This window comes from Pholis gunnellus, assembly GCF_910591455.1.
Source record: "Pholis gunnellus genome assembly, chromosome: 16".
Classification (NCBI taxonomy): Eukaryota; Metazoa; Chordata; class Actinopteri; order Perciformes; family Pholidae; genus Pholis; species Pholis gunnellus.
The window spans coordinates 21209343-21352372 of NC_136543.1; the positions used below are offsets into that span (position 1 = coordinate 21209343).

At 42.6% G+C, this 143030-nt stretch overlaps 8 protein-coding genes across 11 annotated transcripts; 5 read left to right on the forward strand and 3 right to left on the reverse strand.

Annotated features, from left to right (window-relative positions):
• Positions 1-21859: 21859 nt before the first annotated feature.
• Positions 21860-34608, reverse strand: atf6b (activating transcription factor 6 beta). Its single transcript, XM_079176602.1, has 17 exons — positions 34475-34608; positions 32825-32904; positions 31724-31805; positions 31288-31347; positions 31125-31204; positions 30487-30679; positions 30238-30393; positions 29863-30032; positions 29418-29597; positions 27406-27488; positions 26439-26636; positions 25883-25990; positions 25473-25572; positions 25301-25368; positions 24857-24956; positions 24553-24637; positions 21860-24278 (listed from the first exon to the last, which is right to left on the reverse strand). Exons 1-17 carry the CDS (start codon positions 34545-34547, stop codon positions 24007-24009), a joined length of 2088 nt encoding a protein of 695 aa, XP_079032728.1. The 5' UTR covers positions 34548-34608; the 3' UTR covers positions 21860-24006.
• Positions 34609-38541: 3933 nt separating this feature from the next.
• On the forward strand, positions 38542-45340 carry LOC306707964 (uncharacterized protein). Of its 3 annotated transcripts, none has more exons than XM_079175630.1 (12): positions 38542-38612; positions 39353-39631; positions 40298-40531; positions 41653-41793; positions 41889-42038; positions 42138-42227; positions 42303-42407; positions 42970-43035; positions 43366-43419; positions 43527-43595; positions 43682-43750; positions 44201-45340. In XM_079175630.1, exons 1-12 carry the CDS (start codon positions 38558-38560, stop codon positions 44281-44283), a joined length of 1395 nt encoding a protein of 464 aa, XP_079031756.1. In that variant the 5' UTR covers positions 38542-38557; the 3' UTR covers positions 44284-45340. The 3 variants fall into 3 exon arrangements, with proteins under 3 accessions (XP_079031756.1, XP_079031757.1, XP_079031758.1); XM_079175631.1 differs by having other exon boundaries at positions 42141-42227; XM_079175632.1 differs by lacking the exons at positions 43682-43750; positions 44201-45340 and having other exon boundaries at positions 42970-43048; positions 43376-43419.
• Positions 45341-51159: 5819 nt separating this feature from the next.
• LOC306708718 (uncharacterized protein) lies at positions 51160-52407 on the forward strand. Its single transcript, XM_079176637.1, has 3 exons — positions 51160-51255; positions 51940-51996; positions 52082-52407. The coding sequence occupies exons 1-3, from the start codon at positions 51177-51179 to the stop codon at positions 52267-52269; spliced, it is 324 nt and encodes a 107-aa protein (XP_079032763.1). The 5' UTR covers positions 51160-51176; the 3' UTR covers positions 52270-52407.
• A 1802-nt stretch (positions 52408-54209) lies between these two features.
• Positions 54210-56969, forward strand: LOC306707853 (uncharacterized protein). The gene is made up of 2 exons (XM_079175493.1): positions 54210-54865; positions 55702-56969. Exons 1-2 carry the CDS (start codon positions 54527-54529, stop codon positions 56209-56211), a joined length of 849 nt encoding a protein of 282 aa, XP_079031619.1. The 5' UTR covers positions 54210-54526; the 3' UTR covers positions 56212-56969.
• Positions 56970-61750: 4781 nt separating this feature from the next.
• On the forward strand, positions 61751-67195 carry LOC306708568 (uncharacterized protein). The gene is made up of 7 exons (XM_079176423.1): positions 61751-61860; positions 62713-62756; positions 63454-63810; positions 64218-64308; positions 64807-64988; positions 65471-65524; positions 65660-67195. Exons 1-7 carry the CDS (start codon positions 61835-61837, stop codon positions 65740-65742), a joined length of 837 nt encoding a protein of 278 aa, XP_079032549.1. The 5' UTR covers positions 61751-61834; the 3' UTR covers positions 65743-67195.
• Positions 67196-67268: 73 nt separating this feature from the next.
• On the reverse strand, positions 67269-76643 carry vps52 (VPS52 subunit of GARP complex; the record flags this gene model as incomplete). The annotated part of the gene is made up of 20 exons (XM_079176451.1): positions 67269-68238; positions 68508-68626; positions 68974-69085; positions 69848-69913; positions 70102-70209; positions 70499-70594; positions 70724-70847; positions 71210-71328; positions 71423-71578; positions 71866-71999; positions 72724-72781; positions 72886-73018; positions 73618-73718; positions 74083-74233; positions 74336-74511; positions 75002-75069; positions 75307-75382; positions 75500-75552; positions 75835-75916; positions 76551-76643. 20 exons carry the CDS (start codon positions 76641-76643, stop codon positions 68092-68094), a joined length of 2172 nt encoding a protein of 723 aa, XP_079032577.1. The 3' UTR covers positions 67269-68091.
• Positions 76644-76926: 283 nt separating this feature from the next.
• Positions 76927-79032, forward strand: rps18 (ribosomal protein S18). Its single transcript, XM_079176198.1, has 6 exons — positions 76927-76973; positions 77773-77871; positions 78059-78145; positions 78254-78355; positions 78630-78721; positions 78911-79032. Exons 1-6 carry the CDS (start codon positions 76971-76973, stop codon positions 78984-78986), a joined length of 459 nt encoding a protein of 152 aa, XP_079032324.1. The 5' UTR covers positions 76927-76970; the 3' UTR covers positions 78987-79032.
• A 1049-nt stretch (positions 79033-80081) lies between these two features.
• LOC306708740 (E3 ubiquitin-protein ligase RING2-A-like) lies at positions 80082-85170 on the reverse strand (the record flags this gene model as incomplete). Of its 2 annotated transcripts, XM_079176662.1 has the most annotated exons (7): positions 84867-85170; positions 84104-84187; positions 83545-83705; positions 82762-82977; positions 82253-82606; positions 80645-80891; positions 80082-80225 (listed from the first exon to the last, which is right to left on the reverse strand). In XM_079176662.1, the coding sequence occupies exons 2-7, from the start codon at positions 84179-84181 to the stop codon at positions 80082-80084; spliced, it is 1200 nt and encodes a 399-aa protein (XP_079032788.1). In that variant the 5' UTR covers positions 84182-84187; positions 84867-85170. The 2 variants fall into 2 exon arrangements, with proteins under 2 accessions (XP_079032788.1, XP_079032789.1); XM_079176663.1 differs by having other exon boundaries at positions 84104-85170.
• Positions 85171-143030: the final 57860 nt, after the last annotated feature.

A 143030-nucleotide genomic window follows, 5' to 3' on the forward strand; every position in this document is an offset into this window, starting at 1 on the left:
TCATAAACGTTTGGTTGCCACAGAGATTATTTTCCAGTGGAAGAATCCGGCTTTATGTTGAGGGAATCAGTGTGATGCTAACTTCCTGTTGGACTACAGAATGATGTCATTTCTGCAGCACTCCATAGATCTTGTTTTGTTTGTTTTTGACTGTTCAACACGTTTTAAAGGTCACGCAGCGCTTCACATCATCACAGAACCACAGACTGTTTATGAGAAGTGGACGTAGTCGTCGTGACGTCGCCCGTTGGTTTGACGGATGTTTTGCCGTCGACCATCTTAACTTTTTGCAACCAGTGAACAGAAGATATCATCTGGACTGAGGAGGAGTGACGTAGAGACGCCGTATACGTCTCTGGTAGAGACCTGTCAATCACTGTGTAGCCCCGCCCCTAAAGCATCCCCTGCTTTATGGTCTGTGTGACTCTAAATGGACCATCATTTACTAAATGAACATCATGCTGTATTGAAGAAGACTTGAAACTAGAGATTGAGACCATAAACTCATGTTTACAATGTTTACTGAGGTAATAAATCAAGAGAGAAGTAGAGTCATTTTCTCATAGACTTCTATAGGACCAGAGGAGTCGCCCCCTGGTGGACACTAGAGAGAATGCAGCCTGTAAAAGCCTGTCAGCATCTTGCAAACAATTGCAAAGCAACACATCTAAAAATGTCAAACTCAGAGCTAATCATCACGCTGTCATGTTTCACATTTCTAGCATGAATTTCTGCCGACCCTAATTTGCTTCCTCTGTCCAACACAGATGTTAAACCTGTGTGTTCGTATTTCTACATCGTTAATATTTCCCCCTCTCCTCATCACCATTAAATGATTCTGTTCTTTCTGTTTCAGCAGCTTGTTTCAGACCCCAGACCTGATCCCCAGAGTCCCATTAGAGGCGAAGTCAAACCCTTTCAAACCCGTCGGATGTGTTGACTTTGTCAGAGAGCAACGAGATGAAGGGACGAAGACGAAGAGGGGAGGAAATAAAACCGGTTTAGTTGTTTGATTTTGTGCCAAAAAGCACGGAGCTCTCTGCTTTAGACACATGCTGCGTGAGTGTGAGCCGTCAGCCAAAATTACCAATCAAGACTTTGCGTGCACGGACTTTACGAGTGTTCACAAACACTCTAAACCACCGTACCGTGTCCTGCTGGTCCCAACATACTCTTTAAATGGACGATCACAGTCTCTCATGTCACTCTACGTGCAGGTGGGAGCTTGTAGTATTTGTGAACCATCGCTTGTCAAACTCATTTACTCTTAAAGGTGCAGTGTGTACGATGTGGCGGCATCTAGTGGTGAGACCGCAGATTACAACCAAACTGAAACTTCTCCCTCGTGTCGAGACTTTAGCGGAAAACTACGTGAAGACGAACAAACGTATATGTATATATATATATATATATATATATATATATATATATATATATATATATACAAATGTTTCAAACAAGCAAAGAAAAACACGATGAGAGAAGAAAGAACTTCATCAACGTTTGCATCAAACTGAAATTTGATTAAAAAAACGAGGAGCAGACTGATTTAATCAAAGTAATCTGATTGAATTGATTCTCTGATTAAGATTTTGATCATAAAAAACAATCAATACTTCAGAGAAGCTGGAACCAGAACAACAAAGAGAAAGAAACGCAGCTTTAATACGACGACTTCCTGCAGCGTCCTCGTGTCAAAGGACTTTAACTTAATGCTTCAAAGAACATCATTCTGCACAGATGTTTGAAAGAGGAACAAAAATGATAGCGATCAATGTGAAGCTGATTGTCCTCTTTTTAGGGGGATTGGATTCATTCGTGGGGAGCGGATGTAGCCGGACCACCCGGCCGAGGAGGACCGAGATGGAAGCTAAGCTAACCCAGCTAGCACCTGAGGCTATACTCCACCACCCAGTCTGCTCCTGAGGAAAATAAGATGGATGAAACAAGACTTCAGGGGGAACCCAGCAACGGGGGGGGGGGGGGGGGGGGGGGTTTGTGTTACATCACACTCTTTCTTTCAATCATCATGACAACAGAGGACATGAGTCATTAAAGCAGCCAAGTCCTGACGACCGTCAGAGAGTAAAGGATGAAGAGCTGAGAGCAGCCAAATGTACAGAAGAGGAAAGAAAAGGCTCGTAAAGTGTTTGTGCTCCGGGCTCTCTGGCAGAGTTTCCCTGAGCAACTTCCTCTTTCTTCCATTAAAGACGACTCACTCATGTCCCTCTGAGCTGTAGCAGCTTCCTCTGAGTTGATATTTTGCAGCGGGAAATGGTTTTTGGCGACGTGGAACTGATGGTTGATCATTTAACAAGCGGCAAATTGAAAAGAAGTGAGTTAAATCCTTCAAGGACGGAGCGATTCCCTTCATGCTTTATGGAGAAAACCAATGGTGTAATTAAAACAAAGCGTCTTTGAACGTCCCGTCGTTCTCTGAGGACGTCAGAGAGCCGTCGCACATCGCCGGACTGATGGAAGTTTACAGATAAACAACACAAGGTCGAGGACAGAGAGGACAGAGAGGACAGAGCCAACTTTGGGAACTTTATTCGTTTTGCAGGTATTTGTTCATAAATAAAACCAAAGTATTGGAGATATTAAACATTTGAATCTTCAAAATCAGTAGGATTCTTCTTCTGTGAATCTTCAAAGCTTCAATTCATCAAACACTCGTTTAAATATAGAGGACGGACGGACGGACGTCCCTCGAGCTATGCCGCTAGCGTGGCTAAAAATGACAATACTGGGAGAATATTGGGCAGTTAAAAGAAACAGAAGTCTTTGTTTTGCTTATTGTGCGGTTACATCATGTCCCGTTTAGCCTGAAGCTCCTCTGGATGCAGGACTGTGTCGTCTGCACCAGAACCAGCTGGTCTGAAACTGGTCCAGCTGCTTCCTGACTCGGTTCGTGGGCGGCCTGCTGACCTGCAGCCTCGGTGATCACAGTGAGATTTTCAGGGTTCAAGTGAAACTGAAACAGCGCTCTGTGGTTGGAGGCGTGAGTGAGGTATCGTTTCCTCCACTTCCTGTGTTTCTAACCTCGGCGGCGGTTCTCACTTCAACCACAAAAACCACATCTGAGCATCGAGGAGCTGCAGTGTGAGAAGTGAAATATTTAAATACAGTTTCCTCTCTGAAAGAAAGCTGCTTTTGCAGTGACGAGGTTTCCGATATCAGTCAACTGAACACCTGACGAAGAATGAGGATAAACAAGTATAATATCATGCAAACCGTTGTTTGTTACGTTGCGATAAAACTTCCTTAGTTGTGAAAAACAATTTTCACGCTCGTCTTTGTTGAGAAAGTCTGAAGTTGCGAACATTTAACTTTCTGAGTTAGCATCAGGCGGCAAGCTCCGGTTCTGTCGAGTGAAACCGATGTGGAAGTGTCTTAAAGCTGCATTCTCTCTAGTGTCCACCAGGGGGCGACTCCTCTGGTTGTATAGAAGTCTATGAGAAAATGACTCTACTTCTCTCTTGATTTATTACCTCAGTAAACATTGTAAACATGAGTTTATGGTCTCAATCTCTAGTTTCAAGTCTTCTTCAATACAGCATGATGTTCATTTAGTAAATGATGGTCCATTTAGAGTCACACAGACCATAAAGCAGGGGATGCTTTAGGGGCGGGGCTACACCGTGATTGACAGGTCTCTACCAGAGACGTATACGGCGTCTCTACGTCACTCCTCCTCAGTCCAGATATGGTCACTTCCTGTTCACTGGTGGCAAAAAGGAAAGTCCACAAACCAATGACTGACGTCACGGCTACGTCCACTTGTTATATACACGATGTGGTTGCATTGGAAGTAAATTGTGCATTGTCAATTGTGTAATTCCAAAGGAAACCAGCAACATGTTGAATGCCGTCACACAAACACACACACACACACACACACACACACACACACACTCAGACAGACATCTGTCTGTGTGTGTGTGTACAAAGCTCCTTGTTGTGCTCCTCAAACTGCCAGCAGCTGTGAAAAACGACGGCCCAGACTGAGAATCTATTAGACGAGGGGATCCGGCTCGCTCCCCGTCCTCCGTTCGCCTCCAGCACAGAGTGACTGCAGCATTACCTCAGGACGGATCAGGTTTTCATTAGTAGAGTAGCTCATGTACAACAGGCCCGTCAGGACCTGCCGGAGCGTTACGCAGAACAAAAAGACACGCGAAGGGAAAAGCCGTCCCTCAGGAACACGTATAACTCACGAGCTGTGATTTTAAACCTTTACTAGACGACCAGGGTTCTGGAGACGCGCTCAGCTGGTGCTGCAGACGGATATGAATTATGTTTAGATGAAGCACAGCATGGGGCACACGTCAACACGGTTATAGATGTCTGCAGACCGTGACCGTCAGCACGCACCGGGGGCTGTGAAGGTCTGGATTAGAGGCCAGGATCTCTGGGTCTCGATCAGGAGGGAGGGGGAGACGGAGCGGGCGGCGTAGTGGACTGTTTGAACACATTTGTATTTGCTCTTCCAGTTTAGTGCTCGTAGCCAATAATAATGTGATATCTGGGAGTGTTCACCCGTTGGCCCTCACGTCCTAAAATCACACATGAGAAGATTTTACTACCCTGTAGTACATCTTGGTACTCTATTCTCATTCAGCATTCAAAGCTATTAAAATGAATCCGCTGTATTTCGTAGATATCCCACGAAATCAAATTATACGTCATCAACATGATCATGAACCAGGAAGACAGCAGAAAGATGGATGGGTCAGATGAAACGGAGACAAACATTTGTTCCCCGTGTGAAACGAGAAGTCAGTGTTGATTTATTTGTAACTTCAGAAGTAAAGTCAAGTATTTATAAAGTATCCATCTTTCATTAAACCTGAGTTTTCCTGTGAAGATGGAAGTTTATTTTGAAAAGACGATTCATGTGTTGAGTGGAAATTGACGCGAGTCGCTGGAAAAACGCTCCAAAAATGAGGAGCAACTGTTAATGTGTTAATATCCTTCTATGTAGAGAGCGAATTAAACTATACTGTGTCTATACTGGCAGTGAGAGTCAGTGAGAGCCGACCTTCACGTCTTCAGGCGTTGACGTGAGAAGCTTCAGTGCGTCTGTGACGGGTCGGCGAGGAGTCGTGTGTCGGCTACAAGGGTCACGCTCTGCAGCAGCTTCAACATCTTTCCAGAACAAACACCGTCGACGCAACAGGACGAACACACACACACACACACACACACACACACTCACACACACACACACACACACACGAAGTTGCTGCAGAAAATACATTTGACAAAGCTCGTATCATTTCCTTTATTTGGTCTAAAATGTGACGTTCATCCTGTCTTATAAATGATCGTGTTACAGTGTCTACAAGCTACAGCATCATCTAAAGCAGACATGTGACCAACGCATTCCCCTCAAAACAAACGGTGATATTGTTTTGTATTTATTTGTTTGTGTGGACATAGACACATAAAAAGAAACTAAGAAATTAGTAATTTGTCATGAAAAAAGGATAAAAACATAAAAATGAAGATTTCATAAATCATCAAAGTTTCAAGAAAAAGCAGTTCTGCAAAAACAATTATGGAAATGTACAATTTATAAAGAAGTTTATGTTTAAAAGTTGAGGTGTGTTACAATAAGAACCATGAAATGCTGTAAATTGTTTTTTTAAGTCTATTTTAAGTCCTTTTCTGATGATTTTTGAACAACGATATGTTTTATTTAACTAAACTGGAAACGAACATCATTTGTACCCAGATGTCCCTCAGACTGGACAGGTGCAGCTAATAATGTGTTTTCTTATTTGTTTCAGTCGTCGAACCCAAAAATCAGCTCTTAAAAAGCAGAACGGGCAGAATGTGGAGAGGAAACCCTGAGCTCAAATACTTCACAAACTCATACGTGACACTCTGCAGAGCGTGACTTTAATAAAATATATCGACCGGCGTTCAGAGAGACGGACACATGTCGGCCACACAGAGCGCCGCTCCGACTGACTCACAGTTTCCACTGAAACACGACCGGCTTCAGCTTCCAGCGGACGGTCGAGATGAAAACATATCCTCACCGTGGTCCTACCGACCACATGTGTACATACAACACACACACACACACACACACACACACACGGTACAGATGGAGCCGTATTAAACGCATGCAGAGCCGTGAGGTAAAACCTCTCCACCAATCAGCTGCCTGCCTGACCGGGCAGATGTGGAGACACTGAACTCTTTCACGTTCAGGCCGACTCGAGTCGGACAGACCTGCAGGAGTACGACTCCGAAACTGAGGCACTTAGTTCAGGATGTTATATCGAGTCACTTTAAATGTTTCCTTAAGGACAGACATGAAGTAATGAACTCACAGAAACAGAAGACGCTAAATAGTAGAACGGGACGTCCGTTCAAGTCAACGTAGCAGGACGGTCGGGGCGGCGGCCATCTTTATGTGAACCACTGCGCGGACGAACTGCTGTAAGAACTAAACCGACTGACATCAAGTCACGGACGGAGGTTTAGCGGAGTCAGGACGGAGACACCACGCTTGTGTTGATGTCACTTATTATAATAAGATATTAATAAACAAGTATATGGCAGCTTCAATCCAAAAATGTTCTTTTTAACATCGCAACAGACACAAACACGTGTTCCACAGAAACATCAGGACCGCTGCAAAGAGAAAGTTATTTTCTCTGACTTTGAAATGATTCGGGCCAAAACCTGTAAACTTTTAAAAGGTTAATATTATTTGATAATGATAACGTTGTGTGTGGGGGCAGACTGTGTTTGTGTTGGAGCTGTTGTCTTTGTTTTGGTCGTGACCTCGTACGTTTAGCCTCCAGACTCTGGTTTGTCCATCTCACAGAGAGACTGGAACTGGAAGAACATCAAGAAACAGCTCAGCTATCGCTCCTCTGAGAGCTGAAGAGAGGGACGTGGGGGAAGAGTTTACAAGACGGACCAGGGAAAAAAAATGTCTGCCTACCTTTTCTTCATCCTCTCCATCATTCCTTCACCATATGGGGCTCCTCTTCTCATAAACGGCCGAAGGACAGAAACCTGGAGCAGCCAGGAGGTGGAGGACACGACCTCTGACGGACAAGAAGACGAAAAACAGAGAAAATGAACCAAAACAGACAAAAGTGAAGTCAGAGCTTCACGTGTTAAAGCTGCATTCTCCCTAATGTCCACCAGGGGGCGACTCCTCTGGTTGTATAGAAGTCTATGAGAAAATGACTCTACTTCTCTCTTGATTTATTACCTCAGTAAACATTGTAAACATGAGTTTATGGTCTCAATCTCTAGTTTCAAGTCTTCTTCAAGGTGTCTAGTTGTGTGTTTGTTAGTTTCTTCTAGCACCGTTGCTGTCTGACGGACAAAAGCTGAATGTCTCTCAGTGATGGACGTCAGTGACGGGGGAGGTCGGGGTGGGGGGGTCGTCTTTGTTTTGGCTGAGTAACGCTGTGGGAAACAGACTTCCTGTGAGCCGCCGCCGGGATGCTTGTGAAGTTACTCAAATGTCAAATGTTAAGAGTCAGCAGTGTGAAGAGCTTTTCTGCATCTTTGCACATTTTGCAGACTTCGTCCTGCAGTAGAAGATACTGCTATCAGTGTTGGTGTCTGCTTTTATGAATAATTCTGAATACAGATCTCAGTCTGCAGACCAGCGTCTGTAAACAGCTTAGAATAACTACATTTTAATTGTATTGGATGTTTATAGAGTTTGAAGTTGTGTTTTCTTTACTCACATAAAATCCTCTCATAACGTTCTACTTGTTTTTTAGATTTCTTTTTGTCGTCGAGATGAACTTTCTTTAATTCCCACAGTCATACAACAAGTCAATTATCCTCTTTAGTAAATGAAACATCAAAATTCAGACGCTGAGCTGTAGAAACGCTGCTGGCTTGTTCCCAGGAAGCTGAAAGCTGCTTTTGTGACGGCGGAGAGGAGGAAGAGGAGGAAGAGGATTCTCCTCTGAAGGAATTCAGACTATTCGGTGACGGACGGAGCAGCAGAATGTGAATAATGCCGAGAGTCACACCGAGTGGGAACCGGAGGAGAAGGAGGTGATGCACACATGAGAAGAAGAAAAGTCAAGAAGCAGGAAGACAACAGACGTTTGTGTTGATCTTATGAACGTGAGAAACAATCAGCGATATCATCTTGATATCATCTTGTTTTCAGTTTTTAAAAGTCGCAGCCAAACCTGAGAAAAAGAACGCGGCGTAATTCGTAGATACGCCACGAATTCATACCGAATGTTCCCCACGTAAACACGAAGGAGGTACGAAGGCCGTAACGCGGGGACGATGGGTCAACGTCTCCTCAGAACTGTTCGGATGATATCCTACGGAAGGTTCCTCGTTCTTCGCGGGTTTTCCTACAAAAGTCTTCAACAAAAAACATCTTCACAGGAAACTCAGTGAGGTTCAGGAGAATATCGTCGTTTGGGTTAAAATCACGAGACGAATAAATCGACGTTGACTTCTCGTTTAGCGGCCTCCTGGAGGAAAGCGAGGCGGTCGATGGACTCATCCCCCTCAAAGGTTCGTGGTTTTAGGATCTTCGTACTTCCTCGTTCACGATGCCGTGGATAACGTACAAAATAAAATAATGTGGGATATCTACTGATTACGCTGCATTATTTGATTATCTGAATGCTGGACGAGTCCGACAAACCGCCATCGTTGATTTATTCGTGATGTAACTTCTGTAGTGATTTGAACCCAAACGACGACCTTTAACTGAACCTAACTCAGTAGTTTTGTTGCCTAAAACTAACCGAGTTTCCTGTGAAGAAGGACGTTTATTTTGAAAAGACTGTATTCGTGTAACAAACTTGAATTTACACGTGTTGCTGGATTTTGCAGGAAAACGCACAAAAAAAGACGAGTAACTTTCCGTAAGATATTAAACGAACCGTTTGTTTGAGGAAACGTTGATCCTGGAGAGGTTTCCTCTTAAAATGACACAAAAACAAACTCATCCAGCGACGCCGCCATCACTGCGATGGAGAGTCCTTCTGACACGTTCACCAGAATCCAACCCGGTGGCTCCGATGACATCATCAAGAATAACTCTATAGAAATAGACCATCAGAGAGGAGACGGTCTGTTTACTGATGGAGGTCTGATAGAGGACCAGGACTATACTGAGACTGGTTCATATAGAGGATCAGGACTAGACTGAGACTGGTTCATATAGAGGATCAGGACTACACTGAGACTGGTTCATATAGAGGATCAGGACTACACTGAGACTGGTTCATATAGAGGATCAGGACTACACTGAGACTGGTTCATATAGAGGATCAGGACTACACTGAGACTGGTTCATATAGAGGACCAGGACTACACTGAGACTGGTTCATATAGAGGATCAGGACTAAACTGAGACTGGTTCATATAGAGGATCAGGACTACACTGAGACTGGTTCATATAGAGGATCAGGACTACACTGAGACTGGTTCATATAGAGGACCAGGACTACACTGAGACTGGTTCATATAGAGGATCAGGACTACACTGAGACTGGTTCATATAGAGGATCAGGACTACACTGAGACTGGTTCATATAGAGGATCAGGACTAGACTGAGACTGGTTCATATAGAGGATCAGGACTACACTGAGACTGGTTCATATAGAGGATCAGGACTACACTGAGACTGGTTCATATAGAGGATCAGGACTACACTGAGACTGGTTCATATAGAGGACCAGGACTACACTGAGACTGGTTCATATAGAGGATCAGGACTAGACTGAGACTGGTTCATATAGAGGATCAGGACTAGACTGAGACTGGTTCATATAGAGGATCAGGACTAGACTGAGACTGGTTCATATAGAGGATCAGGACTAGACTGAGACTGGTTCATATAGAGGACCAGGACTACACTGAGACTGGTTCATATAGAGGACCAGGACTACACTGAGACTGGTTCATATAGAGGATCAGGACTACACTGAGACTGGTTCATATAGAGGATCAGGACTAGACAGAGACTGGTTCATATAGAGGATCAGGACTACACTGAGACTGGTTCAGGATCAGTTACTGTCACTTTAAGTCTGATTGACCCTGAAATGTAAAGCAGAAAAAGGAAATAAGATGAAGCGGTTTTGTCTTCCTTCACATCCTTCCGTCCCGGGTCTGAGTGAACCTGGACTACTGAAACGGTTCCAGTCTGCGATCCAGATGTGGAACCTGGTCTGTCCTCCGGGACGGATCCCGTTGAAGACAATAGTAGCAGATCAACAGCTTCTGAAGTCACATCTGTAATATGAGTTCATGTTATCGTCGGGGGGGATCAGGAACTACATATTTAAGTGCTGCTGGAAGGACGAAGAGCAACAGTGATGTCATGCAGGTCCAGCAGGCCGGCTTTCCAAAAGGCATCATCATGACCTTCATCATCATCATCACTGCTGGACTAAACTCTCTGTTAAGGAGATAAAGCCGCCTCCACACTCCGTCCTCAGAGTCCGGATCTTTCTTCTCTGAGATATTCTGAAGGGAAACGTTCTCTTCACTCCGTCCCGTCACACTTTGAGGTCAGAGGTCAGAGGTCAGAGGTCAGGGGTGCGTCCACCGCTCACATTTGCACAAACACAGGAGAGGAATATTTGAGATCACGTGCACATTAACGCAGAGAGTTTCCAACTGAGCTAGAAGTCGAGGACTCTGGGGATTTGGAGTTTTTCTCCTTAAAGGAATAGTTCAACATAGGTTTTTTTTGCCAAAGAGCACGATATTTTGTAAATCATCACCACCTCAAACAGACCTGAACAATCCCTTTAAGAGGAAGCTGCATCTGTGCGTCTGTCAGCTTGTTTCGGTGTTTTTTTCTGCTGCCAGAAATGACCTCAGCAGGTCGCAGGTCACAGATGCAGGTTAACACGATGACAGCGTGTAATAACTGGATTTAAGAGTGAACACTTCAATGATTTCATACCTCAGTCACAGTCTTGAACACCTTCTCTCCAAACATGAACGCAGCACGGACGAAGCGCCCAAAACAACCTGCAGCCATGAAGCATCTCATCCTGTCTGGCCTCTCTCTGCCCTCTCTGCTCCTAAAGCCCATGCTTACACGTTTCCTCTCATGTTCCCGTCACGTGATACGCCTCATATAAACGGGGCATTCTCCACTCCGGTACTTAATATCAAAAGCACGAGAGTAAACAGAGAAACCTCCCGTCTCTCTCTCAGCTCACAGAAGTGCTTTTATGTCCAAAGCAGGGCCACTGATTTACATTTTAAATATTTGCCTTTCATTGGATTTCCTGCCTCAAATAAGCGAATTAAAGCACAGTGAAGGCTCCTGTTTGAATGAAGACAGGAGAGGCTGCTGTTAATGTCAATATTCCTGCAGTGTGTCGGGTTTTATTACAGTTTCTGTGACTTTATTATTGAGTAAAAGAGGTTCAGTCGCTCAGACGAGGAAAGTTTCTTAAGTTCAACTTTAACTTTAGTCCGGAAATGGTCGATAGATTTACTTTAAAACATTCTACTACGTATCAACAAAACGACGTAAGGCAACAAATGCAACAACGTAACGCAACAACGTGACGCAACAACGTGACGCAACAGCGTAACGCAACAGCGTAACGCAACAGCGTAACGCAACAACGTAACGCAACAGCGTAACGCAACAATGTAATGCAGCAGTGGAAGGCAATAACACAACACAACGCAACAAAACGACCCACAAACACAACAAGTGTCTCTGTTCAGACCTGCAGCTGATTCAAAGGAAACACACAGACATTGAACTACAGAACTGAGTTCAAACTTTTTAAGTTGAGTTTGTGTTTGTTCCTGGAAAAAGGAAATAGTTTTATGACTAATATTTACTCTGCTGGAAAGCTTAATGAATAACACACACTGTTAAACAAGCTGTGTGAAGGAAACAGTCCACCGAGAGAAAACCTCTTCTCAGTCAGGTTGAACCCGAAAGCTCATTCAGAAATGTATTTGAATAACTTACATTTAACATATAAATGTTGAAAAATGTGCATAATTTGGAAAGTTGATTGACCTCTTTTTTAATGCTTTCATTCTTTTGTTCGTTTACCATCAAATCTAAAAAATAAATAAAGATGAAATACTTTATTATGTGTTGTTAATTCAAGTCACGACAAGGAACTTTCATGACATGTTGACTTCTGTCCCTGGAAAAAACTTTAAAAATAAAAATCTTGTAGAATCTCCAGAAAACACTCCGTTCAAAGCTTCCTGAATTGCATTAAAAGATGAACCATTAGAAAATCAAACCAGAAGATTGAGAATAAATCTCTTTTATTTAACGTGTCTTACTCTTCCTCCTCTCGGTCGGCCATGCTCGCTGGTAAAAGGGGGCGTGGCTCTACTGCAGGCCACTTTAGATGACGTGGAACTCTGTGATTGGCTCATAGACATCCAATCAAATACCTTTGTGCATCACATGACAGCAATCGTAGATCTAGACATCCTAGAAGAGTCCCATTCATTAGAGCGCTCGGGGGATCTGAGCGGGTTAAAATGTGTAAAGTAAAGATTATGTTAATATTTAATAGATACAAACAAAACTTTACCTTTTCAGCCGTTTAGTGTCAGTTACAGACGATTAATAGAATTATACAGTTTAGTTAAATTTGTATTGTGCACATATATAGTTGATTAATATCATTAATTTCACCTTAATGCTTAATGTTTACAGTAATTACAGATAATTACTTTTCTCATTTGTTTATGTAAATAATAAAAAAAAAATTTTAATCCACAAACTCGCTGCTCAGCTCTCAAACAAGAATCACAGAGATGAACAAATCATATTCACTGAAGAAATACATAAACATATTGAATCCAAAGCACTTTAACATTTGTATTTAAATTGAAAAAAATAATCTCACCACAAGGTCCCTTTAGTGGCTGTTCTGGAGCTTTCACATGATCGTCATCATCAGATGGAGAACGGATGGTTTGACTTCTTCATTAGTTGTGTCTTTAGTCTTCTCTCGTCCTCTCGGTGTCGGCACATTGAACTCATAACACAGTTTCAGATAAAGGATCGATTGAGCTGAGATAAGATGAGCACGTTGTATTTATTGACTTCATTACGAGTTAGAAGACAAAGATCCACACACACACGTGTGACTCCTGTGTTACGTTAGAGATGCATATTTCACTCACAGCTGGTTCAACCATCAGTGCAAACCTCAACATCTGGCTGAGGGGGGGGGGGGGGGGGGGGGGGGCACATTTATTGGGGACACATGACTGCATCGCACCTCCTCTAAAGCCCCCCTCTGAAAACACAGCTGTCAGATTAATGGTTCCCAGGAGAGAAGCCCCCCCCCCTGTTTACATTATCAATCCCACTTCTTGTTGGTGACGGAGTTACTTTACGTTTATAAACAGGTTTCAGGACTTTGATGCAAACTGAATCTGAAGCGACCACTAGAGGGCGACCTCATGCTCTACATGAGGAGGTGAAGAAGAAGAAGAACGCGGCAGCGACACGTTAACGCAACTTACAAATTTAAAGACATTTACTAACTTTGATTTAAAGTTTTGAATTATTTGAGATTTGGCGCCTTTTTCTGCCAGAATTATTTTCATATAGTTTCCATAAAAACAGTAAAAAGACTCATAAACATATAAAGAAATAAAAAAGAATAGCATCTCCATAAAAACATCAACGGTTTCCACATTATGAACCTTCTGACCCTTTTCTCTGCTGCTAGAATTATATTTCCATGTGTTTATTTCCAAACGTCACATTGTCTGCTGGTTTGAGGAGGTCCAGGTGCAGGTGCAGGTCCAGGTGCAGGTCCAGGTCCAGGTCCAGGATCAAACTGTCCCCCCTTTGGTGTCAAACTGCGAACAAACTCAGCTGCTGGAGTTCTGCAGTAAAACTTGAGGTATCAGATAAAAAGGTTACTGGTGAACCTCAAACAGAGTAAAAGTACTACAATCGGACAGTTAAATGTTGCCATGTTTGCAGTACTACTACTTCTGTACTGTACTCGCAGGACTAGCGTACCTATCCTTTCCTCCAGTCAAGTTCTACGTTACATCCATGTTTGTCCAAGATGTCCCCACTTCATCATGTTATCCTCTGACATATTTGTGTTAAAATGTCATAAAATACATATTAATTATTGAGTTATTAATTGTATGTATATTATTATATACATACAGCAAACAATACATGTGTGTTGAATCTGTTTGTTTATGTGATGAAGTGAGGTTTGGCCTCGTTCTGTTGGAAACACTGAAGAGCGACTCGGCAGGACGCTGAATCGTTGTTGGAGTTCAAGTCCGCTGATGAGTTTTTCATGTGAGACGGACGAAGACGTCGGAACACAAAAACCATAAAACCGTTTTATTCAGGAAGAAACAAACTGTTCTCTGCTTCAGAACGACTCGTAGAGATCTCACTGTGACGTGATGTGAGGAGGGAACAACCTGAAACCGTTTGAAGTGCCCTCGAGCAAAACTACGTTAATTTATTCTGCTTTAAGACAGACAGAAGAAGACAGTGAGCAAAACACAGAGAATCAGTTTTTAAGTTTCTCGCCAACAATATAATTTCTACTCAGCCTGTAGAAGCAGTTCTATATTATATAATATACAATATACTTTATTATATATAATATAATATATTGTATATAATTTATTGTATATTATATATTATATATAATACATTATATTATATATATGATGTATAATGTGGTCAAGTCTGAGCAAATAACCCTGATGACATCACTATCATCAGACACTGACTCAAGTGACATCACCTGAGGTCGTTCATCAGACGCTGACTCAAGTGACATCACCTGAGGTCGTTCATCAGACGCTGACTCAAGTGACATCACCTGAGGTCGTTCATCAGATGCTGACTCAAGTGACATCACCTGAGGTCGTTCATCAGACGCTGACTCAAGTGACATCACCTGAGGTCGTTCATCAGACTCCGTCTGGAGGCTCTGAAGGTTTGTTACACATGCAGTGAAGTATTAGCATCTGTAGCTCTGTGTATGTTCCCTTGTCATCGTGATAACATGAATAAATAATACAAATTAAAATGTTGATTATTTAGCTCTCATCACGTCTAACTGGAGCGCTGCCAAAGTCTGGATGTTTATTGTCTGTTCAGTGAAGCTGCAGCGTGTTTATAACGGACACGGACTCACGTACACATTCTGTACACTAGTTCCCACACATACTATGTGTATTTATATATATGTATACTATATATATAAATACAAGCAGACTGCCTCCTATGAGGTAATCGGTTAAAACCTGGGAGTCCAACGTATTTCCTTGGCGGTTCATCAGCAGATAATTCTCCTAATTACCAGCATGTTTAAACAATAAACAGCCGGAGAGTTTGTGGGCTCATTAACTGTGTTCTTCAACATGTGTGCTGATGGTGCTGATGGTGCTGATGGTGCAGCAGTGTTTCTGTGGGAGAATCTAACGTCTTCCTCTATCAGAACATTAAATGATGTTGTGGTTTCTGGTTTTGTTGAGGCCAGGTGAACACGTGCAGCTTTAAATCTCTGTATTTGCTGTTTCTTTCTCTTTACGGGAGCTTTTTGGCCGTCGACACAAACCCCGTAAATCGAACGCTGTGACGGAGACGCTGCTGTAAATCTCGACATCCTGAGGGACGAAGACTGAGGACTTACAAGCTCCGAGGAGGTCGAGAGGAACATTAAAAAGCTGCCATGACGGCCACCCTCGGTTAGAAATATCTCCAACGCTTCTTCATTAAATGATGTAACGGTTTTGAGTTATAAACCTTTTTAAAGCCGACGTCTTCTAAAATGTGCCGGACAAGTTAACGAGCTTAAAACATTGAATTAAAACTGTTAAAAGCATCAAGATGTCTACTTGGTGCGTGTTCGGTCTGTCAGAATCTAAATTTCAAGTTCTACAGAATCAGAGCAACGTGTGTTTCAGTCTAACCGCTGACCGTGTTACCTGGTGACGCTTCTCTTCCTGGTGTGTGACGTTCTGGTTTCTTGGACCCTGAACACTGGACCAGTAGCTGATGCTTCTCAGTGATACCTCACGGGTCTGGAGCGTCTCTGGCATGAGATCAAAAGTCTGCAGCAGTACGATAATGACTGGAAAGAGTTGTAAAGAGAGAGACAGACAGGTGTTAAAGAGCTGTCTGTCTTTTATTAAAATCTCTCGGCTCGTTGCTGCGGTTTGTCTGGACTTCCCAGAGTTCAACCTGTCAATCAAACAGCGGGGGCAGGACTGGAGCTCCAGACTGAAATCTGCCATGAAGTTCATGATCCCCAGAGGATGTTTCCTGCTGACGATGGGGATCATTTGACTTTTCCTCTAGCGCCACCGTGAGGTTGACATTTGTGGTTCTGAGTGAAATGTCGAGAACTATACGTCCATAAATCTCTTTTTATAAGTGCAGAACTTGCCTGAGAATCGTCCCGTTTTTAAGTTTTCTTCAGTACAAAAGTACATACGAGGGTACATCACAAACAGGAGCTGCTAGCGGCTACTAGCATACTTTAAATGGTGCTAATCCACCAAAAAACAAAGATATCTCGGCTAATAACGGTCGAAAGGTGCCTCACTGCCTGTCTCACTGCCTGTGGTTTGTTTACTGCCTGTCTCACTGCCTGTAGTTTGTTTACTGCCTGTCTTACTGCCTGTGGTTTGTTTACTGCCTGTCTCACTGCCTGTAGTTTGTTTACTGCCTGTCTCGCTGCCTGTGGTTTGTTTACTGCCTGTCTTACTGCCTGTGGTTTGTTTACTGCCTGTCTCACTGCCTGTGGTTTGTTTACTGCCTGTCTCACTGCCTGTAGTTTGTTTACTGCCTGTCTCACTGCCTGTAGTTTGTTTACTGCCTGTCTCACTGCCTGTAGTTTGTTTACTGCCTGTCTTACTGCCTGTGGTTTGTTTACTGCCTGTCTCACTGCCTGTAGTTTGTTTACTGCCTGTCTCACTGCCTGTGGTTTGTTTACTGCCTGTCTTACTGCCTGTGGTTTGTTTACTGCCTGTCTCACTGCCTGTAGTTTGTTTACTGCCTGTCTCGCTGCCTGTGGTTTGTTTACTGCCTGTCTTACTGCCTGTGGTTTGTTTACTGCCTGTCTCACTGCCTGTAGTTTGTTTACTGCCTGTCTCGCTGCCTGTGGTTTGTGTCACCGTGTTCTCAGAACTTGGTCAGCACAACAGAACAGAAACATTGGTCCAAACTATAAGAATAATAATGCAGAGCTTCACTCCACCCTCAGGTTTTGCTCAATTGCTCTCTTCTCTCTGATGTCTCATTTCTTGGTTGTATTGACACACAAAGTTCACTCACATCTTTCTGAAATCAGCTGTCAAAATGTGAATTTGACAAATTAAAAAAGTATGTTGGCTCGATGGTTTAAAGAAGAAGAAAACGAAGAGAGAACGTCTGTCATCAGATGTAGATTTAAAAGCTGCTGAGGACGAAAACAATCTTTAATACAGAGCTATAAAAGCAGACAGTGATGACACACACACACACACACACACACACACACACACACACACACACACGCTGAGGATTAGAAATCAACTCATTGATGAGTTTCTCTGGCACACGGTTTGCTGCATGTGTTTCTTCCATCTCTAGATTTTCTGAAGTAAATTATTTTGTCTTCTGACATTTTAATGGTGACAGTGAAGAACTGTGATAGTTCTCTTTTCTATCCCTGTGGATACGCTGTTTTCTCGTGTATCATAGCACACATGTATATATATATATAAATATATATAATATATACATGTCTGCGTTTAACAGTTTTGCTGAGGTCGTTTCCATCAGTTTCCAGAAGCAGCAGGATGTAGAGTCTCTGTCTGCAGAGCTACGTCGCCCTCTAGCTGATACAGATATATATATATATATATACATATATACTGTATATAGATATAGATATATATAGATCAGGTTCTTCTTCTTCCTTTTCTCTCACCAAGGCAACTCAAGGAGTTGTTCCCAAACATCTTCTATTGAAGAATTATGGAGGTCAGCTCAGGAAAATGTGCTGATTTCTGCAACAATCTGTTGAATGTGAACGTTGTTGCATCCGGTCGGAGCGAGTGACGTAATGTACGGAGCGACTAAAGCTATGAGGCTTAATAGAGAGCATGGCAGTTGAGAAAAGACTCAAACACAGGACTTTCACTCAGGAGACCGTTGTTCCTGTGCCATTTGAAACTAAAAGTAAACGTTGTCATATATTTACTTAAGTTGCGTTATGTTACTCAAGCTGCTCGTGTCCCATGTGAAGCTAAAAGTAAACGTTGACTTGTTACGTAAGTCTGAGTAAGAAAGTCTGCTTACTACTGTTTAAACACAAACCATGAGCTTTTCCCTAATCGTAGTAGTTCACCAATGGTTTCACAACGTTAACCGTGTGATACAAGGCTGATATGAAACAGATTCATGAAATTATTTTTGGTCTCTATGGGTGGATAGGAGTGGTAATCGACGGATCAAACAAACAAGAATTTCACTCCTTCAACTTCCTTCTTTCAACCCCTCGTTTCTGTGCCATTTCAAACTACAAGTAAACATTGCTATATATTTACTTAAGTTGCGTTTTCACGTTACATTGTCAAGTTGTTACGTAGTCACGTTACATTGTCACGTTGTTACGGAGTCACGTTGTTACGGAGTCACGTTGTTACATTGTCACAGAGTCACGTTGTTACATTGTCGCGTTGTTACATTGTTGCGTTATTACGGAGTCACGTTGTCACGTTGTCGCGTTGTCATGTAACGCTGTTTAAGAAAGTCTGCTAATGGCGGTTATTTATTTACTCTGGTTATGTTGTTTTATGAACACAAACCATGTTTTACCGGATCATAACCAAGTAGTTTTGTTGCCTAAAAGAAACCAATCGTTAACGTATCTCATGGTTTTCAGAGACGTACGACGGTTACTGCGTTGCTTTGACTTCTGAGAACTTAAACCGGTTTGTGCTCCGATCAGCTGACTGACCTCAGACGGACTCCAATGAAGGTGAAGAAACGAGTGAAGCTAAATCTAAAGTGTCGCAGCAAAGACTCTGAATTCTTCAGTCATATTTCAGTTTTCTCCAACACATTTGAAAACAGTGACGGACTAAAATGGCTTCTTCTGTTTTGTTTTGAAAATGGTTTTAAAGATGTGTTATAATATTCCAATGTGAGCTTAAACACAAACATGTGAGACTCAGAGGTGAAGCAGGACAAACTCAATGCTTCCCCCTCAGGTGAAGAACACCCGTGTGTTCAGATGAGGTGTGATAGTGCCCCCCCCCCTCAGGGCCGGTTGTTAACCCGCAGCAACGACGACTGCTGCTTTTTACGACTCTGAACTTTATCCTACAGCAGCTCATTGCACTTTAAAAGCTTGAACATTTACTGCTACACAATTAAGACTGTTAACCTGAGAGCTGAGGGCCTCAGGTGGTCTGCAGCTGGTCACGTGGTTTCTCTTCAAATGAGTTAGTTTTAAGGAGGTCGACGCTTGTTGTTCTGAGAGAATTATTGGAGAGTTTGTCGTCAAATTTGCTTCAGAAATAAGTGAATAAACATCAATAAATGTGCTTTGAAATCACAGAAAAAGGAGCTTTTTATAAGTGCAGAACTTGTCTCAGAAAAATCCTGTTTTTAAGTTCTTTGGGTGTCAAAGTAACCCAGTGATAGTTATCTGTATGTTAATGATTACACTGCAGACAGGAACTGCTAACAGTTCAGTCGGCATATTGTTAATGGAGCCAGTTATCAAAATGAATCCCGGCTCCTAAAAGAGACGCTGTAGCCGGATTATTCCTGACATTTGGTTCAGACGTTCACGTCTGCTTCAGGATAAGATCTTAAGAACTTTAGTGATCCTTCAGTGTTCATGTGGCGCCATCACCAGGTCAAAACATGAATGTGTCGCTACTTTGGTTTATGAGTGAAAATATTTAAAAATAAAGAGATTCTCATGTTTACTGCTAATAAACAGACGTTCAGCTCATTTAGTGAACTTGTGATCAGAGATGATGCAACACTCGTTTTAAATAACACGGATTGATTTCCTGAATAGTGATCAACAAAAGGAAAACTGCAACATTCCTCCATTTAATATTTACAGACTTCAGAAAACACAACTATTATCTGCCTAATGTTTGATACAAAGCTCTATACTGTATTTCCAATTAAAGTTGAGCATATTTATATTCTGTTAACTGTCAACAGCTGCTGTGTGCCAGCACAAAAAAAAAGAGATTTTAATTATTAAGAAAAAGACAAAACAGGGAAATAAAACTAAACCTCGTCTCTGCTTCTTTTATCTTCTCAACCAAACTGGAACGCACCAACTGTCAGGTAAAGGTAGGGAGCGCCGAACACAGAACAGAATGTATGTTAAATATGTGACATCACAGCGTAGCTGTGAGCTCACACATACAGGCGAGTGCTTTAGACTTAATAAAGTTATTCTCTGCAGAGATGTTAACCCGTCCTCCGACATGAAGCCGATCACACAAACCTGTTTATCAGTGATGATCAGCTGATCGACGTCATTAATAACAAACTTATTTAACAGAAAAACACCGTTAATGAAACTCAAACAGGAGATCTGATTTAGTTTATTAAATCTTTATCAAACTTAACGCTTCGGTTCCTACAAACAACAGAAGACAGAAGTTCAGATGAGTCGTGGAATTAGAAAGATGTATTTACATATTTAAATAATAAAAAGGACAACAAAAGTAGCAAACTGTGTGTGTGTGTGTGTGTGTGTGTGTGTGTGTGTGTGTGTGTATATATATATATATATATATATATATATATATATATAGATATAGAGAGATCGTATTTACATCGTTACCACAGGTGTATGTGTGTGTGTGTGTGTGAGGAATCCTTTTTAAACGTCTGACAGTAAAAAAAACTGGACTCGGTGGTTTTTAACTAAAATTCTTCCTCAAACGTCACAATCACACATTCAAAGTTTGTAACTCACACATTTATGATTTCAGAAATATCAGATTTAAGGAATAAAGTAAATAAATCACTTAAATTATTTGAAAATTAATCTGCAACTATTTTGATATTCGGTCTGCGTTCAAGTTGATTTATTTAGTAAATAAGTGAATCTTTGCTGGTTTTCTTCTGGACATTTTGTGACTCAAACACATTAGATTTATTGAGGAAAATAACTGATAGTAACTATTATTTTAAACAGGAAGTAAAGCCAGTTACAAACCACCAACCAGAGGGGAAATATTGAACAAAACATTTGTTTAAATCAGGAAACGGATGTTTTCATGAGAACATCTGTCTCTCAGTCGCTCTCTTCAACATTTAACTTCATTTCCACTTTTTTTTTTAATCTTTATTTATTTACACAAAAAGTAACAAATTCAATCAATCAGTATAAAAAGACAAAAACAAAAAAGCATTTTTATATATTTTTTTCCAGACTTGCAGTTCAGCGGGACGACGACGACGAGCTCCACAAATAAAACATGAAAATAAAAAACCAGAGTCAGAAATAAAGAGTTTAAAGTCAGTAGTAGTTAAAGGAACAGTGCTGCTTAGCTTAGCTTAGCATAAAGACTGGAAACGGAGGGAAACAGCTAGCGTGGCTCAGGTCAGAGGTAACAAAGTCTGACTGATGATCAACGTGTTACATCTCGTCTGTAAAATCAAAAGAGTCAAAACTACAAATCACGGAGGAGTTCTGTGTTTATTTATTTATGTAAAAACGGTGAAGAAATAAAAATAATAAACTTTTATTTTACTGAATCTTGATTTTTACACGTTTTATTATCAAATACAAAATATTCAGGAAGTTCTTTTTCTAAAAGTAAAATATGTGAATGTTAAAACTCAAGTTTTTATTTCTTTGATTGTCAAACTTTGTGTTTTGCTCTTAAAGGAAGGAAACTGATCTTGATGTGTAAAACTTGTGGAGTGACTCTTTTTAAGTTGTTAGATACGCGAGAGGCAAAAACCCCCCAAAAAAAAAAAAAAAAAAAAAAAAAAAGAGATTAGAAACATTTCTAAAACAGGAAGCGTTAAATGTTTGAGACATTTTGTACAAACTTCATTTTACAAGTAAAAAGAAGAAGATTGTCTTGTTTTCATGATCTTCTCCGAGATGGTTTTAGATGTTTAAACTAAAAGCTGAAACTTAATGAAAGTTAATTCTGTACAATATAAAATATTTATATTTCCATAAACGTACTTTATCAGGACAGAACATCGATGAACTGAATATGAAACACCAGCCGTCTGTTTTTACCCTCCGAGTCGCTTTATTATATAAACTTTTACTCTTTTTTTTATTATTATTCTTTTTGTTGTCAAAAGATCCAAAGACAAAGAAATAAAAAAATATAAAAAAGGTGACAAAGAGAAATATCTACAGAAGGAAACACATATTTACAACTATTAAATAACCCATTCAACACAAACAAGATTTTATATCAAATAAACTAGAACCTGACGGGCGCCACATGAAGCCGGATCTTAGTGAACTTCTGAAGGTTTAGTCTGGATTATAACCCAATATTATTTATGCTTTAACATCTTTATTCAGTAAGCTTCTCCTTTTGGGACGTTAACGCTTGTTAGTTGGTTATATTTTGGCTTTTTGGGACCTTTAAAGGATGCAGAATCATCTGTTAGCAGTGTAGCTGTGGACGTATGAACGCCCGTCACTGGATCACTGAAGAAAACCTCAAACGTGACAATTCTTTTCATGGTTCCTCAGCAGATTTATGGACGTTTATTGTTAATGAATCAGAGACGATTATATCAATGGAAGGTGTACGTTACACAGAATAACAGAATCAAGGAGCGAATGAATAGAGAACTTTAACTTATTATAATTATTTCGCCATTGATGTTTTTTACTCCTATAACGTATTTTTGAATGATCACAGGACGTTTAAAGAGCAGCTTACAGGCTGCCCATAAAAGCTATTTCATTTACATTTTTTTTTTAATTAATCTGCATATTATTATTAGTTTTCTTTTCAATATCCAGATATATTACATGTCGGATGATAAACGAACAGGAAAAGCAGCAAAGTCTCGACATTTGTGGAATTCTTTGGGGCCATTTAGGGTTGAAAAATGACTGAAAGAATTAACTGATTAATTAATCGACCGCTTAGTTTCACCTTTAGCATAATAAAAATAAAAATGATAAAAATGATAGTGAGCTTCTTTTTGTTAGCTGAAGCTACAAAGATCAACATGTTTCAGCTGTTTGATCAACGTCACCGATCTATTGATAGAAGCTTTGCCTCCATGTTGGGTGGACAAACAGTCACAATAATCAATAATAAAGATGAACGTTGATATATTGCGTATAGTTCCTTGTATGTTCTTCCAGCATTAAGATCCAGCTTCACGCAGCAAAAACCGACAAAAGCGAAAGTCACAACGACACAAATATACAAACGTTAACTCCTCAGAAACCATCAGTAGTGTCGAGGAAAACAGGAAGTGACCTCACGTCCGTCCTGCTGGAGCTGCACAGCTACAACTTTAACACCAACGGGTTTATTGCTGATCAACAGGTGAGTTTTTAGGTTTCTACAGGTGTGACTGTGCAGCTGTGTCTGCTGGACCAATCACAGCCACTTCCTGTCGTCCACGCGTCATTCAAACGGTACACTTTCACAATTAAATATTAAAAACGCAGGATTAATTTCTAAGTGCGTTGTGCTGCCGGGTCTGCACCCAACGTCTACAAGTATATTCATATATATATATATATATATATATATATATATATATATATATATATTAGAATATTATCTTCCACAGAGAGTCGAGTTTCTATCGGCTCTGTCGGCCATTTTGAATTAGTGATTTGAATCCTCCTGCAGGTTTTTCGTGGACGTTTTTCACGACTTCTCCGGTTTCCAGAAAAACTGCGGGAAACTTTCTCCAGAGAGCAGAGATGTGTGAGCGTTACCTGCCGATGATGAAGGTGAAGAAGACGTTTTCTAAAGACTCCAACGTGAAACCTTTAACCTTTCCCTCAGACCCCTTCCGATTGGCTGATTAGATATTCGTCTGTCCGTCGGCGGGCGGGTAAAGGTTGCCTCTGAGACGAGTGGTGGTGGTGGTGGCGCCCTCGCAGCGAGGTGTGGTTCCCGTGGTGGTGGTGGGGGGAGGAGGGGGGAGGCGGAGGCGGGTCGCGGAGAGACGGCGGGACGGCGGAGGACTTGATGGGGACGATGCGGGTGTCCATGACCTCACAGTCGACCTGCATCATCATCTCGTAGCCATGGGAGGAGTTATAGAGGCTCTCTGGGGGGACAAAGGGAAGGAAAAGGGTGAGGAGAAAGAGCGGGAGAAAGACAAGAAGGCAAACGTTTTACTCACATGCCAGAGACGGTTTGCTTTTTGGTCGATTTTATGGTTTTTCTATCAAAACAAATCTGAAAATAACCTCATAAATGTATTTTTTTATGTAATTTTCCTTTTTTAACTTTTCTTCTAACTCTGTACTTAAGTTCTGAGCATCATCTTTCATCCAGCCAGGAGTCTTCTCTCATGACAACAGATTGACGTTGAGACTCACCGTTCACAGACATGGCCGGCATCACCAGAGACATCTTAGGTCGGCTGGTTTTATTGTGGCTGATGGCCGGCAGCAGCAGGTGATCCTGTAGAGAGACACAGACCAGGTTTGAACCCATCAACATGACTACAAACACAGAAACACGAGCGGTGGAGCAGTCATTTTCAAACAAAAGCATCTTTATTAAGATGACTCTAAAGAAAACCAATGGATGAACTGTGACTTCCTGCATATTAGACACATTTAAATGTCTAAAAGTATCATGTTACAGTGAAACCCTTCAATGTTTCATCATGCGTCGTACCCGTCTGAAGGAGACGACGTAGAAAGTGTCCTCTCTGCGGTCGATGGCGTCCAGGAAGTCGCTGTAAGTGACCTCAGGACCAGGAAGCACCTGCAGCTGACTGCACACAGGAACAGGAAGTTCAGGGTCGTTATTGAGTCTCACTACAAAATAAAAGACTCAAAGAAATCGTTTCGCCGACTGAAATATTGGTCATGTTACCATCAGCTGTAGTTCTTGTTTTCATCTTTAATAAAACAATTAAATATCAGTTATGAGCTCATTTAGATTTTCTCATAAAGCGTTTCTTGTCTTCACCCAGCTGACAGAAACTCACAGGTTGTACTTTCAGTGTGTAAAGTGTGTGTAGATATATTCTCAGTTTCATAAAGCTTTGCATTTGAACAGCCTGAATGAACTCCTCACAGGAGAAACTAAAGAAACGTCTCGTATCATAAACTGAACCTCTCGATGGAGCGGTGAGCCTGGATCGGAAGATATCTGGAGAAGTTCGTCTTCCTCAGCTGAGCTTTCTGCAACAAACAAAACGAGACGGAAGAACAATTAATATCACGAAGAAGAAGCATTAAGAGGAAGAGGAAGCAGAAGAGGAGGAGGAGGAGGGCTTCTACTGAACCTGGGCGATCTTGGCTTTCTTGGCGACTTTGGGTTTTCCTCCAGACTTCTTCCGGTCGATCTGGTGTCGTTGAACCCAACCTCTCAACTCGTCTGCTAGTCTGTAAAACAAGAGGAAAGAAACGAGACTTTAAACGGAGAGGAACATGTGATGTGACTTCCTGTAAGCGGTGTGACAAAGTTCACACAATATCTAAAAAACCTGTCAAGAAACAGACAGAAGGAAGGAAGGAAAGAAGGAAGGAAAGAAGGGAAAAGGGGAGATGAGGAGGAGATGAAGAATGCCCAGAGGAGGACAAACACTCATATAAATATATATTAATATATATTAATACATATATATTCATGTATTAATACATATATATTCATGTATTAATATGTATAAAGATGTATTAAAGATGTGTGACTGACCTGAGAGACTCTGAGCGGTTGAACTGTCTGCAGTCTGAAGAGCTGAAGTAACGATCGATGTCCTGAAGAACCAGATCCTTCATGTCACTGAACACGTCACTCAGGTTCCTGAGGAGGAGGAGGAGGAGGAGGAGGAGGAGGAGGAGGAGGAGGAGGAGGGGGGATAGAAAGAAAGGAAAGACAAAAGATCATCTACTGAAGTGTGAGCTCACAGCATTGTTTGTTTCCTCCCATATTTCTCTTTTCCCTTTCTTGTTTCCTTCCCTCCATCCTTCTTTCCTTTCCCCAGTCCCTCCTTCATTATCTGTCTTTCCTTTCCTCTTGTCTTGTCTAATCACTCCTTCCTTATCATTACATTCCTACATTCTGCACGTGTTACTCGGTTACTGAATGATTTGTCTCGTCCTCTAATGAAAACCTGCTGATTAGTTTGAGCCTCGGCTGACAGTATGAACGGTGGAAGTGAACCAACGGTGGAGATATAAACGTGTTTAAAGAAGGAAAGTCATGTAAATGTCATGTAAACTCCAGCTTTCCTCCGTCGGACTCTCCTCACCTGAACTGAGTGAACTCTGCAGCCTCGTCTCCTGCGTCCTCCTCCGTCTCCGCTGTGTCCTCCACTCTGCTCGGAGGCTGTTGTTGTTGTTGTTGTTGTTGTTGTTGCCGTTGTTGTTGTTGTTCGATCTCCAGCAGCCGTCGTCCCGTGTACGTCACCACGCCGTCCTGAAGGCCAGAGAGCTTCCTGTCTGAGATGCTGCGGGACGGAAGAAGTCAGAGAGCTCAGACATCTGATTGTTTATGAAGAACGTTTTCATGATTTAAATACGCTGCAGGATTTATTAACGTGACATTAACTCATAGTTCATTAACTCAGAATGTTTTCAGTCACTTTACGGTTCATTTCCGTTTACTGAGGAAAGTAAGTTTGATTTATAAAACAGAGAAAACTGATGAAACTCATTTCATACAATCTATTTACTCGTTTTTGTCAAAACAGCTTCCATAACTAAATCTAATATTTGATGAATAAATAATCTCTGATTTCATGTTTGTTTTTGTTCCATCTTTAACCCTTAATGTTTCTGAGTAACTTTAATATGACAGTGAGTCAGTTTGTCAGTCAGTGAGTCAGTGAGTCAGTGAGTGAGTCAGTGAGTCAGTGAGTGAGTCAGTCAGTGAGTCAGTGAGTCAGTGAGTGAGTCAGTGAGTCAGTGAGTGAGTCAGTGAGTCAGTGAGTGAGTCAGTGAGTGATTGAGTGAGTCAGTGAGTCAGTGAGTCAGTCAGTGAGTCAGTGAGTCAGTGAGTGAGTCAGTGAGTCAGTGAGTCAGTCAGTGAGTCAGTGAGTCAGTCAGTGAGTCAGTGAGTCAGTGAGTCAGTGAGTGAGTGAGTCAGTGAGTCAGTGAGTCAGTGAGTGAGTCAGTGAGTCAGTGAGTCAGTGAGTGAGTCAGTGAGTCAGTGAGTCAGTCAGTCAGTCAGTGAGTCAGTGAGGAGGTTCAGGAATTGGGTCAAAGTGTTGCGGTTACCTGACGGGTCCGAAGCTGAAGGTCATGAACAGCAGGACGGCCATGACACACACGGCCCTCTTGTTGCTCGCTGAGTCGCTGCCCTGAAACACAGAAGAGAAACTCATGAAGCTCATAATAAATAAACAATGAACACAACATTCTGCAGGAAGAAGGAAAGTTACAACTCTTAACTTCACAACAACTACACTGTTCTTGTGTCTGCATTCAACTCAAGAAGAATAAAGAAATATTCATAATTTACATATTAGTTTCAGGTTTTACAGGCTTGAAGTGTTTTAGGGTTGTGAAGTCTCTCTGGAGACGTATTTCCTCGTGTTCAACCTGTTTGTTGTTTACCGAGGTTCAGCTGAACTGTAAACCTGCTGAGTCAGCAGGAGTGTTTTCTTCTTTCCTCACTCTAGAACACTGAGCAGTGAGACGTCCTCCTGATTTAACCTCTAAGACCCTGATCCCCCTGCTGCATGAACATGAACACATTCAAATCAGGGGGAAGCAGTCAGGGTTTCCTTTAACACATGAAAAGATAAGAGACAGCGAAACGTGCACCTCAGAATAAAAGCAGACAAAGCTGCACGTGTGTTGACCCACAAAGCTCCACCAACACGTCAACACGTCAACACGTCAACACATCAACACGTCAACACGTCAACACGTCAACACGTCAACACGTCAACCTTTAACTGATTCAAAGGAACCGGAGGAACCTGAACGAACGACGACACAAAGTATCCCAACAACTCTGAGCCGGACGGAAAATGACACAAAGACTTTAGTTCAGACGACTGTAACGAAGCTTTTCTTCCACATTTTCACTCTGAATCCGTCGGTTAACTGCGTCGTATCTTAATCACGGACTAAACAGTAAAACATAGTGAGTGTTGAGGTCTGTAGAAGTTAGACCTGATTAAAGACGGATGAGGAGTCGTGATGACTTGAAGAGGACTCAGTTGTGACTTCCTGTGAGTTCGGTGCTGCAGCAGAAGGAGCTCTTCAGTCGCTCAGTGAGGATCGTTTCTCTTCTCCAGGAAACGTTTCTGCTCTGCAAGTTCTGCAGGTTGCTCAGACTGTCACAAATAATTAACTGTCAGCTCACAGGTTCTTTTCTCTTCCAGTAGCTTTCCTCAGACGAGCCGTCTTTATTCTTTAACTTTTATCTATGACATCATCTTTCACACGTTCAGAAATGACGCCTCAACTTTAGCAACTGAACCAAACACGTTGAACAGTCGGACATTATTCAACCGATTCAAACACTTGACTTTGTGTTTCACTTTCATCGACTGGAAAATTGGTCAACGGCTTTCCGGGTTTTTCCGAGACTCGTCTTTATACTAAGAAAATAGTTCTTTAATCTTTGAAAACGTTCATGAAATCAGTAAGTTCACGTCACGTTACATGTTGTTCACCTGATTCTCTAGGGTCACAACGCTCCCGTGTGTTTATGCTCACTAAATAAGATCTCTCTCACGTTGTGTTCTGCCCTTTTCTTTGACTTTAACATCAACCTGCTCAGCTTCGTCGATGACAGCTGAGACAGAGATGAACGAAGCATTGAAGGATACTCATGAGGAGGAAGAGGAGGAAGAGGAGGAGAGGAGGAAGCTTGTACGACATTTAACGTTATTATGCATCTTATTTATATGGAGCCCATGAAGTCACTACCTCACACATTTAGAGAGCAGACCATTGTTTAAGAAAGAGACGAAGAAGATGAAGAGTCACCTCCCCTCCCTCCTCTCTCTCTCCCTCACCTCCCTCCTCTCCCTCACCTCCCTCCTCTCTCTCTCCCTCCTCTCCCTCCTCTCTCTCTCCCTCCTCTCTCTCTCTCTCCCTCCTCTCCCTCCTCTCTCTCACCTCCCTCCTCTCTCTCTCCCTCCTCTCCCTCCTCTCCCTCACCTCCCTCCTCTCTCTCTCCCTCCTCTCCCTCACCTCCCTCCTCTCTCTCTCCCTCCTCTCTCTCTCCTCTCCCTCCTCTCCCTCACCTCCCTCCTCTCCCTCCTCTCTCTCACCTCTTTCCCGGCCAGTCTCTCCCTCAGCGCCTGGTTCTCCCGGCGGAGGCGTTCGTTCTCCTGCTGCGCCTCCCTGAGCTGAGCCTCCAGGTTCTGCAGGTACTCCTTCTTCTTCTTCCTCGACTGGCAGGCCGACTCCCGGTTCTTTATCATCCGCTGCTGCCGCTTCAGCACCTTCATCTGCACCGGGAGGAGGAGGAGGAGGAGAAAAGATAAAGAGGAATAAGGGATGAGGAGGAAGAGGAGGAGGTCGGGTGGAGTGAATATGAAACGATGGAGATCTATCTATATAGATATAGATCTATCTCTATATCTCAGCTTATGTCAGAGGAGTCGGTCTGATGTTACCAAACCGCTCTGTTTCAGACTAAACACCAGAGAGGACTTCTTCGTCACTTCTCCGATGTTTCAGGCTGCACGTCGTCGTTCTCCAGGTTCTACTCACGTCAATGTCGTTGGAGTTGTTGCCGGGTAACGCCGTCGTCGCCGGGACGATGGGTTTGCTGGTGGGCGGAGCCGTGGGGCTGGAGCAGTGCTGAGGCATGCTGGGAGATACGGGCTCCATCTTTACTATGGTCGGAGACGAACCGAGACACACCGACTGAGACAAGACCACTGGAGGAGGAAGAGGAGGAGGCGGTGAAAAGGGAGGAAGGGTGAAGAGGAATAAGGGATGGGAACAGACCGGAGGAGAGAAGAGTTTTACAGATAAAAGGATGATGAAGAGGAGGACGAGGGACAGCAGAGAGACGGGTCGTCAGTGCTCGGAGTCTTTAAACAACTGAAATGAGTTCAGACATCAAACTCAAAGTCTCTTCACCAGGTCTGCTCTGGTCCATGGAGGGGAGGCCCTGCAGGATCAGGGTCTTGGCCGGTGTGGAGGTCTGTGTGACGGGGATGGTGGTGACACAGACCGGTCTGGGCTGGATGGGGGGCTTGGTGCTCAGGATGGAGGTCTTCAGCGGACCCGGAAAAACTTCAGGAGACAGAAACGACAGTTTAGAGTCGTTTTAAACGGCTTCGTGAAACGATTTGATTCCACGAACGCGATGTCGGCGTCTGACCCCACCGGTCTGCGTCGGTCGTCCGCTGACGATGACCGCCGGGATCTGCGTCGTCGTCGTCGTCGGTAACCTCGTCTGTGTCTGTTGGGGGGGTACACCTGACGTTGCCACGGTGATCTCCGTGGAGCCCAGCGGAGGAGACAGAATGTCTCCGTACATGTACGGAGGAGTCGGAGGGTTTTCACCTTTAACCGTGATCTGGACGGGAGAGATTATTACCATCGTCACCGTCATCATCATCATCATCATCATCGTCATCGTCGTCATCATCATCATCATCATCGTCGTGTGAATGTTAATATGTAACTAATAACTACTTTGACGGCTTATTTTATTCTAATTTCCTTAAATGAATGGAAATGTGAAGCTCCTCTGTGTTTTATTGTTGCCTTGATAAACTCGGTAAACTATGATTATTTCTTCATCGATGGAAGAACTCAACTCAACACGTATTTTCACACTAAAAGTCTTGCAGCTTTTCCCCGTTACAGGAAGGCTTTTAATGTGAAAAACCATCAGGAAGAACAAAGAAATACAGCTGCAAATATCTTCAATGCTTTTCATGTTGTGCATGAATCACTCGCCTTCAAACGTTATGAACACAAACTAACACATATCTTGTGTCTTTCATTTTTAAACACACCTGTGGGTCCGGTGACAAAGAAGAGCAGTCGGACCCGAGTGAGGAGGCCGGAGAAGGAGGCTCGGCTTTCACCTTGAACACTAGAAACACACAAACCAGTAAAACAAGTGTGTGTGTGTGTGTGTGTGTGCGAGTGTGTGTGTGTGTGTGTAACTGAACTTACACATCTCCACAGGTAACGGTTGAGTGATGGTCATTTCACTTTTGATCACAGGAGTTTCTCCTTCAGAGACAGAAACATCAAGACGAGGTTTTAAAGGCTTAATATTAATAATAAAATGTGTCATAAAGTGCATAAAACTTAACATAAGAACATATAAACGTTCATGACGTTAGAGACTTAAATCACTTTGTTTCTGAAGAACTTCACTGAAACCCTCTAAATGAAAACACTAACGGGATCACTGCGCCTTTAAAGATGAATCTACAGATTTGTGTTTTTAAAGATCGATGACTTCAGAATGAACCAATGAGCTTTGAGCTGTATATATAAGAAGTATTATTGGAGGACTGATGCTGCTTTTTAATCTCAACCAACGTTTTGTTAAAGGACGAAGCGTCTCTGTGGCTTCAGGTGTTTCCTGTTGGTCGATTCGTACCTGTGAGAAGGTTGTCGTCAAGGTGTTGCCACGGCGACGTGGGGTTGTCAGGATCGAGGGTGAGCACGAGGTCATTGTCGAACTGTGGGGGAGGGGGCAAAACAACTGCTGGATTAGTCAGTGTGTGTGTGTGTGTGTGTGTGTGTGTATATATGTGTATAGGTGTGTGTATATAGGTGTGTGTGTGTGTGTGTGTATATATATATATATATATGTGTATAGGTGTGTGTATATAGGTGTGTGTGTGTGTGTGTGTGTGTGTGTGTGTGTCTCAACTAACTGACTTGAGGGTTAACAGAATGATTGATGTTGCTGACTGAACGTGACAGAGACGCTGATAAGTTCATAAATAATTCAACATTTGGGTAAAATAAAGAAGAACACGGACCTTCTTCATGTTGGATAAAGAAACAAACAGCAGCTGTTGTGACTAAACGTTCTGGAGTCTGTTATAAACGCTAAGAGATGAAACAGTTTAACCGTCAGAGGGAAATAAAGTTCTACTGACGCTGGTTCTCCTTCAACAGTCAGGAGAACATTCAGGACATCATCCACGTGTTTCTAGTCTCTGATCATGTGTCATAGTAAACAACCAATCAGAGGAGAGCTAGTAACGTTAGCAGCACCGCTAACGGCTAACAAACGGAGGTTCACTTCAGTGACACGATGATGCCTTCAGGCTCTGCTCAGTGAACACGAGGACTGGCTGAAGGTTATCATGATGTGTTCACGTGTAGTCGGTCAAATGTAGTTTTGGTAAAAATCCAGTAGTTTGAAGATGTTTTCACATAAATATAAAATAGATATTAGAGATGAATTATGAGCTGTTTACACTAAAAATAGATAATCTTCTGATGTTTCTAACTGTTGGAATGTGTGTTTGTGACGGTGGTGATTAAAACAAACAGTCTGGATCCTTTGAGATCAGCTGTTACAACAAAACTCAACTAAAACAATCTCAATCTGAAGCGTGAGCTCTTTGAGAATATAACCAAGTATTATTATTAATGTGTGAACATGTGAAGCTGAGGGAGCGTTTGTGTTCTTCAGTTTCACTCTCGGACAATAAACCAGAAACTTCTTTTCTTTTCGTCTTCGTACCGTCGGCTCGTATTTCGGGCCCCGGCTGACGTCGGCGTCCTCGCCCTCCTCCATGCTCTCACACTGGTACAGACAGGCATCTGAGGAGAGGAGCGCGTTAACATCACCTCATACATTCACATATATCAACTTCTCTCTGGAAAAGACATTCAGACACATTTCTATACAGAGAATAGTGAACTGACTTCTTGAATGAAAACAGAAAGTTGAATTCTACTAAATGAATTATGAGTTGAATCTCTATTGAACTCAAACATCGCGTTGCATCAGTCGATCGATCGATTACTCGTTTAACGATCGATTCATCTTTTTAAAGTCGTTCATGCAGCAAAACCAGCGTCTCAAGACTTTATGTTTTTAATCATATTTTATTGTAAACGGAATATTTTTTATATTTTAAAGTAAAATGATGACGTCACGTCTGACGTTAAGCAATTAAAAAAAAAACGGTCGGTAATGAAAATAAGCATTAGTTGCAGCTCTACCAACTCACATTGTTAAACAAAATCACATAAAAATGTAAGAAATGTAATATGAAATGTAGAGTTTTATAAACACAATATTCAATCTGTAATAATTAAATTACAGACACAAAAACAGAATCTTAGAGGCAGTAGGTAATAAAATAAATAATGTATTAATTATAAAAACAGGAAATACATCACATAAAGATATTTAATGATTGAAAAAATATTTTAAAAATGTGCTTTCTATGGCGGAAAGGTGTAAACTCAGATATGTGTTAGAATTAAATATTATTGAAATAACAAATGTTGATAATAATTCAAAGATAAACCAGACTTCTCCTTTAAACAGCAGCTGGTGTTTTTCACTTCTGTCTCTAATTGTTTCTCACATAATAATAATAAATATTATCAATCATAAGAGATAAACATGATAAAGCTCCCAGGATAAGATGTAATGAGTGAACACAGCCCGAGTAATACAGATGTTTATCATCATCATCACGCTGCCTCACTTATTAAAGATAAATACTATTAAAATAATAATCTCTTAATGCAAACATGTAAAGCGTACTTATACACACAGTTCATATAGTGTATTTATATGCTATATTATGTACAGAAGTGTGTACTTCTGGCTAGATGCTTAACGGCATGTCTCATTGACATCCGTGTACTAGTACACACCATATGGTTCACACCAGGTAGATTAAACTAGAAGTACATTGGTTAAAACTACATTTACTTTAAGATGCAGCCCATAATAACACCTCTTATGATCCATATCACTCTGATTGTGTAATGAAGAGAGTTTAGACTAGGAACATGTCAACATTAACACAAGAACATGTTTTACAAGGAGGAGAAGAAGAAGCGTATGATATCACGCTTCAACCCACAGAGATAAACTGACACATCCGGGTCCTCTGACTGAGGAAGTGTACACACACACACACACACACACACACACACACACACGTATATATATACACACACCGCGCACATAATTCACCTTCGTTATCATATAAAACCTTTAATGTGAATAAAGGAGATTTTAAAAGGAGATGTAATAGTTTTTAACGCCTCAGCTTCGTTTCAACGGCTGCTGGATGAGCATCCGTTAGCTTAGCATCGTTTAAAAAGACTCGTTTATTTACCGTTTTAAAGGCTTATTGCGTGAACTCACCCCAGTCTTCGCTTGTCAGGAGGTTATCAGCGAAGAAGCGCGTGTCCAGATCAGATATTAGGTCCGTACTCATAGTATATTAATAATAATAAGTAATAATCACAGAGGCGTTGTGTTGTGGTGCTGCTGCAGATAGCGACGGGACGGGCTAACAGCTAGCTTCGCATATGACAGACAAGGAAACGCACTTTTCCGGGGAAAGTCTCCGCCCATTTGAAACAGAGCAGCCAATGAGAAAAGAGGAAAGGGCGTGATTGACGTCTTGAAGAACCAATGGGATGATTCATAGAGTGCGATTGGAGGGTGTTGATGAGAAAGCCGTTTTAGAGGTGATTTGGCCCAATCGCATCAGCGCGTTTTGATGGACAGGTACAATGAACCAATAGCCGTGAAGGAGTTCCAGGCTCCGCCCTGCCCCCGCCTTGAATTGACATGCGCGTTAGCCAATCACGGTTCATCAGCGCAAATCAACAGTTTTGTTTGATTCCAGCACTGTGAAAGTAAAACTGCATTATGTCAGATTACACGCGAAATACAAAACATTTAATATGACTATTATTTGTAATCTTAATGTCTCGGGTGTGGGAAGAAGTTATTAGATAACTCCACTGAGGGGCGCACGAGGACATGATGGGAAACATCTCTTCCTCTTCTTTCAGCAGTGCAGCTGATGCAATAAAAACACACTCATTTATTTATGCTAATTAGCTAAAAACATGCAGTATATAGTTCTTAGTGCAGGTAATCTGATTTTATGAGTGCGTTTTCCAAAATGTTCATATAAAAAACGACATGTTTCCTAAATTAAATAAACCAGCCACTCTCTTTATTTAGAATGAACTGCTTTTAATGCGTTATTTTATGTGTATTAATGTGTGGGGGCTCTGGGATGGTGACAAATTCACCATCTAATTATTTTTTATTATTTGCGAGGTTTATTTTCATTTAAAGAGGACCAGGAGGACCCGGAGCCCCCACACATTGAAGAGGACCAGGAGGACCCGGAGCCCCCACACATTGAAGAGGACCAGGAGGAGCTCTGGACCAGTCAGGAGGGAGAGCAGCTCCAGGTCTGGAGGAGGCTGATGTTTGTGTGTATCTTTGTGTTGAGTTAATGGCTGCAGTCTGCATTTCACTGTGAAACCCTGTTGAACAACAACAATAAATACTCTGAAACAGTCAGAAGATCTTCAGAGTGAAGAGGATGCAGCTGAGGATGAGGACGGTGAATGAACCCACATAAAACCTTCAAGTTGGACTAAAACAGCATTTGTTGACGCATGAACTTGTATGTGTCCATGAAAACCATCAGTGCTCATCGACTGCAAAGAGACGTGTGTCAAAGCTGTGTTCGTTTTAGAAACACTAAACCACAAAGTTCCTGTCCTCATCTGAAAGGAGGAAGAAGTGAAGAGACTGAATCATTTCAGTCAAGATGAGGGTGAGTATCTGCAGCTGCCTGTTGGCTGTTCTTCTGGGCTGTAACGTCACTGCAGGTAAGAACGTTTCTCATGAAGTCACAGGTTTTATACTTTAACCATATTTTCCTGATGCTTTTAAGCAATAAGTAATATTTTCAAAGAAATGTATTTTATCTCCGTATCAAGATAAATGCCTGAACATCTTCTGTACTGATTGATGTTTGACTATGAACTTGTCCTCCATCACCTCCTCCAGCTCCTCCTCCACCTCCTCCTCTAGCTCCTCCTCCACCATCACCTCCTCCACCATCACCTCCTCCAGCTCCTCCTCATCTGTGGCCAATTCTTCTTCTGCTGATTGTCGACTGTCGTCTTCGTTCTCATTGTCTGGCAGCTGGAGAACATCAACCAAACTGAAAAAGCGGTTTTGAGACTATAAATGATGTACATGATGAGGAAATACTGCAACATTTTTATATTTATGTTATTTATGCTCAGCAGCTTTGAATCAGAATGCGTTCGAGTTAAAAGAATATTTCTACATCTTTGGAAGCAAACATACTCACATTGAGACAGAGTGCATTTGTTTGTCATATAAAAGAGGGTTTATGAATACAGATGTTATCAAAATAAAGTTATTCATGGAGAACACCTTACTCCTGTTTGTTCTTTGCACATGAATAACTATATGTAAGTCATAATCATGATCACAGAGTGAAAGCTTATATTAAAGATGAAATCAAATGAACGTTGAGTCGTCAAAAACACTTCAATAAGTGGAACAAAGGAGCTGAGAGACGAAACATAGAGTGAAGCCTGAACGGCCACATGGTGGCGCTGTGGCTGCATGGAATCACGAAGAGATTACATTTAAAATTCAAAATGTATTCTGAGATGTTTTGTTAAAGTGTGACTTCACCCAAAGGTCTGAGCCAAAGTGTGAGAGATGAAACCACAACGTCTGTACGCAGGAATACTGACGTCCAAACACTGAGCTCAGGGAGTTAGAGGACATGACTTAGTTAGGTTTAGACAACAAACATATTTAGTTAGGTTTAGACAACAAACATATTTAGTTAGGTTTAGACAACAAACATATTTAGTTAGGTTTAGACAACAAACATATTTAGTTAGGTTTAGACAACAAACATACTTAGTTAGGTTTAGACAACAAACATATTTAGTTAGGTTTAGACAACAAACATATTTAGTTAGGTTTAGACAACAAACATATTTAGTTAGGTTTAGACAACAAACATACTTAGTTAGGTTTAGACAACAAACATATTTAGTTAGGTTTTGACAACAAATGTATTTAGTTAGGTTTTGACAACAAACGTATTTAGTTAGGTTTAGACAACAAACATATTTAGTTAGGTTTAGACAACAAACATATTTAGTTAGGTTTAGACAACAAACATATTTAGTTAGGTTTAGACAACAAACATACTTAGTTAGGTTTAGACAACAAACATATTTAGTTAGGTTTAGACAACAAACATACTTAGTTAGGTTTAGACAACAAACATATTTAGTTAGGTTTTGACAACAAACGTATTTAGTTAGGTTTAGACAACAAGCATATTTAGTTAGGTTTAGACAACAAACGAATTTAGTTAGGTTTAGACAACAAACATCTTTAGTTAGGTTTAGACAACAAACGTATTTAGTTAGGTTTAGACAACAAGCATATTTAGTTAGGTTTAGACAACAAACATCTTTAGTTAGGTTTAGACAACACACATATTTAGTTAGGTTTAGACAACAAGCATATTTAGTTAGGTTTAGACAACAAGCATATTTAGTTAGGTTTAGACAACAACAGGACTTGGTTATGTTTAGGGACTTGTCAGAGATTAACTTGTGACTTGCAAAGCAAAGACTTGGCCCCACCTGTACTTACAGTAAATTACCTTCAAAGGAGTTGAATAAAAAGCTTGTCATGTGTTTCTTAACTCTGATCTTTCACCACAACCTGTTGTCTCTGTGTTCAGCTGCTGTGTAGTGTGTCTTTCTCTCAGCATGTCCGCTCTCATGGTTCACTTTTATTCTGTTCTGGTTATTGAATTGTGGTTGAATCTGCATGATGACATTAAGTGCAACTGTCTTTTTTATGTTTAATTTGTTTTTTCCACTTTTATTTAATGTGTTTCAAGCAGCTGACTTGACATTAGGCCTACACTACATGTATGAGTATCCCCTTAAGTTGCAAGAATCATGAAAGTACATCAACTTAGTCAAATATGCTGATCTACTTTGAGGCGATGTATCCGTCAGGAACTGGTGGAAACCAAAGCAGAGCTAAAGGACAGAACATATTGACTCATTAGTTATAAACACGTTTGTTCATAAAGGTTAAAATATGTTTGTTCTGCTTCTTTCACATCAAGTGCATCAGTGAGGATTATGACTCATGAACACATCTGAGGTCTAAACATTAATAAAAGTCATTTGAGCTTCTGACACTTTATTAATTGTGAGTGATATCGCATTACAATAAGAGGAAACACAAGTATTCATAATGGAAACGTTAATGTAATTTGACATTGTGGGTTTTCTTCTGTAAGCGGAAGTAAACATTTGCGCCCAGACAGCCGAGTTCCTGTTCTCACTTCAGATGGAAACTGTGGTCACTGATCACTCAGTCTGTGTGAAGAGGAGGATGAAGATCTGCAGCTGCCTGTTAGCCTTAGTGCTGGGCTGGAACGCCACCGCAGGTAAGGACTCTTTGAATGATCCGTTTTAATATTGTTGTTTTTGAATTGTTTCATAAGAGTGTGTGATGTTTGTAGTTCAACTCCAACCAAGTGTCAGCGAGAGATTCAACAGCCGATGATCGTCTGTGAGAGTTACGTGTTCAATGAAAGTACATCAGGAAGTGTGTTCTCCATCATTCAGATACAAGTTTTAAATTAAATATTTCATAAACTCAGATCCTCATCCGCTCAGATAGTCGTGTGATGATTTGTTATTATCGTGGTGTAAAGGTGGAACTGTGGGCGACATGAAGTATAATTATCATTCGTTCACTGGAGTTGAACTTGAACTTCCTGTCGGTCTAAATGCCACGGGACTCGTATTTAGACCGATCCTCACCTGAACCTCCAGGTCAATGTCTGACCTCAACCATCTCACCAGAGTTCAGCAAATCGAGGGTTAACGTCGAGGCTGATTCAGGGACAGTGTGTCAGTTTACACTCGTCTTTTCAAAATAAACTACTTGTATGTTTAGGAGACAAAAGTACTTGGTTCTGTTCGATCTGGTTTAAAATAATGCTTTACCTAACGGGTTAGTGACGAACACAAGTAAAATAACACTACTGTAAAATAAGTTAACGTTGACTTTGTCTCCTGCAGATATAAACTGCAGTCCCTTGATGTCTTTGCAATATTAAATTAACAATATTTAAATTCTGAGAACAGATGTTAGTTGATTGTAATTGTGTTTGTTTTGCAGAAATAATCCATGAAATAGTCGAGGAGAAGACCTCAGTCTCTCTTGGTTGTCCTCACTCTGTGGAGGGCACCGTGACGTGGAGCAGAGAGAGTAATGGACGTAAAGTTGACATTCTGACAGCTGGAGGTGAAACGGACAAGAGACACATTCATGACCCACAGAAACGATTCAGTTCATTAGCAGATAAGTCTCTGTTCATTCGCGGAGTTACCGTCTCAGACTCTGGAAGATACTTCTGTAACAGTGAAGCAGCCGTGGAGCTGACGGTGATCCCACCAGGTAACACCTCACTCATGAAGGTCTTTTGCTGTTTTAGCATCGCGTCCCTGAGCTAAATGTTTCATGTTCCTTAAACTTTGTTACATTAATGTAAATGTACATTTCTAGTTTTTATACCTTTAACTGTGACTACATTCTTCGGTAATGTAGCTGAGAAGCTTGTTGGTGTACTTCTGCATTTCTGGGTATTTGTTGCAAAATAGTCATTTTATTTTTATTCTTAAAGATTTCAACACACTTTACTAAAAATGAAGTACATTACTACATTATTATTTATAAAACTGCAAACTATCACATGTTCAAACTGAGCTTCTCACGAAGGAAAGGAGTTACGAAAGATGTAGAAATTCAGTCCTTTTCTTTGAAGGTTTTAAAACACTGAAGGGAAGGCTAAATGGTGAGAGGAAATTATGAGTTCTTACTCTTACAAAGATCATTTATTTAATCATTTTTAAATAAATGTACTATATACTATATACACTGTAAAAGAAACAAGTCCGCAGGTCACATGAGGAAAGATCTCTTCAAATGAAGTCCACTAAAATCTCATGTACATGAAGAACATGTTAAATGGAAATACTCCTAAAACTTCATATTTTTTTAACATGAATACATGTGATGAGTTTATGATGGTGCATTATAAAACAATGTTTTTTGTGTGTACAGGAACAACTGGACTTCATGCTACAGAGGGGACAGACGTCACTCTGACATGTCCTGATGTTGGAGGATCACAGAATAAAAGCTGGAGCAGCAGAAACATTGATGAAATAAAACACCAGAAAGGGTTTTATGTTTCACCTGTTGACCAGACGTTGACTATAACGTCTGTGGAGCTGAAACACTCTGGACTTTACTACTGTGATGGAAAACCTGCTGCGTATCTGATTGTGACCAAAGGTGAGACACAAGAAGTCAGAGAGGAACAAAGAAATATGTGCGGAAGTAAAAAAGCAGACTTCTTAGAGGCTTGTTCATCCCTTAACTCCCAGAGACACCACAACAAGACGGAGCTCCAGACTAACCTTCCCATTCGGGTGCACCCGTAGAAATAGAAGTAGACCAGACACGGGGCAGGATGGTCAAAGCGGCGGCCATTTTTATGTGTTCTTTACATTGCCATTGCAACCGTGGTAGTGGTGAGGCTTTACAGGAATAACTAAACAAGCTGTGGAGTAGCAACGTTACGAAGTGTAGCGAGCCAGTCAATGAGTAAAATGTAACAACTTAGTGCTTCATTTATTTTCCATAACCAGTGTAGCAGCACGGTGGACGTAGCAATCCACCTGGCTAGCTAGCTAGCTAGCTTGTTCATTCCACCATGCTTTAATGCTACACTGGTGACAGCAAATCAGCCAAACAGCAGGTCTAACGGTCCCTCCGCCTCACTAACCACCGCTGTGGAGAAGGACAAGCTAACAAGCTAAGTAGCCAGCCATTCATGTCTGAAGCTACGACATGTTATCTATGTTTCTATATTTATAGAATGTCAGGGTCTGAGCCTATCAGAGGCCGAGTAGGAGGCAGGTCTTTGCAGAATGTGGTTGGGCGTGAAAAAAAAGAAGTGAAAACCCCCGAAAACAGTCAGTTTAGTCACAATAAACAATATAGATTCAACAGATCTAAGACGTTAATCAGTGAGCTTTAGAAGTGCCAGTTGGTGGATTCTGTTACCTTTGGAACAGGTTAGCTGTTTCCCCCTGTTTTCAGTCATTATGCTAAGCTAACCAGCTGCAGGCTTTAGCTGATTAACCATAGTGACATTTTCGATTCCTTTAAACAGATAACACAAAAAAATAACCTCAACCAAGAGGTGTAATGGTACGGTTCCTTTTTGTATTTTAATCAAGCAAACACCCTCTGCATTCAAACGGTTTCAGTTGTGAGAAAGTTGTGTCGCTAAATGACACCCATTAAAGTGGAAAACCACAGACTTTTCCCCTGCTAAAGATGAGTGTGATGACTCTCAGGTAAAGAGCTTTTTCATGCTGTGTATTCATGTCCTCTCTCTCTCACTGAAGGCCAAACCACAACCTCAACCGCCACGCCTAAAACAAGACCAACAGCAGCAACACGTGTACCATCAACTACACCTCTGACTGATGAAGACACGACTACAACAAAGAAAAAAAACAACAAGAAAGACAGAAAGGAAAAGAACAGTAAGATGAAACAGATCTTAACATGAAATTAAAGAAAAGGTGATGAATCTGAGAGAGCTGGTAAAATATATACTGTACTCCTCTGGCTCACACAGAAGACACGACAAAAACTGCAGCACCCTCAACCACAACAAGACCAACAGCAGCAGCAGCAACACGTGTACCATCAACTACACCTCTGACTGATGAAGACACGACTACAACAAAGAAAAAAAACAACAAGAAAGACAGAAAGGAAAAGAACAGTAAGATTAAACAGATCTTAACATGAAATTAAAGAAAAGGTGATCAATCTGAGAGAGCTGGTCAGATATATACTGTTTGTATTCCTCTGCCCCACACAGAAGACACGACAAGAACAACAACAGCAATAATAGGAACAACTTCAACAACATCAACAACAGCTACTACATCAACAACGGGGTCAAACACAAGTAGGACAATATAATAATAATATAAATAAATGTATAAATAATATTGTGGTTCCTAATTCTTACTTTGTCTTCCAGCAAAGGACCAAACTCTTGGTTTAGTGTTTGGAATAGTCGCCTTCCTCCTCCTCCTCATCATTATTGTTGTCTACTTTGCTTGGAGACGCAAGATTAAAAGACGAGGTGAATCAATCATGAATTAATTCATATTTAATAAGTTCAGCAAATTAATAAATAAATACATAATATAAAATTATAACAAGCTCTGATAGCTATAATAGAGCAGTCACGGTTAACGTAGTAACACGGGGTTAATGTTGTGTAACATCACGGTTAACGTTGTGTAACATCACGGTTAACGTAGTAACACGGGGTAAACGTGTCACGGTCACGGTTAATATACAGTGTTTTTAGCCCACTAAAGTTAGCTAAGCTAGCAAGTTGAAGTGTGACACTACTGCTGGAGAGAACTGCTCAGGTTCTTCCCAAACTTCTAGAAATGTTTGTCAAAATGAATGTGTAATAGAAAGTAAAGGTAAACTTGCATTGAAATACATGCGCTGCAGCAGTAATGGCGACATTTTTAATTGCGGTGGTTCCCAAAGTTTATGTATTATACACAACATCACGCTTATGTCACGCTACATTAAGGCCCAATGCGACACCACTCTGATAATCTGATAATCAGTAGTTACTCATATACTAATATATATACTAATATACTGTTAACAATCTTTTTCCACAGGACATGCAGAAATATGCCCCATCTATGAGGAGATACAGGATAGAGTCGTGTTTCAGCCGACAAATGGTAAATAATAAGGGTTCCTTCTTTTTTTTATTTTAAAGACAGACAACTTCCTTTTTCTATTACGATTGAGGCTGAAATTCTACAGTGTTATTTCTGCTTGAATGGTGTGGTGACATTTCTGATTACTTATATATATATATATATATATATACTGAACTTAACCATCTAAATCAAAAATATCCCATCTGCTTCATAAAAGCTTTTATGTTTTTCCTGAAGTGCTTGTGCAAAGATAATAAAAAACACACAAAAAGATTTATGGACATGTGTAGATATAAATGTTATTTTCTACCGTTTATATCTTCATACACACATGTTGATCTTTGACAGGCAAAGGAAGCTTGGCTGGAACCACAGCTTCATACTGCAAGACAGATTTTCAAGGTAAATAATTACACATATTTTATCGATTACCCTTAAGAAAAGCTGACAAATGGTCTTATAGTGTTTTGATTTGGTAAATAATGTTTGTTGGTAAAACGTTTTAATAGATGGATCGCACCATAATGATCCCATGTACTCCACCATCCCGGATCTTCCACGAGTGGAGAAGAAAAGCGGTAAAGACTGAGCTCTCATCAACATTTGTCCAAATATTGTCGTTACATACAGTAAATATTCATTATGTTTCCTTTATTTCTCACAGAGACATCGTTACCTAACGACGCTACTTATTCCTTGATCAGCAACCCATTGAATGGTGGAATTGATAAAGGTAACTTTAATACATACGTGCTGTAGGTTTAGTGGTTCCAAGCAGTGTTGCCAACTCTTCAGTAAGGAAAGTAGCTAGCAGCCGTCCTAAAAGTCGCTAGAAGTCGCTAAATGACGTCATTGCCTAATTTACATAAAAAGTGAGTAAAAAACACCCTAAATATGTTTAGAACTACAAATGAACTTTCTGTAATGTAATTACAGAGCAGTGACGGCAGCAACCACTGCTCGTTGAGGACAGTAACTGCAGAACGATACGTGATTTCACGTCAGAGTCTCCAAAACACCAAAATAGTCTCCAATAACACCAGAAAAAGTCGCTAGATTTTAGAACACTGGTTGGAACACTGGTTCCAAGAGCCATGAAAGCATGATTCTTGTAAAACAAAATGAGATGCAGATGGTCATTTACAGATTTAACTAAATTCTAAATTGTTTTCTCAATCTACAGGTCCATCACAGCTCCCTGAAAACACATATTTTTTACTGGAGAAACCCCCAAAACATGGAAACAACACCGACCACCATCTTTAAGTTCTCGGCTTTGGTAGTCGAAATCAAAGGCCTTTACACACCGGGGTCTTGCTGCCGCCTTGTTTCGGACCAGGCGGCAACCTCCAGATTTAAAGAGAGAAGTCAAAGCTTCACGTGTTAAAGCTGCATTCTCTCTAGTGTCCACCAGGGGGCGACTCCTCTGGTTGTATAGAAGTCTATGAGAAAATGACTCTACTTCTCTCTTGATTTATTACCTCAGTAAACATTGTAAACATGAGTTTATGGTCTCAATCTCTAGTTTCAAGTCTTCTTCAATACAGCATGATGTTCATTTAGTACATGATGGTCCATTTAGAGTCAAACAGACCATAAAGCAGGGGATGCTTTAGGGGCGGGGCTTACTGTGATTGACAGGTCTCTACCAGAGACGTATACGGCGTCTCTACGTCACTCCTCCTCAGTCCAGATATGGTCACTTCCTGTTCTCTGGTTACAAAAAAAACAAGATGGCGACGGCCAAAATGCTGAACTGGAAGCTTCAGACCATCAGTCCACAAACGCCTTCAAGAACTGCCTCTTTATGAAAACATCTCATGAGTCTTATTATATGTGCATTTAACTCGGGAAATGCAGGATTGAACCAAAATCAGTTGAGTGATTCATTAAAGGTGTATATAGGCTTACTGGATGGTCCTGTGAAGTCCAGGTACTGGTGGCTCGAAAGCAAAGGCATGAAGGAAGATAGCAACTTTGACTAACGGGGGGAAGAGGCTGGTGTTTGTACAGCAGGGCTGATGAGGGAAAGTGGAGACAGGTGAGAGAGGGTCAGGTGACTGGGACCAGTAGAAGCTCTAAGGGCATCTGGTGGACAGGTGGAGGATGACAGACATGTATTATATTTTGATGAACAATAAGAAAAATACTATGTAAATATTAGCTACGTAATTTCCCCTAAACCACAGTATTTTCCTCTAAAGGTCGATTTATTTGTCATATTACAACACATCAGTGTCATAATCTGTAGTTTGTATATTCTGAGCTGTCGATATAAATCATGTTTTTTTTTCTGTTTTAATAAATAGAAAACCTGCCTTCCCTTGATGTGTTTTTTTGAGTTAACATCTGTTTTTGAGTATTGGCACATTTCTTTTATTAAAAAAACCTGAAATGTTGTCTACCTACGTCACTGCTGTGTTACTCTTTAAAGCGCGGATTCTCATCTTTTCATGACTTCACACTGACCACTGACTGAAGTGGTCACTACGTCCTTCCCTATTTCTATTTTAGGTAAATGGAGTTAGACTCTGCTCTGTTTGTGTGGAACTTGTTCTTGTCGCCCTGCTTCCTGGATGAAGTTATATTTGTTGCAGGACAATAATGAAAGCTTGTGTTTGGACCGTTTCAGAAAGATCTTCAGTGTCTGGAAAAAAACTGAAATGATGCTTTAATAATGAACTTTATGACCACTGGATTGAGTTGAACAGAAAAACACTTTAAAGACCTAAAATAACTTTATGTGCACATGAGCTGTCTGTCAGCCTCTCACACCCACACTCATTTACTTCCTTTATAGTTTGTACTTCTATTTTTTTGTCTGTGGTTGAGATGACTTCCTCCACTTTTTGTATCAAGTCACTGAATAATAGATGGATGACTGAAGGGGCCAACAAAGAGACACAAAACGACTAAAAAAACAACTACAAAGAGACACAAAAAGACTACAATAAGATCAAAACAACTACAAAGAGACACAAAAAGACTACAATAAGATCAAAACAACGACAAAGAGACACAAAAAGACTACAATAAGATCAAAACAACGACAAAGAGACACAAAAAGACTACAATAAGATCAAAACAACTACAAAGAGACACAAAAAGACTACAATAAGATCAAAACAACGACAAAGAGACACAAAAAGACAACAATAAGATCAAAACGACAAAGAGACACAAAAAGACAACAATAAGATCAAAACAACGACAAAGAGACTCACAATGACTATTAAACGTGGCAAAACAACTACAGAGAGAGACGCTAAACAAGTACCAAAGACACAAAGCAACAAAAGAAACTTAAAATAACTACAAAGAGACAAGAAATGACTACAAAGAGACACAAAACAACTGCAAAGAGATGCAAAAGAATCAGCCCAATGACCCCCTTCATTCTCTGATGAACAAGAATAATAAAGGTGACTTTTATCATTCTTTATGTTGACTTGGATGCTATTTAATTTGAATTAGTATTTTTTACATTATAGAATTTATTATTTTATTATTTTAATACTGACTCATCTGCTAATTCTGGACTCATTGAGTTTGCTGAGGGTTTGAATATGAGCTGCAGAATCACGTCATTTGCCGTTCAGAACATTAAACTCTTTATTATCGTTACTTTACTAGAACTCCTGAGAACCAAATAAAGACTCATCACCTCGTCCTGCTTTAACTAAATGAATCTTTCAGCCTCTATTAAAAAAACATGTTAATACGTCAGCGTCCCGTTTTAGTTTATTATTCTAACATGTTGAAGGTTAATTTGTTTGTGTAATTATTTAATCAAGACAATTTAAAAATGTTCTTCTAATCTGCACTTTATTTTGTTAAAGTTAGTACAAGTTACTTAATAAAATAAGTTAATATAATAAATAACTGTGACTCATTTTGGGGGTTTTTTTATTGACACATTGACCAAATCTATAGGGAGGATACTTCTCATCAGAATACAAGTTCAAGGAGAAAATGGTAAATGAAGTATTACAGTAGTACATTTTAGAACTCTGAATAATCAAGCTGTAATAAAAAGAAAATCAGAAAAGAGACACTGCTGAAAGAAATCATGTTGAAAAGACTAAATGAAGTGAAATAGCAATTTGAAAATAGAAACTCTTACACGGGGATGGAAAATTATTTTATTTCTTTCTGAATTTAGGCGACATGTTGCTTCTCCAGTTACAGGAAGTCATTATTGGAGGCAGCAGCGACCTGCTGTGAATACAAACCTCCATTTTCCAGAACGATGACGTTCAGATCCGTCGCTGTGACGAGGAAGAGGAGGAACAAGAGGAAGAGGAGGACCAGGAGGAAGAGTGTCTCTCACACACTGAAGCTTCAAACTTTGATCAGCAGCAGTTTGATGTTTTCCATCTGAAGATGTTCAGCTTCATCATCTTCTGCCGGTTTTGGTTCCTGCACACGGTTCTGACCTGCTGCAGAGGAACCTCCACAGGTACGAGTAATATTACATCTCAAGATCAACGTTTGTATTCGCTTTAGATTCATGTTACGCTGCACAATCCTAAATCTGTAAAAACATATTTTATATTATTGTTTTATTGAGTATCTCATGGAAATATGTCCTCATTTCAAAATAAAAGACACCTCAAATATTACAGACTAAATACTTCAGAAAAACGTAAATATATATTTTTTTGTTGCAATAAAACACCAAAAGTGAATCTGACTCAACGGAAGGAAGAATAGCTATAATAGCTTTTGTAACGTGCAAAAAAAGGGTAATTTTATACAGTTTGATATACATTTGGGGAAAGAAAATCGTATAAACTTTATTGCCTTACAGTGTACCTTTATTGACAATAAAAGAAGAATTTTTCAACCCTTAATTTCTACATTCATAAAAGAGCATAAACAGTCTTAAAATTAAAAAAAGACATTAATATGAACTAAAGTTTAATAGCAATTTTTCTTCGGTGACTGCATTTAAAATATATTATTATTAAAATAAGCCCTCATATCTTTTTCTCCATACAGTTTTATTGTAATAACTTTTGATTCTTCCATAAAAACATGTGTGCATATTATTAATGTTCATTTTCTAATGAATAACAATCCCATTTGCAGTCACGATTATTCTGTCTGACAGTTCTTTTCCTGGGTTCTTATTTGAGGCCGACATGAGTGGAGCATGTTTCCATGAGATAAAACAGGAAACGAGGCTAAAAGCATCAGCAGGATGTGAGTGATGCATCTAAAAGCAGCAGCTGAGAAACATAGAGGACGTGAAGTCACGTGTTTGAACGTGTCATTATGACGTGACGATGTCTTAAAACGTAAACACGAGTTAAGGTCTCAGGGAGTTTCTGTCCTCCAACAGTGATCCAGTTTTCAGTCCCGGAGGACCACCACATCTGCCTGCCGTGTGGCGGCTCTGACAGCTCCGTAGTGATCTGGACTCAACGGGACCAGAAGGTCCTGGTGACCCGACAGGGCAGCTACGAGACCAACGAGGACAGCCAACGCTACCGCCTGCTGTCCGACGGCAGCCTCTGCCTCCAGCGGCTCGACGACTCTGACGGCGGGACGTTTCACTGCAACCAGCAGCTGGTGGCCGAGCTGCAGGTGCTAACAGGTACGCTGGAGGCGGAGCTAGGAGTGGTGCATTATGGGAACGAAGGGGGGACTTATTGAGGATTGTGTCTTTAAACTTTAAACTGATTATGAAACAGTTTAACCCTGATCCTCTATATGAACCAGTCTCAGTGTAGTCCTGATCCTCTATATGAACCAGTCTCAGTGTAGTCCTGATCCTCTATATGAACCAGTCTCAGTGTAGTCCTGGTCCTCTATCAGACCTCCATCAGTAAAGAGACCATCAGAGAGAAGATGGTCTGTTTCTATAGAGTTATTCTTGATGCTCGTCATCGGAGCCACCGGGTCGGATTCTGGTGAAACCAGATGAAATCATGCAGGTTCACCAGAACCTCCTTCAGCTCAGACTCCAGCAGAGACCGGTCCACCGTGGACAGACCCAGATCCGGAGCTCCGGAGGGAGATTCCTCCAGGACGACTCGTACAGTATTTAATCTATCGTAGAGAACAATTATATTTGTATTTGTGTCAGCTGGCTGATAAGTAACAAGAAATTGTTGTACAAAAGATCGTGGGGTTTGAACCATTAATATGGACTCTTAATAAACATCTAAAAAAATGCATAAATACAAACAAATTTAAACCAAAAGAAAAACCTCTTGTTTAGGTTTTAATGTGTTCAAGTAAAATGTATTATAAGCTTTTCAAATATCAGTATATATATATATATATATATATATATATATATATATATATCGTATTCAGCCTCAAAGCTCCATGTTTGTCGAGCCGTACAGTGCAAACACAAGTGCAACAGTTTGATGACTGAATCTCAAATTTCACATTGATTCAAATAAAGTTGTCAAAATATCCAGCGTGGTGAGTCAGTTATGTGCAACAGGTTTCACAGAGCTTTTATAGACGTCGTCAGAAAAAAACCACAGTCCGTCTGGAGGGAAGTAAATCAATCTGATGTCGTGTGAAAGATGTTGTGAAACGGTTTTACACGCTACGTTTCTTTTGTTTTTCTGCGTAGAGGATGTTGAGGACGTAACAAGAGGAGGGACGGGATTCGAAAGTTTAATACTTAAAGTTCCCACGGTCTGAATTCGACACAAACATCACCCAACTCACAGTAATAGCTTTTAGCTTTTCTTAGTGTCCCTTTGAAACGTAAAATACTGACTAAACACATTTATGACTGCTGCTGCTGCTGCTAGAGGGAGAGCGTGAGTGTAACTGGTCAAATTAGAACAGTAAAGCAAAACTGCTTCAAAAGGGAAGTGAAAGGTGTTTCGAGTTTTGAGGAATTAGTCACCAACAGAGGCTGAACTCTGACGCATTGTTTCTTGTTCCAGATGCTGACGCTGCACACATCTGGCCTGTGTGCTGCTAATTGAAGCCGCTTATAATCACAAGGTTGTCGCTCCATATTTGGCGTCCATATTTGGGCTGCAATTGATCCACCAACATGGCAGAAGTGCTAAAAAGCTGACTCATTCACAGGTTTTAGGACTCGTTCCAGCAGCACTCTATACTGGAGAGGACAATCCATGTCAAAGACAATTACCCATAATTCCTCTGCGTCTCTGCCCCCCCTCAGGCCATGACTTCATGGTTTCTGCAGGCCGGACGCTGCTGATCCCCTGCAGCCGCTCCTCCAAACCCAAGAAGAAGTGGTCCCACCGGAGGGCAGGAGGGCGGTGGGAGGCCGTCCTCACCCGGTTCAGAAACGGTACGGTGAAGCCAGAGCGGAGCCGGCTCAGCCTCGGGAACGACGCCCTGCAGATCCAGGACCTGCAGCCGGAGGACGCCGGAGAGTATCTGTGCAACGGAGAGCTGCAGGGAACACTCACCGTCCTGACAGGTCTGTAAAGACTTTAGGTACCTCAGCTGCAGAGGACAGCAGGCTGTTATCAGAGAGAGCTCGTTGTTTGTTACCTGTTTGACGAGTAGTGACGGTCATATTTCTTCCTGCAGTTTGGCTCCTCTAAGTGATGACGCATATTAAAATAAATAGATGTTTCTGGATTATTCAGGGCAGCCAGAGCCGACCAGCATCCCGAGAACCAGCAGCACGACTGGAACAGCTGCCGTTACGGTAACAGGTAGCGAGCGCTCAAAAAGGACTCTTGAGGTCTTCTGCTAAGTACTTATTGATATATCCATACCAGACATTATGTTGACAGAATTGGTTTTGATTTGATCTATAACTTCTCTAAATTCTTGTCCCTCCTAAAAACTCAGTGAAACATTGAGGAAATAAACTATTAAAAGTGGACGACGTCTGGATTTGTGTGTTTCTGTTCATCAGATGAGGTAAAGAAGACGGAGAAGAAGAGACCAGAGAACGGTGAGTCAGCACCTCGAACACCTTCAGCTCTCACTGAAGGTTTACTACAGATGTGTCTGTGGTCCTTAATGAATGTGTACGTACAGATGTTGTGTCTGTGGTCCTTAATGAATGTGTACGTACAGATGTTGTGTCTGTGGTCCTTAATGAATGTGTACGTACAGATGTGTCTGTGGTCCTTAATGAATGTGTACTTGTCTGTGGTCTCTCAGCCTTGCTGGTGGTTGCTGTGGTCAGCTTGGCGTTGATGATCTTCCTTCTGGCCGCCGTCTGTGTTTTACTGACCAGCTTGAAGTGCAGGAGGAACAAGAAATGCAGAAGTGCAGGTATCTGACAGACAGAGAGACGTCATACGTGGTTTAATTCATCATCACTGGATCTACTGAAGTTCAGCTTTCCCTAGACCCTGACCAGTCCAGTCCCAGACCTAAACCCTGACCAGTACAGACCTCGAATCTGATCAGACTGGACCTCAACCATGACCATTACAGTCCTCGACCCGAACCAGTTCTTGACCCTGACTAGACCTCGACCCTGACAAGTCCAGTCCTACAGTTTTCAAGGTTGGTGCAACTTGAGTTAAAGTGAAAATATGATTTAATGTGGTTTAAAAATGAACCTCTGTTGGTGAAGACCAGCACCAGGGTCTGTCTCTGAACCCAATCATGTCCAATCACCTGAATCGAGCACAGGTGGACTCCGATCAAGATGAAGGTCTCAGGGATGATCAGGAGAAATGAGAGTCAGCTGAGCTCAAATACAAAAAGTCTGAAAAGTCTTCTTTTCATTATCTTCTGCTTTCTTTGTTTCTCAACTCCAATTTTGTTGAATTTAATAGTTTAATTTATTGATGTTCTGACATTAGGACACATTTCTTCGATGTTTAGATTTAAGTTTAATTGAAGTTTCCTCAAACCCCTCCCTCAGGTTTCTCCTCCTATTTCACTACATTTGACATTTGGAATAGAAACTATTTTGAGGAGCTTCAGCTCTCTTCTGTTTATCTCCAGCACAGAGGCGTGAAGACACCGAGCTGCAGCCGTGGACCACGTCCGACACACCGACCGGTAAACACCGTCACTCCTTCAGCACCGCTCCTTTCATTGATCCTGAGGTGTGTTTCCACCTGATCACACACCTGTGTCTCAGCAGAGCGAGAGGTTTACGAGAGTCCGACTCCGCCGGAGGAGACGATCCACTACGCCTCTCTGGGCCGACAGAACTGGAGGGAGAGACCCGGCAGGACTCCGCCGGACCAGGACCGACACCACGTCATCTACTCCTCTGTGGTCACCAGACCGGCCAAACAGAAGCGAGCTCTGCTGCTTCCTGTCGCCTGATCAGAACGTCACGTGTGAAACCACGAGAGGCTAATTATGACATATATAGACACTATGACTATAATATAAATGTTTAACGAGTAAACATCAACATGAAACTCCTCCAGTTGATTACTTACATTCATACTAATTATTTTATGTATTACAAGTTGTTTAAATGTATGTTTAAATATGCAAATGAGCGATATCTTAATACAATTATGCTAATGTGCATGCATTTTGAAGAAAATTAATCTGAATGTTAGAGAAAACCAGGTTAAAAAATGTTGTTTTATTTTGATGATATATTAGAAAGAGGCAAAATATGACGAGTAGGGATGACATCAGATCTCCTTATCTGATCAATTTTTTGAAACCTCGTGTTCTAAATCTTTATTCATCTTTGTTTCATAAATGAGGGGCTGTAACGCATTATTGTATCAGAGTATTTGTACTGTTTCTTTAGATATAACTCGTATCGCTGAACCCTGAACATGTGCAGCTCAACAAACCCGAATACTCAACGTTATCGTATCAAAGGTGTGTCGTGTCTGGCTTGCTGTGCTGTTATCCTGATCTCACCACTTAACCCACTTCCATGGAGACAGCAGCACAGACCGAGGCCTGGAGGTCTGCTCTTAAACCTTTTCTCGTGGTTAGACCTCCGAACCCTCCGTGGAGAGAGCGCTCTATCCATTCAGCTGAATTGTTCTAAGTGTTCAATAAATACTCAAAGACGTTTTCTCGTCACGTTTATTTATCACATGTACAACTTTCCGTCATTGTGTGCGTCTATCTGGCGGTCACAGCGTTTCCGTCACATTTAAACGTTCCTCTGTGGTGGTTTTGTACGTTAATTGTCAGGAAGCAACAGATAAGTCGCTCTACAAGTGAAAGCGAAGCAGAGCGTCATTTCACAGTCGATAGAGTTTTAATATGAAGGAAAGATAAAATAGCTTAAAGTACCGTAGTTGTGAAATACAGATTGTTTCTCCAGCATATTAAGGATGTCAGCCTTTGTCATTTATAGAAACTTGAATTAAAAAAGTAATTATTGATTTGTTTAAAGAGCAGAAACATAATTGTAGAAAACACAGCTTTATAAAATATCTAATGAAATACATTCTCTGCTGTTAAAAACAACGCGCCGCTCTATCTGCGGTCACGTGACGCGTTCGGGTTCTTGCGGCTCATCACTGCCGAGTACGTCACGTCGTCTTCGACCAATCCTGTCCCTCCTCGGCCGGGGGGGCGGGGCCTGTCTGCGTGCTTCAGACTGGAATAGTGCAAAGACTCTTCCTGCAGAGACAGGAGACGACATTAAACTCCACAAATTCTCCCAAATAAACATTCACATCAGATCAGTCATTTAAATCAGGACCTTCAGTCTTTGGATCAAGTAGCTCGAGAAAAATCTGAATTCAGTAGCTACAGCTCGTTTTTATATATATTTAACCAGTTAAGTGCTGCTTTAAGTCTGCTGTCTGTCTGTCTGCTGTTTGTATTAATATGCACCGTCCTATCAGATAAACCAATACATTAGACGTATAAACACATGTCAGACTTTTAGCCAACAGCGAAAATAATAGTTTAGTTTTGTTATTAAGTGCATTAATAGTTTGGACATGTTTTTATGCTTTTAAGTGCAGGTGAAGGAAGGAAGGAAGGAAGGAAGGAAGGAAGGAAGGAAGGAGGAAAAGAATAAGGGAACAAATAAGGAAGAAAGAACAGGAGAAGAGAAAAAGGAGAATAAAACATTTCACTAGAGTAACTGTTTACTTTCATGAAATGATAGATAAATCAGTGCGTAATATTACTATTGTTATTATTAATACAGTGTGTATTCAGCACTGGTCTCTACTGACCTCTGTGACCCTCTGACTGGTGTCTGGATCACAGCAGCAAACAGCTGCTTTACCTGAAGACAAGAGAGACATTTAAACAAACAGCTGATTACTATTTTAATCCGGATTAAACAGGACCGGGGTTCATTCACCGACTCTGAATCCAGCAATCAAAGGTTATTTAATATCAATATGAATGATTCTGAGCTTCCTGTCGAGTCAAACGTTGCTGTAATGATTGAACAGAAGCCCAGCCCCGCTGTGAGTCAGGCAGTAAGTGAAAGTGAAAGTTTAAAAAGTGACGAGTTGTTTTTGTCGAAGCAGCGACAGAAAACACGTCGAGCTCTTTCCTCGAGGACACCAGCAGCTCAAACTGTGTTCGACATTCTTCTCTATTTTAAGGGAAAGTAGAGGCTCGTGTTCCCGGCGGCAGCATGCCGGACACCCGGCTGTGTCTGGAGGCCCTGTCGGCTCTCTCCGGCTGTAACGTCGAGTCCACCGGCGGAGCCTCGCAGCTCTCCCCGCAGGACTTCGTCAACGTCGTGGCCCTGAAGGAGTTCTACAAGCAGGAGGGCTTCCAGGAGCTGGAGTACCCGAGTTTGGGGACTCTGTCCCTGCGGGACCTGGACGACCAGGATATGTACAGCTCTCCGGCGGCGCTGACCGAAGGCCCCTCCACCGCCGGGCCCGAGAGGAGCCTCAGGACCAAGATGCGGATCAACCCGGAGGACTTCTTCCATCCGCAGTACGACTACGACTTCACCAACGTGAAGGTGAGGAGGTCACCTGACCGTTCCTCTGCTACTAACATGTAGAATATGAATCATATTATTAGTTCATTTATAATAATTTATTTATAATAATAATAACACCGTCAGTTAAGGAGCTTTAGTGATCACGTGTTTCTATTCTGGTGGAGAAGAATGTCAAACGTGATGCTGGAATGTGAAGGAAGGAGGAAGTAAGGTAGGGAGGAAGTGAGGGAGGGAGTGAAGGAGGGAGTGAAGGAGGGAGGAAGGAAGTTGGTGAAGGAGTAAGGTAGTGAACGAGGGAGAGAGTGAGGGGTGTAGGAAGTAATTGGGTGAGGGAGGAAGTGAGTGAGAGGGGGAGAGAATGAGTGAGCGAGGGAGGGAGTGGGTGAGGGAGTGAGGGAGGGAGGAAGGAGGTTGGTGAAGGAGTCAGGGAGTGAACAAGGGAGGGAGTGAGGGGTGAGGGAGGGTCGGAGAGAGGGCGAAAGAAGGTGGGTTTGGTGAGTGAGGAAGTAAAGGAGGAAGGGAGGGGCTAAAAGAGGGAGGAAGGAAGTTGGTGAAGGAGTAAGGTAGCGAACGAGGGAGAGAGTGAAGGGTGTAGGAAGTAATTGGGTGAGGGAGGAAGTGAGTGAGGAAGGGAGTAATGAGGTGAGTGGGTGAGGAAGGAAGGAAGAGTGTCAATGAGTGAGGGAGCGAGTGAATAAGGGAGTGACACTTTGTTCCAAATCACAAACGGTTTCTTTTTACTTTTAGTTCTCTCCTGTGATTAGCCTGTTAGCCTGTTAGCCTGTTAGCCTGTTAGCCTGTTAGCATGTTAGCATGGTCCTCTGACCCCGTTGACTCTGCCCGTCCTCCTCCAGGACGGCGACAAAACGTTCCTGCGCGGCAACGAGCGCTACGTCCGTCCCTGCGGGTGGAACCGGGTCGCCCTGCAGGTCATGCAGCGGTACGACGGCGGCGACGCCTGGCTCGGGACGGGGAAGGACGCCTGGCCCGTCTCCTACCACGGGCAGAACATGGACGGCTCCCTCGGCATCATCCTGACCCACGGCGGGAGCACCGACGACGAGCCGTCGTTTCTGGACGCCGCCGCCGCCTCCCTGGTCACCGGGGAGACGAGGGGCAGAGGGGTCTACTCCACGCCGGACGTGGCGATGGCGGAGAAGTACTGCAAGACGTTCAAGTCCGCTGTGGACGGGAAGAAATACAAAGTGGTCCTCCAGAACCGCATCAACCCGGAGAAGAGGAAGGACTGCCAGAGGGAGGACGTCTGGTTGGTCTACGTCCCGAAAGGACACAACGACGTCCAGACGAGGGCCATCGTGCAGGAGTCCATCCGCCCGTACGGCCTCCTGCTGAAGGAGGCGTGAGGAGGCCGATCCAACCTCCTCTTCAGCGCTATCAGGGAATTATATTTTCAACCTTTTGTGTTCTTGATTATCAACAACAACAAAAAATCACAAAAATGAAAGTAAATGCTACTGAAGAGGTCAAGTCCCACTTCCTGTCTGTTGGGCGGCGCATTCAGAGAAAACCAAGCAGTCTTTATCCAAAACGATGCTTCCTCTCAAATTCAGCCTCACATCACTGATGATGTGTACCTCAAGCTGCCTTATTGTAGAAATCAATTTAACTTTATTTACACACAGCCAGGTTACAACTGACGGGTTTAGCTGCTGGAGAAGTGTTTCTTCTGTAAAATCAGTTTCTTCATGATGTGTTCAAATGCAAGAAGGGACCGTGGGAGTTTATGCTGCCATCTAGTGGACAATCTCTAAGATCTTTCTTTCTTTAAGGAAACAAATGGTTATGCAGGATGAGCAAACTTTAGACAAAGTATTAACATTTAATTAGTTATTTGAAGATCATTTGAACTAATGAACTGAGTTGATCGTCGACTGTGAAGCTGCACAGATGCTGTGAAGTATGACGGCTCTCGTCTGATGTTTTTCATGGCATCATTGCAAGTTCATTTTAATTAACGTGTTTGTTTCTCTCGTCCGCTGTCCGCTGTTTTGTAGTCCAAACATCCAATGTGACTACAATACCCTACTTTGAAGGACGCACCTCTTCCTGTTCTTCCTTGTATGTCTGACGGTTCGACTTTAAATGTAATAAAATAATGTGCAAAGATCCTGGTGTGAGGACACTTTTCATGTAATATTCTAGTTTTTAACAATGTGATACATCATGACGTCATCAGATACTTTTATTGTGTAAAAGTATGCAGAACAATTCTAAACTATACACACTGAAACGCTTCACATCTAAATGTACAAAGTAGCAAAAGTAAAAGTACTTAAAGTATCACTTTATCAGCTGGTTAAGTTGAACTACTTTATATACTGCGGTGTAGCTTCACCTATAATAATTAAAGTAACTGGTAACAAGAGATCTCACATAAGTGTAATAGAGTAAAAACTATAATATAAGTACATGTATATTGTTTTTATATATATATATATATATATATATATATATATATATATATATATATATATATATATATATATTCAAGTACCTCTAAATTGGTCTTGGGACATGTAGTGAGTACTTTCCACCACTGGGTGGGGACACTTTCCAGACATGTCCTCTCTATCAATGTCCTCACAAAGATAGACGTAAAGGACACACACACACACACGCACACACACCTGAGCGCAGGCAGAGTCCAACGATGAAGACGAGGCCGAGGACGAGCAGAGCAGGAAGAACACAGATCCCCAGACTCCAACATGGCTGCCTGGTCGACTCCCCGTCGACTCCTGGAAAACAACAACAAACCACCGGAGCAGATAAAAGACTCAGTAGAGTTTTATTGATTGGCTCCGTCAGAACTCCATTATTCACATGTGTGTTTGGCAAACGGCTAACAGAACTCAGCAGCTGCTCCACGAGCAGACAGCTCGGTGGGTTGAGTTGTGTTTTCGGCAAGAAATGTAAGATTGTATGGAAGCCCATTGCTGCCAGCAAAAAAATAAATAAATCCACCCCCCCCAAAAAAAAAAAAAAATATATATATATATATATATATATATATATCGGAAAAAAGTAAAAAAAGAAAGAAAAAAAAAAAGGTTATGATGTTTTTGTTTTTTTTGCTAGCAAAAGAGATTAGAAGTGCGCATGAGCTTCAGTGACGATCTCCTCACAGGTCCCTTCATCCCCTCGCCAGTCTTTCCATGAAAACGACATGCAATTCTACATATTAATACTTATAATAATATATAACATCTAACATTTACAAAAGTCACCAGTAATAGTTACCTTGTGTAGAATTGCATGTCGTATTTTTTCCGGCAAAAAAAAAACAAAAAATCATCTTTTCTTTTTTTTTTTTACTTTTTTTCCGGAACAAATACGACATGCAAAAAAAAAAAATACATAATCTTTTTTTTTTTTTCTGGGTGTATATATATATAATTTTCTTTTGGTGGATTTTATTTTATTTTTTTCGGGTGGATTTTTTATTTTATTTTACTGGCAGGAATGGGCTTCCATAAGATTGCCTGCATGCATCGCTGCTTGTTGTGGAGTTTGGCTGAAGTGTGTTTTACTCCTCACAGCCCGGTGGTTTCCAGGGGTTTGGCCAATTGTGGGCTGCATCCATTCAGACACATGAGCCGGCCGTGGTTGTCGCTGACACACCTCAAGAGATCTGCACACTTTTTCTAGTCATTTGCATGTGAACCACAGGGAAATATGAAATCTGAATTTCATTTGGAGAAACACCAAAACGAAACATTTTGCATGAAGCTAAAGGCTGTTTCCACGCAGCTGCAACCTTCCACACTTTGTGTGAAACATGTAGAAATACTAATGCTGAACATGAAACTCACAACCAGCAGGATCTCGCTTCATATGTTGTGAATATAATTGGGGGACGTTGACTCTTTTTTTGGTTATTAATGTGATCAATAAAAACTATTCTAGACACCCAGTGGAGGCAGGAGGAGGGAGCGGCGCCTTTATAAGGCAACGCTACCACCACGCTAACCACTGCTGACTAAACAAAAAACAGGTTTCCTGCACCAAGAAACATCTTCACCACCGAAACTCCTGCTTTCCACTAAAATGTGCTCATAACCTTCAATTCAGCTGAGAGCCACAACCGCCTTCAATCAGTCTTCAACTTATTGCTTTTTCAAATCCATCAGTTTTTCTGTGAATTAATGAGTTTCTTTGTGTTTTTAACACAAAAGGGATGATTTTGTCATAATGGTTCACTTTAACTGCGTCTGTCTTTACAAATGTTAAGTATTTAAGTAGTGTTTAAGTATTTCAAATGATAGCAGAGGTTCTTCCAAAGATACCGACTGAGTTCTGGGGAAATGTGTAGAAGGACGCACCTTTAATTTCATTTTCAATTCTGGATGTTTTGGTGCGGAAACATTCTAACTGACCTGTTTTCAAGTACAATGTCTTCTTACCATCAACAGCCAGATGAATTCCTCTTTTAAAACAAACGGCTCCTTCACAGCGGCCGGTGCAGAAGTACAGCCCGGCGTCCTTCTCCTCCACCTGCTGGATCTCCAGGTGAACCGGGCCTCCCTCCGGGTCGCCCCTGTTGTTGAAGCGACGGTCGTCGGCCAAGTGAGAGTTGATCGTAACTTTTTGCAGCTTAGACCGCGCAACCGTCAGCAGGGGCAGCAGCTGATCCGAGCGCAGACGGTACCAGGTGACCTCCGGGCTGGACGTCAGGTTGCAGGTGAGCGAGACGTTCCCCCCCGCCGGGACCACCAGGGCCGAGCGGAGGACAGGCGAGGCTGAGGACAGGTGACGTCCTGCGACACCTGAGGAGGGCGGACAGGTGAGGGGAAACGTCAGACATTTATATGTACAGTGAACAATACAATATTTAAGATGGCGTCCGTGTACAAAGTGTCCTGTTGGTCTGGTTTGTGCCTCTTAGTCTCAATGCAACAATATACAATTACATTTTAGACCAATGGAGACGATGGAGACACGCGGTGGTTTAACCACAGACTGTTTATAAGAAGTGGACGTATCGTGGTGACGTCACTCATTGGTTTGTGGTCTGATGTTTTGAAGCCTCTAGTTCGGTGATTTTTCTTTAAAGTGACAGTAAGCAACTGTTAACTGGTTCTGAACCAGTCTCAGTGTAGTCCTGGTCCTCTATCAGACCTCCATCAGTAGAGAGACCATCAGAGAGAAGATGGTCTGTTTCTATAGAGCTATTCTTGATGCTCGTCATCGGAGCCACCGGGTCGGATTCTGGTGAAACCAGATGAACTCATGCAGGTTCACCAGAACCTCCGACACCACGCTGCTGGAGACCCAGGACGTATTGCTGGACCCACTGGAGGGAAGGGAGGCACGGGAGAACCAGAACCAGGACTGAGAGGGTCAGACTGTGGTTTGATGCCCACGAGCTGCATTTAAATCCCAGTGAACCCCGAGGTGGGAGCACCTCGAGACCATCTGACCCTAGAACACCAGTCTGCATGAACCCTCGAGACCACCTGACCCTAGAACACCAGTCTGCATGAACCCTTGAGACCACCTGACCCTAGAACACCAGTCTGCATGAACCCTCGAGACCATCTGACCCTAGAACACCAGTCTGCATGAACCCTCGAGACCACCTGACCCTAGAACACCAGTCTGCATGAACCCTCGAGACCACCTGACCCTAGAACACCAGTCTGCATGAACCCCAGAGGACAGAAACTAGAGGTCAGATGCTCGGACCTGCACAGCTCTTTCAGTTTAGTTTTGAGTTTCATGTTGAGAAGGTGTGACTTCACCACAAACACCTGATTCATCAGCTGAGTATCATGAGCGTGCACAAAATAAACAACCCAGAAATAATATGAAAACAACAACAACAATAACTTCCAAATGAAGCCTCCTCTCATCTCAAACGTCCTTCAGCCATTAAACATGAAACAATCAATAACTTACACATGAAAGTGAGGATCCGTGTGACACCTGCCATCATTCATACGATCCTCCAGCTTTAGTGCACGAGGACTGGTTGGTTCATTAGAGAGAGAACAGTGAGTTCAGTGGGAGGAAGTGAGCGGGGACTTTATTGAGCAGCAGGACTGGAGACAGTTGAGACCACCAACATGTGAATGTGTGCAGAAAACGGAAGGATGAAGATTTTCCACTAAGCACTCACTCACTCACTCAGTCAGTGAATAATCTGCAGCCGGTACGTTTCGTTTCTGCAGAAATCTGTCAATTGATATGTTTACTTTATATAACCAGGAAGAGCTTCAAAATAAAAGCCCGACCGCTCCTCGTTGGTTTAACAATCCCAGCATAGTGAACAAGTTAAATATCTATCTTCATTCTCTTGTAGACTAATTAAGATATAATCATATTAAGTACTTCAAAAGAAAAATAAGTTACACAAATATTTAAAACTAACACAAATAAAAACATATTTCAAAAAAACTTGATGAAAACATTAACTGAACCAAAATAAATCATAAGTAAAATAACAAATAATAAAATAGTACAAAAATAGTAAAATAATAAATAAAAGAAATAAAAGCCTCAGAGCTTTAGTTCTAAGTTTGTGATTCTTATGATATATTGTTTATATCAGTATCAATCATAGATGCTACAGTCTATTGTTTAGTTTAAAATAATCATATTTATTTGTAAAGCACTTTACAAAACCACAAAACAACAAGAATACAATTTAAGTCAAATATCATAAAGTAAATAAAAGCCTCAAATGATTGGTCAGACAGCTTTAGTTCTAAGTTTCTGATTGTTATTATATATATATATAGTTTACAGTTTATTGTTTTATATCACTAAACAGAAACTTTATCAACAGTTAGTTTCTAACTCAGCTTTTATTTTCTTACATCGCTTACCGGAAGTGTCGCTCAGCTGTTGAATAGTGACCTCAGAGCTTTCGTGTCAACAGACTTCAGACAGCGTGGAGACAGAAGAGGAGAGAAGGACTGAAGAGGACTGAAGAGGACTGAGCTAAGTGTCCAAACAGCAGAAATCATGAAGACCGTCACGAAGAGAAACTGGTAAGAAACACGACACTTTACTTTGAAAACTAAAAGCTTCCTTTACAGGGATTTTCAGATCTGATGTTTTTATGTTTATGAATTATTCCTCATATGTTCACGAAGAACAAGCTGTTGTTTCATTAAATATGAACAAAGTGACAGGCTGCAGGATGAAAACATCAGTTTATTTCATTCATTGTAATCAGATTCTCTTCAGCAGGTCAGCGCGCGCTGCAGAGAGGAGCGCGAGGCGCGTTTCGTTTTTGAAGAAAACGAAACTTAGTGAGACGTGAAACTGATGCTTCAGTTTCATAACCGAATAATACCAAAGCACACAAACACACAAAGTAAAGTTCATTCAGCTCCACGATATACATGAAAATAAAATAAATAAATAAAATAATTAAAATAAATAAAATAAATAAAATAAATAAAATAAATAAAATAAATAAAATAATTAAAATAAATAAAATAAATTATATTAAATAAAATAAGGATTTCTCAATCCTCCCTGTCTCATGGTTTCATATGATATTTTAATATTTTATTCTGTTTTTAACAAACATACTCAGTCCTATCCAGACGTATTATGTAAACAGCTTCTATATTGAAAACATATTTAATAATTATGAAAGATCTGAGTGGGGACGCTGCTGTGACTCCGCCCACACTGAATAAAGATTCACATTTCAATAATGTCCGTTTGTTTTTCTGAATCATTCAGATGGAATTCTTATTGTTTTCTTATCTTTTATATAATAAAACTCTGAGAATGAGAATAATCTTTCACTGATGAGAGAAGCTGATTTATTTGATCGTTTCCTTAACAAACATATTGACTTGTTATGTTTGTGTGATCTTGTTTTTCAGGGTTTTCGTGTTTCTACACGGCTTCCTGGTTGGCGGTTTAGTTGGTGAGTATCATTATGGGATGAACACATAAATCACAGCGACGTTTAAATTATAGTTCTGTGTCCTCAGAAGATGAACCGTTGTTTAGTTCTCACTCCAACACCTGAGAATCACAGAGCGTCAGTCGCACAGCAGCGGACCGTTCACGTTTCAGATCATCCACTTTAATAACACACCTGTTTAATCATGTTTCACATCTTTATTCTTTAATGACGTCTCATACTACTGCACGGTTTATTGTGACGCACCGTTTCTGATTCATGTTAAACTGGTGTTAAAAGAGAAATCACATTTTCGTTTGTGACCCGGTCGCTGACCTTCAGGTCCGCTCAGTTGACCTTTAGGACCTGAGAGAACACGGCACGAGCTCAGCGTCGCACTATGAAGGACTGAAGATGTAATTCTTCCTGTAAAGTCACATTCTGTAACTAAGAAGAGCAGAAACCCCGAGAACTGAAAACGTACTAAACGTAAGTCATTAGTCACGTTACGCATGTTAAAGACTAAACTACGCAACAAACGTACTTATTTGAACCCAAACCACGAGCTTTTCCTAACGCTGACTCAGCACTTTTGTTGTTTTTTCCTGTGAAAACAGAAGTTTATTTTGAGATATGTGACGCTAGGACTCTGAAGAAGCTGCCGTGTTTGACGAGTTGTGGTTTGAGAAGGTGTTTCCTCCGTCTCTCCTTCCTCCAGACTCCTCTTCCTCGTCCTCCCGCTTGCTCTCCGTCACCTCCAAGGTGGGGAACCGGGCGGTCCTTCCCTGCAGCTGGAAGCAGCGCCTGGCGTTGGCCCCGTCGGCCTGCCACGTCCAGTGGGCCACGCCGGCCGACACCGTGTTCGAGATGCACGGGAAGGACAAGTGGGAGGCGGAGGAGTTCGAGGGCCGTGTGGAGGTTCCCGAGGAGAAGCTGGGGTCCGGGAACTGTTCTCTGATCATCAGCGACGTCCAGATCACAGACACGGGGCGATACGAGAGCTTCATGGTGGTGGACGGGAAGACGGACACGAAGACCAAGGTCTTCATTCAGAGCGTCAAGCTGTCCGTGTTCGGTCAGCGCCTCCAACTGTTTGATTCTATTGTTCTCTTAGTTTAGACTCTATTGTTCTCTCATGTTTCCTTTTCCTGTCATTCTTTTTCTCATTCTTTGGTTTTAGCTGAATTATTCTCTCTTTCTTCTCATGTCGTTGATTCTCATCATTTATTCTTTCCTTTCTTCTCTCGTGTTTCCATCGACTCTACTTCTGTTTCTATCTCACCTCGTGTCCCTTCATCATCATTTAACTCTATAATAAACCCGAATGATGTACTTTATAACAACCTCATTGTTTTGTATACTTAAATACTTGACAATTAAAAAGTGCTCAGTACTTTCTCATTGAATTAAGAACTTTAATGCAAAATAATCAGATTTTCGGAGATATTTCTGTAATCTTTTGGTTTTATTTTTCCCTCTCAGACCACAAATCCTTCCAGTCTCGAGGTCCAGGTGAGGACTTAGTCCTGGACCTCTACACCCGTCACTCTGCGAGAGTCGTCTTCCAGGACAGGTGAGCCCAACCTTTAATCACGAATACCCTCCTCTTCTTCTCTCCTCCTCTTCTCTCCTCCTCTTCTCTCCTCCTCTTCTCGTCTCGGCCGCCCACTCCGATTGTTCTTTTCCCCCAAAACAACAACTCCTACGAAATGACAGTTTGCATCAAAGCGACCCGGATCACAGGCTGCTGGTGAAGTTATGAATCACCCGATGAAGTCTGCTTTCAAAACAGAAGAAATGCTAAATAGAGGCCGGATCATGTGGGTTCTGGAAACAATGAAAACGATGTGGGAGAACTTTCCAAAGATCTCATTCTGTAATTGAGCTGCGGGTGTTTACGGTTAGTTTGTATCCGACGTCATATTAAAACACATCAAACTGCTCGTTTCAGAGACAACAGGAAGCTGCATGAGTCAGGCTTTCATCCCTTTTGTTGACTGTATGAACTTCCAGCGGGATTGGATGAAACGTTGTGATGATGTTCAAACAGCTTCTGACCTTCGCTCCACAGGAACAGCTCGGAGTGGTCGGTCCTGTGGATGAGGGAGGACGAACACGGCGAGCAGCGTCTGCGGAAACATCCGGCCAGCGAGCAGCTGATGATGAGGAACCTGCAGAGCTCGGACGAAGGAATCTACAAAGTCGTGGACGAGCACGGCCTCGCCGTCAGCACCGTGCAGCTCTCCGTGGAAGGTGAGGGCTCCGTCTCCTCTGTGGAGTGATGATCTTTGGGTGTTTAGGGATTCTTGGTCCAGAGTTTTAGCTGTGAAGTCAAAGTGTTCTCTCGCTGCTCAACATGGAGGCATTCGTACATTAAAGCTACGGAAAAGTCTGCTCGTTTAAAGTCCACTGAGGAGATTTCAAACACACTTAGTTGTGTTGGATATGAGCTCCTTTAGCAGAGGAAACATACTGTCATACTGTCATTCAGTAGTGGGATTCATGGAGATGAATGTGTGAGAAAAGGAGCAGAAAGAAATAAGACGTATACCTCTTCTCCATAACTCAAACAATCAACTCAATATTTATCATATAAAGCATCGGGATTGGAAGCCTTTATTCCTGTTGTACATTTTCCCCCGTGTGTCCACGTTTAAGATATATATAATCTTCCCTCAAGCCTGTTTAAATATTGAATTATACCAACCGACGTTAACTGTTTCCCCGTTTCACAGAAAACTCCACAGCTCTCAAACTCCACCAGGTTCTGGATAAACGAGCACCGACAGGTGAGAGAAAACACCGTTTTATATTCTGGCACAGGAACCGGACGACGGTTCACGTTAAAATAAAAGTGTTTTTAAAAAGAAATAAAGAAACTTGACCTGGAGTAACCCTCTCGTCTCCACCCGCATGTCTTCCAGATGACGCTGTCAAAAGCAGCTGTTCGGCTCTTCTCGTCTTCTCTGTTCTCGTCACGAGTTTCCAAATTATTCATCTCCTCTGATTACAATTCTCTCTGCAAATTAAGTGCACAGTATGCGCACGCACGCACGCACGCACGCACACCTGAACATCAGTGTAGTGTTTCTGAACATTAGCGTAGTGTTTCTGAACATCAGTGTAGTGTTTCTGAACATTAGCGTAGTGTTTCTGAACATTAGCGTAGTGTTTCTGAACATTAGCGTAGTGTTTCTGAACATTAGCGTAGTGTTTCTGAACATTAGCGTAGTGTTTCTGAACATTAGCGTAGTGTTTCTGATGAGCCAGGTGTTTGAATTTGAGTTGACTGTAAGTTAAGAGAGAGTGACGGAGTGTGCGAGATGTGATTTAAGTGAAGAAAAGTTTTGTTTGTTTGTTTAACACTCCGACGTCTACAAAGATAAAGTTAACTGATTTTCAAACTTTAGTTTTTAAAGACAAATTCTACATTTTTGGAAATATGCTTATTTAGTTATTTGAGAGTTAGATGACACCACTGACATATCTGTCTGTTAAATATGAAGCTAGAGTCATGATGTGGTTAGCCTAGCTTAGCACAAACACTGGAAGCAGAGGGAAACACCTAGCCTGGCTTTAAGTGAAGTTCAGAAACGCACCAACCAGCAGCTCTAACGCTTATTAATGACATTCTGTATCTAAAGTGTACAAACACAATATGTTTGAATGGAGTGATATGTGAGGGACTGTTTCATGAATGTAGATTCACTATGAATTCATGACGAATAACTAAGAACACAGAATGAAGGACTGAAGGTTTTCAAGTATTAACAAGTCAAAGTTTAAAAATTTGAACAACATTGTGTTCGATGAATCTGATACTGTAAATAAATCTGTATGCATGTATGTATGTATTACGCACATACAGGCATACATGCGTATGCACATACATATGTATGTGCATACGCATGTATGCATGCATTTATATGCCTATGTATGTGCGTATGTATGCATGTGTACGTATGCATGTATGTGTATGTATGCGTGTATGTATGCATGCATGCATTTATGTGCGTATGTGTTTGCATAGGTATGTGCGTATGTATACGCACATACCTATGCAAACATTTACATACATATGCGCATACACACACGTGTGTGTGTATGCGCGTGTACGTGTGTCTCCTATTAAGATGTAATTAATGTTCTGCGTTAAATTAAAGGTTACTTCATGTCTATACAGATCAATTCACACTTAATGTTATATATTCAACTATCAGAATGGTGTTTCTGCAGATTTTAACCAACTAGATTCATTTACTGTCTTTGACATCAACGAGTTTCTTTCATTTCAATGAGAATCTATTTGATGATTATCGTCTAAAGTAACTTGGTTACTTGGTGTTGATTGTTGAGATGAGACTTATATCATATAATTGTGTTAAAATGATGATACGTTTCTGTGTTTTAAATACAACTCTAACTACATTCTAATAAATAAATAAATGAGAATAAAACAAGCAAACACAATGGTGTCCTGTTTCCATTTCTTCATTGTTAAACTTCTCACACTGATCCTCACAAACCCAAAGAAACACGGTGAACTCTGCACCGACGGACCAACGACTCCCAACATTCACTCTGTTTCAAATACTCTCTAAAGCGCCAAATGTGGATTCATCCGCCGATGAAAATAGTCCCGAAACAAATGCACAACTTCCTCCTGTTTGATTAAAAAACTACAGTAAACAGTAAACGGTATACTTGTTTATAGTCAGACACTGACGAAGACATGTCGTCTTCTTCAAGACACGAGGAAACAATCACAACATCAGCAGCTTCGTCCTTCAGTCTCACAAAACGACGCTTTTGTTTCAAGTAAAAATGTTTGCGAGAGCTTCTCACTAGTGCAGCGTTATAAATGTTACAAAGCAAATCTCATCAGCGTACGATTTATTAATGCAGATTAAATAAAAACAAAGAAAAAAAACAAACGTCTGTTCAAGTGTTTCATGATGAAAGACACATTTTCTATTCAGTATTTCAGAGTTTTGATTTGTTTAAAAGTCACAATCCTTCAGATCTTCATCATTATTGATGGTCGGCCCGTTCCTCCTGCATCGTACTCCTCACTGTTGGTGGCGGAGTCCGCCAGTCCTGTGCTGTTTAAGTTAACTGCTTCAAAACACACCAGGACTGAAATCTTCAGGATCATAACTTCAAATCGAACTCTGATTATTTAATAAAATCTGTTTTTTACAGAGAAGCAGTAGCTGTATCGTTATCACAGTTATCTTTTTGTATCTCGCATGTTTAGACAAAGTGGAATAAAACATTCAGTGACTTGGTTAACTGATCTATGATGCGACTTAATGAATGTACAGGTACTGGAAGGCTTCCAGGTGTGTGTGTCCCGTTAGAAGTTGGGTTTGTGCTTCTTCACCTCCACCATGAGGTGGTGCAGGTTGATGAGCTCCGAGCGGACGGCCAGGCTGCGGAACGTGGGCTGGTTGAGGATCTTGTGGAAGCCGTGGTAGTACTGGATCAGCTGGGTCAGGGCGCCCTGCAGCACAAACAGGAAGCGGAAGCTCCGGGAGTTATTGCACCACTCGCTTCCTCTCACACATTAATATGAATATCTAACTAATGAGAGTGCGACACCCGGACTTTACCAATTCAAACCAATAATCTAAGTAATTAGGGGATTTATTTACCAACACAGAATTAAAGGTTTACTAGTTTCAGGTTGTGAAATGTGAGGATTTGATGTCGTTTGTTGGACTGAATTATGAAGAAATCACCCTGAGAAGGTGCAAAGCTTCTGGATCTCACCTGGATGATGCTGGTCCCGTTTTTGAAGTTGGTGAAGGACCTCATGACGTCCTGACTCATCGACTCCACCGACTGTTTCCACGTGCTGGAAAACCCCCGAACCAGCTGCGTGATACGAGCTGCAACACACACACACACACACACACACACACACACACACACACACACACACACACACACACACACACACACACACACACACACACACACACACACACACACACACACACACACACACACAGTGAGAAGTCACACAAAAGGATGTGAAGCTGAATGAGGCAGAGATTGAGAAATGAAACAGAGATGAATGACGGACGTTCTTTAGTCTGTAAAACAAAACTGAAGCGTGAAGTGAAAGACTCCTCCTCACGCTGAGTCAGCGTGTCGGTGTTTCAAAGAGGACTTCCTGTCTCTAATGTTCCTTTCACAATAAGAAGAATACTGGTTCTTTGGCTCGTCTTCTCACCTTCGTCGTTCTTTAGTCGGTCCAGCTGACCTTTCTCCATCAAAGCCTCGGCCTCCTTCACGAACGAGATCATCCCTCCGAAGGGGGAGGACAGAATCTCCTCGATGAACTCCTGCAGGAGGAAGAGGAGGAGGAGGAGGAAGAGGGTTAAACATCACAACATAACAGTGAGCGTCATTCAGTTTTATTTAAATGCGAAAAAAGACAAGATTTCAGACTTTAATCCAATTTACTTCAGAATTACAAGAAAAGTTAACTTTCAGTGAGTCAGGCTGAATAATATTTATTCATATATTTAAATAAAAGGAAAGTTTTAAAGTTAAGGTTCTGAGGGATAAAGTGCTCCCAAAAAGCATCTTTAAAAGTATACTCTGTATCTTTTACACATTAAAATGTCAGCGCTGTGTTTTATATGTTGTGTATTTACATTTTAATCAGTTTTAAGCCGTATTATTTCATATCTTTGTATTATTTTGAACTCTATATTTTAACCGGATGAAGGATTTTATTCAACGTGAAGCTGATTTTATTCAGTGTTCTAATCACATCTGTGGTAAAAAACCTCCTGAACACTGAAGGAATCCTAACGACTGCAACGAAGACAACAACTCCCATGATGCCACGCTGCTCCACCACATCACCAAACTACAACTGTTGTTCCTGTTTTGACTGAGAGGGAAAAATGTCATGTTACGCAATCCTGTTCCTCTGTTACGTAACTTAAAACATACCTCGGTCTGTTTCTAGAGTCTACAAGATTCTAATTTACCTGCAAGCGTGTCAAAATAAAAGCTTTAAACACAAAGAGGACGCAGGAGAATGAAGGGAGTGAAACAGGGCTTCAGGTTTCCCAGAATGCCTCAGTGATGTTTACCTGCGTCCTGGCCAGCAGCAGCTGTTGGAAACCTTCCACCTCTTTACTGTCATCTGCTGCCCTCTCCTGGACAAACAGGGAACAACAAGCAGTGTGTGTCTTTAGATGAGAGAGATGTAGATCTACGTCTCTAGATGAGAGAGATGTAGATCTACGTCTCTAGATGAGAGAGATGTAGATCTACGTCTCCAGATGAGAGAGACGAGAAACGTCATGGTAACGACAGAGCGACTCTACGAGCAGCAGCCGCTCACCATGAGGACGCTGAGCATCATGTCGTAGTTGTTCATGAGGAAGATGAGCTGGTCTCTTCTGGAGGGAAACTCTGCCGCCATCTTCAGCACGAAGTTCTCCACCTCCACCTGGAGACAAACAGAGAATCACAAACGCTTTATTCACAATAAACTAGTCAAAGAAGAATAGGAAAAGATATAAACACATAAAATATGATGAACAAAGAGAGAACTGAGGCTGTTATCTCTCCTCTCTACAGAGACTCCTTTCATACAAACAGTGATTTAACCTCTCAGGACACATATAGCTGGTCTACTGCTGCCTCCTTCTGTGTGTGTGTGTGTGTGTGTGTGTGTGTGTGTGTGTGTGTGTGTGTGTGTGTGTGTGTGTGTGTGTGTGTGTGTGTGTGTGTGTTACCAGCAGCTGTCCCAGCAGAGTGTTGGTCCTCTCGTTGGGAAACGTCTGGTTGATGCTGACGATGGCCGACGAGAACTCTGCGTAGCGACGGGTGATCTTAAAAATAAATCAACAAACACACTGAAACACGCTGCTGTGTGTGTGTGTGTGTGTGTGTGTGTGTGTGTGTGTGTGTGTGTGTGTGTGTGTGTGTGTGTGTGTGTGCGTGCGTGCGTGTAGACCTACGTAGTGGGGTCTGGTGTCCAGCACTCCCAGTCTCTGAGGGTCTGTGTTTCGGATGCTGTGGATGTTCATCTCGAGGATCAGCTCAAACCTCGGCCACAGCAGCTCCAGCACCGCCTCCCAGTACCTGAGCACACCGGTGAGGAAGACTCACTCACACCTTCATCACCAATGCAGCTCTTTAAAATGTATTTTCTTATTTCCTATACGTCAACAAGAGAATCACATTAAGTGTTTAAATCTCTTTTCAGGTCCTGGCCACGATGCTGGCTTTACATTCCTCACAATCGCCAAATAAAAACACAAATAACAGAAAAAAAGGTTTTAAAACAACATTAAAACGGAAGAAAGTGACGTCAGACTGCATCACTCAAAGAGTTGTCATTCAGTGTCAGTGATCAAATGATCCTGAATCCTGATTTTTAAATCTTGAATCTGGTCTTCTGTTGGACCCTTGAACCACGAGCTGGTCTCTACTGGGACACTGACTTGTCGAGGGCCGGGATGGTCCTCTTGGCGGTGATGGCTCTGAACCGGAGGATGATGTGGATGCAGAGGAAGACGGCGATGCTGTCGTAGCAGTCGGACACGTAGGCGGACATGCTCTTCTGCGGGGACGGAGCACAGACAAGACAAACATGACGCCTCAGAACGAAAACCATCCGCGGACCTAAAGCTTGAACAACGAGGCTCCGAGAGTACCAGGAACATGCTGAGAGTTTTCCCCATGATGCTGTTGAAGAGGTCGAGGGCGGAGTTTCCCGTCACCATGAAGAAGTCGGAGAGGAAGAGGAACTCCCTGCAGCCGTTGTCCAGCAGAGCGTAGTGCTGGCTGCGGAACAGCGTCTCGTAGGGGTACTGGAGGACAGAAACACCGCTGATGATCAGTCTCAATCACAAAAAAACTACAATTCTGAGTTCCTACAAGACGCCACAAGAGGTCAGAGATGATCAACACATCCGTACACGTTTAGGAGAGGAGCTACACGTTTGTGTCGGTATATACACTCAGACTACGCGTGTTAACTGCCGTGTTCTGTGGTTTAATATCACGAGAGTTTAAACGGAAATCATGATGGATAATTATTATCTTTAAAGAATAAGAAGTTATCCAGCCAGCGATGAGGACTTGAAGTGAACCTCACCCGGCTGTCTCCTCTCTGGGCCGTATGGGGGACCAGGATGGGCCCCTCCAGGTCAGCAGGACTCAGGATGGCCCCCCTCTGGCCCACGGTGAAGATGGTGTTCCTGCTCTTCAGAGACGGTTTAGAGAAGAAACCTGCAGCAGGAAGTCAAGGAGCTCCACGAACGCTGTGAGACGATCCACACTGATGACGGAACAGGAAGTCTGGACTCCTGAAGCTCTGTTCTTACAAACGGTCTGCAGAAAATCCTAATTGTCTGTTTGATTGTAATCGTTAACGCTAGATTGTTGGTTATTGTGTCGTGAAACGAAGGTTCAATCTAGAAACGTATCTTGTGTGACTGATAATAATAATAAAGGTTATTTATAGAAACGCATCAAAATGAGCAGCAGTGTTTTAGGAAAAAGTGTTTTTATCTTAATCTTTGAAACAGGATCTGTTTGATTAAATATTTCTTTAATAAAGTATAAAATACTTCCTGTTACAAACGGACACTGCAGCGGCTCTAAAATCAAACCGCTTCATAGACGTGTTCTTCTGTGTTTGGGCCTTTTTAAATGGACACGCCCCTTCCTGCCTGATCCACGTTATCAACGCATTAATACTCCAATCAGGACTCTCCGCTCGTCCGTCTAACGTTCTCCGCTTGATTTGGATCCACCTTCTTCATACAAGGTCACAGATTCATTTCTGTCACATGGATCGTCTCTGTTGTAGTTTTATCATGTTCATGTCTTTAAGTCTCTTCACTCTGAAGAGGACAGAAGGGTTGTGAAACCACGTGAGGCTAACTCGTCCACTGTTCGACAGGCAGACAGGCAGACAGACACACACACACACACACAGGTTGAAGGATATCTTTCTTGGCTGTGTCTTCTACTCCCATCAGGTCGTCTTTGTCTGCCACCTCCTCGTACTGCAGGACGGAGAATCGTCTGGTTAAAGAAGCTCGTGAAGGCTTTTCTGAAGGAACTAAAGGACTTTGAAAGCTGTCGCTCGACGGATGAAACTGAACCGAACCTGCACTTTGAGCAGCCGGCCGCTGTAGGACTTGAAGTAGCTGTAGTAGATCTTGCTCATGGTGTCCACGTACTCGTCTCGGATCTCCTTCGCCACCGTTCTCTCGTTGGCCAGAAGGAACTGATAGAAGAATCTACGGCGGTCAGAGAGCAGAAGGTTCCACTGAGTGTGTGTGGGTTTCAGTGTGAGACTCAAAGGCAGTTTAAACTGTGAATAAATGATAAAAACCTTCAATAAAGAATTGAAATGAAGAGCAGAAGCTGATTCACTGACTCAGGCAACCTCACTTCAAGTCTGTTCTTCTTCTAGAACTCATCGTCTTTCAGACTCGAGGAAATAAAACATTTATTTTACTTCTTTGTCTGTTTACGTCTGTAGATTTCTCCTAAATTCACCAAAAGTTACCATTACATAATGCCTCATTTGCATATTTAATTGTAAGACATTAAATCCTCCTCTTAGTGTGAGTGATGAAGTGGTGAAGCTTCATGGTGATCTCTATGAGTTCATGTGTTCACCTCTTCACCTGTAGAGTCTCTAAATGTCTGTAATGAACTAAACGTCTCTTTAAAGGACGTTTTCTCTCAATGAGTTTGTTCTCAGACTCTGATGATAAATCTCCTTCAGCAGCTCTTACACACACCAAACGTTACACGTTCACTCCTCTCTATGTGCTGAAGGTTCACACATCACTCACACACTCATTTATTAATAGAAACATGCAGCGCTCACCTGTACTTCAGCAGGGTGTTCTGGGGGATCTGGTAGTTCGTCATCGGCTTCCTGAACGAGTAAATCTTCTGCAGAATGAACTCTCGGATCTTTGACACGGCCTGAAGAGGAAGGAATAAATAATTATATCTAGAATATATAAAGTTTCACGTCAGCGAGAAAAGTTATTTACTAAAAAGGACGACGAGGAAAATAGAAAAAGAAAAGATCTGCAGAATATTTAGAATATTACATTTTCACGTGTTTTTCATGACTTATGACTTTTTAACTGGCAGAGTTGCAACAATAAGTCGATTAATCAGTCGACAGAAAGTTCATCTGAACTATTTTAATAATCGATCATCGTTTCAAGCAGAAATACAAACACTGTGACAGTCCTCAGCTGTGAGGATTTGCTGCTTTTCTTGGTCCGACATCGTCGTGAAGTGAATATTGTGGGATGTGTGCTCGGGTATTCTGGTGAACCTTGAGCTTGAGGCGGTCCACGATGTCCTGGATGTCCGTGCAGGCCAGCGTCTCTCTGAAGCTCAGCTCTTTGGCGAAGTTGATCTTGTTGTTGAGCTCGTGAAGCTGCTCCAGGAACTCCTGCTCCGTCACGGGACTGTCCAGGATGGTGCTGCGTGGACACGGAGGACAACGTCAGACGCCACAAAAAAAACAAAAAACAAAAGAGACATTTGACGGTCGTCTACAGCGGATGCGGAGCCGTCCCACTCACGAGATCATGGCTCCGGGCACCACCAGCTCGTCCACCAGCTGGCTGAGGTGGCTGCGTACCGCCTGCCTGTTCTTCAGCCGCACGTTCATGCTGACCGACTGCTGCTGCAGCGTCTGGATCTCGCTGCTGATGGAGGACAGGTCGCTCTGGAAGCCGCTCAGCATGCCCTCCATACGCTGACGGAGAAGAGAACTCAAACATTTTACTCTAAATAAAATAACTTGGCTCTTTGCTTGTTGCTTCTGTGAAGTGTTGGTTTTGAGTGTAACATAAAGTCTCGTTAACATAAATAAAAATGTGTTATTTACCATCCAGACAACATTTGCTTTATGGTCTGTTTGACTCTAAATGGACCATCATTTACTAAATGAACATCATGCTGTATTGAAGAAGACTTGAAACTAGAGATTGAGACCATAAACTCATGTTTACAATGTTTACTGAGGTAATAAATCAAGAGAGAAGTAGAGTCATTTTCTCATAGACTTCTATACAACCAGAGGAGTCGCCCCCTGGTGGACACTAGAGAGAATGCAGCTGTAACACACGAAGCACTCAGCTTTAACACACGATGTTCCGAACAAGGTGGGGGAGGGGCCAAAACGCCCTGATCTCGGGCAGAGACCTGTCAATCACGGCGTAGACCACGAGGTGGTCTGGTCTTACCTCCAGTATGGAGTCACAGGCGGTGATCTGGTTGTGCAGCAGAGCGATGTTCTGACTCTCCTTGATGTCTGACGGGCGAACGGTCAGGAAAATATTCACAACATGTTTAAAGTAGATGCAGAACCAACATGGCTTTGAACTCAGAGAGAGAGAGAGAGAGAGAGAGAGGACATGACTGGTGCTTCTGTCATAGCAAGATATTATATTAATAATATATATGATGTAATATTCTTTGAAGCCTAAGTTAAGATGGTATCTGTAAGGAGACTAATGTCCATCATGGAGACGTTCAGACTGAAGGATACAGTCTTTGATGGAGGCCTGTTCGATCCTCTGCAGCTCTGACTCCACCTGTTTAGAGTACTGCCTCAGGTCTACGCCCTGAACACAGAGGAGACCAGAGTCATCGTCACATTCAATAGAACAATGATCTAGAACAACACTATAACTTTGTTAAACGCTGCCGGTCAAACGTGACGCGTCAGGATGTTCTCTCACCGTTTTGAGCGCCTCCTTCACGAGGTCGTCCTCCAGGTTGGCCTGGATGTGAACTGCAGGAGACGCAGAGGAACAACGTTCACAACTAATCACACACAAATTCTGCACAACACAGAACTTCAACAAAAGAACTTTCTGTCACATGTGATGAAATGAGTGTCATTAAGATTACAACAGAATAACAGAATGAACAGAGATAGAACACAACAGCAATCACAGTAAAGTAAATCATAGTATTTAGTATAAATATAAAGTGTAGCTGCTGACAGACATGAGACGGATGATCTCCTCCTCGAGCTCCTGATGCCGTTTGAAACACATTTGAATGAACTTACTATCCACTTCATCCAGGATGAACTCGTCCGTCGTGAGGTCCAGTTCTCCGAGGTTCAGGTTTGTCGTTTCTCCATCAGCGTTCTAGAAGAAAGAAGAGACATTATTAATAAAACGTCTTCAACACGTACGAGTAAAGGAAGTAACGGGACACAACGAGGCTCAATGTTCAGCTCAGGAATCATTTCAATATAAATCACTTTTTAACACATGAAAACCTGACTGATGGAGAGGAAAACTACTCTCTGAAGTGTATTCAGTTTAATGTTTAATGTCTAATAAATTGACTCATTTAATTTAAGTTCAACTAAATAGTTTTTTCTTTTAATTTCTAAGAGTTCAAGATGATGTTTTCTTATGATATGGTAATAATTATTATCATATTATAATCATATTATTATGATGATAAACACCAGTGACGTTGAACTGTGTTACATTCAGGAAGTCACTGAGCTGCTCAGTGTTTTCACAGGATGCTAACAGCTACATTAACTTCCAGCTACATGGATATATTGGTTAAAACACACAATTTTGAAATACTTTATTTACTGTAAATTATTATTGTTATTTTCATGTAAAGTTGCAGCTCATTGACAGTCAGCCTCTTGTTGTTGAATGCTAACAGGATGCAGGCTATTAAAAGAGCGCATAAACAGTTGAGTATTTTAATATTCGTTCACTACAATTGAAGATTTAAACACAAGTACTCAGACGTCACCTCGTCGTGGAAATACGCCATCATGTCCGTCGTGTTTCCAGCTGTGTTTACATGGAGAACAGCTCCGACGGCTGCAGCAGCTACCTCCGCCATTACGGCCAATTTACACTGACGTTATAAAGAAAAGAAAGAAAGGTTCCGCCTCACCAATAACGAAGAAGCCTCGTTGAGTTTAAGAACAAGCTATTAATGTGACGTTAGATTAAGTGAGACAAATAAACGCAAAATAGTTCATATTTATTTTTGTGTGACTACGTTAACGTTGCAATTATAATTGCTTGTTTAATTGAACCGGTGTTAAACATTTTTATTTTATCGTCGGATAGATTAAAAGTGATGGACTGACTTCCGCTCAACGATAACATTCAAACTCTCGCGAGAATTTAGCGGCTTCCTCTTCGCTCGGAACCTACTTCCAAGATGGTGAGTACATTTTCTGTCAACCCGATATAGGTTTGAAATCTTTAATCATCTAGCGCTGATCTGTCTTTTTTATTATTGTTTAACATTAAATAAATTCTGTACAGTTTGTGCAAGCGGATGGATGTTGAATTGTTGGGATATTAGTCCGAAATGAAGCATATTAACGCCGTTTACTGTCGGTGCTGAGCTGAGGTGTATGGACGGTCTACAGCTAACTAGCTTCATACTTTCCAAAGTGTTAGCATGTTGAGCTCACAGCACCAGGCTGGGGGCACGTTACGCCGGTGAAGACTCACGTGCAGCCGGGTCAGTTGAAGAGCTGAGCAGCTCCGGGTTTCGGTTTAGTGAAGTTTGTCTGAGTCGTTTTTAAAGTGCTCTTAGTTTGTTGAGTTAGCTTAGCAACAGCTCCAGTAGCTGTGCTAACAGGAGCCAAAAATGTTAGCTGCAGATGCACAGATTCTGTACTTTAAAGTATTTGACCCACTTTAACTACTAATAAGACCCAAAAACCTTTTGTAAGACACGTGTTGGAGAGTAAATATCACGTGTGAGCATTAATTTAGGCTGAACTCTGGTGTTACACTGGCAGCACCAGTAGTAGCATGTTTCCCTGTAATGTTACTAACTGAAGCTCTAGATCTCTTAAGCTTTGGTTTTCAGCAGCTTTTGATGCTTCTAGATTTAGTCTTTCCCAGAGGATCCAGATGTGCATTCTTTCCCTACTGTAACACCAACATCTACATTATAAATGCAGGTGTTTTCACCCACAGCTGACGTGTTTATTGTTCTGTGTCTTCAGTCTCTGGTCATTCCTGAGAAGTTCCAGCACATTCTCCGTGTTCTCAACACGAACATCGATGGCAGGAGGAAGATCGCCTTCGCCATCACCGCCATCAAGGTGAGCGAGGTCTCCCGTGGAGCGGAACGGGGCCGTGTGCAAAGGTCTTGACGTGCACTCATTCTGTATTGTAACGTTGTGTTTGTCCGTCTTGAGACCGGACCTGATGGGTGATTCTTGATCTGAGAGTTTCTTTTGAGACGTTCATCTTGTTGTATAATAACTGTTAACGTCTGTCTCGTGTCAGGGTGTTGGCAGACGTTACGCTCACGTCGTCCTGAGGAAGGCCGACATCGACCTCAACAAGCGGGCCGGAGAGCTGTCTGATGATGAGGTGAGGGGCCTGGGGTCTGTAGAGGGGTCTGACGTCTCGTTTAATGCCTCCAGACTGCGTAGACGCTGCAGTGTGTCGTGTGTTTTAAAGTCTGTGGATGTGTTTCAGGTTGAGCGTGTGGTGACCATCATGCAGAACCCTCGCCAGTACAAAATCCCCGACTGGTTCCTCAACAGGCAGAAGGACGTCAAGGACGGCAAATACAGCCAGGTAGGAGACCGCCACTGAGGCACACGTCGACCCAAAACCACCGTCGCACTGATGTAGAACCTTCTCCATCGAGTCTTTAGGATAACGTCACATTAAACATCGAACGCTGAGTTATATGAGCAGATGTTAGTCTTCACGTGTACAGATGTGTGACTGAATAATAACTTTAAAGACATTTATCAGACCGTTTTTACTTTGATGTTTTGAAGCAGACGAATAACGGAACATGAACGAGGTTCCGCTGCGTTCTTCACGTGTGACTAAATGTTTTCAGGTCCTCGCTAACGGTCTGGACAACAAGCTGAGAGAAGATCTGGAGAGGCTGAAGAAGATCAGGGCTCACCGGGGTCTCCGGCACTTCTGGGGGTAAGACGTTCCGTCTACGGTGGCGTCTGTGCCGCCGCGCGTCCTCGTTAAACTGACTCGTTAGCGTTACCGTCCTCTTTGAGATGCTACCGACCGCTAAACGTGATGAAACCTGTTTATCAGGTCGATGATGTTGAGCTGAATTATTGTTCTTGTGTTAACCGTCTTCTTCTTCTTCTCTCCTTCCAGTCTGCGTGTGCGCGGTCAGCACACCAAGACCACCGGGCGTCGCGGTCGCACCGTCGGCGTGTCCAAGAAGAAGTAAACTCTGCTTCACTTTGTTTTCAATAAAACGCCACCGTTTCAACATGTTTGTGCTGCTTCACTCTGTTTGTAAGAAAACACGTTCACAACAAACCAGAAGAGCAGAGCTGTGTTTTTATTGTTTTATTGTGCTGCATGGCTGACCAGCTTAATTATGCGACAGAAGAAAAGGGAAATATTGTTAATATACAGATATTTCATAGAGACTGAGGTAAGCTAAGAACTTCTATGGCTGCAGGAAATATAAAGTGCACACACACGGAAATGATTTCAAACATGACGTGAGACTTATGGCTTATTGGAGGAAACACGCTGTGACAGTTAAAGGAACTCATGCAGAGGACACTTAAACTCAGTTACACATTAAAGGAATAAAACCATTAAAATATGCAGTCACTGTCCTACCCCAGTGCATGCTGGGATAGGCAGTTTAAAAGGAATCGGGAATGACTGAACGTCACAGAAGTGTAACCTTGTTAAACATCAAAGGTTTGACTAGAAGCTTCAGTCACGTTCTTAGAAATTAAATTATGCAAAAGATTTCATAAATGGATTCAAATCAAATCACTGAAGTCTGAAAGCGATTTAAACCTGCAGAGCGAGTCCAGAGAACAAAATTACAACTTAATATTCTATAATCGACAAATGTTAATAAATATTGTAAATTTGGACCCAAAACATAATGTTAGTAAAGTGGACTCGTTCTCCTGAATGAAACTGGTCCTCTGTGTTTTAATCTGTTCAGAGATGAAAGAATCAGGACTCCTCGTTCTGTAAGAACGTGTTCACACTGGAACAAGAGGACAAAGTCTGAGATCTGCAGCTCCATCGTCCACAGTGTTGGTTTATAATAACGATTATTATCTTCACATGAAGCTTATTAAGGTTATTAACCACAAAAGAAAAGAGATTTTGTGGTTTGTGTATATTTTTTTCTTCTTCCATGTAAATCCTTCAGAAATGTAATCGAATCTTAATGCCGGAAAAAAGATACGCTGATAATGAGCCGTGACCTTCCAGCTTCAGAAGGAGAGGATCTCTCCTCCTCCTCACCCCTCCCTCCTCCTCCTCCCTCCTCACCCCTCCCTCCTCCTCCTCACCCCTCCCTCTGTGTGGGGGGAGACTTCTGTGCCGGTTGCTGCTGCTGCTCCTTGGTGGGAGCGTAGAAGAGCTCCAGAGGCTTCCTCACCTTCCAGTACTTCTCGTTGACCAACTCCAGAGTCAGAGAGCCGTTCAGCGTCTGAGAGGAAAGAAACACCTCAGAACCTGCTCAGATAGAACCAGAACAGACAGAACCTGCTCAGATAAGAACCTGCACAGATTAGAACCTGCACAAATAGAACCTGAACAGACAGAACCTGCTCAGATAAGAACCTGCACAGATTAGAACCTGCACAAATAGAACCTGAACAGACAGAACCTGCTCAGATAGAACCAGAACAGATTAGAACCTGCACAAACTGTAATTCTATATTATTCTGGATCTGTGTTCTGTGACGGCGTATTAGGCCAAATGTAGACGGACAATAACAGAACCAGGAGAGGAAAAAAGAGGATATTCTCTGAGATCTAAGTGTCCAGAGAACCGTTAGCGTTCTCCGGAGAACCTTTAGCGGAGCGAGGAGTCTGTTACATCTAAAGTGAAAGCTCGTCACTCACAGAGAACTGTCCTCCTCTCGTCATGATGTAGATGGTGTACTGTTTCTCACTGATGTTCCTCAGACTCGAGCCCTCTCCTCCTCCTCCGGCCTCCTCTCCTCCTCCTCCTCCTCCTCCTCCTCCTCTCGTCTCCTCTCGTCCTCTGTCCTCCGTCTCCCCGTTGGTCTGTCCTTCCTCCAGAGCGATGCGCAGAGCCAGGTACTTAGACAGGTGGTCCACTGTGGCGTTGGCGGTCGTCTTCACGTATCTAGAGGAAGAGCGTCAGTGAGGGTTAGAACGATCGTACAATCTGATGAGTCTGCAGAGTCCAAACCTACAGAAATGAACGACCGATGGAAACACAGTTCTCAGTATTAAGACCATCTTTTAATAATCACGAAGGTTTCAGGTAGTGATGTGACCTTTCGTGTTGAGTAATCCAGAAAGATTTTTATGAGGCTCGTATCGAGGCTCGTGTTGATGACGTACGTGGTGACGATCGAAGCCTCGCGAGCCGGCCGGCCGGACCACGTGACTGATTCAGGAAGTGGTTCACGGGTCTAAGGGGCAGCGAAACACAACGGACCCCCTCTCACATGTTGTGTACTTCGGACTTTATTGCGCGTTTGCTTGCAAAGTATTCAAGATTCTTTTTTCTGCGATGGAACCAGCAAGAAAGAGATTTTGCCGTCTGGGAACATTTTGAGCTGATCTCTCACATAAGCACATACAGCCGTGGCTCATTGGGTAGAGCGGGTTGTCCGGCAACCGCAAGGTCGGCTGTTCGATCCTCGGCTGCTACGTGTTCTATGCCGAAGTGTCCCTGAGCAAGACAGCAGCTCACTGCTCACAATAAGCTCGGGATGAGTTAAATGCAGAAGTCAAATTTCGTATACGACAATAAAATCCTAACTTTAACTTTTTTTTGTTTTACTTCTCACATCACAACCCTCTCCCCTTTGTTTCCACTTTCCCGGTTGACCTTTGACCTCGCCATTGTATCATAAAGATCACGCATCACAAACATCATTCAAGTCTTCACACACCAAAGCCACGGCGTCATTATAATCACTGCCTGTTCTACACGTCTTGTCCACTTGATGGCGCTGTAGAGCAACTGAAGCACCGCGAAGCTTCGGCCCGTGAGTGAACCGATTGGATGGAAAGCTTCAACGCTTCATGAAGCTTCATCTCGCCATCTCTAGTTTCAGTGCAGACGGGAACATTGTGGATTCTGCTGCTAAAAATCATCGACTGATTCGGAGAAAAAATAATCATTTCAAGGCAAGAGATTAGTAAAATGATGAGATGTATTTGACTAAAGTTGACTCAAATACAACCCGACATGTATCCGAATACATCATCATCATCATCATCATCATCATCATCATCATCATCATCATCATCATCAGGCCAAACTCATTCAACTGGTCAGGAACACATTTGATTGGCTCATTTTCTCACAAACCAACGACACGATGCATCATGAGTCATTGTTCCTAATTTAGGCAGATTATTCGTATCTTTGTAAATTGATACTTCCTCTACGTGGAATCTATCGACAGGAAGTTCAGGTGTTTGTGTTTTGGGTGAGCGGTCCCTTTACCACAGAACCTGATCCGGTCTCACCTGGTCTGGCTGTAGTCCTCGGCCTGGACCAGCTCCGGGTGCGGCCTGAACACCAGCTCGATCTCCGAGGCCGGCCTCTCCTTGTGGCGCCTCGGCGGGGGGGCGGGGCTTCCGCTGTCCGCCTCGGGGCCCGAGGCGCCGCCACCTCCACCTCCGCCGCCGCCGCCGCCGTCGTCTGACGCCCGCGGCCGCTTGCGGCTCGGCCCGGCCTCCGAGGGGGTGTGACCCGGAGGGAGGAGGGCGTGCGAGGGGGCGGAGTCATGAGACAGGTGTGAGCGGGCGTCGCCGTTGTCCTCGGCGCCGCTGAAGGTGGTGTTGTCGCTCTCCTGGGTCGGCTTCTTCACCCGGTGGTTCCTGCACATCAACACAAACAAAACATGTTCCGCCATCGGACGTCTTTCTGTTCACAGACCTCACTGATTAACTTTACTGATGTGAAGCGACTAGAAGAAGCTTCACGGATCACTGAGGTGGCCGATGTGTGACCGTGATTAAACAGTAGAACAGACCTGTAGCGAGCCTGCTGCCGGAGCCCCTCCTCGATGCTGGAGCTCAGCGCCTCCTTGTTGTGCAGCCGGTTGAGGCGCTCCAGGACGCGGCGCTGGTGGGCCTCGTACTCGTCCCGGCTCGGGTAGATCTTGGAGATCAGCGCGTCGAAGTTCGAGTCCCGGCGCAGCGAACGCCTGGAGACCAGCTTCTTCCTGCAGGTCGGGCACTCTTTGTTCCTGGAGGAGGGGGGGGGGGTTAGTTCTGAGCTCACGTCTGGTTCAGTTTAATCTTCTGAGTACTGGATCGGTGTGAAGCTCAGGTCACCTCTCCATCAATCTGACACGAGGCTGAAGGAAGGCTGTTGTCTCTTTACCTCTCTCTCTCTCTCTCTCTCTCTCTCTCTCTCTCTCTGCTATTGTGTTCTATTTTACACTTCATAATTCTATTGTTCATATATGTTTCTATTCTATTGTTTTTGCTATAACTCTGGCGCGATTAATAAAGTTCTATTATATTTGATCTTATCTTATGTGATGAATGACGTAACTTTTCCTCTTCAAAATGCGTGCCTTTAACTGCACTGCATTTAAAATGAAGCTGTTAATAACAGCGGCGGGTCAAACGGACGTCACGTCATGTTGTTAAATCACCTTTAAAAACTAAACTTTAGTTTCCACGAGATGCTCGTTTTTTCATTCTACTGCTACGAACGTCAACGATCCACAGACTATCATCACGTCGAGATGTACGGCGGTGTGTTTATAGCGGACAATAAAGCGGCGCGCCGTGCCCCGGTGACTCACCCTGAACGCAGCGCGGTGACGATGCAGTCGGAGCAGAAGCGGTGAAGACACTCTTTGGTCGTCATGGTGTTCTTCAGCATGTCCAGACAGATGGGACACATCAGCTCGCTGTGCAGAGAGCGAGGGGACACCGCCACCTCCGTCCCGTCCATGATCGCCTCCTGAACACACACACACACACACACACACACTCATTATCATACCTGTGAGGACATTTTACTGTCTCACTGTCTCCTCACACGTGATGTGTTTTTGGAGACCATCGTGTTGAAGGAGGATCCTAAGAGTCACACTGAGCTGATTTCCATGATGGAAATAACCGGACGCACCGGAACCATCGGTCATCTGAAACCGTTTGTTAAAGGGCAGGTGATTGGACGAACCGTCTGTCAATCAAACTCTTGCAGAAGAAGTGGGGAGAGGAGATAAAAACGTCTTTTTAAAAATCGAGTAAAGTGCCGTTCTTTGCACTTCTTCCAGTGAAATACTCTGTAAACTGTAATGACAGAATGAGCAATAAACTGTGTACGTACACACACACACACACACACACGTTTACCTGAGGACTCCTGTGAAGCTCATACAGACTCAGCTCCCAGGTCTTACTGGGCGTCTGGATGTTCACCGGAGCCGCCATGACGACCTATTCCCACACACACACACACACACACACACACACACACACACACACACACACACACACACACACACACACACACACACACACACACACACATAAATAATCATTAGAATAATCTGCCTCTGTATTGTTACTTCATCCCACTGGTTGTTTGGTTTCAGGAGGAAACACATCTGATTGTCATCAAAGGAAAAGCTGTTTATAACGCGGTTATAACGCGTGTAGAAGGAGACCAGAATGGGGCCGAGGGGGGAACCTTGGGGAACCCCACCTCTGGCTATAAAACATCAGAAACGACGCTAAACAACATTTTAATAAGGTGCGAGTCTAAAAACAGACCTGCAGTGTAAACTATGATAGATATTGATGATATTTGATGATGATAGATATTTATCATAACATACAACACGATTAACACATTACGGTGAAATGAATACGAAACAACATGAAGCTGAAATCAAAATTAAAAGAATATTCATTGTTCAAAGGATGTTAATACTATGAGACGATCATCTCTAGTGTGATGAGAATTAAACACACTGACGTCATCGGTTTAAAATCAATAAACAAGTTTGCAAAGTTTTGTATTTGTGTGCATGATTTACAGATAAATAAACAGTAGACATGTTCCTCTTCCTCGACGGAGGCGTTAAACTAGAGAAGAAGAGAAGCAGGAACTCACCTGACGTGTAAGTGACGAACAGCTGACTGTCTGCACGAACACACACGCACACACACACACACACACAAACTACTCAATACACCACTCTGACGACACACTGCGGTGATTGTGCTCGTGCACTGTCGGTAGAGACGCTTTTAGTTACGACTGTTGCTCGCGCGGAGAGGAAAGAAGACAGAAATGAAGACGAGCGCAGCATTTTATTTTCGAGCCCCAGAAAGCTAGCTAACGTTAGCTATGGTCGTCTTTCTTCTTCTTCTTCTTCTTCTTCTTCTTCTTCTTCTTCTCCTCCCAGGAACAAGTCGAGTTCTCTCTCCACCCGCCGTCTGCTCGGCAGGCGCATTGCCCCTGTGACCGCGACAGTGCCCCCAACGGGCAGGCGGTGTATTACAACGGAAAACGATGGATAGATAGATAGATAGATAGATAGATAGATAGATAGATAGATAGATAGATAGATAGATAGATAGATAGATAGATGGATGGAGGGATAGATATACAGATATATTTTTTTGAGGTAGGAAGTGAACCGGTTTAAAGCAGAGCCATCAACACCGACCCTATAATGCAGATACAGTGGACCATGATATAAACATCATGGTCCACTGTATCGAACAGTGTGTAGCAGAAACCCTAATGTTTCCCTCTACAACCTGAAAAGCAGCGGATCATGAATAAACTCTGGTAGAATTGACTCAACACGCGATACATTCTGGGAAAGATGCCAAACAGAAGTTCATTACTTGTGCTGCGTTCACTTTTAAGGTGAGGTGTGTCAGGGTGTGAGTGGAGGGCATAGTTGTTGCGTGGGTGTAAGTGCAGTTATGTAAGCGGCCTTATTGCTGATAATTAGCCTTCGTGATGTCTTTGTTTAGCCTGTTAAGTGCCTTTGGCTGATTCTGTGGAAGACTAACCATTACACTGGAACACTAGGCGGGGTTTTAAGCATCAAAGGCGCTTCACAAACAAGCTCGCCCTGCTTCCTGCTCTACATTATTCCCCCGAAACATTTCAAACAATAGTTTTAATGAAGGGGGAAGGAGACATGTCATTATTTTTGGGGATGGGTCAGGGAGCGTTCCTGAGTCTCTTTGGTTCGTTAAGGAATGATAATTAGAATGTACTAATTGGCAGGTGTTTACTTTCAAAGCAGTGCCTGCCGGCACCACACCTCACTTTGTTCCAGCCGTGACAGCCTTCAATCAACCACCTCAGAGGAATGCGTTGGAGTGAGCCGGAACATCGGTAGCGTGCCGCTGCAGCCCGTTTCCCTTTTTATCTTACCGTGGAAGTGATGCAGAGGTGTTTCAGATGTGTCGAGTCAAAGAGCATAACTGATATATATATATATATATATATATATATATATATATATATATATATATAATACGTTCATATGCGCATCTACAGACTGTTCTTTAATCTACATACAATAACCCCTCAGTGACACGTGTTGCCCAGTAATGGGCCAATAAAGAAGAATAAAAAGGAAAGTGATGAATAGAATAAAAATGAAGAAACAAGCAGACTTCTATTTGAAAGCAGCTATTATTATTACTATTAATATAAAGACACTTGATCTCCTGACAAACATCAAATACAACAAGATCTAATGCATACACAAACAGTATGTATACGCGTAAGAACACATGCATAGAAAGGGAAAAAGTGCCTCATATATTTAATATATTATATCACTATGTATGCTTGTTGAATGATGGTTTGTCGACCTCAAGAAGAAGATCCATCGCCTCTAAAAGCCGTTTCACCATAAGAGCCATTTTATATTGTTCACAGTTTTTTTGTATTTTATGTTTTATTTTGCGAAAGCACTGTGTGTTATGCCCTTTAAAATGTCTATTTTTGGTTTGTATGAAACAAAACGTTCCCTTTGTGTTGGCTTTGGCGCCCTCTGTGGACTAAAGTGGTAGTGTTTCTGAGCACCGGACTCCCTTTAGAAAACCTCTCAGTCTGCTGCAGCAGGGTCTGACAGTTGGCCCCGCTCGGCCCTGGTCCTGATATTTCAATAAATGCTTTATGGCATTTATGCAGAAATAGTTTTGCTGTGTTAATCTGTAGTTTAACCTTTAGTTTCTTCTGAAGTAGCTTTAAGTTAGAGAAAATCATCAAATCCCTCTGCATCTGCTAATATATATCTATATATATATATATATCTATATATATATATATATATACACTCTATCATCTTGTTTCAGCTCTATATGATGTTTATATGAGTGAGATATTCAAATATTCATATTTCGAGACTGCCCAAAATTGACATATTTTGAACAATTTGGAATCTTTGCTAGAATTTCAAATAAATGTGAGCTGTTTGAACTGCTCGTCGATGGGTTTGAATGAAACAGAATGAGGCAAAAATTAATTTATGGTTAATTTATTGATTGAGAAGAGAACATGTTCATTCATTCATTAGGTTCAGCGGAGCAGCTCACAGTCACAAACAATTACAATAAACTATAGAATAAGCTACTTACATAATTTCATACACTCCTTCAATATCAAGAACTTAATTTAAATGATGAACATGATTGTGACATCTTTAGCGAGCGCGCACACACACACACACACCAGAAGTACAATAACTTGACCTTAAGTGAATCTAGAGGTAATTTTCTGCTATCCAACTCAAACATGCACACAATAAATACAATAATAAATATAATTATTTAGATCAAATATCAGCGATGTTTGATACTGATTAGCTCAAGTAATTATTTAAAGCCTGAGCACTTTACCCATGAGTTAGATTAGTTAACCCTTTCCTGCCTGCTCTGACTTTGAAGAAAGAAAAGTGATTGAAGATTCATAATTTGCACATACACATCATAAATAGGATAATTAGATTGATACATTTAAATAGTAACTACATACTTTGTATTCAACAGGTAAACTATGGGTGCATCAATTCTGACATGCTAATGTGGCTGAATTGTGTTGCTCCCTACAGAAGGACAGCAGCTATGACAGCCACTGTGACAGAAATGAGACTGAATTTATTGTTGATCACAGCTGCTGATGAACCGACACTTCCTGTTGCTGCTGCTGTTGCACCGGCTCCTAATCCTGATCCTGATCCTGCTCCTGCTGCTCCTGCTCCTGCTTGTGCTCCTGCTCCTCCTGCTCCTGCTCCTCCTGCTCCTCCTGCTCCTGCTCCTGCTGCTGCTGCTGTTGTTGCTGCTGCTGTTGTTGCTGCTGCTGCTGCTGCTGCTGCTGCTGTTGTTGCTGCTGCTGCTCCTGCTGCTGCTGCTGTTGTTGCTGCTGGTGCTGCTGTTGTTGCTGCTGCTGCTGCTGCTGCTGCTGCTGCTGCCGCATTGACAACCCTCGCTGCTGCTGTACCTGCTCCCGCCGCTGCTGCTGTTGCTCCCGCCGCTGCTATTTCTGCTGTTGACGGGACCGGGAGGGGTCCTGTGCCTTGTGGCAATGATGCTGCCGCCATGGACGATTGCACTGCATTTGCCGTTAGTTCCGCCATCTGTGCCACCATGATTGCATCTTCTATTGATTCACGCTCTGCTTTAGGAATGGTGTCGTCCGACAATAATTTCTGTAAGTCTGCTGCCACTTCTGCCGATTCCCTGTCCACTTCATCGGCGGCGTTTTGAGCCGCGGAAAGCATTTCTGGCTTAGAATTTGACGATGCCGCCTTCGTTGCTGCCTTTGCTGCTGTGTTTGCCGCATCTGCTGCTTTTACTGCTGCTGCTGCTATTTGCGCTGCTCGTCGTCCTGCTGATGCCGGTGATGTTGATTCTGCCGCTTGTATTGCCGCCAGCGACGCGTCGCTTGCTGCTTCAGCTGCGTTTCTTGCTGCAACCGCTGCCTCCTCCGCTGTTATTTCCCCCTTTGCAAGTAAAGTGGCGGCCTTTGCTGCCGCTTTAGAAGCATTTGCTGCCCTTTCTGCTGCTGCTCCTGCTTCTGGTCCAGCGGCGGCTGCTGCTGCTGAGGCTGTTGCTGCCGCTGCTGCAGCGGCTGCTGTCGTACCTATCACTGCTGCCTTCTTTGCTTCAGCTGCTCCCGTTGCTGTACCCGTTGTTGCTAATGCAGTAACTTCTGGTGTTGGTGGGGTCGCTGCTGCATCAGTGGCTGTCCTTAGCAGTGGTTTTGCTGCATTCGCTGCTGCGGTTGCAGATCTAGCGGCCGCCTCTGCTGTTAATGTCATTATTTCTCTGTTGTTTGCTGCTGCGGCTTTTGTTACTAATCCTGCTGTAATTGCTGTGGCGTCCACTATTTCTGCCACTATTTCTGCTACGCCGATTGCCGAAAGAGTTGCCATTGGCAATTTTGCTCTTTCTTCTGGTGTGACTGCTGATAAGGCATTTAATGTTTCTACTGCTGCTTCTGACACTGTTTTTGCAGCTTCTTCAGTCGCTTTAATTGCTTCCGGCGTTGCAGTTTTCAAAGCCGTAGCCGCTGCATCTGCTACTTTTCTTGCCGCAGATGCTGCTAGTATTGCTGCATCTACTATTTCTGACGACCCTATTGCTTGTGCTGGTATTGCCGCAAGTGCCACGTAAGCTGCATCTGCTGCCTCTTCAGCTGCTTGTACTGCCACTTCTGGTTCTGCACTTCCTGCTGCTACTAATGTTGCGGCTCTAGCTGCTATCAGTGCAGCCCTTACTGCTTTTTCTAATGCTACGGAGTCTGTTGCTCCAGCCGATGCTGCTGCTGAGGCCACCAATGCTGTTGCTGCTGCTGCTGCTGCTGCGGATGTCGACACTGCTGCCGTTGCTGCTGAATTTTGTCCCACTGTGGCAGGTAGTGCAACCGTTGTTTGAACGGATGACATGGTTGCTCCCGCTGGCGGTGGTGCTGCTGTTGTTGTTCCAGTGGATGACGGTGTTGTTCCTGCTGGTGATGCTGGGGGTGAAGGGATGTCTGCACGTGGGAGTGCGGCTTCTGCAGCAGTCGCTGCTGATTTTGCAGCTATTGCTGCTGAATTTGCTGCTGCTGTTATTATTGTAGCAATGTCCTCTGTTATGCCTGTTTTAGTTGCTATTGATGCTGTCAAAGCTGTTGCTTCTGCTATTCCTGCGGTTGTTTTTGCTGCTGATAGTGCTAGTGCTGCTGGCCCACTGGCGGATAGTAATTCTGTTTCAAATATTTGCGCTGCATCGTTTGATTTTTCAGCCACTGTTTTTGCAGCTTGTCTAGCTTCTGCAATTGCTGTTGGTTTACCTGAGGCCACCATTGCCAATGCTGTTGCTGCTTCTTCAGCAGCCTTTGCTGCTATTAATGATGCATTTGCAAGTCGTGCCAGGGCTTTTGCTTTTGATGCTGGTGCTGTTCTTGCTTCTTCTGCGGCTGCTTTAGCTGCTTCTTTGGAAGCATTAACAGCACGTGTTGCTGCAGTTTGTAAATATTGCAGATTGTGTTGTCCTGCAGCAGCTGTGGCTGCAGCCATTGCAGCCTTAACTGCCATTTCTGCAGCTGGGGATGATGTTGCTCCAGCAGCAGTTGAAGTGGCTCCTGCTGCTGCTCCTGCTACAGAAGCTGCTGCTGCTACTGCAGAAAGTAATGCTGATGCTGTTGCTGTTGTTGCTGCTGGGTTTGGCACTGTTGCTGCTGCTGCTGCTGCTGAGGCAGCAGCTGCTGCTTTTGCTGCATTTACTGCCTCTTTTGCTTTTTGTGTGGCTACTGCTGCCAATTGAGATACTGTGGCTACTGCTGCCTCTTCAGATAGTGCTGCCAGAACGTCTGCTGCTTTTTCTGCTGCTGTTGTAGTTCTGTTTGCGGTTTCTGCTGCCATTGCTGCTGTCGTCTTAGCTGCATCTATTGCCAATTCTATAGCGGTTGCTGTTTCTTGTGGTACTGGTCCAAAGGATGGTGCTGTAAGCACTGCGTTAAGTGCCTTTGCTGCCTTTTCTGCTTCCACAGCTGCCAGTTGTGCAGCTCTTATGGCATTCTCTGCAGTTTCGGGTGTTGTTTCTGATTCTTCGGTGTCTGCTGCTAATCTTGCCGCTGTTGCTGCTGCTGCTGCTGCTGCTGCTGCCTTTAATGATGCTTCAAGTGCTTTCTGTGCCAATGCTGAGGTTTCTGCTGGTGCTGCTGCTGCTGCTTCTATTGCTGCTGCTGCAGCTGCTAAAGCTGCATCTGCTGCATCTGCTGCCGCTTCTGCTGCCACTTTTGGTGAAACTTCCCCATCTATCAATGCTTCTGCAGCAGCAACTGCCGCTAGCGCAGCTTTTGAAGCATTTTCTGCAGCTGTTGATGTTTTTCCTGCAGTGGCTGCTGTTATTGCTGCTGCTGCTGCTGCTGCTGCTGACGCTGCAGCTGCTGATGATGTTGCTGCTGCTATTGCTGAAGCAGTGGCTGTTGGTAATGGTAGAGATGCAGGAGCGGCTGTTGTCGTCTCTGCTAAAGCTGAAATGGACGTTACTGCAGCAGCTGCTGCTGTTTTTCCTGCAACAGCAGCTGCTATTGCTGCTGTTGCTGCTTCCTTGGCTGTTTTGGCTGCTTCCATTAGCTTTTCAGCTGCTGTTTCTTCATTTGTTGCATTTGCAGCAGCTGTTGCAGCTTCTGCTGCTGCTTTTGCTTTAGTTGCTGTTTTTGCAGCCATTTCTGCTGATGTTTCTGCTGCCGAAATTGATAGTTGCATGATTGCTGTTTCAGGTGTTTGGTTTGTAGCTGCTGCTAATGCCGCTCGTAGTGCTGCTAGAGCTACTGCTGCCTCTTCTGCTGCCTCTGCTGCAGCTGCTGTAGCTTTCTCTGCATCTTCTGCTGTCATTGCAGATGCAGCTATTTCTGCTGCCATTGCTGCTTTATCAGCTGCTTCTGATGCATTTGCTGATGCCTCAGCAATTGTTCTTTCTACTTCTGTTGTTGTTGTTGGTGCCATTTCAATTGCTTTTTTCGCTGCAGTTAATGCAAGTTTGGCTGCCTCTGTTGCATTTCTTGCTGCTTCTGCTGCCGCTGTCGGTGGTAACAATCCGGTTATTGCTGCTGCAGATGCTAATGCTGCTTGTAATGCAGCTGTAGCAGCAACCTTTGCAGCTTCTGCTGCAGCTAAAGCAGCGGGTCCAGTAGTTGCTGTTGCTGCTGCTGCTGCTGTTGCTGCTGCTTCGGCTGCTATCGCTGCAGCTGTTGCTGCTGCTGTTGCAGTTGCTGCTGCTGATGTTCCTGTTGTTGTTGGGGTCACTGCAGTTGTTGTTGGGATCACTGCAGTTGTTCTTGGGGTCACTGCAGTTGTTGATGTAGGCTCTTGAGTTGTTAATAGAGGAATGACAGCTGTCACAACATCTGCAGCTTTGGCAGCTGCTTCTGTTGCCTTTTCAGCTGCTGTTTTACCAGTTGTTGTGTTTGCAGCAGCTGCTGTTGCTTCTACTGCTTTTTGTATTGCTTCATCGAATAGTTGCAATATTGTTCTGTTTGCTCCAGCTGTTAGGTTTGTAGCTGCTGCTAATGGCGCTCGTAGTGCTGCTAGAGCTTCTGTTGCCTCTTCTGCTGCCTGTGTTGCAGCTGCTGTAGCATTCTTTGCATCTTCTGCTGTTATTGCAGATGAAGCTATTTCTGCTGCCGCTGCTGCTTTTTCAGCTGCTTCTGATGCATTTGCTGATGCCTCTGCAATTTTTCTTAGTATTTGTGGTGTTATTGTTGGTATTGTTGCAAGTGCGTCTTTCGCTGCAGTTAATGCTAGTTTGGCTGCGTCTGTTGCATTTCTTGCTGCTGCTGCTGCCGCTGTTGGTGATAGCGATCCGTTTATTGCTGCTGCAGATGCTATTGCTGCTTGTTGAGCAGCTGTAGCAGCAGCTTCTGCAGCTTGTGCTGCAGCTAAAGCAGTGGGTCCAGTAGTTGCTGCTGCTGCTGATGCCGCTGTTGCTGCTGCTGCTGCTGCAATCGCTGCGGCTGTTGCTGCTGCGTTCGCACTTGCTGCAGTTGCTGCTGCTGATGTTCCTGTTGTTGTTGGGGTCACTGCAGTTGTTGTTGGGGTCACTGCAGTTGTTGTTGTAGGCTCTTGAGTTGTTAATAGAGGAATGACAGCTGTCGCAACATCTCCAGCTTTGGCAGCTGCTTCTGTTGCCTTTTCAGCTGCTGTTTTATCAGTTGTTGTGTTTGTAGCAGCTGCTGTTGCTTCTACTGCTTTTTCTATTACTTCATCTAATAGTTGCAATATTTTTATGTTTGCTCCAGCTGTTAGGTTTGTAGCTGCTGCTAATGGCGCTCGTAGTGCTGCTAGAGCTTCTGTTGCCTCTTCTGCTGCCTCTGTTGCAGCTGCTGTAGCATTCTTTGCATCTTCTGCTGTTATTGCAGATGAAGCTATTTCTGCTGCCGCTGCTGCTTTTTCAGCTGCTTCTGATGCATTTGCTGATGCCTCTGCAATTTTTCTTAGTATTTGTGGTGTTATTGTTGGTATTGTTGCAAGTGCGTCTTTCGCTGCAGTTAATGCTAGTTTGGCTGCGTCTATTGCATTTCTTGCTGCTACTGCTGCCGCTGTTGGTGATAGCGATCCGTTTATTGCTGCTGCAGATGCTATTGCTGCTTGTTGAGCAGCTGTAGCAGCAGCTTCTGCAGCTTGTGCTGCAGCTAAAGCAGTGGGTCCAGTAGTTGCTGCTGCTGCTGATGCCGCTGTTGCTGCTGCTGCTGCTGCAATCGCTGCGGCTGTTGCTGCTGCGTTCGCACTTGCTGCAGTTGCTGCTGCTGATGTTCCTGTTGTTGTTGGGGTCACTGCAGTTGTTGTTGGGATCACTGCAGTTGTTCTTGGGGTCACTGCAGTTGTTGATGTAGGCTCTTGAGTTGTTAATAGAGGAATGACAGCTGTCACAACATCTGCAGCTTTGGCAGCTGCTTCTGTTGCCTTTTCAGCTGCTGTTTTACCAGTTGTTGTGTTTGCAGCAGCTGCTGTTGCTTCTACTGCTTTTTGTATTGCTTCATCGAATAGTTGCAATATTGTTCTGTTTGCTCCAGCTGTTAGGTTTGTAGCTGCTGCTAATGGCGCTCGTAGTGCTGCTAGAGCTTCTGTTGCCTCTTCTGCTGCCTGTGTTGCAGCTGCTGTAGCATTCTTTGCATCTTCTGCTGTTATTGCAGATGAAGCTATTTCTGCTGCCGCTGCTGCTTTTTCAGCTGCTTCTGATGCATTTGCTGATGCCTCTGCAATTTTTCTTAGTATTTGTGGTGTTATTGTTGGTATTGTTGCAAGTGCGTCTTTCGCTGCAGTTAATGCTAGTTTGGCTGCGTCTGTTGCATTTCTTGCTGCTGCTGCTGCCGCTGTTGGTGATAGCGATCCGTTTATTGCTGCTGCAGATGCTATTGCTGCTTGTTGAGCAGCTGTAGCAGCAGCTTCTGCAGCTTGTGCTGCAGCTAAAGCAGTGGGTCCAGTAGTTGCTGCTGCTGCTGATGCCGCTGTTGCTGCTGCTGCTGCTGCAATCGCTGCGGCTGTTGCTGCTGCGTTCGCACTTGCTGCAGTTGCTGCTGCTGATGTTCCTGTTGTTGTTGGGGTCACTGCAGTTGTTGTTGGGGTCACTGCAGTTGTTGTTGTAGGCTCTTGAGTTGTTAATAGAGGAATGACAGCTGTCGCAACATCTCCAGCTTTGGCAGCTGCTTCTGTTGCCTTTTCAGCTGCTGTTTTATCAGTTGTTGTGTTTGTAGCAGCTGCTGTTGCTTCTACTGCTTTTTCTATTACTTCATCTAATAGTTGCAATATTTTTATGTTTGCTCCAGCTGTTAGGTTTGTAGCTGCTGCTAATGGCGCTCGTAGTGCTGCTAGAGCTTCTGTTGCCTCTTCTGCTGCCTCTGTTGCAGCTGCTGTAGCATTCTTTGCATCTTCTGCTGTTATTGCAGATGAAGCTATTTCTGCTGCCGCTGCTGCTTTTTCAGCTGCTTCTGATGCATTTGCTGATGCCTCTGCAATTTTTCTTAGTATTTGTGGTGTTATTGTTGGTATTGTTGCAAGTGCGTCTTTCGCTGCAGTTAATGCTAGTTTGGCTGCGTCTGTTGCATTTCTTGCTGCTGCTGCTGCCGCTGTTGGTGATAGCGATCCGTTTATTGCTGCTGCAGATGCTATTGCTGCTTGTTGAGCAGCTGTAGCAGCAGCTTCTGCAGCTTGTGCTGCAGCTAAAGCAGTGGGTCCAGTAGTTGCTGCTGCTGCTGATGCCGCTGTTGCTGCTGCTGCTGCTGCAATCGCTGCGGCTGTTGCTGCTGCGTTCGCACTTGCTGCAGTTGCTGCTGCTGATGTTCCTGTTGTTGTTGGGGTCACTGCAGTTGTTGTTGGGGTCACTGCAGTTGTTGTTGTAGGCTCTTGAGTTGTTAATAGAGGAATGACAGCTGTCGCAACATCTCCAGCTTTGGCAGCTGCTTCTGTTGCCTTTTCAGCTGCTGTTTTATCAGTTGTTGTGTTTGTAGCAGCTGCTGTTGCTTCTACTGCTTTTTCTATTACTTCATCTAATAGTTGCAATATTTTTATGTTTGCTCCAGCTGTTAGGTTTGTAGCTGCTGCTAATGGCGCTCGTAGTGCTGCTAGAGCTTCTGTTGCCTCTTCTGCTGCCTCTGTTGCAGCTGCTGTAGCATTCTTTGCATCTTCTGCTGTTATTGCAGATGAAGCTATTTCTGCTGCCGCTGCTGCTTTTTCAGCTGCTTCTGATGCATTTGCTGATGCCTCTGCAATTTTTCTTAGTATTTGTGGTGTTATTGTTGGTATTGTTGCAAGTGCGTCTTTCGCTGCAGTTAATGCTAGTTTGGCTGCGTCTATTGCATTTCTTGCTGCTACTGCTGCCGCTGTTGGTGATAGCGATCCGTTTATTGCTGCTGCAGATGCTATTGCTGCTTGTTGAGCAGCTGTAGCAGCAGCTTCTGCAGCTTGTGCTGCAGCTAAAGCAGTGGGTCCAGTAGTTGCTGCTGCTGCTGATGCCGCTGTTGCTGCTGCTGCTGCTGCAATCGCTGCGGCTGTTGCTGCTGCGTTCGCACTTGCTGCAGTTGCTGCTGCTGATGTTCCTGTTGTTGTTGGGGTCACTGCAGTTGTTGTTGGGATCACTGCAGTTGTTCTTGGGGTCACTGCAGTTGTTGATGTAGGCTCTTGAGTTGTTAATAGAGGAATGACAGCTGTCACAACATCTGCAGCTTTGGCAGCTGCTTCTGTTGCCTTTTCAGCTGCTGTTTTACCAGTTGTTGTGTTTGCAGCAGCTGCTGTTGCTTCTACTGCTTTTTGTATTGCTTCATCGAATAGTTGCAATATTGTTCTGTTTGCTCCAGCTGTTAGGTTTGTAGCTGCTGCTAATGGCGCTCGTAGTGCTGCTAGAGCTTCTGTTGCCTCTTCTGCTGCCTGTGTTGCAGCTGCTGTAGCATTCTTTGCATCTTCTGCTGTTATTGCAGATGAAGCTATTTCTGCTGCCGCTGCTGCTTTTTCAGCTGCTTCTGATGCATTTGCTGATGCCTCTGCAATTTTTCTTAGTATTTGTGGTGTTATTGTTGGTATTGTTGCAAGTGCGTCTTTCGCTGCAGTTAATGCTAGTTTGGCTGCGTCTGTTGCATTTCTTGCTGCTGCTGCTGCCGCTGTTGGTGATAGCGATCCGTTTATTGCTGCTGCAGATGCTATTGCTGCTTGTTGAGCAGCTGTAGCAGCAGCTTCTGCAGCTTGTGCTGCAGCTAAAGCAGTGGGTCCAGTAGTTGCTGCTGCTGCTGATGCCGCTGTTGCTGCTGCTGCTGCTGCAATCGCTGCGGCTGTTGCTGCTGCGTTCGCACTTGCTGCAGTTGCTGCTGCTGATGTTCCTGTTGTTGTTGGGGTCACTGCAGTTGTTGTTGGGGTCACTGCAGTTGTTGTTGTAGGCTCTTGAGTTGTTAATAGAGGAATGACAGCTGTCGCAACATCTCCAGCTTTGGCAGCTGCTTCTGTTGCCTTTTCAGCTGCTGTTTTATCAGTTGTTGTGTTTGTAGCAGCTGCTGTTGCTTCTACTGCTTTTTCTATTACTTCATCTAATAGTTGCAATATTTTTATGTTTGCTCCAGCTGTTAGGTTTGTAGCTGCTGCTAATGGCGCTCGTAGTGCTGCTAGAGCTTCTGTTGCCTCTTCTGCTGCCTCTGTTGCAGCTGCTGTAGCATTCTTTGCATCTTCTGCTGTTATTGCAGATGAAGCTATTTCTGCTGCCGCTGCTGCTTTTTCAGCTGCTTCTGATGCATTTGCTGATGCCTCTGCAATTTTTCTTAGTATTTGTGGTGTTATTGTTGGTATTGTTGCAAGTGCGTCTTTCGCTGCAGTTAATGCTAGTTTGGCTGCGTCTGTTGCATTTCTTGCTGCTGCTGCTGCCGCTGTTGGTGATAGCGATCCGTTTATTGCTGCTGCAGATGCTATTGCTGCTTGTTGAGCAGCTGTAGCAGCAGCTTCTGCAGCTTGTGCTGCAGCTAAAGCAGTGGGTCCAGTAGTTGCTGCTGCTGCTGATGCCGCTGTTGCTGCTGCTGCTGCTGCAATCGCTGCGGCTGTTGCTGCTGCGTTCGCACTTGCTGCAGTTGCTGCTGCTGATGTTCCTGTTGTTGTTGGGGTCACTGCAGTTGTTGTTGGGGTCACTGCAGTTGTTGTTGTAGGCTCTTGAGTTGTTAATAGAGGAATGACAGCTGTCGCAACATCTCCAGCTTTGGCAGCTGCTTCTGTTGCCTTTTCAGCTGCTGTTTTATCAGTTGTTGTGTTTGTAGCAGCTGCTGTTGCTTCTACTGCTTTTTCTATTACTTCATCTAATAGTTGCAATATTTTTATGTTTGCTCCAGCTGTTAGGTTTGTAGCTGCTGCTAATGGCGCTCGTAGTGCTGCTAGAGCTTCTGTTGCCTCTTCTGCTGCCTGTGTTGCAGCTGCTGTAGCATTCTTTGCATCTTCTGCTGTTATTGCAGATGAAGCTATTTCTGCTGCCGCTGCTGCTTTTTCAGCTGCTTCTGATGCATTTGCTGATGCCTCTGCAATTTTTCTTAGTATTTGTGGTGTTATTGTTGGTATTGTTGCAAGTGCGTCTTTCGCTGCAGTTAATGCTAGTTTGGCTGCGTCTGTTGCATTTCTTGCTGCTGCTGCTGCCGCTGTTGGTGATAGCGATCCGTTTATTGCTGCTGCAGATGCTATTGCTGCTTGTTGAGCAGCTGTAGCAGCAGCTTCTGCAGCTTGTGCTGCAGCTAAAGCAGTGGGTCCAGTAGTTGCTGCTGCTGCTGATGCCGCTGTTGCTGCTGCTGCTGCTGCAATCGCTGCGGCTGTTGCTGCTGCGTTCGCACTTGCTGCAGTTGCTGCTGCTGATGTTCCTGTTGTTGTTGGGGTCACTGCAGTTGTTGTTGGGGTCACTGCAGTTGTTGTTGTAGGCTCTTGAGTTGTTAATAGAGGAATGACAGCTGTCGCAACATCTCCAGCTTTGGCAGCTGCTTCTGTTGCCTTTTCAGCTGCTGTTTTACCAGTTGTTGTGTTTGCAGCAGCTGCTGTTGCTTCTACTGCTTTTTGTATTGCTTCATCGAATAGTTGCAATATTGTTCTGTTTGCTCCAGCTGTTAGGTTTGTAGCTGCTGCTAATGGCGCTCGTAGTGCTGCTAGAGCTTCTGTTGCCTCTTCTGCTGCCTGTGTTGCAGCTGCTGTAGCATTCTTTGCATCTTCTGCTGTTATTGCAGATGAAGCTATTTCTGCTACCGCTGCTGCTTTTTCAGCTGCTTCTGATGCATTTTCAGCTGCTGTTTTATCAGTTGTGTTTGTAGCAGCTGCTGTTGCTTCTACTGCTTTTTCTATTACTTCATCTAATAGTTGCAATATTTTTATGTTTGCTCCAGCTGTTAGGTTTGTAGCTGCTGCTAATGGCGCTCGTAGTGCTGCTAGAGCTTCTGTTGCCTCTTCTGCTGCCTCTGTTGCAGCTGCTGTAGCATTCTTTGCATCTTCTGCTGTTATTGCAGATGAAGCTATTTCTGCTGCCGCTGCTGCTTTTTCAGCTGCTTCTGATGCATTTGCTGATGCCTCTGCAATTTTTCTTAGTATTTGTGGTGTTATTGTTGGTATTGTTGCAAGTGCGTCTTTCGCTGCAGTTAATGCTAGTTTGGCTGCGTCTATTGCATTTCTTGCTGCTACTGCTGCCGCTGTTGGTGATAGCGATCCGTTTATTGCTGCTGCAGATGCTATTGCTGCTTGTTGAGCAGCTGTAGCAGCAGCTTCTGCAGCTTGTGCTGCAGCTAAAGCAGTGGGTCCAGTAGTTGCTGCTGCTGCTGATGCCGCTGTTGCTGCTGCTGCTGCTGCAATCGCTGCGGCTGTTGCTGCTGCGTTCGCACTTGCTGCAGTTGCTGCTGCTGATGTTCCTGTTGTTGTTGGGGTCACTGCAGTTGTTGTTGGGATCACTGCAGTTGTTGTTGGGGTCACTGCAGTTGTTGTTTGGGTCACTGCAGTTGTTGATGTAGGCTCTTGAGTTGTTTGTGCTGCTGTTGCAGCTGCAGTTGCTGCTGCTGTAGTTGTTGTTGCTCCAGCTGCAGTTGCTGCTGCTTTAGTTGTTGTTGCTCCAGCTGCAGTTGCTGCCACTGCAGTTGCTGATGGTGCTGCTGTTGTTGGGATCACTGCAGATGTTGTTGTAGGCTCTTGAGTTGTTTGTGCTGCGGTTGCAGTTGCAGCCGCTGCAGTTGCTGATGGATTTGCAATTGCTAATGGTGCTGCTGTTGTTGGGATCACTGCAGTTGTTGTTTTAGGCTCTTGAGTTGTTTGTGCTGCTGTTGCAGTTGCAGCCGCTGCAGTTGCTGATGGATTTGCAATTGCTAATGGTGCTGCTGTTGTTGGGATCACTGCAGTTGTTGTTTTAGGCTCTTGAGTTGTTTGTGCTGCGGTTGCAGTTGCAGCCGCTGCAGTTGCTGATGGATTTGCAATTGCTAATGGTGCTGCTGTTGTTGGGATCACTGCAGTTGTTGTTTTAGGCTCTTGAGTTGTTTGTGCTGCGGTTGCAGTTGCAGCCGCTGCAGTTGCTGATGGATTTGCAATTGCTAATGGTGCTGCTGTTATTGGGATCACTGCAGTTGTTGTTTTAGGCTCTTGAGTTGTTTGTGCTGCGGTTGCAGTTGCAGCCGCTGCAGTTGCTGATGGATTTGCAATTGCTAATGGTGCTGCTGTTATTGGGATCACTGCAGTTGTTGTTTTAGGCTCTTGAGTTGTTTGTGCTGCCGCTGCAGTTGCTGCTCCAGCTGCAGTTGCTGATGGCGCTGCTGTTGCTGGGATCACTGCAGTTGTTGTTGTAGGCTCTTGAGTTGTTTGTGCTGCTGTTACAGTTGCTGATGGTGCAGTTGCTGATGGTTTTGCAATTGCTAATGGTGCTGCTGTTGTTGAGATCACTGCAGTTGTTGTTTTAGGCTCTTGAGTTGTTTGTGCTGCTGTTGTTGTACTTGTGGTCATTGTCACGGCGGTTGTGCTCACACTTGGGGCCATTGTGGTTGTTTTGTTGGGACACTTGTCTTTCAGGCGTCCTTCAGCAGGCTTGCTGTTGGTTGCTGTTTCAAGTCAAGAGAATTGGTCATAAATTGTCACGTTTAGTTGTGGTGTCCGATTTATACATACATACATATGCATATGGTCTTGGGTTTCGTTTCGTTGGCTTCCTGTTATATTTTGAATTTCCCTTCCTCTTGTGTCCTGTATTCACTTCACTTCCTGCCTTTGTACGTTCTCTGGTCTGTGTGATTGTCCCGCCCCTGATTGACTCTTCCTGTGTCTAATCACCTGCTTCCTCCTCAGTCTATTCAAACCCTGTGTGTCCCGTCTCAGTGTTGTCTGCTACCTGCTGTGCTTTGCTCCCTGTTTTAATCTATAATGATTCCTGGTCTTCTCTGCCGTGTTTCCTGTTAAGCAGTTTTGTTTTCTTGGACTTTTTGTTACACATGTTTTGACTCCCCTACTCTGTAAGTTTTTTTTTAACATTTTCTTAATAATTGAAATCATGGTTATTCACTCCTCTGTTCCCCCATGTCTCTCTGCGTTTGGGTCCATTCACTGCTCCCATTTTACCCAGATAGAATATAACAAAACCCAATGTGTATATATATATATTTATATATACAGGACTGTCTCAGAAAATTAGAATATTGTGATAAAGTTCTTTATTTTGTGTAATGCAATTAAAAAAACAAAAATGTCATGCATTCTGGATTCATTACAAATCAACTGAAATATTGCAAGCCTTTTATTCTTTTAATATTGCTGATTATGGCTTACAGCTTAAGAAAACTCAAATATCCTATCTCTAAATATTAGAATATCATGAAAAAGTATACTAGTAGGGTATTCAACTAATCACTTGAATCGTCTAATTAACTCGAAACACCTGCAAGGGTTTCCTGAGCCTTGAAAAACACTCAGCTTGGTTCAGTAAACTAAATCACACGTATGGGGATTATCACAATATTCTAATTTTCTGAGACAGTCCTGTATATATACACTACCGTTCAAAAGTTTGGGGTCACTTAGAAATGTCCTTATTTCTCAAAGAAAAGCACTGTTTCTTTCAATGAAGATAACATTAAATTAATCAGAAATACACTCTATACATTGTTAATGTGGTTAATGACTATTCTAGGTGGAAACGTCTGGTTTTAATGAAATATCTACATCGGAGTATAGAGGCCCATTTCCAGCAACTATCACTCCAGTGTTCTAATCGCCTAATTGATGATTAGAAAACCCTTGTGCAAATATGTTAGCACAGCTGAAAACAGTTATGCTGGTGAGAGAAGCTATAAAACTGGCCTTCCTTTGAGCTAGTTGAGTATCTGGAGCATCACATTTGTGGGTTGGATTATACTCTCAACATGGCCAGAAAAAGAGAACTTTCATGTGAAACTCGCCAGTCTGTTCTTGTTCTTAGAAATGAAGCTATTCCATGAGAGAAATTGCAAAGAAACTGAAAATTGACACGAAATTGTCTGGGTGACCCCAAACTTTTGAACAGTAGTGTGTATGTATATATATATGAATTACTCACCAACAAGTACAAGAACAACGATAAAGGTCTTGATCATCATCGTGATTTTTTTCTGTTTTTCTCCTCTTCCTCCTCCAAAACTACACATGGTCATCTCCTGAAAGAAAATAAAAAATAGTAGAAAGCTGATTTTTAATCTCTACATGCAGATTGTTTGCAAAATAATAACATGCTTCCTTCCACCGAGGATCTAACATTACCGAGTTCAAAATATCAAAATGCCATAAAGGTTTAATTATTGGTAGTTTCTAAGAATGTGTCGCATAATATTTGGCAATAAAAAGAAAATCCAGAAATCCTTTTCCTTGTGCAGTTAAACTGGCCAATTAGTTTTTGCATGTGGACATAAAAGTGATCTTCCAAATTTCAAAATTTCATTTGAGCAGTTAGATAATGATGTCAACACATGATGGAATTATGTGATGGATTCATATGATGTTTTTTTTCTTTTCTTTTTTTAATCAAATTTATTTAAAAGGGACCATGTACAGTTTAAACATAAATGTCTACATTCGATGCACTGTACCAGATTGTAGCTTAAGCTAATTTGCATCTGCAGTCCCTTGGCAGGTCAAACACGGACAAGACAATAACACAGTAAAAGGAAAAGACATAATACTGATATAAACATGCCTGAAGCAGAGAATCTCATCAGCATCTTGTTGCTTTGTACACTTGTCAACATTGAGTGGATGAGGTGGGGCCCAACACCACTTTAGTCTAAAAACCCACCAACACGTGATGGAAAGAAGATGCAAGCGGGTTAGTTGGTGAAGTGAGTTACTCTGCTGGTGGGAGGGTGTAATAGTTCAAATTGTAAATTACACCCAACACAAAAGAGAAGAGCTCAAACCCTAAATACTCATCAGCATTTCGTTGCTTTGTACACTTGTCAACATTGAGGACACAACTTTAGTCTAAAAAAAAAAAAAAACGGCCGACCAACAGACGGAAAAACCGTCAATACCGGTCAGGGGCACGAAAAAAACCAACATCAACAGATTCTGACAACTTTCAATTCCGTCACAGTCACCGTTGCCACCGTTTGGTACCACAGACGTCCCCGGGCTTCAACTGGGTTTTGTTGGACGGGATGAAAGACGAGAGAAGAAGAAGATCGAAGAAGAAGAGACCAACAGAAAGAAAAAAGTCCTGCACAGACCTCCAGATTGACAAATAAATCACAGACACTCTGAAGCGTCTGTGATTTATTTGTATCTCTCTATGCAGGACGTTCTGCAGGAATACATGCCTAAAAGACAAGCAGCTCATCTCATGAGCATATTGTTGCTTTGTACACTGTCAACATTGAGTGAATTTACTCGAAAAAAAACAAATGGCAATAGATTTCCAAACCCTTCTTATCCGATAAATTAAATCAGTCAGACACCTCTTTAGGATTTGGCTGGAAAACATGAGCGTAAAATGCACACAATCTGCATAAATTCTGTGAAATGACAAAGAAAAAAGCTCAGAGGCCAGAGTTATGCCTGAAATATGTGTTTTTGTCTTTTTTCAAAAACAGTCAAAAACACTGCCCGAAAATGTTGCTAACAGCTTGTAAGAAAGCTATCACGAAGAGATGGCACAAGGCAGAACCACCTTCACAAGATGATTGGCTGAAAATTGTGAATGAAATATATGATATGGAACTGTTAACTCACAGAATAAGAACTGAAGTGGAGCGATGTCGTGAGAAGTGGGAGAAATGGACGATGTTTACATGTCAACGATAACACAACCTGTATACTTCACAGGAGTTATCATGTTTTTGAAGAGACAGAGCAATCCAGATCCTTTCTTTTTTCCTTTTTTTTTTACTTCATTTTTTATTTTTTACTTTATTTATTTATTTTTTTGTGTATGTGTTGTCTGTCTGTGGTGAAAAGGCAAAAATGAAGTGTGAAAAAAAAAAAACACTGCCAGCAAATGCTCAAATCAGAAAAGCCAGAACCAACAAATGTTTGATATTCTCAAACACGGAAAGCAATGAAGTTGTGATAATCTATCATCAAAAGATCTGATCGGGTCCTCAAAGAAAATCCAGATCTCTACAATGCCGTTCAGTACCTTTTCAAGCGCGATACAAATAAAATGTATTTCTATTATTATTATTATTCATAAAAGTCTTATTTCATAGCAGTTCTCATGGATAGTTCAGCCCTTCACAGAGTCACATATTGATTGAGAAACCGTGTCATCGTCTCTCCTCTGGGTTTAGCTTTTAATCAGCAACAACACCGACTGCACCGAGGTGATTGAACGCAGATGAATTATAAAAAATAAATGAAATAAGACAAATTCAACATTGAATCAGAAAAGAATAGAGGATAAAAAGGAGACATTTCCCACTTACTCGGATGATGCGGTGAAGCGAAGTGAAGCGAAGTGAAGCGAAGTGAAGTGAAGTGAAGCGAAGTGAAGTGAAATGGTTTCCTCGGTGTCACTTGGTGGATCTCTCTTCCTCTGAAGTCTGTCTTTGCTCTCTTCCTCTTCATGTATTAATACGTTTTTTTTTCCACGTCACAATTTGGTGAGTAATTAATAATCACGATCATGATTATAGACTCGGGGACCTTCCCCTCCCAGATTAAGGTGGAGGCCACACGGTTTCCTCTTCGGCCTGCAGCAGGTAATTGGATGCTGATGCTCCTCCGTGTGGTTAATAGAGATGAGTAACTTGTTGAGTGACATTTCATTTGGAAATTGCAACCATTAATTAAGAAATGTATTGTTCACTTTACGTAGGTAGTAATTGAAATCATTAGGAGCACTTTTAGAACAGTACGCTAGATGACCGATGTTGGGCTACTGTAGGCGTCACAATGGGCCTCATGGCACACCCAACTAGGGATGGGTATCGTTTGGGTTTTTTCCGATACCGGTGCTAAAACGATACTTTTAAAACGATACCGGTGCCTAAACGGTGCCTGAACCGATACTTTTTTTATTGCCAAGTCAAATTTAACAATATATTTAACTGTTTAAAGTATACTATACATATTAGTGCTGGGCAACGATTACAATTTTTAATCACATGGATTTTTTGCGATTAATCTCATTGTTATGGCAAAGTTCAATAATTAATTCAAAGGTAGTGTATTGTGCACTTTTATTTTAAAAGTACTGCTATATGAACAAAAGTGCAATAACATTTGGTTTGCAAACACTTTAAACAAATAAGGTTCTTTTTAACAGCAGTATTCTCTTTACACAGTAGCAGTTCTATCTCTTCACTATCTGTGCTCAGTGTGTGACTTCATGTGAAACGTTCCACTGCTGTGCAACAGGAATACAATGTTTCAGCACGTTTCATCTAAATGTGTGTCGTCTTCATGACAGAGCATGTGAATGCAGCTCTACTGTTCATCAATATAATGCTGTAACTCAGAGGTGATGATGGTTACCCAGCGATCAAAGAATAAAGACACACTTACGCACAATGTAGGTGTATTTTCCCTTTAACTCACGAGATGCAGGTAGCATGTTTTATACTTAATGTGAATTTAATTCATACTTTGTTGGCATCTTATTCTGAAAATCGGATGTTCCTCTGAAGAAACCGGATGTTGTCTCACGTTAAATCTTTCCACTAACTTTTAAAGTCCTTCGCTAGCTCCCGATCTGTGCCGTTTGAATGCGTTTACCGTGAATTTCAGCGTATAGGTCACTAACATCTAAGTGTCTGCTGAGTTGACCACGGAGACCTGAGTGTCTGCTGACTTTACCGCAGCGATGTCCAGTAGTCTCCATTCCTCCACCGCTGCCAGTGAGCAATGAACTTTCAAAATAAAAACAGCCACACTTTTGACCGTTTACCTTTCGGCATTTTCTCTGTTAAAAGGTTGATGGCTAGCTAGCTGCTGTAGCTATACAAACGGTAGCTATCGTTACCTGCTGCCAGGACGGAGTCATCAGAGTAGTGTTAAAAAAAAGTATTTCAATCGGCTCAGGCACCGAAAAGAAGCACCGAAATCTGCGTTGCGTTTCGGTCCGGTAGGTATCGGTCGTATAAGTACCGGTTCCATATTGGCACCGGGTTTCGGTACCCAACCCTACACCCAACCCCATATGCTGTTTGGCTTGATAATTGATGCCTTGTGTGTCTTTTTATTCTCAGTTTCATTACATTTTCATTGTTTCATGAGTCGTTTTTGTCGCCATACCTTTCTTTATTTGCATCCTTCTATCTAAGAAATGTGAGCTAAGTTGTTTCAACCCCGTCTCTCGGAGGAAATTTCATTAATTTTCAACTGATTTGCAACAGCAATCAGGTGTTTTATAGGAACATGTAAGTGTGAGGCTTCACTCGCTCCAAAACAAGTTGCCTGTGAACACAATCCAGTCTGACTGTGAGACTACAGTGCCTGCACTAAGGGCATCTTACATGTTGTTGAAAAGACTAAACTTTCATCGAGGTTTTTTACCGTCAGCAGGTGTCTCATCATATGTGGCAACACAATGGAAACTCATTTTCATTGTTGTGCTAAATTGGCCCATTTTCTTTGCAGGTGCATAAAAGTGGTCTTTCAAAAAACATTTGAGCAGTTAAGACGATGATGTCAACACATGATGGAATTATGTGATGGATTCATATGATGTTACTGATATAAACATGCCTGAAACACAGAATCTCATCAGCGTCGTGTTGCTTTGTACACTTTGTCGACATTGAGTGGATGAGGTGGACCCGACGCCCAACAACCGACCAACAGACGGGAAACCTTCAACACAGGTCACGGGCACGAAAAAACAAACTTTTAATTCTGTCACAGTCACTGTTTGGGGCGTTTCATGGTTCCACAAAAGTCAACTGGGCTTCAACTGGGTTTTGTTGGACGGGATGAAAGACGAGAGAAGAAGAAGAAGAAGAGACCAACAGGGAGGAAGAACCCTACGCAGACCTCCAGATCGTCAAATAAATCACAAACGCATCTCTGGAGTGGAACTCATCTCTCTGTGTGCAGGTTTGTCCGCCACAGAACATGTTTTGGCAGCTCATAAAAACTCGTACCAAAGTACTGATTGACACACTTGGAGGCCAGCTGTCAAACTATGACGGCCCACTGCGGTCGCAGTAGTGAATTCAAGCAAAAGCACTGAGTCAGGTTTAGAACGAGGACAATGCCTGGACTTTAAATAAACTCAGTAAACACACGTAACATAAGTACAGAAAACACAAAACTTCACAATAACTCAACAAAGCTTTGGGACACTTTGAAAGTCCTGTGTGTGTCTTTATACGTCGTCACGCTCTCTAATAATGACGTTTCCTTTGTGTCTCATTTAAGTCTGAGGCGAGTTCGCTCACAAACTACACTCACTGATTCTGTTTTGAATCACAAGAAGCGATAAAGAAAGAGATTCATTCGACCACACGAATGATTTCTGTCGTTCTTTAAAACAGCGCTGTGGAGCTCTTTGCTGCGTCTCCAACGTGCAGCAGGTTTGTTTGTTTGTCGTTGTTAATCGTTTAGGTACAGAATGTATCTTGTGCGGCCGCGCCTTCAGCACAATGACATCTGACGGATCTTTAGATACAAAATAACATAATTAAAGTGTCTTCTGTCTGATTAATTAATTATAATAACATATTAGACAGTGTTTGGTATGTTGCACCACACCTAAGCAGGAATCTTGGCACACAGTATCTGCTTTGACACACACACCCATCATTAGCGCTGCTATATTTAAAGATCATTTACTGTAAGTTTGGTGAACTTCTTGATATAGAAGGGCTCAAACTCAACGACGTACAGTAAGTAAGTGAGACGAAACACATCGGTCAGTGTTCATGAAAACACAAAACCAACTTTACTTTAAAAGTCACTTTCATTGCCGCAACACAATTTACATTTGAACAAATACGATGAAATTCATCATTCAATGATGTGATGTGAGCGGCTCAGTCTGCTGAATACACCTGAACACGAGGCTCCTCACCCAGCAGACCGCTGTTCACGTCCCGTGTGAACCAAGTTCTTTTCTTTTCGTAGTGATTTTAAATGACCAAACTACTAAATAAAGTTTTTCTTATAGTTTTTTTTCTTTTGTTTTGTTTTAATTGTTAAAAACTGTGACAGTACATTCAGGGTTTCCCTAGAAGTGAAACCTGGAGCTCTCGTATGGGAGGATTTATCTACGACCTGCTGTTCACATGAACGGTGTAAAGAGAATGTACAACGAGGAAGTCGATATTGTGCTTAAAGATCCAATAACACATTATGGAAGATGTAGTAGCTTTCTGTTACAAGAAAAAAGGCTCCGCAGCCGACGACTAAACCGCATCCTTAAACACACGCTTTTAAACAGTTTAACGTTGTAAATTAAAACAAAACAAAACAAACGCTACAAAAGTACTACTGCACACAAACAGCTTCCTCCTGCAGACTCATTCAGAACGTGTTCTTGATGCATCCAAAGCACAACACATGTTTCCCTCGATGCAGTTCTGTTGACTGCAGCGTAACTTTGAGCAGAAGCTAAGTATTACCGCTCTAAAGCACGTACAGCTCGCTCCGTGAGAACGCAGAATCCGAAACAAACCAGATATCGATGGAGTCGAGGAGCTCAGGCCGGCAGGTAGAGTCTCACCTGTTCATTGACTCTGTACGTCAGTAAAGCTCACACCAGAGAGAACTCGAGGTCGGATCATCATCTCATGGTTTTGAGCATCAGTAGCACCACGTTTCAAAAAGAACCAGAAGTTATGAAAAATTAAGATTTCATATAACAAACACATTTATTAAAGATGTATTTTCATAATATAATGGCACAGCTGATCCATTATTTATCCAGAGAAATGAATATATTTGTTTAGAAAAATAAAATAAAAGTTGAGCCAAGATAGAAGATTCAGCACAAGAATCAGGAAACTAGTGGACGATCTGAGGAAGAAGAGAAGGAAGGAAGGAAGGAAGGAAGGAAGGAAGGGAGGGAGGCAGCAAACAATCACCGTAAAGAAGAACATTCTGAAATGGAACTGAACAACAAGTACTTCTGTTAGATTCAACTTCCAAATAATAAAACTGTAAAAAATAACAGAGAATGAAAAGAATTGTAACAGAAACTATTTACACAAGAGGAGTTACATCAAACAAATGAAATAAAGTCTCAAGAGAAGATGGGACATGAGGCCAAAAACTACAATACAACTAAAGCTAAACTAAAATAAAATTCTTCCCAAAGACAGTTTCTGTCACTTTACGAGTCACGCTGAGGTATGTTCAGGTGTTTATTTTGGTTTCCGTGACAAGTCTGTGTTGTGGAGCATGCGTCACTTTGATCACAGGTATCATGATGTATTTATAGAGATAATGAGGATAATGAGGTTAGCCTTTCCGGCTCGGTGACTCTCCAGCTGACAGGCTGTTGCTCGGCTCGTGATTGGCTCGTGTGTGGGCGGGACCTCTGCTCCCTCCTGGCCTCTCTCTCTCTCTCTCTCCTGGCCGATCACCCAGACCTGCTCAACACTCAGTCGTACATCGAGCCTGGTTCCTTCAGCCGGACCACTCCGTGAAGCTACGGTGGTCGTTTTAGGCTTCAGGCCGCTCCTCGTGTGTTTGTGGTTCTCCTGGTTCTCACGCTGCATTCCAAACCTTTTCAGCAGACTTCTCCTTGTCCAGCCCTCTGCCTCAGCTACCTCCTCACTCATTACACCTCTTACAATAAATGTAGTTTTATAAACTTTGTTCAGGAACGGGACCACGCCCAGAACACGGCTCATTTCCCCCGGACAAGTATTTAAGCTCTACTAACCCGTTCACTTCCTCTTTGGATCCATTCTCTCATCCCTCCCCCCCAACCCCGTTTTTTGTTTTCCTTTCTCTCTCTCTCGCAGGATTACAGGAACGACTGGGGACTCTGCACCTCCAGAGCTTCCTAAGAGACGGCCCCCCCCCCCATCCAACAGTCTCCGTTCCCACCAGCCGCCGGACACCAACGGTCCCCCGTCACGTCCCTTCATCCCTCTACCTCTATCCCTAACCTACATCTTTTCATCACTCTACCTTGATCCCAACCCTACATCCCTTCATCCCTCTACCTCTACCCTACATCCCTACATCCCTCTACCCCAACCCCTACCCTACATCCCTCTACCCCACATCCCTTTACCTCCACCCCTACCCCACATCCCTTTACCTCTTCCGCTTCCTCATCCAACAATCATTCCGTTATGCAATAAACCTCTCGAAACTCATACAGTTATGTGCGTGGTCCTTGTTAGTGAAATACCCTTTGTTGTCATAAATCCCTTTTATTCATGTCTGCACCTTTGCTGTCCGTACATCAGCGATACATGGAAGAACGCATCACGTGGGGCAAAGTCTTATTATTGTAGCTTCTTCCGGCGTTTTATATTTGATTGTTTTATGTGTAATCATCTCGTTGTATTTCCTGTTGCCCTAAAGCTTTCATTTTATTCAGAAAGAAAAGCAATAAAATGAATTGTCGTTATCTTTATGTTTTGTATGATTGTAGTGCGAGTGCGTCAGAGGACACATGGCAGTGACAACACAAAACTTGAGTGACGTAATTATACATCGGAAGATACTTTCCAACGGCCGTCATCAGCATCGACACCCTGTGTACCTGTGAACAAACATCCACATAAAATAAATAAAATAAATAAAATAAATAAATAAAATAAATAAAATGAATAAAATGAATAAAATGAATAAAATGAATAAAATAAATAAAATAAATAAAATAAATAAAATAAAACAGAAAAGTGACGACACCAAAAACTAAAAGCGAGTCTGAAAAAATGAGTTTTCAGAAGTGTGAATGTTTTTGGTTTTGTGTTAAATACTTCTAGAGTAAAGAGTTTGTGAGTTGAGAGAAATGTTTCCTCCTTCAGCAGACGAATATGAAAACAAACTTCACAAACTTCATTTTGCAACGTCGACGGTTGATTTGAATAATATTCTGACAAACATGGTTCAGTCGAGTGAGATGATGATTGATTAGAATAACACGGAGCGATGACGCGCTGCTCTTCAGTCGACGCGTTTAAAAGCAGCGGGGAGAGGTGGACACAATAACAGGAACACCAGTGTTCACATGATGCAGCCCTTTTAAACAAAACTGATCCAACATCTCTGATACAAGATGAGATGAAGAAGTCATTATGATTGAAGCCGATTGGCTGCAGGAGATCTTCACTTCACATCCTTCTCATGCGGTCTGCTGGTCTCAGATCTGTCTATGAGTGAAACACAGCGCCGCCTGATGAGTCACATGACTGACGGGCTGTGGTTTGATGTGACGTACACCAGAGGGCGGCATTACCCAGAGTTCCCTGCATGTTCTGCTGCAGCACATTCACACTCAATGAGAACTCGAGAACATGAAGAGGTGTTTAAAACTAAAGTTATTTATTAAATGACCATTAGTCTCATTAGTCGTCAGTGTTCGAGCTGATATTGTGAATGAACTGAAAGTGAAACTGGAAATGTTTAAACTCAAGTTATTTAAACTCTTATAACCTCTAAAGCACCAGGTCACATGACATGAACTCACATGTGGGTAAATCAACATGAAGTGCTCTTTTTCTTTTTGCATTCACAGTTACATTCTTTTGATTTTCTTCGAACGTGATCCGCAAAACATTTGAGTTTTCTTCTGCTAAAAACAGGATCTAGACTTCATCTCCACACAATGGAGGTTTAATGACGTTCAGCAGTTCTTCAGACAGAGACGAGGACTCAGAGGCAGAGCGGCTGAAAGCAATCAGCGGTTTCTAGGTAATCAGGCAGCGAGGGCGAGACTGAGACCAGTGGACTCTACGGGGAGCTAACGAGGGAATGAAGAACAGGTGTGCTGGGGGAGGAGGTCAGGTGACACTGAGGTTAACTACAGGAAAGAGTTTCACCTGAACGGAAACATTCGAATGAAAAAAAGGATAAAAACAGACGATTAGTGAGCGATGTTTACGATATTCTGATCAATAAAGATCTGCTGCAAAACATGTATTTAATGAATAAAGATCTCGGAATGGTCGACGCAAAGGAAGGAATGTTTACAACTCGCATATAAAATGACCACAAATGGAAGTTTACGTTTAATTCAGCGATGCAGAGTTTTTCTTGGATTAATTATTGTTTCTTTGAGGTCATTTTGAGTCTGTTTGTGCTGTTCTTGTTTCGTTGAGGTAATAAGAGGCTAAAGTTTGACAGCAGCTCCACAGATACATGTTTAATATCGTACACGTCTGTCGGTACCGAACATTGAGGAACGGATTCCCAGAAGCTGCATCTGTAAAGTAAACATTTCATTTCTATGCAAATTCTAAATATTTAGAGACATTTCTATCAAAATGAGCCCGAAACAAGCACTAGATTTATTTTGTTTTGTTTCAATTCGTTTTAATCCAAATATGTTTTCGTTGGCTAAACCGAAGCAAGTAATACTTTTTAGCCTCAACGTAGCAAAGTACTTTAGTTTTGTCTCAATGTCGTCATTTCATGCCGACCTAAACAAGTCGTCTTGTCGCCTTTCTTTTTGTTTTGTCTGAATTGACGTCGTTAACCACGTGTTCCAAAACTAAACGGGAACCGTGATCCCAAAAACGTTCAAAGTGCAGTTTAATCATTTAATGATTTCGTAGGACGCAGGGTTGACATCGTTGTGTTTTGTCATACACAGGATTATATATCCCGAGGTAAGAAGGATCTGGAGTGGATAATCGACGTCATTATCACTATTACTATTATAATTAATCAATACAAATAATAAGATAATCTACACCTTGTTCATCAGGAACATAACTGTGTACAGAGAGATCAAACAATAAAATCTGTTGTTCATTATTGCGCTCGGAACACATTTGTGATTTCTGCTCCACGGTCATGTTGAGCTCTGAGGGAAGATCGCAGTTTGGATTGAAAAACGAGGAGAACCGTCTAAAAAGAGACGTTCATTTCTAACTGACAGCAGCTCCACAACATGTGAGTCATCCTGAGAACCGACTGTTCTAATGATCCCTCGTAGAGCCTCGTCCAGACCGCTGCTGTGTGTTTTTACACTTGAATGCCTCATTATTCTTTTATGAACGAGTGATGGATGAACAAAATAATTTATAGCTGCAGCTTAATTGGAAATCTCTAAAATGTCAAACTTGTCAGGACTGAAGAATAAAAACAAAAAGGTGTTTTTTTTTTAGAGCTGCTGAGGAGACAAAGGAAACTTTTACTTACTGAGAGTAATTCCTAAACACCAATGTAATACAAATATTACATGAATGCATTTTGGCAATTTAAATGGTTTTGTGTGTCAACTTTTGAATTTTTTCTCAAATCATTCGGACAAATGAAGTACCTCATTCCCAGAGCCGGTTTTGGTGAAATAACTTTTAAAGTTTTTCTGCGGTCATTTTGTTTTGAGCTGCAGAGACATTTAATAAACTGCATTATTTTATAAGAATTCAGGTTTAAAGCTCATCAGAGCATTGGCTGGACGTGTCCTGACACTGAAGAGTCTTTGATGCAGTTCGCTGGTTTGTTCCTAAGTCAGTCGTCTCTTTTATGTGAAGTGCTTCATGTTGCTTTAAGTTCTCGCTGTTTTGTTTTGAAATCTGTTAACTTTATTTAAATGTGGTGAAACTTTTACCGTGAGCCAGGAGTTTGCCGTTTTTAACGGGGACGTTCATATAATCTGTTTCTATGATCTAGTGGCATAGAAACATAAAATGCTGGGATGAAGCGCTAAACACAGACCCTAACTAAGGTTTCTTTCCCCAATATGACGGTGATTTCATACGTTGTGCAGATTCTAAAGGGTTCAAGGATCCCCGCTGATCTGCAGCCATTTCCGCATATATTTGCATAATTACTTGGCTCTGTTTATGTACAGTAAATGCTTTGGCAACATTTGTTTTGATCAAGACATCACACACACGGGGGGGAGAAAGAGACTTGGCTGCTCTTCCAGAAGCTTTTAGAGGATTAAGATCAAAATGGAAATCCTGTCCCTGTTTGTACATTAGAGGCTGTTCATGTCCTCCATCAACCAGCAGCAACCAGCTGAGAAGCCTCTGCTTATAAAACATGTTCACACTGGTAATTATCTCATCTCAACCCTAAACCTGTTTGGATTCGTCAAAACAAACAAGAAGAAGAACAATGTTTCACTCAAACATAATTGAAACTGTTTTGTTGTTCTGGAATGTATTTTTATTTTAAGGAGACCAGTTTGTGCAGGAGGGTGGAGACAAACCACTCAGCTTGTACTCGGATGTGTGTGTGTGTGTGTGTGTGTGTGTCGGGTGTTTAGATGTTCACCTAAGTGCGTTTTTATTATTACTCCTCTGTGACTTCTTTGTTGGTGTTCTTCATTCCTAGAAAAAGCTGATTTCTACTCTCCACTCTCGCCTCGGCCACCTTCATCTCTCCATCTTTATCTTCACTTGCACATTCTTCTTTTTACTCTTGTTCCGAGTGTGAAAACCAGCGAAACCTGTTTTCTTTTCTTTTTCACTTGGCAGTCGGAGGTCTTCATCTCGCCGTCTTCTCCTCCATTTGCTTTGCCCGTCGGTTGCCGTGCCAACAGCTTGGGGGCCTTTTAGGTCTTCGCTTCTGTCGCCACCGAGTTAAGAGAAAAGGAGCGAAAATCATCAAACCGGCAGCTTTGATGTTTTTCTGTCACCAAAGAGAGGAGAGTTTGGTTCTCAAGCAAGATGTGGGCAGAGCTGGCGGGGGGGGGCGCTAGCTGGTTAAGATCATAATTTATTCAAATCAACGAGGACTTTTGATTATGTGGTTTGGAAACGGCAGAAATACCGTACGGATACACAAACACACACATTCCTGTAGTTCTATCTGTGTGAGGACCCTTGTATAATGCATTCCTAGCCCCTGACCTTAACCTAAACCCTCACAAGTAAAGACGTGACCCCAACCCTTACCCTAACAAACTTAATTCTAACACACAATACACTGGTGTTTTAAAAAATATATACAAAACACAAATGTGTAAAAGAGGTTAAGTGCTGGGTTAAAAAGTGCTCCCGTCTGAAAGTAAAAAATGCTATAATAAAAGAATAAATGTGTAATAAAATAAAACAGACATAACAAACACACAAAGTTAAATGAAAGTGCTGTCAGGCGTGTAGTATTATACTTTATCTGTAATGACAATCCGTCACATTTTTTGGAGGGGAGTTGCATAAAATATTTTTTTCTAAATTCTAGTTTTTAACCTTTTTGTCTTTTTAATTTTCTTTTCCTGGATTGTCTTTAACTTTTATATTGTGATTTGAACCATCAATGTTTTTTAAAGAAACTGAGACCTTTTTTTTCTCGGGGTATTTGTCAAGAATACCTCGCTCTAACCTAAACCATCACAAATAAAAGCATGACCCCAACCCTTACCCTAACCTAAACTTAATTCTAACCTGAACCTGGAAACCAAGTCTGAACCCTCAAACAGGCCTTTGAAGAAGTGAGGACCTGGAATGTTGTACGGTCCTCACTATGCAGCAAGTACAAGAACGCAGACACACACACACACACACAGCTTCCTCCTTCCAAGGTTATTTCTAATGAGTTGTGTTGTTTGTGGTCCAGCAGCTGGAACAACACAGACCAACATGTCTGACAACCTAGAAACAAAACGTTCAAACACACTGTGAACCAACAAGAGCTCAGATCTGATCTCTCTCTCTCTCTCTCTCTCTCTCTCTCTCTCTCTCTCTCTCTCTCTCTCTCTCTCTGTGTGTCTCTCTCTCTCTCTCTCTCTCCTCCGATGGTTTACTCTGCTTCACCTGCTCCGCCGCTCAGACTGGACAGGAAATTAGAGTTTACATCAGGCTGGGAAACCCTGCTGACTTTGTTTTTCTGAGACGAGGTCGACGTTGCACCTGCTGAACCTCAGGGTGACCAGTTATCAGGAGAATAAAACCAGTTTTACATGAAGAAAACACAAGTGTTGGTTTTGCTTCTCAACAGTCTACTAAACAAGACAAGCAAGGTATCTGTGTTTGTATTCCAGTTTTTGTGGCAGTCACCTTTCTCTTATGAAATCACTTTCCCTTACAGCTAAACTTCCTTCTTAATTCATTTTCTCACCGGTTATTAAAACACGTGGTTAACTTTGTAAATTGAAACAAAAAACAAATAAGCAACAAAACTACTTGGTTATGTTTACGACAGTGACTACGTTTACATGCACCAAATATTCCGTTTTCTGCCCTTATTCTGAAAAAGACAATATTCCTAATAATCTGTTTTCATGGATAATGAAGGTGAATATTCCACTAATAAAACCCACGAACAACCTGAATCCCACGTCGACGCCGTTCTCTTCTGTGTTTGGCGGGTCGGTGCCCAAACACGTCGTTTATCACGTCTAAATACTGAAAAGCGGAACATCAGGAGCCGTTTGAGCCATTTTGCTTCTTAACGTCAAATATGTTTCTTTTCAAAGTTTTCCCCCAGAAATGTTCTTGTCTTTCATTCCTTCAAACTGTCTTGAAGAAGTCAACGTTGAAATATTTGTTCATATCCAAAAACCTGTTGATATCTATGTCCTTGATGTTTCAAAGTAGGAGTGTTTCTCCTTCTTTTCTTTTGGTCATTGATCTCTACTCCAGCTTTACAAACTATTGGCTCTTTTGTTTGTCTTCAACGCACTGGTAAACAGGAAAGAGGCTCAAAGTGCCGTATTAAGACTCATATTGTCAATAAGCCATGTACATATATATATATTATGTCTAAAAAATGCTCCAAAAACCTGAATATTAAACATATCAAACAATTCAAAATGAGGCAGAATATCCAAACGGTATCAAGTTTGTAACATTGTCACATTCTGAATAATAGTGGAACATGAGTGTGCATGTAAACGTAGTGACTCACGAGGGACTGCTTGTTGTTCTGGATGTGTGTGTGTGTGTGTGTGTGTGTGTGTGTGTGTGTGTGTGTGTGTGTGTGTGTGTGTGTGTGTGTGTGTGTGGTTCTGTCGGATGTTTAGATGTTCAGGACGAGTCGGGACACGTCAAGGTTACTGAACGCTGCAGGAGATCCACTGATGGGGGCCAGACTGTCAGCTCAACACACACACACACACACACACACACACACACACACACACACACACACACACACACACACACACACACACACACGGAGTCATATACGTATCGAAAGAGAAATGGTGCAGCATGTGTGTGTGTGTGACCTGTTCCACACAGCACAGATTGTTGTTGTCTACACATCAGTGTGTGTTTGAAAAAGAAAAGTTTATCAAACTGTGAACGACCATCTGCTGCATCAACATGAACCTGCAGAGAGAGAGAGAGAGAGAGAGACAGAGAGAGAGAGAGAGAGAGAGAGAGAGAGAGAGAGAGAGAGAGAGAGAGAGAGAGAGAGAGAGAGAGAGAGAGAGAGAGAGAGAGGGGGTGAGAGAGAGAGAGAGAGAGAGAGGGGGAGAGAGTGAGTGTGTAGAACATCACTGCCCTCTACTGATCACTTCAGGTTCTGCACTCGGGGGTTTCAGCTTCATGATTTGTTCCACAAATTTCCAAAACATGATTCTTTTAGTCTAAATTCAACACCAAATAAATGTTAATATCAGAAAATGATTCAAAAGGAGGAGGAACACCGTTTTTATCAGCTATAGTGAAGTTGACACATTCCATGTTAAATAATCTGAGGGCATCAGGAGAATGTCGTGAAACTTCCTGTATCTGTTTTCATGTTTGCAGTCTCATCATCGCCTCGTGTCGCGGTACCGCTCTGTAGTGATGCACCTGGATTATTTGTTTTTGATGCATCACTGATCAAAATATTTTTATCAAGATCAGACGTCCGTCAACGTTCTCTTATTTTAATTTACGTCCCTAATTTAATTATATTAATTTAATTATAACTCAAATCATGACGTTTTATTTAGACGCTGCTGTAGTTAATTACACATGTGGTGCGGATGTGTTTCACAACACACGATCCTCTCTTGAACTCCAACCTGTTAAATAAAAACCAGAAGAGCAGCAGCCGCTCAGCTGAGAGAAGAGAATCTGAGTTTTTCCCCACAGACTCCTTCTTTAAGCGAGCAAATCTCCTGCTCTTCTGAAAGCACAGCTGCAGCTAGTAAAGGTTAAATGAAGAGATTAGAGCGGAATAAAGACGTGTAGAAGGTCAGATGGCAAAGCAGAAGTCAGTGTGCCGCTGATGCCCCTCCCCCCCTCTCCTTGTGACGTTGTTATTTATTTATTTTTCAGAAGCGGGGAGAGTTCATTATGAACGCAACTTTATTATAGATTTAATAAATCCTTCGGCCGAACACGGCCATCAATCACCCTAAACGCTGGAGCATTAATAACATTTAAGGCAGCTCCGCAGCCGGAGGCCCGGGTCTTTAAAGGCTGACTAGATTTTATTTATTAGCTCTCAACGCTAAGTCTAATGGGTTAGTCTGGTAAGTGAGCCTTCACTAAGCCCCTCCCCCTGGGACACAGAGTGGCCAATCACAGTGTAGCATTGATTATCTGTTTCTCAGCCGGTGTTCACAACTTTATCTTCATGTGTGTCAGAGATGAATTTAAATATACATCTTGAAAACTGCAAACCTATCTACGTCATGTTTTTATGTTTGTTAAATTCTCAGTAGCGATAACTAAATGATATGATTATTATACATATTACAAACAAAACACTTTAAAAACCCTAAAAAATAATTTACATGAATCATTTATTTTTTGCTTTTTTTGGTATTTTGGTCAGACACTATGCAGCGCTGATTACCGTAATATGTGTGGTGTTTGTTATAAATGTACGTTGGTACATAGAGGGTGAGAAGAAGCTGTACATGGAGGGACTTAGGACCCAGGGGAATGTAGGGGAAGGAAACAGGAAGAGACGGAAGAGACGCCACACACCGCTCATCACGATCCTGTAACGAGACGATCGCGCACGCGTTAAAATTAAGAAGTTAAAAAGTTAATGAATGCGTTAATGCGATAATAACACGTTAACTTGCCCAGCACTATATATAAAAAAAACAAAAAGTAAAATCATGGACAAGATAATCTGGATAACTCCCAGCATTCATATGGAGGAAACTCCGCCCTCATTTCCCCCTAAAAGTCGCTCCGCTCTGAGTATAAAGGAGCATTAACGTGAACAACAGAGCAATTTCACTCCCAATCTCTGCTGAATGACACGAGAGATAAACCTGCTCTGAACCGCCGGCTCTCTGCAGCAGAAGGTAATTAACTAATTAGGCCACGATGTCGACCCGGGACCGCCGCTCCGACACATCGGCTCCGACTCTGACTCGTGTGTCCGGCTCTCTCTTTGTTTCACTGCTTTGATGTCTGAACGAGTGACGGAGAAAGTAAAGGAGGAGAAAAAAGGGCAGATTTTTCTTTGTTCTCAGATATATTTTTCTGAAGCTGGACAAGCAGAACGTGGCGACGTCCGGCTGCAGATCCACTGCGACCTGCTCGGTTATAACAATTTCTCCCTTTGAAGATCGTCTTTCTATTAGAAGCAGCAGGTGCGGGAGCGGACGGCCATTACACGCCGCTGATGAAAGTTGTGTGACCAGTTTAATCTTGTTGCATTCGTTCCAGGTGAAAAGTACAGCCGGCAGATTTATGGACAGAACCAATATTATTTTGTGATAAAATGGCGAAAGAAACTCCTCAGAGCGACTTACAAAGTGTCACAGATAGGAAACGAGAAGAGAACCCCCCCCCCCCCCCCACAAGCTGCATTTTTAAACACACTACGGACATTCAGCCAATCTGTGTTTTTACTGTCAAATACGTGTGATTCCAAACAGCTGAGAGGCCACTTTTAAAGAGAAAGAAAACAGTTATAAACATGAAATGAAGTTACATATTTTAAACTATATATTACACAAATACTTTAACACTGTCCAGAGATGAGGTTTCATCTGAAATAGGATGAGACGTTATCAATATCCGTGGAGAAATGAGATCATTGTCAGCAGAAGTCATACAATTCACCAAAAAATATACAAAATAGAATTACCGGACCTTTCAAAGATTTTTTAAAGATATACATTTAAACCACACATTTTCATCTGTAACATGTAAACGTCCAGTTGAGTCGATCGCTGTGAGTCAGGACGTGCAGGGAGGTGACGTAACATAAAGAGATAACGATGGAGGGGTCAAACAAACATTCACCCACCAGACCACTGTTTGAGTCCCGATAGTTTACCTCATTGTAACTTATGTACTTTATGGCATCACAACTGCAACAGAGCTAAGAGTGTTTACCTGTGGGGGAACATGTATACGTCTCTGGTAGAGACCTGTCAATCACAGTGTAGCCCCGCCCCTAAAGCATCCCCTGCTTTATGGTCTGTTTGACTCTAAATGGACCATCATTTACTAAATGAACATCATGCTGTATTGAAGAAGACTTGAAACTAGAGATTGAGACCATAAACTCATGTTTACAATGTTTACTGAGGTAATAAATCAAGAGAGAAGTAGAGTCATTTTCTCATAGACTTCTATACAACCAGAGGAGTCGCCCCCTGGTGGACACTAGAGAGAATGCAGCTTTAAGACACTTGCTGCTATGTTAATGCTCTGAATGCCGATCTTCTCCTAAATCCAACCAAGTAATCACAAAAAATTATTAAAAAACAAATACACTTTCGTAAGATATCATACAAACCGTTGCACAAGGATACGTTGATCAGTAGAATCTGTTGTTGTGGCGAGGAGCAAACAATTGTAAAGACACGACCAAAGCTGACGCCGGAGGGGAACCGAGTGCGTAGTTTGAAGCTTAGCCGGAGAAAGAGTGAGTCAGAAGAGTGAGAGTGAGGATGTGTCGGTACTAGCTGATGCATTCAGAGGGTAATTCAATCAGAGGTCCCCCAAATAAGAGGTAATGAGTCGAATCAACATTATCAGTCCCTTCCTCCTTCACATTCACATTAACACCCATCGGGAAATTAGGAAACACAAACATGTATAATCAGACAAACTGTCCCCGTGGCTGAAAAAACAACTTTTTAATTTCATTCCGTCAAAAATAAGAAGAACAAACTATTCATTCAATGTCTAACCACTCATGCTGGAGGCTGGATGTTTCATCCATTGTCAGCTCTTATTTCAGTCCTTGTTAACATGATTGGCATCACGGAAGAGGGTGATGTCCTGAGGATATTGTAGAACAATTACAGAATTCTGCAAGTGAGAAAAGCAGAGTTTGATATTAGCCACACTGTTAACGGTTCTCTGTACGATATTTAGAACATTCAAAAAGCAGCAAACAACTGAGAGAATGAAGGCTCTCTCTCTCTGTGTGTGTTGTAATCAGAGCTTCTCCTGACTACTTTAAGGACGTGGACACAAGGACGCTTTGGTAAATGTACGTACTGCATATCATCATTAACCCATTCACACCCATTCATACACATTCATACACTGATGGCAGGGGCTACCATGCAAGGTGTCACCATCAAACTAATGATTCATTCCCATTCACACATCGCAGGAACAGCCTAAGTGTCTTTGCCCAAGGACACATCGACATGGACTAGCGGAGCCGGGGATTCGAAACCACCGATCCTCTGATTGAAGGACGACTCTGCTCTTCCGCTGATCCACAGTCACCCCGACGTGTGCAGTAGGAGTCGGGGAACGAACTGCCAACCTTATGGTCCATGACCTAATCCAGTTGCCTTGCAACAGCCAACCTACGCAACAGTAACGTAACAAACTAACGTAACAAAGTAACGTAACAAACTAACGTAACAAAGTAACGTAACGCGACAACAGCACGCGACAACATAACTTAACTACGTAACTTAACTACATAACTTAACAACGTGACATAACAACGCGACGTAACAACGCGACGTTACAATGTAACGTCTTCATGCAACAACGTAAAGCAACAACAGAACACAACAACGTGACGTAACAGCATAACTTAAATACGTAACTTAACTATGAAACTAAAAAAGTAACTTAACGCGACGTTACAATGTAACGTCGTCATGCAACAACGTAAAGCAACAACAGAACACAACAACGTAACAGCGTAACGCAACAACGTAAATTAACTATGTAACTTAACAATGTATCTTAACAACGATAACTAGCTTAAATGAACAACAACCACCCTCAGTGGACTTTCTTGCGTTACGAAACAAGCGTAAGATCAGTGTTTACGTTTCAAAGAGCACATGAATAGCCGTCTCCTGGGTGAAAGTCCTGTGTTTGTTTGACCCGTCCACCACCTCCCCCTCACACCCAATAACAAGTTGTTATACTTGTTATTAAACCTCATACATTTCAATAACGGTTGCTCCATATACTACGTCAGTTCTTGTGTGCGTCGCTCGTGGTAATTCGTCACAAAAATCATTATTCCACGTAACAATTGTTTTTAATAGTTCAGACAGTTTAGTTGGGTTGTATTGGTCTCCACATGTTAATGCATTTCTATTAAAAAGAAAATGTGTGGATCTGCAAATTTGTTGTAATGGAAGTGATTCCGTTCCGACAGAATCTCCCTTCAGTCCATGTTGATTAGCCTTGAAGTCATTCTGCATCCAGTCAGACAGTAAACGTCAAGTTTAATGGCGTTTCATAGCGTCGGTGAGCTTGTGTCAAATCCAAGGGAGCGAGTTCTCAGATCATAAAAGCCTATGAACCATTTGTGTTTGATGCCCATCAACCTGCTTTACTAGCATGTGTGCATGTATGTACTGTATGTTTATGTGTGTGTGTGTGTGTGTGTGTGTGTGCTTTTAGAGTTTTACAGCGACCGGTCGACCACAGTTTTTACTGCAGGTCCTGACCCAACGTCGCCGTGAACGCCACTCGCTCCCGTGGTTTATTGAATCCACCACACGTTTGACATTGCCTCTAAAATCTCACTCTGAAGGTATACGCATAGGGGTCGGAGGTCAGGGTCGCTGCAATCTGTGGAGATTCATTGTGTTGCTAAAGGGCACTTCAGTAGGGCAGGAACACGAGGTTTGAACCCGGGCTGTATGATATGGAATCTCTTTACCCTCCACAAATTATTTCCTCATCAAGTGGGAATTTGTGGAGTAGATATTTCAGCCCGGTCTCCTCTTCAAACAGGACTTTACACCAGGAGACCAGCGTTGAGTTAAGAGTTCACCGTGGTGATGTTTGGGACGTGTTTTCCATACTTGTGTTACTTTTTGTTTTACTTAGTTAATGTACTTATTTTAAGCCCGCCTATGATGTTTTTCCCAAGCAGGTAGATAAATCCTTGTGTTTCACAGGGATGTGACGTCTTGTTTTTCTGTTGCTGTTGCAGGAATGAGTCCCAAAGCAGCAATAAGCGTTCTGCCCTTCAGGTTTCCCTCGCCTCAAAGTCAAAGTGTTTTTTGAATGTGTGTGTCTGGTTAGATGTCTGAATTCATGTCTGTGTTCAACACAAGCTGAAGAGATTTTAACGTTTTGTTCTACGATATAAAACCAGTCAGTAAACGCCCCTCTGGTGTAATTTGAATCTTTTACGTGTCTAAAAATAAGAGTGTACATGAGACGACTAAGCGTCCTCACTAGAACGCTATCGTCCTTTAGCTTAGCGGAGGAGACGTGAAGCCATGTGACCGTGGTGGAGTTCCTGTATAGACAGACGTTAGCTTTTTATTTAAGTGGTGTTCATTTGCAAGTATCATAAACATTTGTTTGACAAATACAATGGAAGATGCTGTTGTGTGGAGGGAACCAGGGCAATGCTGATTGAATGACGTCATCCCTGCAGGACACCTTCATCAAACAGAGGGCGAACACACAGTCTACCTCTTACGCTGAGTGTCCTCCAGATGCATTATGGGTCATCAACAGCACTGAAATGAACCACGGCTGGTTTCCATTTCCTCATTGACACACACATAAGCGTGCAAATAGATCTCCGTCTAGTAATTACGTTTAATTGCGTTTTTTCTCCCACAATTCAAATCCCCCGGAGGCGTCATGGATGTGCTGCATTACGTCCGTCCATCCTCCGTGTGTTTATGCGTGTGTGTGTCTGCAGCATCAACCCTGCAGCCTGCCCGCTGTCTGCTCAACCCTTTTATTGCAGCCGTTTGGCAGATTGCCCGTTTCCCTGCATCCGTACGCCCGTCTGCTGTCCAGCGTATGTTCCCCGCCAGCCTGCTGCTGCCCACACACACAGTGTGTGTTACTATGTGGCGTGATTGTGTTAATGAGTGGATTCACTCATTCACTGGTGGATGAGGGGCAGGAGGTCAGATACTCGTCTTGAGACGTTGACCTCTGCAGCTCTGAGGAGTTCAACAGAGCGGAAACACCTTAACTGTGACTTTGAAGCTTTTTTTGTCTGAATTGGAGTCAATTTATCTAAATGTCATCTAAATTATTAGAGAATCTTTTCATCACGTGGTAATTCTTGAGTCACTGTCGGCGTTCAGACTGTTGCAGGTTGCAGCTCCAATTCATGTTGCCATGACGATCTACTGGACTAAAGTCGGCAGTTATAAAATATATATATATATATATATATATATATCTTTATACGTTGAGTGGAACGATAGAATTGCGCCGCTAAACCTGCACAAATAAGACATTTGATTCTCAATGAAATTCATTCTTAACTCGTGCTCTCGTTCTGTTCGGCTCATATTTAAATGAGACATTCAGACATCTGGTTTATGCAAATGACCCTCAAGCGTCCAATTCACAAAGATCAGAGCTGAAAGCGTCACGCAGTGAGGACCTTCTCACACTGGGTGCTTTTTTTGTGTATGTGTGTGTGTGTGTGTGATTCATTCACACGTCATGATATTTATTTTATTATTTTACGTTGATATCTTTACACAGAATGCAATTATTACGTTTAGAAAAAGCGACCGGAACAAGGTCAATATGTTCTGAGCTTTCTTATAGAAAACAACGCTACGCAGGCGGCTTCGTATTCTGAACAAAGACGGTGAACTTCATTACGCCTTTCAACCTTTCACAATAAAAGCCCGAGACGTACTATAGACCGGCATGGACTGTCATCATGAAGCGACGTCCCGACCGTTCGGTAGAGGTTTATATCAAAACAAAAGAAGAGCTGTGCGGTTTATTTCAAATATGTTTTTATTGAAAAAGAAATGCATTGATTTCCTTTCCATCGATTTGTTCTTCGTGAGGACATGAAAGGGTTAACACAGACACAAGAAGCAATTAAATGTCCGTCCATATAATGTCCTCTAGTGCTGACCTCAAAATGACTCTCTCTCCTGATTGGATGTGTTCATGTTAAAGTTATTTCAGCTTCCCATTTACTTCTTCTTCCTTTGCGTAACCTGCTGCTCCTTTTATCTTCAGGACTTCTTACTTTAACTGTTACTCGCTGCCGTTTAATCTCTGTGTTCATTTCTGAAATTGAGTCGGTAGCTCGGCTCAGAGGGGACTGATCTGTGGTTGAAATCTGGTCTAGAAGGCATTAGAAGGCATTAGAGTAAACGTGAGTCACTCCTGGGCTTCAGGCCATGCAGCTCTCCGACAGTTCAAAGTTTCACGAATCAGACGGAGATCTTTGGGTAAATCCGGGTCCAGGGGAATCAGTCACTGCCAGTCCCGGCTACTTCTTCAGCTATTTCTGAGGCCTGCTGTGGTGAAAACCGATCCTTCATTTGAAGGGGGGGGGGGGCAAATAGCCTCCGCTGGCTGGGCATGAACCCAGAAACCCTCAAGTTCCATCTCCAGTGCGATAAGAGTCTCTGGAGCACCCTCCACAGCCCATTAGCTGAGGATTGATGAGATCTTCTAACTTCCAGTTATTTGATCACAGCTGGCTCCGGCCCAGTGACACAAAGAGAGGATCGCTCCACTTTGTTTCCTCTCCACATCTTCTCTTTATTTAGGTTTTTTGATTTCCTATTACCGATAAGTTTAAATAGTGAGTATGAAAATAAACTGCCGTACAAGTTATCCCTTAAAATGACGTTCCCATACAGCACCACTGTGTTGTGAACCACGGGCAGGACTTTTATTGTGACAGGTGAGAGCAGAAGCAGCAGATCTGGTCTGCGCTGCCGGGACTAATAAAGTTTTGTCGTCTTGATTCGGACTACGAAGCCTCCGCGTTGTTGTTTTATGACTCATTCCGCTCCACACGACGTGATTGGTTGACGTCTTTACTCACGGTGCGAAAGCCTCACGTCAAAAACAACAGCGTGAAAAAAATGTATTAACATGGAAATGAATCCGCACGAAGAAAAAACTAACAACGCCCCCTGGTGGGTGTAAAGGTTAATTACATTAACGCACATATTTATCTCTGCACATTGAACATATATCTTATTAATACTTTCACACTTTCACACATCCCCTGGATAATATTTGGCCGTTACGCTCTTTCACTTTAAAACATATATTGTTAATATTTTTTTTAATATTTTTATTGTAATTCTTTCTACTCCATATGAATGTTGCTGGACTTCTCTAGTTCTTGCGGTCATTGTTATAAAGCAGCAAAACAAATTCCCTGTATGTGAAACCTAAATGGCAATAAACTGGAGTCTTATTCTGAAAGGGAAGCAGCAACGCAGTCAGCTGATCCCCGTTCAACGCGTTCTATCAGTGATGACTGAGTGAACACTAATTCAAACGTGTGTATATATTTTATGTCTGATTCATTCAGAACTCTGAAGGTTCTTTTTTTCTGCCACATTAAATCTCGTGTGTTGTAAAACACTGAAACACGGAGACTTCGAGAGGAAGGTGAAGGTTTCATCTTCCTCTTACTCACTGATTTATTCTTCCGTCCTCCTTCAACGCTGACTTTTCTCTTATTTCTGTTTCTCATTCAGTCGCACTAATGAATGTTTACCAGCAGAGATCGTTCTGTCGCTGCAGCATCATTACGTGTCTGTGATGAAACTGAATGTATTCACATGAATGTACCAGTGAACGGTTGACATGACGGCATGAGAACAATGTCTCTTTATTAAACATGTTGACGTTTAAAAGTGTGCTCATGATTGTATTTCTCTGCCTGATGGTTGTTGTTAACACGCGGATGAATTTTAAATATTTCAGCAGCGTTTACTGTGAATGAATCTATTCAGGTGACCCACAACATGTAGAATATACAGAATCAATAATCAATTATCATATTAATGAATGAAGTTTCCTGAACTAGATCGCTTCATTTAGGAGTTAAACACACAGGAGTTGGTTCAGCATTCGTAGATATTCCATCAAATCATCTAGTTTGGTAGATCGATAGATACTTTATTAATCCCGCAAGATTACATCGTTTCACTGCGGCAGCATTTATAGATAAAGCAATAAATATAACAGAGTTAAAATATTGAAGATAAAAACGCACAATATGTACAAATTAACTAAACAATAGTACAAAGATTGAACCAATTGTTATCCACTTAATCATTAATGCGTAAGTATCCCTCAGAGGGCTTTACAATCTGTACAGATGCGACATCCTCTGACCTTTGACCCTCACATCGGAACAGGAAGAACTCCCCAAACAACCTTTAACAGGAGAACAGAGGAGCAGACCTGAGGATCCTCCGTCAGGATGAAGTGTGATCGATGTCAACAACATGACAGAGTTACAACACATTCAATGCTTATGACAGAAATGATTCATATCACGAGAGTAGTGAGCAGAATAATGATGGAAATATTACAACTACTACTAATAACAGCAGCAGTGGATGTAGTAGAATAACAACGCTAACAAACGCAGCAATGGTATCGGCAGCAGCAACGTGACTGTTAATAATAATGACAGCAGCCGTCAATCCACGGAAACCTGCGAGGAGAGAAAGCGTAAAGACTCGTGCGTAGTTGTTCCAAACAGCGATCTTTTCTAAACCTAATTTGACGTTTTTGTCCGTCGCCATCTTGTTTTTTTTGCCACCAGTGAACAGGAAGTGACCATATGTGGACTGAGGAGGAGTGACGTAGAGACGCCGTATACGTCTCTGGTAGAGACCTGTCAATCACTGTGTAGTCAAGAGTATAAAACATCAAAGCACCAACACTGAACTCAACAATTCCATGTTCCCAAGACAACTTAGCAGGAACTACGGATGAAATCAGTGCTGACTGAGCGGCTTCTCGTCCCTCTAATCTAATAGCACTTGAACGTTTCACACTGAAGTGTTTCCATAAACTGACAGTTTCCTTCACATTTACGTCCAAATCAACAACAAGCTGAGATTCTACTTGAGATTCAGCTGACGTGAGGAACTGAAAGCTGCTCTGAATGACAACATGTAATCATTAGTGTGTGTGTGTGTGTGTGTGTGTGTGTGTGTGTGTGTGTGTGTTCCTGGTCAAACGCCGCCTGGCCGCCGTCCTCTCATCAGTTTGTTGAGATTTGGGACGAGACGGTGGTTGTTTGGTGCTTCTCCAGACCAGCTGGTGCGGCCGTCAAGCTGTTAACGGCAAATGATCCTCCTGTTAATCTCGGCATGTGCCTCAAATCAGAGACTGTTCAACAATATCAACAGAATGAAGACTTCCTGTGGTGGAGATGATCTCGTGAGCAGCAGGCTGTAAACGAGTTCCATTTATGATTTACCTGAAGAATTGATAATTAATAATAATAATAATAAACAATGTTCATTCATTATTTCCATATTTAATGGTGACGTTAAAACCTGCCAGCGGGTTTCAAAAGCATCGCATCATTTTATTTTATTAGCGTTCATCGTAACCAGAAGCTGTGAAAACAGACGTCGTTGGTGGATTCTCAACTTTCCGACGGTCTTTGAACACATCATGTTCAACCAAATCAATATGGTGATATTCCATCAATACTCTACAGGCCTCATTCAGAATGTCCCCAAAATAAAGCTTTTGCACGAACCAGATCCTGTAAGAAAAACTAAAATCAGACAGAAACTTAGTGAACTGAAGGAACGTGGAGCAGAGAGCAAAGACTGTGAGAACAATGTTGGTAATAAATGTGAGCTCTTGAACATGTTGGATGCATTTGTTCCGTTGCTTTCCAATCAAAGAAAACAAATGTGCATTTATTATATTATTATATGTCATAGCTGGTTTACTGCACTAAAGACTTATTTTAATGTTATTTTTTTACTTCTGGACTCGATGGTGCTTTTTCCGTAGACCTTTACTATCGCAGTGAAATAACATGTGACAGCCCCGATGAATGAGTGCTAAGGTTAGCATAGCACAAGCCAAGAACCCTACGCTAATATTAAATTAACGAAAAAAACGTTCCGACCTCAAGATCGGCACTGATTTGCCTGATCAGCAAAATGCTTCACTCTCATTGAAATAGCAAACAGCAGCTCAATCGTCTGATGATGGAGGTCTGATGGAGGTCTGATGGAGGTCTGATGATGGAGGTCTGATGATGGAGGTCTGATGGAGGTCTGATGATGGAGGTCTGATGGAGGTCTGATGATGGAGGTCTGATGGAGGTCTGATGATGGAGGTCTGATGATGGAGGTCTGATGGAGGTCTGATGATGGAGGTCTGATGATGGAGGTCTGATGATGGAGGTCTGATGGAGGTCTGATGATGGAGGTCTGATGATGGAGGTCTGATGATGGAGGTCTGATGGAGGTCTGATGGAGGTCTGATGGAGGTCTGATGATGGAGGTCTGATGGAGGTCTGATGGAGGTCTGATGCAGCTTTTACATTTATACACCAGCTCAGGGGTCGGCAGCCTTTACTGTCCAAAGAGACATTTTGTTCTATTTTCCACTAAATAAAATGTGTCTGGAGCCGCAAAAGCTATTTGATGTCACAGCTTATAAAGTCTTACATATAGTTATGATACATATACAAAAACTATAGTTTGTTGTATTTATGAAATTATAGAACAGGAATAAAGACATTTTATTGCTATTTCACCTGTTATAACAACATCAAAGACGTGCTCAGTTTGCTGCAGCGGTTGAGGAATCGCTCTTTGTCGCTCATCGTTCTGGAAGCGTCTTTCAACTTTACATTTCTTGTTGTTTGCTAATTTCTCGCCACATTTCAAGCGCTCAGCCGTTTAGCTGAAGGCTTGTGCTTTGAATTAGGATTAAAGAGTTCAGTTCATCCATGCTGAAGCGATTGAATATCTATTTATTCTAATGTGTTTTCCATTAGGTGTATTTGAACCTTATTCCACTGACTTCTATGATCTCAGCTGCTGTGATAATAAGCACGAATATTAACAGCACACTCAGGTGACGGTGGGGGTGGAGCCGGCGCTCCTTCACCGTCCTGTCGTCTCAGAGCGGGAATTGAAACCAGCAAATCTCCTAAATTGAAAGAGCTGCGGTTCAGCTCGGAGGAGAAAAATGGAGCTTGAAGGACTATTATGTGATGACACTGCCGTAAAGATTCATCCAATTTTATGGCCGCATACAGCTGAGACATTAACTCTGTCGTCCCATTCATCCAGCAGACCGCACTGTGTGTGTGTGTGTGTGTGTTTGCTAAGAGACTCAAATCTACTTATATTAATTAAATTATCTTCAGCCATGTGTCCTAATAACTCATGATTAGAGTCCTGTCGGAGGCAGGAGGTGTTTTATCAAACTGGAACGGCTCTTCTGTTTATGAAATGATGAGACGAACAATATGAACTTTATAGTGCGCATATTACTGTACATGACTTTTTAAAATATAATTAATTCATATGTGAGAGGTGAGAGAGACATTTCTAAATGTAAATAACTGGCCCCGCCCCTAAAGCATCCCCTGCTTTATGGTCTGTGTGACTCTAAATGGACCATCATTTACTAAATGAACATCATGCTGTATTGAAGAAGACTTGAAACTAGAGATTGAGACCATAAACTCATGTTTACAATGTTTACTGAGGTAATAAATCAAGAGAGAAGTAGAGTCATTTTCTCATAGACTTCTATACAACCAGAGGAGTCGCCCCCTGGTGGACACTAGAGAGAATGCAGCTTTAACACACTACTCACCCTAAAAAACAACAACAATAGAATATAAATCTAAACATATATGAACAAAAGATTAATAAGTACTAAGTGTAAAAGAAATAATACAACACCAGTGCAAAATAACAATAAGAGGTAAAAAAAATAAAGCTAAATCAACTAAAATAGAAAAACTAAAAGATTGAATACAAGATTAAACATATAGAGTGCAGAAGAAGAAATACTAACACCGGTGCCTTATCGAAGCTAAAAGTAATATTGAGAGTGATATTGTCAATAACATTGAAAAGTGATATTGCACATAGAAAAACTAAAATAATACACATCTATTCAAACACATACAACCCACACGGCCTCCCACATGTCTCATGTTGTTCAGAGATTCCTCATGTTCTTACTCAGAAGGTTATTCCAGTAATAACTTCTGTAGCTTTGCGTCGTATCGTCACCGTCAGGTAAACAAACATTCCTCCAGTTCGGAGGATTTCCTTGTTTTCAGATGAGCTGAAGGATTAAAAGCTCTAAAACCTCCAGATCAAAATCAAGACAATCAAACGGTGCTTCTGCTTTTCAGAACTCCTGAAACGTTGTCATCTTAGAGATAAAAGATGAACAACGTTGACATTTTATTAAGCTCTAAATGGAAAATGCAAATCTGCAAAAGTAACAGCAGCCGCCAGATAAATCCAGTGTCGATGTGAAAATGAAGCATTTGACGAGGAAACATGGTTTCCTCTTGAAGCGCGGCGCAGGAAGTTGAAACGCATATTAAACATTCCTACTACCTTTTTATGTGTGCACATAAAAAAGGATCACACACACACACACACACACACACACACACACACACACACACACACACACACACACGTTTTACATATTCATGTCCTGCATTAATGAGAATCATGATCCAGGAGAGAACAAACTGACAAACTGAGCAAACAGAAGGAAACATGCAGCGCTGAGCTCGATGCTTCTGTTCTGCACGTCCAGCATGAGACTGACTGGAAGAGACGTGTGTGTGTGTGTGTGTGTGTGTGTGTTTAAGTGCACATACTGTACATGTGCGTGAATATAACTAGCTTTTGTTATGTGAATATGTCGCCCTAATAAACGTAATGAGTCTTTAATCCGAGCTGAGCTGTGTGTTGTGCTGCTACAGGTTGACGTGGTCTATTCACTCCGTGGGTGAACGCTTTTAACACCATTTGGCTTCGACTCGATGCATCACTAACACCCACGGCTTATGTATGCACGGCTTTATTTGCTATTTTATGGAGCGCCATCAAATGTTTTATTCGTGCGATACTTTGGTTTATGAGGACTAATGACGTTCCCGTCGGCCTCGGCTGTAGTTTGTGTTTGTCACTGACGGTGTCTCTGGTGTAAACTACAGCGTAACAGCAGCTACGATGTTAGCAAAGCTAACCAAACTCATTCAGAAAGCAAGCGTTTAAAAACAGTGTTTGCTTGTCGTCTTGGGGCCAGACCTGAAAAAACATGAATTCAGACTTTCAGAATTTTTTATTAATTTCTCGCAATTAAATCACAGCAAAGGTTTTTTTAAATGTTGGGTTCATGCTGCTGTAGTAAAGTCTGATAAAATGTTGTTGTGTTTAGTGTGAACAGCATAATAGTTCTATCTGTGGCGTCTAACATGTAGAAGTCCACCCTGACATCGTCCTGGGGTTTGTTGTCTTTTGTGTGTCTTTGTTTCATTCAGACGCGTCAGCTCAGTGAGCTAGCTTGCTACTTAGCTAGTTAGCTAGCTAGTAAAGAGACACAAAAAGACAACAAAGAGATGCAACACGACTTCTAAGAGACACAAAGCAGCTTCTAAGAGACGGAAACAACTAAAGTCTGTGTGTCTCGCTCTCATGAAGTCTTCTGCACGTTTGTGCTCAGGCAACGGATCAGTCTGTACGATATCCTATAAAACGTGACTTCTTTTTCCTACAAAAGTCCAGCATCACGTGTCACAAGATCGTCTTCACAGGAAACTCGGTTTAGGCAACAAAACTACTCCGTTAGGTTTAGGAAAAGATCGTCGTTTGGGTTAAAATAACAGAACTATGGAAGTTATGAGACCAACACATCTATATTGACTTCTCTTCTTTCACATCGGTCTCCTGGGTGAAAGATCGCTGCTTTTTGGACCAGTTCCACCTGTTTGGGATGAAGTGTTCTTTATACGTTCTTGTTCAACATTACGTGGATAACATAAGAAAAGAAATATGGGATATCTATGCGACACTGTTTAAAGCAACTCCACACACACATGTGGCAGTAAATAGAAAATAAAGACCGAAACTGTTCGTTGGGTTCATGTTCCAAATCCGGAACACTAACTCAGAACTCTACCTAGCAACAGCGTGCACTCTAGATGCCACTGTACCATCCGTGACGCAGCTCGGATGGGAGCGGACAGGACTGGGCCGGGGGTTAAATACCCGTTGCCTCCTCTCAGCCTCAGGCCCTTCCTGGGACGACGCGGCCGGCGCCGATTAATCGAGTTTGCACGATCCCTCCCGTCCTCTTCCTTCACCGCTGGTTGTTTTTTTTCCTCACAGCGATGCCGTCCTCACCCAGAGCCGGGGGTTCCCCCGCTGAGACCGAACACCATCCTCCCCCAGCAGCGTGTTGGAGGAGATGATACTCGACCGTAAACTGTGATTACTTCACAGGTTGCAGCGCGACACGTCTCAGGGCCGAGTCTAGTTTATGTAACATCGTAAAAATCAAACAACGTCGTGGTCATTGGATCAGACACTCGCTGGCTGACCCCGTTTGACTGAGTCACTCTCTGATTAATGTAATGATTCATCATCTGACAGGCTGATTACATCAGCGGCTCCGGAGGCCGGTTCAGGGGTCCTCCAGAGGCTTCCTGGAGTTCACACACTAAATGAGTAAAGTTTAATCTCGCTTTAATTAAATCCACTTCAAATTATCCGATGAACAGAATGCATAATGACTTTAATAATCTCAGGTGTCCCTCTGACTGATTACATCGATGAGATGGTGCAGGAACAAAGTTTAAACCGTCTATCGTGCACGTGAGGAGACGCTGCAGGTATCACCATGAAGCCTCCCCAGTGTTCACAGAACGAGAATGATTCACCGAAACACCTCAACATGTATTTTGGATGTTTTCTTGTCTAAAAGAAGTTAGTTATGGAAGCAAAACAGACCAAAATCTAAAAAGTGAATAACATGAATCACTGTCATCTCCCATTTCCTTTAAAATCACATTTATATTGAAATGGGGGAGTGAATGAGAATGTAGTGGTTGAAAGGCTAAACACCAACACACATGGATAAAAACATTATCAACCTTTTTTACAACACATTTAGACTTTTGGATGCTTTTGTTGGAAATGTTTGGAGAAAGAATCACCACTGGAATCTTATTCTGCAAATAGTATGCAAATAACATTTGTAAAAATACTACTTAGGTTTAGGAGGAGACGGTGGTTTGGGATAAAATAACTACGGAGGTGTAGCTGCTGAAGTACTACATCAACGCTGACGTCTCCTGAATGACAGATTGCTGTTTGTTGGACACTAACTCCTCCCGTTCTGCCTCTTCTGTTGCATATCTATGAATTACGGCACATTGTTTTTTGTAGGAAGTGAGACAAATGCTGGAATAGACCAGCCTGCAATAAGTTACTGTTAATTTGGCAATAAACATCTTCGAGTGTGTCAAAGCTTGTAGCATGAAGACACAGAGGTGTGGGGCATAAAGGCCCCGCCCACCCCTCGCCCCATTGGTCCACTTTGAAAAAAAATAACCAAAAAGGAAAACAGACGCTGTCAAACTGTTAACTTCTTAAAACACCACCAGCGGTCACTTAATAATCGCGCCTTTGCTCCTCCTGACCTCTTGATGAGCTCTTGATGAGCTCTTGATGACCTCTTGATGACCTCTTGATGACCTCTTGATGATCTCTTGATGAGCTCCTGATGACCTCTTGATGACCTCTTGATGATCTCTTGATGAGCTCCTGATGACCTCTTGATGACCTCTTGATGACCTCTTGATGACCTCTTGATGACCTCTTGATGAGCTCTTGATGACCTCTTGATGACCTCTTGATGAGCTCCTGATGAGCTCCTGGGTTTGTGGCTCTGCGGCAGCGACGTGACAGCAGGAAACCTGAAGTCACTTCTGATTCCGAGCGTTTGAGATGAGATGAGAACGGCGCCGCTTGGCCCTGGCGGGGAGTCTCCCGCTATAAAAAGTAATGCCCACGCCTATTAAAAAAGACACTGAGTCAACAGTTTGGATGACAGCGTTTTTTATTACAAATCCTGCAGAATGTTGGACAGAATTCAAACACATTGCTGTTTTATGAAATCTGGTGAACATTTCATGCAGAGAGCTGAGCTTCACGCCGTGTTTGTATGAAGCGTTGGAACTATAACATCGTCTCGTGTTGTCTTCTTGTTCAGTGCTCTGACGTTTCCGTTCAGGTTTGGTTGCTAATGCTAACCACGTAGCTCTCTAAATGACGTTTAATGACCCGAGAGCAGCATCACTGCTGTCAGCGTTGGCGCCGTCAGACGGCCGTCAACACTGGACAACGACCTCAGACAGTCGCTCCCAGAAGGCTTGTTAACAGTCTGTCTTTTGCTGTTTTCTCTTGTGTTTGTGAATTATTGTTGTTGTTATGGCCTCCGTCTTCTTTCATTTCCCCGTTTGTTTCTCTGTGAACAAAGTGAACTGAGCAAAACACGAAGTTTGATTCTCAGGGTGCAAATTTTACTTTCACTGAAAGTTTCCTTGTAGCAGAAGCTAGCCGCCTCACTCGCATCATCACTCCAAAGAAAGCACATGTGAGATGAAACAAACAGGCTGTTAGAAATGGCTTACTAACATACTACACAGGCAACGTCCGCTTCTGCCGAATGAAACCAGAGCTTCATGTGTTAAAGCTGCATTCTCTCTAGTGTCCACCAGGGGGCGACTCCTCTGGTTGTATAGAAGTCTATGAGAAAATGACTCTACTTCTCTCTTGATTTATTACCTCAGTAAACATTGTAAACATGAGTTTATGGTCTCAATCTCTAGTTTCAAGTCTTCTTCAATACAGCATGATGTTCATTTAGTAAATGATGGTCCATTTAGAGTCACACAGACCATAAAGCAGGGGATGCTTTAGGGGCGGGGCTACACAGTGATTGACAGGTCGCTACCAGAGACGTATACGGCGTCTCTACGTCGCTCCTCCTCAGTCCAGATATGGTCACTTCCTGTTCACTGGTTGCAAAAATAAAACATGGTGAACATCATAGACTGTTATATAGAGACTCGTATGTACTGCATACTGCAAACTTTTCACATCCGTCGCTTGTCTGAAAACATCAAACAGCCGTTGAGTTGAGCACATCTCACATAAAACTTATCAAAACTTTAAAAAGGTCAAATTACCACCGCAGGACGGTGGAAGTCGGCCGACTGCTGCTCGTCTTCTGTGGCTCTGGAGCAGCGACGTCAGAGAGACACTAATAAAAGAGACCAATGAGTTGCATTATGGGAAATGTATGATCCAGGCTTTTTTTGGGAGCTCGAGCAATACGAAGACCGAAAAGTGCGGATATTTTAACCTCTGCTGCTACGAACCTTTATCATTGTCTCTGGCGACTCCCCCAGCTTAATGAAACAGTAAATCAGCGGCTCTGTAATTACAAAGTGATAATAACCAGCACCAGTAATAAAACAAGCCGCTCATTGGACACAGACCTGAGGACACCACAAGGGTAAAAAAAAAAAGAATCAGGTTTTGGATGGTCTCTTTTACATCCTCCCCTCATAGCTTATTGATGACGGAGCCGCTGTGAGCTGCCCGCTGTATTCCCTTCTCACCAGTAACACCAGTAATCGGCTCAATTTGGGCCAAAAAACCTGCAAAGTAGCGGCGGCGGTGCCGAGCGCTGCCCAATGACCCGCGTCAGCACGCTCTTTTAAATCGTCTTCAATTGAGTTTTACAGGCGAAATGTAATTGTTCCTTCATGACATCACATTAGCATTTACGCCGCAGCTTTTTAACCGGCGCGGTTATCGAGGGTGCCGCTGCGTGTGTGTGTCCCTGCTGCACTTTATCAGCGTGTGATTTATGTTTTACAAGGGCCGAATAAAACTGCAGGGACATATTGAAGCCATATTTCATGTTATGTCGCAGCTTTTAAACCGCAGAGGGCTGCTGTATTTCAACATATAGGTGACAACGAGGCCAAGAAAGGGAAAGAAACGCTCATGCTTAATATGTATTACACTCAATTTAATTAAAGAGATACACGTGTGAGGATGCAGCCATCCTTTAATCCGCACAGCTGACCTGGTAAACAAGCTACTGTATGTGGAGAGGAAGATTTTAAACTTTGAGTTTATTAGTGAAGGACAATGAATGTCAGGCTGTTACCTTTGGTGGTACCCGGGGATGATGGGTGCTATCGCCGTGCTGCAGAGCTGACGATGCTGCGCGGCCTCCGCAGGCAGAGCTTCAGGTGGACGGTCTCGATCGCAGCGAGTGAAGTACCGGTGATGCGTTGGGCAGTGTCCGTGGCCCTCAAACCTTCAAAAGCGACTTCAAACGTCCGCTCTGTGGGGCTGATAACAAGGTCCCCGGGCCCTGTAATCCGTTACCATGTTGACTTGGTTGATCGAGGCTGTCGTCGTCGTCTGCCCGTCCAGACTACGACGCAAAAGTTGTAAAACTGAAACTTTAGCGGCTCTAAGACGCTGAGCGGTGCGGACACTAAACGTCTCAAAGCAGACGGAGCCGCTGTAGAGCGCTGCTGCTGCTGCAGAGGACGCGATGCATCGTCCATCACATGTGGACACACTTTGTGTCAAATCAATCACTCTCAGCAGATGATTATAAAACAGATTCATCTTGTTGTTTTTCTTTATTTCTCATGCAGATTGCCGTCCAATCGACGTGAGTATATTTATGACATGAGCATAAAGTAATGACACGGACAGCTTCGCTCTTTACTGGCCGGCTGCCAGTTCTTCACTGTCGAGGCTTCGTGTCACATTTCCTGTTTCTTTGAAGAGAAACCAACTTTTTATTTTCAGACGATGTGCAAACTCAGCAGCAGCTTCAGCCGGCGGGGAGCAGACGGGCGAGCGAGAGGCAAAGCATCATGGGAGCAAAGATGTAATTACCCGCTGAGTTTTTAAAATGTTTTTCCACATGAATAAAAAGACCCAGAATGAACTCAATACGGGGACTTGTTGATTACCGTGAGCTGAGTATTTAAATGTGAATGAATGAGACTCTAAGCTGTTCCCACTGAGTTCAAAACGCTTCGTTCTGCTCAAGTAAACCACGAAAAACCTCCGACCGAGTGGAACCAATATGAACGTACGTATGGCAACATAAATATTATATGAAATGTATGGATATTATATGTTAATATAACATATACTGGTGATGATGGATGATAACTAATATCACTTTAGATCCAGTTTAACCACTTAAACTATCAAATACAATGAATGTGTTCACTTTAATCCACGTTCGTGTGTGTGTGTGTGTGTGTGTGTGTGTGTGTTGAATGTGTTTTTGAGTTTCCATACATCTTCATTCGTCATCCTCACAGCTGCCCCCCCCCCCTCCTCTTCCTCTGCATCACTGCCCTTCATCTCCTCTCCCCTCCATCTTAACTCTTCTCTCTCTCTCTCTCCTCCATTCATTCTTTACGTCTCTCTCCCCTCTTTCCTCTTCACATCCTTGTTTCTCTCTCTCATCTTTCATTCATTCCCCACCTCCCCCGTCTCCCTCTCTCTGTTATTCACCTTGTTGCCTCTCTCTGCCTCTCCTCTGTCACTCTCCTGCTCACTCACTCATTGATAGAGGCGGCGATGTGACCAGCATGCCGAGCGGCTGATCGTTATTCTGCTGGCGAGCGGCAGTCAGGGTGGAGCGTCAATTCACCTCCATCTCTCTCTCTCTCTCTCTCTGGCTCTCTCTCTCTCTCTCTCTGTCTCTCTCTCTCTCTCTCTCTCTGTCTCTCTCTCTCTCTCTCTCTCTCTCTCTCTCTCTCTCTCTCTCTCTCTCTCTGTCTCTCTCTCTCTGTCTCTCGCTCTCTCTCTCTCTCTCGCTCTCTCTCTCTCTCCCTCTGTCTCTCTCTCTGTGTGTGTGTGTGTGTGTGTGTGTGTGTGTGTGTGATGTTGTGGTGAAAGGATGAAGGCGAGGGACGATGACATCAGACCACTGCTGAGCTCACACACACACACACACACACACACACACACACACACACACACACACACAGTAAAGAGACACTACTGAATGTTTCTCCTCGTCAGTCGAGGGTTTGATTGACAGCTCGTTAACCCTGTCTGCCTTAGTTACTGTTGCTATGGAATGAATAAGTGAAGCGTCTTCTCACTTTTCATCCAGCGTTCACAGCTAAACCTACGAATAATAATGCTCCATTGTGAACATTGCTTCATTGTTAAACCCAGAAACTCTCTCAGAGAATCGACTGAAAGGTCGTCTGCATCGCAGCGAACATTAATACATTTATGAACATTGAACTCACGTTAACGACAACTTATATCGTGTGTTTCGTACAAACAGGAAACACAGCGAGCTGTGACGCTGGAGGAGCTGCTGGCTGATCATTTAGAGTTCATTAGTTATTAATTCATTAAAACGGTCCGGACCATATCTCACAGAAACGTTCATCCTCATCTTTGTTTTCCTACGAAAGTCCAGCAACACGAGTCAAGTTCAGTATTTCTTAAATAAACGTTTGTGGTCAAAGCGTTTTCCACGGTGACGAATGATCTGCATTGTGGATTTATTGATTTCATGTACATTTATGCTGTATTGAGCTTGAAGCAGCAGCTCTAGTGTCATAACTTTAAAACCCATAAACAGCACAACTCATTCACACTAACGTCTCTACATTAATACTTTAATATGAAGGAGATTATTGAGCTACAAACACTGTTTTAAAAGAATCTCCCCAAAGTTCTGTTAAAATATGCAAATTAGGCTTTATCGTATTAAATATGTGCTAATTTTCCAGAACATAGATGTGTTGTCATGTGTTGACATAATAGAGTCAAAGGTTTTTATAGAATTTAGGATATTTATGTATCACTGAATCAGAAAAAAAACATACAAAATAAATCTATTTCCTCCATGTTTTTAGTGTTAATGTGTATAAATGAGTGTGTGAGTGATGAGTGAACCTTCAGCACACAGAGAGGAAAGAACGTTTGGTGTGTGTGAGAGCTGCTGAAGTGGAGATTTATCATCAGAGGCTGAGAACAAACTCATTGAGAGGAAACGTTTACTAAATCTGTTACATGCTGTTCAGTGAAAATCCTCCAAACGTGGTTCTGTCAGCCGGAGATCTGATGACTTTTCCTAAAGTGACCCAAATTACACACAAATGAAAATATTTGAAAACGTTGCACTTTTGTACGAGTGCTACACTGAGGCTGTTAACTATTGAGATGATGTTCGATCCACCAGTGAGGGTCAAGTCAAGGTCAACGGTGCTTTTAGGGAATCTTGAATGTAGCGGTGAGGACAGCGTTTAATGGTTGCAATGATTAAACGCGGTTATATTATAAATCCCAACAGTTCCAGAATGTTCATGCCATTTTCAAATTCTATAAAATATATTTAAATCATGATGGATTTTATGTGTTTATGTCTCATGTAAAACAGGACATGATGATGTGTAACAGAAGATGTTTTTCTCCAAAAGGAATGTTGTAAAATTTAAAACATTCGCTCTCCCTGCTCTCTGAAACATTTATTAAGGATTAATCATACATGTATTAATGAGACACGAGCTATTTATACATTATAAATAGATCTGTAGTTTAACATTTGGTATAGACACTGTGAAGGGATTAAATATGAACAGTATGAGAGGGTTAAACTGCAGTATGAAAGGGTTAAACTGCAGCATGAAAGGGTTAAACTGCAGCATGAAAGGGTTAAACTGCAGCATGAAAGGGTTAAACTGCAGCATGAAAGGGTTAAACTGCAGCATGAAAGGGTTAAACTGCAGCATGAAAGGGTTAAACTGCAGTATGAAAGGGTTAAACTGCAGACATTTAGAAGACACTACAGGTGACTCGGGTATATCATAGATATCAACATGAAACTTCACTTCATTACTCACATTAAGGAGATTATTCTTTGTGTTACAAGTTTTCTGAAATGTTGTGTATAAAATATGCAAATGAGGCATTATGTAATGGTAACTTTTGGTGAATTTAGGAGAAATAGACGTAAATAAACAAAGTAGTAAAATAAATGTTTCATTTCCACGAGTCTGAAAGAAGACGAGTTATAAAAACCTCTGAATTGTTTGATCAGATAATGAAACTGGATGTTTTGTCTCTTTAAAACAGGTTGAGTTCCTGTAAGTATATATATATATATATATATATATATATATATATATAGCTCCAGAATAAATAGTTCCTGGTTTCTGGGTGTAATCAGAGCTGATCCATCCTTCACAGCCGTCTCTGTCCCCTCGTCACGCCTCATCATCTTCGCCACCTCACTTGCTATTGATCCCATTTTAAAGCAGCTGCACTCCATTTGTTCCGTCATCAGCTTTCTCTGGGTTTCCTTTTCTGGACCTTGGAGGCGTCACCTCCCAACGGATCCACCTCCTCTCTCTCTCCTCCTCCTGCCACCCCTCACTCCTGATCCTGGGAGAAGGTTTGACGACAAAAAAAAGATTTTGTTCTGTGTAACCAATATGTTTTACAGTGTGCACAGCATGATGAATCCAGCCTCTATTAGCTCCTGCAGAAGACATTATAGAACATTGTCTGCTGGTCTCTCTCTCCTCTGCACATATGCTGCCTCAGCACCAACCGTTCACCGCTTGGATCCTGGACTACCTCACCAACCGTCCACAGCGTGGATCCTGGACTACCTCACCAACCGTCCACAGCGTGGATCCTGGACTACCTCACCAACCTTCCACAGTGTGGATCCTGGACTACCTCACCAACCGTTCACCGCTTGGATCCTGGACTACCTCACCAACCGTCCACAGCGTGGATCCTGGACTACCTCACCAACCTTCCACAGTGTGGATCCTGGACTACCTCACCAACCGTTCACCGTGTGGATCCTGGACTACCTCACCAACCGTCCACAGCGTGGATCCTGGACTACCTCACCAACCGTTCACCGTGTGGATCCTGGACTACCTCACCAACCGTCCACAGCGTGGATCCTGGACTACCTCACCAACCGTTCACCGCGTGGATCCTGGACTACCTCACCAACCGTCCACAGTGTGGATCCTGGACTACCTCACCAACCGTCCACAGTGTGGATCCTGGACTACCTCACCAACCGTCCACAGCGTGGATCCTGGACTACCTCACCAACCGTTCACAGCGTGGATCCTGGACTACCTCACCAACCGTCCACAGCGTGGATCCTGGACTACCTCACCAACCGTCCACAGCGTGGATCCTGGACTACCTCACCAACCGTCCACAGCGTGGATCCTGGACTACCTCACCAACCGTTCACAGCGTGGATCCTGGACTACCTCACCAACCGTTCACAGCGTGGATCCTGGACTACCTCACCAACCGTCCACAGCGTGGATCCTGGACTACCTCACCAACCGTCCACAGCGTGGATCCTGGACTACCTCACCAACCGTCCACAGCGTGGATCCTGGACTACCTCACCAACCGTCCACAGCGTGGATCCTGGACTACCTCACCAACCGTCCACAGCGTGGATCCTGGACTACCTCACCAACCGTTCACCGCGTGGATCCTGGACTACCTCACCAACCGTTCACCGTGTGGATCCTGGACTACCTCACCAACCGTCCACAGCATGTGTGGGTACAGGAGTCTGACCTGGTGTCCTGGGGTCCCACAAGGAACCGTTCTCGTTCCCTTCCTCTTAAGACTAACTGCCACCTGCAAACGTTCTCTGACGACTCTGCAATCGTGGCCTCATCACGGACGGGGACGACGGGGAATACAGAGAACAGAACCAGGACTTAACAGGCTGGTTGTTGATCATCTCAGGGAAAAGCAAAGAGCCGGTGGAGGCCTTTAATTCTGTCGACTGAGGCTAAACGAACAGGAGCGAAGTTGCCTCGTCTCATTTATTCGTCCTGTTTGCATAATTTTTATCCATCTGTTTGGTGCAGCCGGTAACGAATGGTTAAATTCATTGTGTTCAGCAGAAGGAGAGACGTGTGACGGCGGAGGTTTCCAGGTGAATTATGATTCACATCACACTTCAGCGCTCAGCAGAAACATCCAAATGTGATTTTACTGGTCAATGTTGTGCAGCAGCAGTCGTTCGTCTTAATCGGCGGCGGCA

Bases quoted from the DNA above. Each gene is read 5' to 3' on its own strand.
- atf6b (XM_079176602.1), bottom strand. From the start codon at position 34,547: ATGAGTACGGACCTAATATCTGATCTGGACACGCGCTTCTTCGCTGAT. The intron at 31,806-32,824 runs GTACGAAGACGA...CCTCCCCCACAG, and splicing joins GCCCGAAATACGAGCCGACG to TTCGACAATGACCTCGTGCT. The intron at 25,369-25,472 runs GTTCAGTAGAAG...TGTTTGTTGCAG, and splicing joins AGAAAGCCAAGATCGCCCAG to AAAGCTCAGCTGAGGAAGAC.
- LOC306707964 (XM_079175630.1), top strand. From the start codon at position 38,558: ATGAAGATCTGCAGCTGCCTGTTAGCCTTAGTGCTGGGCTGGAACGCC. The intron at 40,532-41,652 runs GTGAGACACAAG...CTCTCACTGAAG, and splicing joins GTATCTGATTGTGACCAAAG to GCCAAACCACAACCTCAACC. The intron at 42,228-42,302 runs GTAGGACAATAT...TTTGTCTTCCAG, and splicing joins AACAACGGGGTCAAACACAA to CAAAGGACCAAACTCTTGGT.
- LOC306708718 (XM_079176637.1), top strand. From the start codon at position 51,177: ATGATCTTCCTTCTGGCCGCCGTCTGTGTTTTACTGACCAGCTTGAAG. The intron at 51,256-51,939 runs GTATCTGACAGA...GTTTATCTCCAG, and splicing joins CAAGAAATGCAGAAGTGCAG to CACAGAGGCGTGAAGACACC. The intron at 51,997-52,081 runs GTAAACACCGTC...GTGTCTCAGCAG, and splicing joins CACGTCCGACACACCGACCG to AGCGAGAGGTTTACGAGAGT.
- LOC306707853 (XM_079175493.1), top strand. From the start codon at position 54,527: ATGCCGGACACCCGGCTGTGTCTGGAGGCCCTGTCGGCTCTCTCCGGC. The intron at 54,866-55,701 runs GTGAGGAGGTCA...GTCCTCCTCCAG, and splicing joins ACGACTTCACCAACGTGAAG to GACGGCGACAAAACGTTCCT.
- LOC306708568 (XM_079176423.1), top strand. From the start codon at position 61,835: ATGAAGACCGTCACGAAGAGAAACTG. The intron at 62,757-63,453 runs GTGAGTATCATT...TCCTTCCTCCAG, and splicing joins CCTGGTTGGCGGTTTAGTTG to ACTCCTCTTCCTCGTCCTCC. The intron at 65,525-65,659 runs GTGAGAGAAAAC...CATGTCTTCCAG, and splicing joins GGATAAACGAGCACCGACAG to ATGACGCTGTCAAAAGCAGC.
- rps18 (XM_079176198.1), top strand. The intron at 77,872-78,058 runs GTGAGCGAGGTC...GTCTCGTGTCAG, and splicing joins TCGCCATCACCGCCATCAAG to GGTGTTGGCAGACGTTACGC. The intron at 78,146-78,253 runs GTGAGGGGCCTG...GATGTGTTTCAG, and splicing joins GAGAGCTGTCTGATGATGAG to GTTGAGCGTGTGGTGACCAT.